The sequence below is a fragment of the Acomys russatus genome, chromosome 13 (assembly GCF_903995435.1).
Source record: "Acomys russatus chromosome 13, mAcoRus1.1, whole genome shotgun sequence".
Taxonomy (NCBI): Eukaryota; Metazoa; Chordata; class Mammalia; order Rodentia; family Muridae; genus Acomys; species Acomys russatus.
Window position 1 is genome coordinate 70,438,280 of NC_067149.1, and position 144,179 is coordinate 70,582,458.

At 48.5% G+C, this 144,179-nt stretch overlaps 2 protein-coding genes and 1 pseudogene across 5 annotated transcripts; 2 read left to right on the forward strand and 1 right to left on the reverse strand.

Annotated features, from left to right (window-relative positions):
• Positions 1–7,676: 7,676 nt before the first annotated feature.
• On the reverse strand, positions 7,677–100,773 carry Tmtc1 (transmembrane O-mannosyltransferase targeting cadherins 1). 4 transcript variants are annotated; one of them, XM_051155617.1, is made up of 14 exons: positions 100,612–100,773; positions 89,688–89,877; positions 75,482–75,600; positions 66,229–66,396; positions 58,767–58,880; positions 49,703–49,846; positions 34,553–34,661; positions 19,444–19,546; positions 17,126–17,261; positions 16,477–16,621; positions 15,403–15,540; positions 14,241–14,363; positions 12,747–12,824; positions 7,677–8,053 (listed from the first exon to the last, which is right to left on the reverse strand). In XM_051155617.1, exons 1-14 carry the CDS (start codon positions 100,680–100,682, stop codon positions 7,913–7,915), a joined length of 1,779 nt encoding a protein of 592 aa, XP_051011574.1. In that variant the 5' UTR covers positions 100,683–100,773; the 3' UTR covers positions 7,677–7,912. The 4 variants fall into 4 exon arrangements, with proteins under 4 accessions (XP_051011574.1, XP_051011573.1, XP_051011576.1 ...); XM_051155616.1 differs by having other exon boundaries at positions 75,482–75,603; XM_051155619.1 differs by lacking the exon at positions 66,229–66,396 and having other exon boundaries at positions 75,482–75,603.
• Positions 100,774–114,905: 14,132 nt separating this feature from the next.
• On the forward strand, positions 114,906–115,862 carry LOC127197636 (40S ribosomal protein S4, X isoform-like). Its single transcript, XM_051155620.1, has one exon. The coding sequence runs from the start codon at positions 114,921–114,923 to the stop codon at positions 115,806–115,808; it is 888 nt and encodes a 295-aa protein (XP_051011577.1). The 5' UTR covers positions 114,906–114,920; the 3' UTR covers positions 115,809–115,862.
• A 15,118-nt stretch (positions 115,863–130,980) lies between these two features.
• Positions 130,981–131,275, forward strand: LOC127197637 (60S ribosomal protein L37-like; annotated as a pseudogene).
• Positions 131,276–144,179: the final 12,904 nt, after the last annotated feature.

Below are 144,179 nucleotides of genomic sequence, written 5' to 3' on the forward strand. Positions count from 1 at the left end.
GCCTCCATCACCTAAGTTCTGGGGGCTAAGGGTCTTCGTCATCGTCAACAGCAGCAGCAGCCTATCCTCCGTGCCCACAGACTGCTGACACGGTGTGAGGAAGGCCACCTGGAGCTGCTGTTTGATTCCACTCAGGGTGCTACGGGGCTGCACCTGTGACACCTGGGTTCAGGGGTCCCTTGTGGTCATTCTGGTTCACTGTCATCTTTGTCTTTTGGGTTTCCTAGTCCCTCCTGTCCCAACTTGACCCTTGGAGAGGTGTCCCCATGGCAGGAGGTCCCCTCATGTGTGCCAAGGGTTCTGCAACAGTTTTGAGGAACTAGGCAGTCATTGGCTTGGGAAGCTCAGACCCGTGAAATATGCAGACCAGGGCAGGATGGGAAGATGGTGGCACCAAACCCAGGAATCCAAGAGAGATGCAAGCAAGTACTTCTCAAAACAGGAGATTCAATCAACACTTAACTACTTGTCCAAGCTCTTGACCCCCAAGAATGTTACTTTCCTGGGTTGCAGTGTTTGTCATCAGCTTCAACGGTCAGAACCAATGCTGTGTGGTCTACTGTTCGGGGTAATTACAATTAATTCATTACTGAGATATCACGTCGATATTTTCTCCATGAATATTGTGTGGCAATTTAGTTATCCTGAGGATGGGAAAGGAATAAAAGCCAGACTCTTACTAGATTTCCATTTGATCAGAATCTTAGGGCAAGCCTAAGAGGACATTCTACACATATCAACTACCCTGGGTCCCTGTGCCCAGGGCTCCACTGTCTCCTGGAGATGGGAGGGCAGAAAAGTGGAAGCAGACATGTACTGGGGAGAAGACAGCCAAAGTGATGAGTGCAGGTGCAGGCACCCAAAGGGTTGACTTTTATGATCCAAGCACACAGAACTGAGGCAGAGGTCTGGGGCACAGGCGGTAACATAATCCACTTCCAGGCTTGAGTTCTCTCTGGGAAGCGCCCCAGTCCAGGCTGGCTGGCTAATGGCCCCAGACTCTGCCCTCCCAGACTTGTGCTTTCTTCCCCACTGCCATCGGGACTGCCAGCTGAGCCCTCATGCTCACCCCGGGTACACATCATTTCCCAGTGACTTTCGAAGCCCCGCACAGCCTCTGTTCCTTTTCAGTAAGAGGTGAGATAAAACCCAGCCACAAGCCCTTAGAGCAGGGCAGGCGGTAGCTGGGCACTGGAGCTGTGTAGTAACTGCTGGGGCATGGTGGCCCAGTTGTGGCCACGCATGTAGTCAATCTCCCCAAGTGGTTCCCACACCTTAGCCCCTGCTCCCCTGCATGTGGTCCACACAGCTTTGCACAACTAGGCACAGTCTCATTCCTTGTCACTGCACAACCCCCTTTGTTACCAGAGTTCAAGGCTCTCGGTCTTAGGGGAGACCCCATAATAATATTGAGAATCATCCCATGCAGGCTCCATGCAGGCTCCCCAAAACAAGGCCTTTCCATTTATGGGGAAAGAGCCTCTCCATATGAATCATATGTGCAGGACAGCGGGCACCGAGGCAACTTCACATCTGCTAATAAGATAATGGAAGTAGAAATTCTGGTGGTGGAGAAACTAAACAGTCCAATTATATTTAAAGTAACGTCACAACGTACAGATAAATAAAAGAACATTAGTTCCAGGGAGGGGCTGGCCTGCCCCGGAGTGAGCCTGTGGCACATGCGGTATCTGCCTTTGGTTTGGATACATCTTCGCTAGAGTATAGGTCGGTAGCAAGTTGCTGTTCAAAGAGCATGGCTGTACTCTCAGCCTATCAGCACAAGACCAGGCACAGTCAGGCCTGCCACACCCATCGTAGAGCAGAAGAGGAGCATGATGCCCCCCCCCCCCACTTGCTGGTTTGGGTCTCAGAGTCTGTGCTAGGATGTTTATCAGTTGGCAAAGACCACGCCCCCACAAGAGGAGGTTCCTCTTCTAGTGGACAAACATCACCTGTTCTCTCACAAGTCTGTTTCCAGCAGACAAACACTGCACACCCTCACACAAGTCTGTTTCACATCCCACACTTGGGAGCAAAACAAAAACATGTTTACATCTACTACATATCACCCTTTCTATTAAAAAAAAGCTATATTTAATAAGAATAATTATGAGAATATCAGGTAAAAGTCACATTTACAAGGTCCAGCCCATCTGTATTTGAGAATCTTGGAGAAAGTATTACATTATCTATCCTATCCTAGTGTTGGAAGTTTCCCTAAATCACTTTCTTATCATAACTTACATTTATCAACCTGAAAACATGTTTACACCCACTACACTCCCTGAGGATACGAGGCAGTTAATAGTTGCTAGGGGACAGGAGAGACTCCTGTGGTGAGGCTATCGCTAAGGTTCCCTGCTCCTGTAAACATGGCAGGCCACCAAAGAAAGTGTGATTATATGGTGAAAAAACATGCAGCAGCTGTTGACAAAACAGAGGGACTACAGGGAGGACTTGTCCTGGGTTTTGATGGAGACTGTGGTGTTCTCTGCCCTTGTGTGACATGCTGGGATGCTTGTGTCCCCACTCACTAGTGAGCATAAGATGGAACCAGCAAAAGCCAGCAAGCAGAGCAAGATGAAGGGTCATACACACGTTAATGGAGAGGACAAAGCTGCCTGTGAGGTAAAGTCCTGAGCCCAGAGAGACAGAGTCGGGTCCGGGACAGCTGTGGCTGGGGTTCAGGGTGCTGAGGGAGCTGTGGCTGGGGTTCAGGGTGCTGAGGGAGCCCTTGCTCTCTAACTTCCATTTGTACCAGGGAGACCTGGAGACACCTACCAAGCCAGGGGAGGGCAGAGCCTAGCGTGCACGACAAGTGGATAGTCCCTGCGTGGAGCAGATGCCGGACAATAAAGGGCAGGCCATCCTCACTTCCGAAGCCCAGAACTAAAATGCAAAATGGCCACTGCTGGGCTCTAGTCAGAGAACTTGAGAGACTGAGGACACGCAGAATTCTTGTTTTACCATGTTTTATATAAAATAGACATTTACATAAATGTTATTTCTGAACGACTTAGGCAAAGTATGCAGTCAGACTTAAATGGAGAAATATTTTAAGCAGCACAGTAAAAAATAATGCAGGTGTGCATTTATATACAATCAACCAAAACAGAAATGTCGGGCAGTCGGGACAAAGAACAAGATCCTGACATCAAATAAAGCAACATCCATGGGGTCAAACAAGCCCTGGCTCCTACGGACACCTCGGTTCCCCAGGAGAAAGACGTTATCCTTCCCCGCAGGGAAGCACACGGACTGTAAAGTAAGAGTTACTCTTTTTGTTTTGTGACACACTTGGGCAACCCAAGCATGTCAGGGCTGTTTGTCTGTGTTTGTTGTGGCTGAGGTGCTCACTAAGGCTAGTCAGGGCCATGGTCATTCTCTCCACAGATGCACAGAGCTCTTCACTGCATCACAGAGGCTCGTGGCATTCCGGAGCCATTGGACAGGACGATGCTGCATGGTTGATTAACTCCACTGAGTCACAGACTGGCCTGTACCAGTGAGGCGACTCCTTAGAGGGACGCTTGGATTAGAGCTGGCGTGCCCCATGATAGGCCAACAGCCAAGTAACCCCCACAGGCTATGCACACAGGAACTTCCAGGCTCACTGTGCGTGTACACGTGTTCTCGGACAATGAGGGGACATCCCAGGCCTCGGCATGCAGACAGTTCCAGCTAGGAACGGCTGATGACCTGTATATCCAATCACAAGACTCCTGCTGGCGGAATGGAATGATTTGTCCATTCTGTGGTTCCACTTTAGTATGAAGCCATGGCTTGTACATCACTTTATTGGCTCTCTCAGAACAAAGAGTTCACAGAAACAAAAATATTGGAGGTGCTTTCAGAACTATACAACATGCTTTGCATTGAAAACTCAGAATAATGACAAGAATTATTATATTTCTGACAGTGCTTTTGGTACTCTAAAGCCTTAGCTTACACAGCTGCGGTCTGGAAGTCAGGACTGACCGGCATCTGCACTCTTTAAGTGTAAAAGGACGTCATTCAGACACTTGGGTTTTTTTGTATCTGGGCACTGCCAACTACAATCAAGAGTGTGATTTGAAGACAAGAGAACAAAGCAACCCACCCCTCACCACAGCTGCATGCCTCCAGTGCCACTGCTAATCTCATTATTCTCCTGAGGAGACCCATCACAGAAAGGCATTTTTGCTTGTGAATCTTTTTCTTAAGAAGAGTTTTGTTTGTTTGGTTGGCTGGTTGGTTGTTTGGTTGGTTAGTTTAGCTTGTCGAGACAGCTCTGTTTAGCCCTGGCTATCTAGGAACTCACTTTGTAGACCAGACTGGCCTCGAACTTACAGAGATCCACCTGCCTCTGCCTCTGAGATTAAAGGTGCGCGCCACCAATCCCAGCTCATCAAAAACAGGTTTTAATAAGTGCAATCAAGAGCGAAATGACAAGAGCCAGTGTCTGCGTACCCAGCAGAAAGAGATGGCTCTGTGCCACGGGCACTACGAGTCAACAGAAAGCAGATTGTTGTGACTTGTGCGTGGCCCTCGGCACCTGGCCTGGTGCATGCACGTGGCGGGGCAGCACCTATCTGACACCCACATGTTTTCTAAGTAGGACAAATTATAGTCCAGTTGCACCAGCAGCGTAAAGCCACCCCACCCACCCACCTGCTGGTCACTCCAGGGATAATGGCCTTGGCCAACCCACCAGGCAATAACTCATTCTTTAGAACTCTGGCTCATTTTAGGTCAGTAGCGAGAAATAGAACTTTTGTGATATCACCCACATCTCCTTGGTAAAAGTCATAAACTGCGTTGAGTCATCAGCCCTGCGGGATGTGGAGGGAGTGGGTCTGAGGCAGTCAGGAGGAGTCCTAGCCGGTCCCTAGGGCAGCCGCGCTGGAGGCCCTGAGCGGGAGGCCAGGCCTCCCTCCCAGAGCATGGCGCTCTCTCTCAGGTAGAAATTGCCCGCTAACAACCACGAGAAAAGGGACGTTGCTTTCTTTTCTCCTTCAGTTCAGTCACCTCAGCTTGGCTTCCATAGGTGTGGTTTGGAATTTTTTAATTTAGCCTTGGCTGAAAGCTGCAAAAAAGGCCTGTGACGTTCTGCGGTAGGCTTCAGAAGACAACTGCACACTGGTGTAGACCAGGAACCTCTTTGCTTTGTGACAGTTTTCAAAAGAAATGAATCCATGGCTGACATGTCCCTGTGGGCAGTGTTAGAGGGCTCCCCCGGCCGGCGTGAAGTTCCAACTCCAGAACCACACAAACAAGGCCCCAGGCCCCAAAGAGCACCCGCTCCCCACGGTCTCTGCGGCCCATTCTCAGGTGTCCCACCACCAGACCAGGTTTCAATGACATTAACCACCTGAAGCCTCTGAATCGCTTCAAAAGATCCTGACTAAACAATCCCCAAACAAGCTATTCCTACAACTTCTATGCCCGAGGGCACATGGATGGTGTGCCACCTGGGTGGACGTCGCGATGATGACAGGGACTGGGCCTGAGTAAGATGAAGGGCAGGCCTGACAGAGATGGTGCAGGGAAGGGCTCTGTGCACCACAGAGGAAAGAACATCAGGAACATGGGGCTGGGGGCTTGGCTGGGGCTGCCCGTGTTCTTTGACTCCTCCTTTCCACCCAGGGCATGGCTCAGAGTTCTGAGACACAGGGCTGGATCCCGGTTAAAATAACCTTAAGAATAATTTTAGCTGAGGATAGAGCTCAGTGGGAGAGTGGTTCCTGGTGTGCACAAGGCCCTGGGACCAGTTCTCGGCACCAGGGATGACGATGAGGAGGAGGCCAAGGCTTCAGACGCGGCTCTCCATTCACCCATGGAGCACACGCCTGTGAAAAGCACATCAGATGCATATTCATGAGCAGCCAGGCTCTCTGCTTCGACTGTGGTAAGAATGACTCCCACTTATTATTCCACAAAGACAAATACCATGCTACAAGAAACACTCAGCATCTTTGGAAATAGTTTGCAATTGGTTTTCTCATAGGCAACGTATAAGCATGGAAACTGTCTCCCTGGCTCATTTTGATAAAGGATTTGAGACATCTAAGCCAACAAAGCTGACTTTGCCTTTCTTTTTAGATAGTGTTCTGGGAGATGCCAAAGTGGGCAGACAAGTGAGAACAAGACAGGCCCGGATGCAGCAGTTTCCTAGACGCCGTTTGGCCTTTTCTCTTCCGAAGTGTTCACGTGGAAACTGCCTTTCTAGCTATTCCCACAGCCGTGCACTGAGCCGTCCTGCAGCACTGTCAGTGAGGCAAAGGCATGTCAAACGCTGCAGTTCAATCTGTCCCACTACTGTTTAATGTGCCCATTTTGGTAAATACCATTTTAACAAGTGGTACTAAGATGTTACCAAGGATCCCTGCTTTCCAATGGAGAGACCAGGAATTATTTTTACAATAACCACTATTTACCTTAGGACTAAAGACTTACGTCTTAGGTGGAAAAAATAAGATCCAGGACCAATTTATGATGTGTAATGCTGACAGATAAATACAGCCTCCAAGGGAGCTATTGTGCTGGACCAAATTCCCTCACCATCCCTCAGGTAAGTTTTGGCCATTTATTTCAATTTGCCTGCTACAAAGATACTACACATAGGCATTGCATCCGATGCACAGGTGAGAAGTTTTTGCTTTCCAGCTGTCACGTCTGGTTCAGCATCAGGACCTGCCTGGCCTGAGGTGTGTTTGCTTTCAGTGACGAACCCTTCCAACCCTTCCAACTCCTATTTCTCCCTAGTTCCACTCGTTTTAGTGGCAAATGACCAATACGATTTGGGCGCCTGTTAAAGCTTTTCCTATTTTGCAGTTTTCATATTCTTGGTTTTCAGAGCTGCTATCAAAATGACTACGTACAAAGGAAAAAACCCCAAGAAATATACATATATATTAAATACTTTATAAGTTATATAATAAATAACACTAAAAATAATGTCTAATTGTGATTTCAACTTTGCCTTCCTTATTTTTAAATATAAATATATTTTTAAAAAATTATGAATTTAGCCTTTACCTTATAGATTTTTAGAGTATTCTCTATGAAGTCTCCACACTTAATAGGCAGAAAGTCACTTGTGTTTTAAATTCCAAGTTCTCACTAACCCTCAGAAGCCTGTAAACGGAGCTCTCTTCCCTCCGCTCAGTCTGTGAGGAACTCTGTAACACAAGGGGAAGAGTCCTCCATGCTCAGACATATCCTGCAGAAATAACAAATCTCACAAGCCTTGACCTCAAAAGAAAAAGCCGACCCCTTCTCTGGATGGACACTTTAACATGTCCATGCAGAGGGCACCCTGCTGCCCCACACCTCATCAGCGCCCTCCGGGGTCCCGGCCTCCTGGTTAAACACGATAGTTTCAGAGTGGAAACGTGACTCCAGTGAGGCTTGGATACAATTCTGAATGTTAAACACACCTGCACAAAGAATCAAGGATGCTGAGCTTTGCTTTTCCTGAAGAGATACAGACAGCCACACACAGTGGAGAAGACCCTCTGTGTTTTAGGCACTGGAATGGAATGCACTTCTCTTGGGGGATGTGAGACCAAGCCAGCCATCAAGTGCTCTGCGACCATGCATTCCACAGGACTCTACCTGCCCAGCAACTCTGGACTCTTGGGAATTAACTGAACTTCTTTCCCCAAGGACTGACCTCAGAGGACACAGGACTGGCGGCTTCTGCATCTGTGGGCTGCAGTCCTGGGGACTGGCAGTCGCAGAGGAGCCTGTAAAGTAAGCACTTGCTACTTCCCTTCCCTGCAGACAGGCTGCTCGCCTTTGCTGTGTCCCACTGTGTCACCAGGAGGGGACTGCCTGGCTGGCAGAGCCTGGTGTGTGTAAGCAAGGCCTCCCCCACTCTGTCCTCTTCCAGCCTGCTGAGCGCCATGTGACTGTGTCCTTCTCTGCTCTAGGTCTGATCCCGCTCTCGGACTTCCTGCAGCCTTCGCTCCAGCCGGTCCAGCTTGGCCACATTCTCCTTCAGCAGCTTGCTGTCAGGAACCAGCCCCAGGGCCCTCTCATAATAGGCCCGCGCAGACACGTAGCTTCCCTGCAGGGGGACAAAGATACAAGTGCTGCTCAGCACAACCTCTGCCTGCCAGGACCCAGGCTCCTCCAGGAGGCCTTCTTATCTCTCGGGGCTTTGGGGGAATGCAGCTGGGGAGTGTGGAGGCTGATGGCTATAGCGGAAGTTACATGGCAGACACAGGGTTCAGCTTCCCCAGTGCTGTTCCTTGTAAGCAGACAGGCTTGGTGCAGGGGTGGGGTGGGGGAGCAATAACTGAACAGACATCCACTTTTACCTTCTTAGGTTGTGTGATTGTCACCGCGAAACACAAGAGCCGCCTTTGTCTAGTGCGAGCTTTACACAGTGAGGAGACTTGCCTAGAAGACGGGCTTAGGGCTGGGCAGACGGCTCAGTGCTTCCAAGCACATGTCCTTGTAGAGGGCTGTTCACAGCATCCGCACGATGGCTCACAACCACTGTGGCTGCAGCCCAAGGCATCCAACACTCTCTCTAACCTCTGTGTCACTGCATGCACGTGGTGCACACACATACATGCAGGCAAAACACTCGTACACACAAAATAAATAAATCCTAAAAAGATAAAGATGGACTTAGGTTCTTCTCCTAGCCAGGGTATGTGGTAAGTACTGGCTAGACACTGCAGAAGGGACGAAGGAATGTGACCTCTGACCTATGAGCATACCTGCTCCCACTTCTGTCAACACTCATCTGTTTAATACCATGTGTGCCCGGGCCCAGATGGCCAGTGATAATTGCTTACAGCTAGTAGCTTTCCCTGTTCCCCTCAGGAAGCTCCTGTGGCCTGTCTCCTCTGCTCACAAAGCCTAGGACTGAGCTCCTGGGCGCCTCCCTGGGGCTGCGTAAGCATGAGGAATCGATTCCTCAAGTTGAGCAGGCAGCTCCACACACAGTCGAGGTGGAGCCCCACTAAAATCATCAGAGCCCTTTCTTTGGTCTGCTCTATGTGGGGTGCAGATATTTACACCTTCTCAGGGAAGCTGCCCAACTTCTTCCTGTTCCAAAACTACAAATTGATTCTATATTATCCTCAGCTGCAGCTCCCATGTGGATGGACACCAGAGACGTTTTAAATTTCCATCCCAATTTAAAACAACACCTCTCCAAACTAGCAGCTAATGTTTACCAATATATAAGTATTTGGTTTGTGGTTTGTGTAGCTTGCCTGACAACACAGTGAGAGCCCACAGGTTGCTATGGTGACCTCTATCATCAGTTTCTAGCTGCCTGACAACACAGTGAGAGCCCACAGGTTGCTATGGTGACCTCTATCATCAGTTTCTAGCTGCCTGACAACACAGTGAGAGCCCACAGGTTGCTATGGTGACCTCTATCATCAGTTTCTAGCTGCCTGACAACACAGTGAGAGCCCACAGGTTGCTATGGTGACCTCTATCATCAGTTTCTAGCTGCCTGACAACACAGTGAGAGCCCACAGGTTGCTATGGTGACCTCTATCATCAGTTTCTAGCTGCCTGACAACACAGTGAGAGCCCACAGGTTGCTATGGTGACCTCTATCATCAGTTTCTAGCTGCCTGACAACACAGTGAGAGCCCACAGGTTGCTATGGTGACCTCTATCATCAGTTTCTAGCTGCCTGACAACACAGTGAGAGCCCACAGGTTGCTATGGTGACCTCTATCATCAGTTTCTAGCTGCCTGACAACACAGTGAGAGCCCACAGGTTGCTATGGTGACCTCTATCATCAGTTTCTAGCTGCCTGACAACACAGTGAGAGCCCATAGGTTGCTATGGTGACCTCCATCATTGAGTAGACTGTTCGATCTCCGTGACTCACCTTCGGGTTCTCACAGTGTTTATGTATGCAGTTGGTGAAGGACAAAGTGGAACTGAAAAGGGGAAAAGGAATTGTACACTGAGAACCCAGCGGCGTCTTCTGTAGCAGGTAGACATATCTGACAACTAATGCTGAAAGTTGCCAAACAGACTTGGAACAAGGGGGCCGGCTCCGCTGCGCTGTTGGTTTGCTAACTCCAGCATGCCCCTGCGAGCCCGTGGTTTCTGTTAAGCCTAGTGCACACGCAGGCACCTGCACGCGGTGTATGCCTAGCTTCCTGAGTTCCTGGAGGCCACCTTGGATTTGGGTCTCACCCTTGACCCTGGTGCTGCCTCAGATCACCTGGCTTCTCTCCCTGCTTACACAGCGTCTAGTCTGCCTTTTCTCTCTCGAATTGCTCTTTTTTGATTAAACTGTGTTTATTTTTAAGTCATATCCTTTAAGTCAATGGCTCCAATTCTGTGATGTAGGAATTGAAATGATCTGACGTCTAGAACTGAATTCTACTTAAAACTGTCACACCTATCAGTCATGCCGGACACATTTCCTGTGCCCAGCTGCTGTGGCCAGTCGCTGCACCCTGGACAGTGAAGATACAGAACACGCTCATCGTCACAGAGAGCTCTCCAGGTGACAACACCCATAGGCACAGGCGGCCGTCATGAAGCGGTGCTGAAACAATGCTGTGAAATGCGGCTTGGACGGTGGATCCTACCAGACCCTGAGCTTCCAACCCATCTGCTGCATTTTACATACAAGGCCACGGAACGTCCCTAACCCCAACAGTACAAACTGTCCCAAGTCTGGCACTTTCTGAGCAGACAAGATGCCATAAATAGAAGATTCTGTAACCGACCTCATGGAGTGGCCTATCTGCCGAGTTACATGCAGACACTGAAAACACCCTATGCAAGGACCAGCCACGTCGCTGAAAGGTGGAGTAGATTTTGAATTGGCTTTGGCTCTCCACACCTGAGGTACTTCAGGTCACAAGCACTGACCTTGGACACAGTGAGTTATGTGTGTCCTTCCTCCCTAGGGCAGTCAGAAGTCTCAGCCTTCACCACCTCCTGACTCTTCACCTCCATAAGCCTCGGAGGCTCACAAGCTCTAGGATGAGTAACAATGTGACAAACACTCCTTACAGAAGACACAGGGCGCTCAGGTTGTTCCTGCACGCCTACAGCCATAACCCTGCATGATTATGGTGGCCTCAGAATGACGCGCTGTGCCCACCAGGCACATTTACATCAGATTGCATCACTCAGATTTACCACAGAACTGTCATGAACGTGGGGTTTCTATTGCACAGGTTAATCCATGGTCTGTGCAGTGACAAGAGGGTGACTGTTTTAAATGAATGCCAGTTACATTTGAAAATAACACACTCAATAGACATCTCTTCACTCTCCAGAGCTCAGTCCTGTGGACTTACGTAGTAATTACACTATCTCCTCTTTTGGACGTTCTTGGGTACGTCCTTTCTAATTCCTCAAGTTAACAGCCAAACTCTAACTTCTGGCTTATTCCATTTGAGAAAGTTGTACCTCATTTTAAAAAACAACTTCTAAATATGTCACTTAAAATTTTAAAACACTGCACTATTCTAAAGCAAGTCCACTTGCTTCACAGTGAGGTGCTGCTGAACATCCCACTGCACCGCGCAGACCAGGGCGTGGGTCTGTGACCCCACAATCAGGTAGGCTGTCCTGTTATCCACGCAGCCACATGTCCCTTTCACTTTGCTGTCTAAGAATGCTCAGGTACCTGTGGAAGGAAAGCAGTGGCAGGACTCTTGGAATTTGCATCACTACACTGTCCTTCATCCCCGAAGAGTCTGAGAGAAGCCCAAGGGTAAGTCACCTCAGCAAGTCTGTGAAAAGTCCCTCAAGGACCCAGCTCACTTGGCACAAAAGCCCAAGGCCCTGGGGATCTGTTCAGGCCTCAACTCCCACCTTCTCATCTCCTCTGAGCAGCCATGTTGTCTGCTCATCATTTTCCAGACACACTGAGCACCTTCCACCTGAGGCCTCTACATGTGGTCCTTCCTTGCCCACCCAGCTTCATCCCCTCAGGCCTCTGCACTCTTCAGGAGCCTCTTCTAAGTGCCCTGCCAACACTCTCTCTCCTTTCCTTATTTTTCTTCATACACTTACCATCTGACATGCTCTAGGCATGTACATATGCATGTGTGTCCAGCCATCTGACATGCTCTAGGCATGTACATATGCATGTGTGTCCAGCCATCTGACATGCTCTAGGCATGTACATATGCATGTGTGTCCATGTGTATTCACTGCCTATCCCTCCAGCAGGCCAGGCGTTTCTGTCCTGTCTGATCACTGTTACATGCCCAGGGTGTCATGTGCACCTGGCAGGCAGGATGGACGCCCAGTCGAGATGTTGGCAGGATGAATGAGGATGTGCAGAATGAATCACGGCACATCTCTGACTTCACCGGCTACTAACAACACCTCCCACCCACGGTCACTTTCAATCATGCTTAGCAGAAAGACTCACCCAAAGTTAACTTTAGGGAGTGGAGACTAAAGCAGGCAAATGTGTTTTCCACTAAAAGGTTATGGAATAAAAAAATGTTTTCAACATGGAAAATAAAGGGGCAGGAGAGATGGCTTGGCAGTGAAGGGTGCACACTGCTCTTACAGAAGGCCCTCCTTCAGCTCACAGTGCCCAGGCTGGGCGTCTCATGAAGGCCTGTAGCCCCAGCTTGAGGGGACCCGCCAATGCCCTTTCTGGCCTCTGAGCCCCGTGACACTTACTATCAAGAAAACACAGCTCGTGTGCATGTTTCTTATAAATGCCTCTGTCTTAAATATCCAGATGAACAGTGCTCCTGACCAGGTAGGGCGAGAGTGCAATGAGTGCCATTCCTACCTGCATGTGCCTGATGCCGCCCATGTTCATCCACGCCTGCGCCTGGCCAGGGTCGAGGGTCACAGCAGCTTCATAGCTCTGAGCAGACAAGGAAGGAGTCACGTCACGGCATGGGGAGCATCCAAAGTGCCACAGAGCTGTGCAAACCCGCCCAAACGGAGACCCTGAGAGTTGACAGCCACATGGCAAGTGGCGAATCTACTGTTACTCTTTTCAGAGTTGATGGTTTTGAAGTGGGGGGGGGGGGCGGTCTGCGTGAGGGGACCCAGGCGATTCTGTGACAGCACATGTCTGGCCTGCCTGTGGAGACCCAGGGATTTCTGAAAGGGCTTACTTCTCCGATTCTGCAGGGAAACTGTGTGTGTGGCTTTCTTTACCATAGATGAGCTGGTGAGGAACACTTGTGTTGAGATTACAGAATCCAATGAGTGTAGTTCAGTACAGAGCATACGCCCAGCCAGTATGAGGCCCTGGGCTGGATCCCCAGCACTCAAAAATATAGGGGAGGGGGATAAAAATCATGGAACCTGAGGTGTTCTCCAGAGCAGCCTAACCATGGCCCAATGTCCCTTCACCCCCAACTAGTTGCTAAGCTCCTAAAGCAGCATGCTAACATCTTTATGTCATTTTATCTTTATATCATTTTATGGGGATCAGAATACCTGTCTTTTTCTTTTGCCCTTTGGAAGTTCCTCAAAGATGGAACGTGGTGGCGCACTTCTATAATTCTAGCTGCTCTGGGGCAAATGACTGGTACCTTAATGCTGAAGGTGTTAAATTTGTTTTGTTTTGAGACAGAGTCTCTTATTATAGCCTTGTTGCCCTAGAGCTCACTGGCTTGAACCTGCGATCCTATTGCCTCTGCCTCCAGATACGTTCCTACATCCTGCTGACGTGGTAATGTTCTTAAACACTGAGTGTGGGGGTGGGGGTGGGGGGGAGTGCATGCACACCACTGTGAACATGCGGACGTAGAGACCAATTTGCAGGAGTCAGGACTCTCCTTCCACCACGGGGTCCCAGGTGGTCAGGCTGGGAGACAAGTGCCCTTACACACTGAACATCTTGCCATCCATGATCTGGTACTTATTAAACTTCAGAAGAAAAGTCACATGAGAATGCATGATCTGGAGGGAGGGGCTTCCGGAGGGAAAGGGGAAATCTAGAGGTGGTGGCAGGTGTCACAGACATGGAAATGCCCAAAGTTCCAGGCCAGCTGTGGTGGAGGTTCTTGCAGACAAAACAGACAGGGTAGGCGGGCTCCTTAGAATTACAGAATATAAAACACTTAGAATGCTTTCTATCATGGTAACTCAAAAGAGAATGCATAGGTTTCTGTGAGTCCATGAACCTGGGGGCCTAAATGCAATGAGTCTGTAACACAGCCAATCACTGAGAAGATTCGCTCTGCGAACCATCAGTGACTGAGATTCCCTTATCACCTGCAGTCGGTATTTAACCCTGCAACTGTAATGACAGTTTGCTTGTTTTTACCTCAAAAGCTTTGTCCAGAATGTTCTGCTCTCTTAGCTGGTTTCCTTTTGTGAAGAGAAGTTCCGATGTGACCTTTGGGTCCTTGGGCTTCAGCTGAAGAGCCTTGTCTATGGCCTCGAGCGCCTGCAGCAGTGGGAGAGGATCAGGAGGGGCCGAGGGAGGTGGCCTGGCTTAGAGAGCAGCAGTCACACCTCGGTTCATACCTGACACACAGAGAGCACTTTCTACACTCCCATTTTCTCATTGGGAATTAACAGCTCCAGAAAAATCATTTCCATAACCCTCGGGTTCCCCATTCACAGAGGGACAAGGATCAAACATCTTGATCACTTTCCAAGGAGGCTGCACGGCTGCAGAGGGCTTGCCCCGATCACATGGCCTCTTGGACCCCTTGGCCCCTGGAGCCTGGCCTGCCTTTCCACACAGACATTGCTTAGATGCACAATTCTGCCTTTCTGTTAAAACTCCAAAGTTTATCCTAAGATCATGGCCTTTCCCTGGGTGTGAATGCTGGGGTGGGCAGGTGGGGTCCAGTCATGTTTGCATCTTGAGCTGTGTGCTCTGTCCCTGGCCTCCCGATCCACCATGCCATGTAGAAGCCTGGCCTCACCTCCCCAGGTGCTCTGGGTCTCCATGGGATGCTTGGTGCCCCTCCTTCTGATCTCACCAATCACATTTGTCTTTGATTTCTTGACCAGTCTTTGCTTCTCTCTCTAAATAAGTTCCCTTATGACCAGGACTGCATTTCCCCCATCCTACCTACCTTACACCTGGAGTCTACCACACCTTGCAGGCATTTAAAAAAAGATTAAGAGTCCCAGGACTGACATGAGGGCTGCATCAAGCATTAGGAATTGGAGAGCATGCAGGGGCTAGGCATGTGGAAACAAACTAGATAAAGTGTCTGCAGACCAAAGAAGAGCCAAGCATGTGCTGTCTCAAGATGTGTCAGGAGCTGAGAGGTATCTGAGGAAAGCTCCCAGTGGGTAGGATGTGCACAGCGATGCTCTCAAGGCTTCATGGCCTTGTGAACATAGTGCTGGAGGGTCATTTGGTGTATGCGTTTTTCTATGCCCACATAGCTCTGAGAGCCCCTTTCTACCTGGTCCCGGCACTCCTGCTTGCTTTGGAGGCTGAGAGCATGGAAGAGGGTGTTCCTCACCTTCTCATGGTGCTCCTGCTTGCTGTAGATTGCTGACAGCAGGCGGTAGCATTCCAGGCATCTGGGCTCCTCAGACACTATGTGGAGGGTTATCTCTTCAGCTTTTGCAGTCTGACCCATCACTGCTAAAACCTGTGCCTGCAAAACCACAGGGCATTGAGCTTAGAAGACACTGAGTCACTCCTTGGCAGATGGAACAGCCTCTGCAGAGAGGTGTATGCAAAGCATCCCAACACAAAGCTGAGGTGCTGAATGAGTGCAGCAGGGGGCTCAGCATTAGGCTGCAGATGCACGCATGCCTTTGGGTGCCAATGACGGAAGAGCCACAGATCCTCAGTAAATAGCGTGAGTCTTTAAAAACGTGGAAACATGCCAGGAGGTAGTTCCCTATCATCCGGGTGGAACGTGTTTGTAAGAGTCTGATTTAGGAAGAAGGAAGCATGGAATTCAAGGGCTGGTGGCATTAAGTGCCTGAGTTCGGTCACCACGCTGCAGTTAATGAGGGAATACCCTTACTCACAGGAAAACCATAGGAAGTAAGTTGGAGATAAAGGGGCCCCCATCTACAACAAACCATCATGCCAGCAAAGACACACTAGGAACAGAAGCATGCAGATACCTCTAAGCATTTCCATGCACACACCTGTCTATTCACATTCACATACAAACAAGCGGGAGAGACAAACAGATACATCGAAGGGTCCAAAACTAGTGGATCTGGGTGGAGTGTTCCAGAGGACTTCCTTTTTGTTTGGTTTGGTCTAGTTTGGTGCTGGTGACTAGAACCCAGGCCCTGTGCACACCAGGCAAGCACTCTGCCACTGCCCAGTGCTCCCTTGCAACTCCTCCTCCGGGAAGTCTGGGGTTACTTGGAAACGGGGGGGGGGGGGGGCGGCTCGAATTGTGTGCTAGGCTGCACTGGGCCACCTGCACATCACACAGCCCTGGGCCAGGGTTCTCAGCTCTGGTCTTGTGTGCTAGGCTGCACTGGGCCACCAGCACATCACACAGCCCTGGGCCAGGGTTCTCAGCTCTCCATTTGCAGGTGCACCTTGTATCACTTTCTCTCCTCACCAGTGCCAGGCGCAGATCCCTCTGGGAAGGCTGGAGTGAGACAGCTTCCCGGTAGACCTCCAGAGCCTCCTTGTGTCGGCCAGTGTTGTAATAGAGTGCTCCCAAAGGTGACAGGACCTCAGCTGTGCGGGCCACCTGCAGGGCGCTACAGGAAGAAAGGCAGACGGATGTTTCCTTCTGGTGGCCATGTTCCCAAAGGCCTGTGCCTAGGCGGAAGGAGCACTGTTCATCAGACACTTGCTGGAGCACGGTCTGTTTATGGATCAAGGTCACACCATATCCTGGGTGAGCACCTCCAGTGACCTACTAACACGGCGACTGGGTTTCAAGAGTTTGTATCAGCAATGGCGACTGGCGTGTTCAGGGTCTGACACAGTGGCAGCCTTATTATACCTGTTTCTAGCATTGACATGGCTGCTTCAGTTTGTGCTGTCACCCACAGCTCCAGAAAACTGGGCAAATTGAGTCGAAAATGCCACCCCAACCTCAAAGAGCACTGCAGCCTCGGCAGTGGAGGACACTGCCATGAGCACGGGACTACACCGTCTCCTGCTGGCAATTACGCCTGTCCTGACAACCTGTCTGTCCCCGTGACTAAGGACCTGTGAGAAACCCCAGGAGGCTGAGCAAGTGGAGGGGAGGACTGTACCGTCTGTACCACTCTTCAGCCATGCTGTTCTCTCCCAGGGACCTGTAGAGTCGGCCCAGATTCACCACAGCCACGTGATGGCTTGGGCTGAGCTGGATGGCCTGCTGGTAGTGAGCCACGGCCTTCTCTGGGAAGCCTGCAGTATGGTGGGGGGAGGGCGGGGGGTGGGAGAGAACAGACCACAGGGATGAGCGGCATGGCTGCCAGTCTCTCTTCTGAGCTATGCCCTTCTTTCTCAGCATGGCAGTGTCATACCATTACATATGCTGTTTGTGATCAGCTTGAATTTTGGCCTCTTATGCTTGCCACTGCCTAACTTTGACCCATTTCATTCTTCACCAAGATTCCAAAGAAATTAATAACAAGTAAGCAATGTTTGTTTGTTTGTTGAGACACAGTCTTACCCTTTAGCTCAGGCTGGCCTAGAAACCATTACGTAGCCTAGGCTGGCCTTGAACCCATGGAAATTCCACAGCTTCAATCTAAGTGCTATGATGACAGGCATCGGCCCCCACACCTGACCATGGCTATTTATCTAGAACATTGTTGCTCCCATTTACACAAAATAGAGCAGGCCACCGAGCGAGAGCACAGGCCTCGGGAGAGTCTAAATGTCTGTCTACATTCACAGGACCAAAGGGTACACTGCTTTAAGCAACATGTGACATGCTCCCTTGAAAACCTTTTGTAAACCACACATTAGTCAATGCTACACACACACACACACACACACACACACACACACACACACACACACCTGCTGCAGGTACACAAGGACGTCAAAGTGAGATCCAGTGGAAATTGATTATCTCCTTCTGCCATGTGGGCCCCAGGAATCAACTCAGGTCGCCAGGCTTAGGGACGAGCACCTTACCCACTGAGCCATCATGCAGGCGTCAATGGTATACATTTACTGTGACTTTAAACACAGTAGAATGTTACCTTGCATCTGCCCAGTGTGTATAGTAAAACCTTGCTGTTCATGTGGCCTCCTCAGATTTTAGGACCCTATTTAGCTGCCTCTTGGGATTCAAGAAGTATTTTTATTTAAATCACCAAAACAAAATGATCTCTTTGCAGGTACAGACACTAAAGCCTAAAGACCTTAAGAGACATGAAGACAATTCCAGGACAAGTGAGGACAAACCCAGAGTGAGAATCAACTCTCCCTGGTCCAAGAAGGGTCCAGAGATGCTTCCAAGGAACCAGCTAAGTGACAGTTTCAGGATAGCCAAGCGTGACACACTGGATCCCAGGTCTACACAGCATCTTCCCAGTTCAGCCAACTGTGACACACTGGATCCCCAGGTCTACACAGCATCTTCCCAGCTCAGCCATTTGTGACACACTGGATCCCCAGGTCTACACAGCATCTTCCCAGCTCAGCCAACTGTGACACACTGGATCCTCAGGTCTACACAGCATCTTCCCAGCTCAGCCATCTGTGACACACTGGATCCCAGGTCTACACAGCATCTTCCAGATACACTCTGTTTAAATATGGTCTTATGTAGGATCATGTCATAGGGTCATCAGTGTTGTCAGGATTCTCTTCAGAGGATCTCGTGAACCTGATGTTGAACTGAAGGCACAAGCTATAGTGCAGGCAGGTGTCTTCCTACTTTAATGATGTGTTATGTGACTGATGCCCCAGCAGGGGGCACCACACAACAATTTTATATGCAAAATGAAGCTTGATTTCCCTAGATGATCCAAATGTAAGTTTACATTCTATTAAACAGAAAAGCTTCACGCATCCTCAAAAATGAAAATCCTTTCAAGAACTCAATATGAAAAATAATGATCAGAATTGAATTCTCCTGTAGGGCAGACAGTCTCTGAACCAACAGGACAGAATGGCACTTTTGTGTTAAAGCCGGGTGTCATCACATTACTTCTGCGGATTCAATTATACACCAACAGTGTGTGGCTCTACAAATCACAAAGCACACAGAATCTGTGCCCAGTTCTGCCCATCACAGGGCACCACTGTGTCAATTGCTAGAACATATTCTGGAATGTACATCCAGGAAAAGTTCCAGAGGCTTAACAGAGTCAGTTGCAGAGACCAGCCACATCTGCGGGAAGCTGGGTCTGGAGGCGGGTTCTGCACTGAGTACAGCGCTGATGCTCAGCCCTGTGGGTGTGGTGGTAAGAAAAACAGGACTCCTAGGCTTATGGCAAAGCCACTTCCTGCTCTGGGGAGACAGGATTTAGAGAAATGACAGCCTAGCAGCGCAGGGTGGTCCGGAGGATAAGCCACCTGTGCAGCTGGTGACTGCCACTGGCACGTGAGAGAGAAAAGGCATCTCACTCACCAGAGTCAACCAAGAAAACTGCATAGTTGTTGTGTAAGTCTGAGCTGTCTGGACAGTTCTTTATTCCAGCCTGGTAGACGTCCTCGGCTTCTTTAAATCTTTCCTTTAGGAAAACAAACAAAAAAAAAAAAGTTTTGTAAAATTAACAATACAGTGAAGACTCAAAGTGAGCAAGGAAAAGAGAAACTTATTACTGAGTCTTGCTTATATACCAGGCACTAAGAAAAATACCTTGATCTTTGCCTGAATCCAAATCTGCACTACCCATGCACTGGTGTGGGTGCGCTTAGTCCCTCCTGCGCAAACGCGCTGACGCTGACCAAGACGCAGCATCTGTGGACTCAGACCTGCAGACCCAGACAAGGTCTGAGAATTTTTTTTAATAATTAAAAAAAAAAGGCTTTTAATTACTTATATAGCATCCAGTTCACATTACAGATGGCTGTGAGCCACCATGTTGATGCTGGGAATCGAACTCAGGACCTTTGGAAGAGCAGGCGGTGTTCTTAACCTCTGAGCCATCTCTCCAGCCCTGAGGTTCCTCCTTCTTCACCCTGGTGACTCTAGTGGAAATGCTGGTTATCAGTGCAGGGGTTGAGGCATGGAGAGGCGGCTGCTGGCATGGAGGCAGAGCACTAGGGGGTTGACAACTGCAGAAGCTTGGAGGACTGTCCACAGCAAGGTGTAGTTAATGTACAGGAGCTGTGTGGTGGGGTCTCCCCACAATACAAAACAGTGCCTGACACAGCGACAGGTCTGGACTAGCCGTGTGCTCTTTCTAACCCATGAAGCAAGGCAGTCACACAGTGGAGCACTGGGAAGCTCCAGAGGCGTGTCTGTGGCAGCCCTGGGAAGCTGGGGATGCCCCACGCCTGTGGCTTCATAACGTCCTGCTGACTTTGCTAAGAAACCACTCAGGACACAGCAGCCCCAAGATGAAGGTGCCCAAGGGGCCTGCCTCCCGCCTCATCACTCTGACCCCGTTACCTTCAAGTGATCACAGGGCTTTTCTGAGAAATACTCTACCAATATTTGATGTCTCATTTTCTCTCACATGCGACTGAAATGAATCAACTGACTTGGCATGCTTCCCCCCTGAGGAAGTGTTTGGCACTTTCTAGTCCTGCGTGTGTGTGTGTCCCAGCAGACGGTGAGCAATGTGTGTGTGAGAGCAGAGTGAAAGAGCGGACAACAACCAAGAGGGCACAGCACTGGGAGGGACAGCAGCATATGTGCCATACAGAAGAGGGCACAGCACTGGGAGGGACAGCAGCACACACACCATACAGAAGAGGGCACAGCACTGGGAGGGACAGCAGCACATGTGCCATACAGAAGAGGGGGAGAGGACAGGGGTTAAATTGCTAACTGGCATGGAAGCAGGGGTGGGGGTGGGGGAGCACAGGGAGGAGGGGGAGGGGAATAAGGGAAAGGGAAGGGGTAGGAATAGGTTAAGCAAAGTGAGGATTGTGAGAAAGCCTTATGGAAACCCACTACAGACAGAAAAAAAAAAAGTCAAAATACAATGTTTAAAAAGGAGTTCAAAGAGAGGTGCGTGCATGAGTGCACAAAGCAGCTCCCAGAAAGCCGAGGTGGAAACCATAAGGTACCAGTGGGCAGCTGATCGCTCCTGCAGGAGGGAGACCATTGTTTTAGGGAGGTTGCCCATGCTCTGGTGGGTGGTCCCACAGCAGACGCAGGACAGAGCTAACTGAACTCGGTGGGCTATGTAAGGGAAAAGAAGGCGGCATGAGATGGGAAAGGGGTGTTAGGGAAACGGTGGGGGGGCAGCGAGGAGACAGTGAGGGCTGAATACGACCACGTTACACTGTACACGTGTATGAACTGCACAAAGAACACATTAGAAAGAGCATAAGAGTCTCTACAGAAGGCACGCGGGGACCAGGAAGAGGACATGTACACGTGTAAACAACGGAAGTGTCACTGCCCCATCCTCTACTCTCACAGGCGTGAGATCCACATGGCTGGAAAGGCGTTCCCCCTCAGGCTTCATGCATTGGTTTACAGTGCCCACCCCTAGCCACACCGGCTCCAGTCACCAGACATTGTCCTTGCTGCGGTGCCCTTCCTGCCTGCTGCAGGGCACTCCCCTCGCCTGCTCCAGCATCCCCACTCCATGACAGGACTTGCTACTTGAGGAATCTGTGGTTCTTAATGGGATTTGTGCACTCAGTCACCAAGAGCTAAATAATTAAACCAATAATTCTTACATTAGGGTTCATTCCAAGTTGACTTAGCTGTTGAGTGTGCCTGACGCGGGTCACGGTGCACTGCAGAAGGCGAGAAACCGGCTCCATCCCTCCCTCTGACTCACATGTTAGATCTCAATAGTCTTTCACTCTGGTGTTAAATAAATCACATCGCCAAATACATGAAAGGAAAATATTTTATAACTGTTTTCATATTAATTGAGAGTTTCAATAGGCTTTAAACCTGACGTTAGTGATAATTTACAGTGATCGTGTTAATCCCACAGATAGGAGGAGAAAAACACTGACCTAAATCATTATAGCAAAATTAATTAAGGCAAGCAATTAATTAAAGTAAGCTTTTAAACTTGTGTACATGAGCTGTCTCCCTGTAAGGCAGGGTTTGAGGAAGCCAGGCTTTTATAGTTCGGGGGTAGGGGGCTCCTAAATAGGGAATCTGGTGTGTGCAATAGGCGGGGCTAGGCTACAGGAGCAGAGCATAAGAATACGCATTAGTCTCAATAACCTCCTGGACATGGCTGCAAGCTGGGCATAACAACATGTATAGTCATAGGTGGTCATATAACCTTTTGAAACAAAGGTAGGGTGGCAATATGGTTATAAACTCCCCTTTGAAATAAGGACATGACGTCATTCCTGGAACATGGAGTTCAGAGCCATTTGCAGTTAAGGTCAGTTATAGGTGGGCAGAGCCCAATCCTTGAGGAACAGAGCTTTAATGGTAAACAGGGATGAACCTAGTTTCTCTTTGCTATGAGATGGGTTTTAAGCCTAAAATGGAGGCAGGCAAGTTCTTCAACCAGAATCATAAACAGTGTTGATTTCATTTTCTTTACTGCTAATGTAATGCAGAGTTATGTGGTATGAGCTGGATGGTTATATGTCCCTCTGGGCTCAGGATTGTTTACAGCCCTGTCTGTGAAGCTCGGCACCTTCCTCTGATGCTGATGGCGATGAGGGGGGAGCACGGCAGAAGACAGGAGCACTCACCTTCTCCAGTGCAGCTAACACCTCAGGAGTAGAATCCCAGGGTTTCCCCGCAGGTTCTGACCACCTTGTGTAGTCTGGACCCTGCCGGTCACAGATCTAGGCTGGCTGGCCAGTGAGCCTCAGGGGTGGTCCTGCCTCCACCTCCCCAGGGCTGAGGTTACAAACACAGCTCATCACACTCTGCTTTGTCCATGGCCTCTGGAGATCACACTCTGGTCCTAAGCAGGCACTGGAGTCACTGAGACAGCATCCTAGCCTCATGACCCCACCCCCAATACTGTTCTTTACTTCCCACTATGACAAATTACCTGCTCCTAACATGGTCTCTGCTGTTTGAAATCCAAAGTCCCTTTCCTATCCTGGGTGTCCACCCACCTACCCTGCCCATGTGGACGTCATTTACACGCTCCATGGCACTCAAGATCACGCACCTCTGGTGAGGAGTGCGCTGGCCCTGCTCTGTGAGGAGCGCACACAGGGGCCTGGCACGAGAGGTATGTGCTAGTGTTTTACCTCTCAGACTGTATCGTCATGAAGTAATTCAGACACTACTTCTGTTTCTTCTGACACAGTGTCTCAATCTGCAGCTTAGGATGGTTCTGACGGCAGCAGTTCTCCAAGTGCTGTGATTACAGGTATGAGCTACCACACCAAACTCAAAATATTGTTTTGAAAAGCTACCAGGGAAAAAAGTTTAGCTACAGAGTGGGGGGTGCCGGGAGGAAACAGCCACCACCAGATAACTAACAGCTGACCCTGTAGTGTATACACTGTAACACATCTCTAACCAGTGAGAAGGCTTAGATAACTAACCTCTGGCGCTGCAGTGTATACACTGTAACACACCTCTAACCAGTGAGTAGGCTTAGATAACTAACATCTGGCGCTGCAGTGTATACACTGTAACACACCTCTAACCAGTGAGTAGGCTTAGATAACTAACCTCTGGCGCTGCAGTGTATACACTGTAACACACCTCTAACCAGTGAGTAGGCTTAGATAACTAACCTCTGGCGCTGCAGTGTATACACTGTAACACACCTCTAACCAGTGAGTAGGCTTAGATAACTAACATCTGGCGCTGCAGTGTATACACTGTAACACACCTCTAACCAGTGAGTAGGCTTAGATAACTAACCTCTGGCGCTGCAGTGCATACACTGTAACACACCTCTAACCAGTGAGTAGGCTTAGATAACTAACCTCTGGCGCTGCAGTGTATACACTGTAACACACCTCTAACCAGTGAGTAGGCTTAGATAACTAACCTCTGGCGCTGCAGTGTATACACTGTAACACACCTCTAACCAGTGAGTAGGCTTAGATAACTAACATCTGGCGCTGCAGTGTATACACTGTAACACACCTCTAACCAGTGAGTAGGCTTAGATAACTAACATCTGGCGCTGCAGTGTATACACTGTAACACACCTCTAACCAGTGAGTAGGCTTAGATAACTAACATCTGGCGCTGCAGTGTATACACTGTAACACACCTCTAACCAGTGAGTAGGCTTAGATAACTAACCTCTGGCGCTGTAGTCTGTACATTATAACACATCTCTACCTAGCAAGTAGGCATTAGACGACACTTGCAGGACAGTGTGAGGTCAGCTCAGTGGGCAAAGGAGCCTGTGGCCTGATGACTGACTTCAATCCTCAGACCCCATGAGCTAGAAAGAGAGAACAGACTCCCCAGGGCTATCATCTGACCTCTACAAACATGCCATGACACATGTGCCATAACACATGTGCATCCATATAAATACACAAAATATTGTACATTGCTACTCAGAAGCTAGCAACAAGGGAAAGAGCATGCCCAGACTACATGTAAACCTACGTGTTAACACCAATGTATATAACAGCCCTAAACGCAGCAGATGGCTACACTGAGTACAGGATACATGCCACCTCTCTGACTTTAACACATAGCACACATTCCTTGTGTTAATGAGAGACAGAGCTGATCTCACTTTCTGCCTGAGTTTGCTTTTCTTTGGCTTCTCCAGGCCTGAAATGGCTGTGTCTCTGTCCAGGAGGACCCCGGCTGGGGCTGTGTCTCTGTCCAGGAGGACCCCGGCTGGGGCTGCGTCTCTGTCCAGGAGACCCCGGCTGGGGCTGCGTCTCTGTCCAGGAGACCCCGGCTGGGGCTGCGTCTATGTCCAGGAGGACCCCGGCTGGGGCTGCGTCTCTGTCCAGGAGACCCCGGCTGGGGCTGCGTCTCTGTCCAGGAGACCCCGGCTGGGGCTGCGTCTCTGTCCAGGAGACCCCGGCTGGGGTTGTGTCTCTGTCCAGGAGAACCCTGGCTAGGGCTGTGTCTCTGTCTCAGGAGGCCTCGGCTGGGGCTGCGCCTCTGTCTAGGAGACCCTGGCTGGGGCTGCGTCTCTGTCCAGGAGACCCCGGCTGGGGCTGTGCCTCTGTCTAGGAGGACCCCGGCTGGGGCTGTGCCTTTGTCCAGGAGGACCCAGCTGGGGCTGTGCCTCTGTCCAGGAGACCCCGGCTGGGGCTGCGTCTCTGTCCAGGAAACCCTGGCTGGGGCTGCGTCTCTGTCCAGGATACCCTGGCTGGGGCTGTGTCTCTGTCCAGGATACCCTGGCTGGGGCTGTGTCTCTGTCCAGGAGACCCCGGCTGGGGCTGTTTCTTTGTGAGTCTCAGGCTTCTGATCTCAAAACTGGGATTACAGGCCTGAGCCACTATCTCCATCACCATAAAGTTGTTTGGTTTTGTTTTTAAAAGACATAAACAAACAATTGAAAGCTTTTGTTCCCAAATAGCTAGCTGGAAAGAGTAATCAATACTTTGAATGGCAGAAAAATACAGGACTAAAAAGTTCTCGAAACACAAATTTCAGGCAGAGGCAAAGAACTTAGGTAGAAACACACCATCCTGGGTAAAAGGCCAATTCATGGGACCTGAAATAATATGCCTGAGATTTCCACCAGGCAGCTCTGTAAAGAGCCAGGCAGGGGCAGCTCAGAGAGAAGCTTAGCCCAGGTGGGTGTGTCTTGACATGCTAATGAAGTGACGAGCCCTAAGCTGTGAGCCCTGAGAGCCACAGCCACTGCCCAGTGAAATTACACACACACACACACACACACACACACGCACACACACACGCACACAACGGCAAAGTTAGGAGTGGCTGGTCTCTAGGACGGTAGTGTCTTGCTCTGGAGATGACTTCTCTAAGTGTCTGTGTGGATACCCATCAACAAGAGCCTTCAGACTGTGCATGGTGAGCCGGGCACGGTGGCGCACGCCTTTAGTCCCAGCACTCGGGAGGCAGAGGCAGGCAGATCACTGTGAGTTCGAGGCCAGCCTGGTCTACAAAGCGAGTCCAGGACAGCCAAGGCTACACAGAGAAACCCTGTCTCGAAAAACAAAACAAACAAACAAACAAACAAACAAAAAAGACTGTGCATGGTACCTTGAGCTTGAGGCCAGCCTGGTGGTCTACAGAGTGAGTTCCAGGACAGCCAGGGCTACACAGAGACACCCTGTCTTGAAAAGCAAAATAACGAAACAACAACAACAGGCTCTGCATGGCCTTGGCTGTGGTGACCTGTGGAGTTCCAGCCTGCTGCTGTGCTCACACAGACCCAGCTGCCAGTCCAGCAGACAGTGTATGCTCATGGACTTCCTGGACCCAGCTGTGCCATCCTCCCCGGCTGCTGCAGCCGAAGGACTTCACTGCAGAGGTGGGTACAGCCTGCAAGCTTCTGAAGTGTCCTCACCAGAGAAGATTCCCAGTGGAAACCTGCAGCAGCATTTTCTGTCTGGTCAACTGTTCCTGGCTTGGTGAGATGTCTGTTTAATTTTCATGTTAGCACAACAGAATCAGAAATGTTTATGTGAATGAACCAAGCATATCTGAAAGGCTTATCTTGTGTGGACATTCTAACTGCCAAGTGTCTCACAGCCCATAAGCAATGCTCTCTGCAAAGTTAAAATGAGATACAGATAAAGATGCATCTGTTCACACAATTTCTGGAAAGTTGCCTGCATGTGCAAGATTTTATTTAGTCATTACTTCTTCTAGCATGACACTGGTCCACACCCACAGTGACCATGGCCATGGGCTGTGTGTGTGGCAGATGGTAGCTCTGCTGAGGGAGAGGGGAAGGGGTCGCATGTGTGTGGAGGCTGGCCAAGGGTTAAGAATATTGCTTCCATATTTTCTGGTGTTTGAAAGGCTGGGGTGCTGTTAAGAGCGCTGCCACCGGGAAGGGTCGCTTCAGAGAATGTCAGGTCGTGAATTTTCCTCACCTCCTGTTTGACACATTGTGTATCAGGACCCTTGTTCCCTCCCAAAAGAATTCTAGACCTTAAGGTAAGATGTGCAGACTCAGAGAAGGGAGGGGACTTGAGTCCTCGCTAATAGCTGTTCTGTCTCTTCCTGTGGAAAACAGTTGCCCTAAGGGTAGAAAAACTCCAGATTTTTTTCAGTGAGATTCTAGGCTCTCAATATTTTACATTCCAGAGTAAGAAAATGGCCAAAGGATGCGCCTCTTGTCTGTCAGAAAAGATGGAGGTCTTCTGCACAATTTGTTTCCAACTGTAAGAAATCCAATAGCTTGCCATATTTCCACAGAAAATAATCAGGAGATTATTTTAAGCATCCCAGCAGACACTTTTGAAGTTCAGGAAAAAGTATATATGTTATTCTTTTAAAGTTTTCCCTGAAAGGTGACTTTATTTCGCTAACCAAACAACACACTGCCACTTGCTATAGGGTTTGCCTATTGTGTTAGTGATCTGCGTGCTGGGTCCTGATACGAAAGCCAAGGTCACTGAATTTCTGGGTGACTTTAAAGCAGTCTCTTTAGGTTCATCAACTTAGAAAAGGAATACAGATGAAACTTTGGGATATCTAGTAAGGCCCAGAAGTCTAACACTAGTTAATGCCTTATTTGCATATAAACAAGAGCACTAATTAGAGTGGAGGCCAGAGAGCAGCGGGGGATATAGTGAAGACCATGCTTTTCTAAAGAAGCCTGTGGTCAGAGGAAGATAAGCCTGAAACACCGAAAATCAATACTTAAAATAAAAATGTGATGCTCTGTGTGTGTGTGTGTGTGCGTGTGTGTGTGTGCACATCTGTGTGAATGCATGCATGTGGAGGCCTGAAGCTGACAACATTGTGTGTCTCCCTCGATAGTGGAAGCAATCCACTCTATATACTGAAGCAGGTTTTCTCACCCAGCCTGAGGAGCCGCCTCTGCTGCCCCCCCAGCCCAAGGAGCCGCCTCTGCTCCCCCACCAGCCCTAGGAGCCACCTCTGCTCCCCCACCAGCCCTAGGAGCCACCTCTGCTCCCCCACCAGCCCGAGGAGCCACCTCTGCTCCCCCACCAGCCCGAGGAGCCACCTCTGCTTCCCCACCAGCCAGAGGAGCCGCCTCTGCTCCCCCACCAGCCAGAGGAGCCACCTCTGCTCCCCCACCAGCCAGAGGAGCCGCCTCTGCTCCCCTACCAGCCTGAGGAGCCACCTCTGCTCCCCCACCAGCCCGAGGAGCCGCCTCTGCTCCCCCACCAGCCAGAGGAGCCACCTCTGCTGCCCCAGGTGCTGGGATACAGACAGCAATCATGGCCCACTTCCCTTTGTATGTGGGATCTGAGGATCTGAAATCCAAGTGTTCAAGCTTTCACCACAGTGCTTTCACCACTCAGCCATCTTCCTGCCACACGTGGTTTAAATTTTAATCTCAGGATACTAACCCCAGAAATGAAAATACATGATCCATGCAAACATGATCCATGCAAACATGATCAATAGCATTTTATGCTGATGTCATGGCTAGAGGGCCGTGCGGGCCATTTTGGTTGCAGCTGTGCTGCTGGATTGAAAGCAGAATCTCTGAGAGGTGGGCTGTGGGGGAGGAGGTGGGGCACCGAAGGCAAGTCTTGAGGCCAACAGCTGCGCCCACAGCAGCCAGGCATCCCCCCGCCCCCCACAGAGCCACTTCTCCACCGCAGACTGTACCTACAAGCTGTGTGCTGTGTTTCTGGGGTATCTGTTCACAGCAATGGGAAAAGCCGAACACAGAGATCTCAGGAGACATAACACACCACAAAATGGAAAGTGGAGAAAGTTTGGGTAGGAAGTGGAAACCGAATTGTTCTGGAAGCAAGAGGATTTAGAAAGAAAGAAAAGATGACCCTGAGAAAGGTGGACTGTGTAAAGAGTTGTCAGTCCATAGAGAGCTCCCATGACAACAGACTTGGTTATCACATGGAGGTGTAAGTGCGACTTTGCTTATTGAATGTCCACTGCCTGCCGGGGAGCTGGAGGAAAAGACCTGAGCTGGACACTATTAGCATGAGCTTCACTCGCAGCTCATTGCTGCATAATGAAATGAATATGAATTAAGAAAAATGACAAATGTAAAAGCAAGGACAGCACAGGAGACAAGCAGCAAATGAAGGCCACATGGCCATCAGCAGAGGTGAACTGACCATCCCAGAAGATACGGGATCTTCATGCCCGAGATTGGAAAGAAATTTAGAGCTAAATTTAATATGGGGGAAACGGTCAGTGTTTCCAACACAGAAGCATGGATCGCTCACCCTCAGGACTTCATGGAGACTCAGTGAATGGCGGCCACACTAGTCTTCAGGGCAGGGCGGATCATCACACAGAGGCAGGAGTCGATGAGCGCAGTGTGGCCCCAGTCCTGCCCTCTGCAATGCAGGAGTACAATCCAACAGGCTTTGGAGTGGGGACTGCACATTCTCCACGTTTATTTGTTTACTCACGAATCTAGAATCTACTGACTGCATGCAGCCTGATAGGCGTGACAATATTGCAATAGATACAACAACTACCCTGACAGAGTCAAACATTCTGGACGCGGGTATGTCAGGAGCTGTCAGGAGCCACTGACGTGGGGAAGTTCAGTAGGCATGTGGGCTTTCTGGAAGGTGGCTTTAGTGATTGAGAAATAAGATGGCAGGCAACAGACACTATATGGAGAAGCCTGTTATATGAGCATTGGGGAGAGAAGGAAATGAGGGGCAGGGAGAGACAGACAGAGAGAGGAAGAGAGTGCAAGAGGGAGAGAGAGACAGGAAAGCGAGGTAAGAGAGAGGAAGAGGGAGAGGTGGGAGGAGAGAGGTAAGAGGGAGGGGCGAGGTAGGTCTGTCCTTCTATATACTGAGCAGGGCCATGCCCAGCAGCAGGTAGGTAATGACATCACAGGTAGGCAATGACGTCATAGGTAGGCAGAATAGGGCAGAATCCTAACAGGTAGTTGAGTACTTTGCAAGGTATTTACTGGGGTTCACCCCAGAACTGCTTCCAGCCTCTGACACCCCTTCTTCTCTATGCTCTGGCATAGTGTGAGCCCTCACTCTCTGGGTATTTACCCACTCTGATTGAACCATCCTCCTGTGGGATCTCTGTGAAGACTCCCTGCTGTTCAGATGAGCTAATTCCTGATAATAGAATTCCTGATGTGATTCAAACAATTTTAGAAGAAGTTAAGTAGTCGACAGAAAGTTTACAGATGCAGTAAATACTTTTGTGGCTCTCAAGGAGCCTCACTAGGAGTCAGGCCTGAGGCAGACTGTGCTTCCATGATCCCAGGAAATGACGGGACTACCAAGACATGTCTAATTACGTACAGATCTCAATGTCAAAAAACACAAACTGTTTGGCTGTAGCTCCTTATGCTTTGTCAGCTTAAGGCATAAAACACTGTCCTTCCTAATCTACTTTGTGTCTTGGAATGTGAGACTAGATAAAGACATGTTTAGCTTAGCACAGTAACATGTAATCACCGAAAGCTCTCCACGGTAATGGTTTGTCTGTCTCTGCGGTAAATCCTGCTGACTATGAATGAGGTGATGATTTCTCTGACAGAGAGAGCTTCCGCTCAGGGTGTAAGACATGTAACCAGGGCAGTAAAGCATGTTGAGGCCATTCTCCTCATCCATTGTCTCTCTCGAGTGTTTCTATGTGTGAGTGGTCTTGTCTCTGTCTGTATGTCTGTCTGTCTCTGTGTCTCTCTGTCTGTCTGTCTGTCTCTGTCTCTGTGTGTGTGTGTGTGTGTGTCTGTCTGTCTGTCTGTCTCTGTCTCTGTCTCTCTGTGTCTGTGTGTGTGTGTGTGTGTGTCTGTCTGTCTGTCTCTGTCTCTCTGTGTCTGTGTGTGTCTGTGTCTGTCTGTCTGTCTGTCTGTCTGTCTGTCTGTCTGTTTGTCTTTCTCTCTCTCATCCCCCGTGGATTCACAAATAAGTGAACAGGCTCAGGGCTCCACCATCAGCCCCTCAGATACTTTAGCCCATTGTTCACCTCAGGAAGCTATTCTTGACTGAACTACCCCCTACATTAAAGGGCCTCAAAGGGCGGGTAGAAGCTGCTGCTCAGAGCCCTGACAGAAGAAAAAAGGTGGTCAGTTTAAGTTTTCCTCAGTAGCACAGCCAGCCCCGAGTCACTAGAGAAGGAACGCTTGCCTCCCTCCACGCTTCCTTGTTCATTTAATCCTCTGTCATGATCAGCTGCCTGAGCCATCAGCTCAGTAACTTAAGAGATGAAGTGAATGATGAATTCTGCATCCCATCCCAGGCTCCCCCTGGACCGGTCAGAGCTGGACTTTGGGTGAAAGACATTAGCACACAAAGCTACCTTAGATAGTATAAAGCTGCAGGAGAAGGTGATGGAAGATGGAATGAGCACTTTGTAATCTTGGTTTATTAAACACACACACACACACACACACACACACACAGAGAGAGAGAGAGAGAGAGAGAGAGAGAGAGAGAGAGAGAGAGAGAGAGAGAGAGAAATAGTATGAGAATATGTTTTCATTTTAATCCCAGGTGTAGGGACATGGGGCTGCTTCACAGCAGCTGACTATGATTTTCCTCATGCTCTAGAAGGGACATGATTTTGCCATCAGCAATAATTTGTGTGATTGTGTGATGCTTGGAATTCTGGGAACTTTTCAGAGGGTTTATTAATGCTAAAGCCCCAAGAGGCAGGTGGATTGTCGGTTGGTTGTGGTTTGTTAAGTAGTCATGCACAAGAAAGAAATGATGAGGAGGAGGGGGAAAAGGAGGAGGAGGAGGACGGGGAGGAGGAGGAGGCGGAGAAGGAGGAGGAAAAGAAGAAGAAATTAGATTTCCTGATGGGGTCAAACTTGCACCAAGGAGCTCGACAGCAGGAATGACCTAACACCCACGCGGCCCTTTCCTCTCCGTCCTTCTTCTCTCATGTCTAGTGTTAGAAGTTGAAGGGAAGAGGAAAAATGGAGAAGGCAGAGGAAAAGGACCCACAAAGCAGCAAACACCAGCTGCAGGAAGACATGGCAGAGAGGGGGAAAGGGTCATCACAGACCTCACGACATCATGTGGTAGAGACTGTCATGGCAGGAAGAAAGACATAGATCTGTGTAGGAGAAGTGTGGTGGCTGAGGAAAATGCCTGAGCAGGGAAGGTGCTTAACATGCCTGCGTCATGGGCAGAGGCAGGGTGTGTCTCTCAGAAAGATGAGGGAGCCAGGGTGAGGCGAGAAAACGTGATACTGAGGGATGCAGGCAGGTTTTTTTCTCTAGAAAATCCTCATTAACGTACACCAAGGCAGTCAAGGAGCAAAACTTACACCATGAGGGTCACTTTACTTTAAAGCACTGTATGTCAACAGGCAAGAAAACCACCCACTCCAGATAGGCCTTCTGCCTACAGCCTGTCTGCACCGTTCTGGGAACACATTGCCCCTCTATCTGCAGGTTCAACAAACCTCGGATCAAAACCCTGAAGAAAGGGGTTGAGGAGAGGCTCGGGGGTAAGTCTTCTGTCTCAGCCTTGGGTAAGCCTTGGGACCTGACTCTAACCCTATTTCACATGACCATGTGTGTTTATAACCCTGCGACTTGGGTAAGGACAGCTAGATGCCAGGGCTCACTGACCAACCAGTGTAGCCAAAACAGTGAACTTTGGCTCAGTGACAGGCAGAGGGTAACAGAGGAAGGCACTGGACTTTCTCTTCTGGCACACATACATGCACAATCACACACACTCACACACATAGACACACTCACACGTAGACACACAGTTACATACATTCTCACTCTCACTCACTCATAACACCCACATATTCACACACATTCATAACACACTCACACACATATATACACACTCACACACACTCTCACACATACAACACACACTCATAAGACACTCACACACATACTCATAACATACACATTCATAGCACACACATACTCAGCACACACTCACAAATGTAGCTGCACACAATCTCTCTCATACATAGAACACACACCCAGAACACACACACTCACTCACAACACACTCACACACAGACTCACAATATATACACACAGAGACTCACACTCACTCACATGTACATGCACGTGTGCACACACACACACACACACAAATAAATAACACTCAGAAAATACTGTGTCTGTACTAATGTTTCTTTAATCCCTAATCACTGTACTGTAGCATGTATTTGCATAGCTACTGTACACTGCACTAAGTTTAAGTAATTTAAAAATGTGCACAGAAGTTGTTTATTTATGACGCCATTTTATATCTCGGACCCAGAAATCCACAGATTTTTGTGTCTGAGAAAGATTCTAGGAATGGCTGTATTAGAACATTAAAAACTAAGCTTATAATTTATCACTTCAATATTTATAGGCTATCCTAATTTTGCTACTTGTTGGAACTTTTGAAATGTTTTTGTGTAAACTGTACCCTCGGTAACTGATGTGTGGGATCGAATCATTGCTGCTGTTTCAGCCGAGTGACTGCTGCAGGGCGTCTCGGCTTGGATTTTAAGGGAGGGCTGGCAATTGACTGGCAGCAGCACCTACCACTGTCAGGGTCACCTGTGTGTGTGTTAGCGACACCATCGCTCAGCTTATAGGAGATAACGCATGTGTGCGCTCCCCAGGGCCAGCGAGGCAAACACCACAGATCCTGAAAATTGACTTCAAGTAACTAAGACAAGCGAAAGGGAGGTCGCGATTCAGAGCGGTTGCTTGTGCCCACGGGTCTCCCGGGAGCCCAGCTTGCCATCTGTTCTTCCTAGTAGGTCTTAAGATAGAGAATAGTCACGTCACAAGTAAATAGCAACAGAAACAGGTCTGTGGGACCAAAGGGAAGGAACGCCCAAGCTCTGGCTAGGAAACCCTGAATGGAAGAGGAGCCCAGAAACCCCTTAGCGGAAGAGGAGCCCGGAAACCCCTGAACAGAAGAGGAGCCCAGAAACCCGAGCGGAAGAGGAGCCCGGAGACCCCTGAACGGAAGAGGAGCCCAGAAACCCCTGAATGGAAGAGGAGCCCAGAAACCCCTGAATGGAAGAGGAGCCCGGAGACCCCTGAACGGAAGAGGAGCCCGGAGACCCCTGAACAGAAGAGGAGCCCGGAGACCTCTGAACAGAAGAGGAGCCCAGAAACCCCTGAGCGGAAGAGGAGCCCAGAAACCCCTGAGCGGAAGAGGAGCCCAGAAACCCCTGAGCGGAAGAGGAGCCCAGAAACCCCTGAACGGAAGAGGAGCTCTCCAGTGCAACCCGGGCACAGGCAACCGCAGGAGAATAGGGCAAAATGCTGAGCATTAGTGTATTTTTGTAATTTTAGAAACACTAGGAAATGTCATGTATTATTCTCGACATTCACTGACCCCAAGTGAGAGCAAACACATCATGGCCAAGAGCACCCTTCTCGCTCTGGTGTCCACATCCTGTACAGTGAGAAGACCAGGACTTGAGTGCCGATCAAGAGCAAAGCCGAGGTGAGACCCAGGGTTGGACAGGAGCTGCCAATTATTGGTTATGTCGTCTCCACAAACGCCTGTGATGATGCTGGCGGGCGCACTGGACAGAGCATTTAAAGACACACTGTGAGGGTAAGTGGGACAGTTACCTGCTCAGCCAGGAGGGAAGCCAGGCTTGAGTAGGCGTCGGCGAAGTCCGGGCCGTACTTGATGGAGTCCTTCAGCAGCAGGATGGCTTCCTCCGCTTTCCCCTGGGACCTGGACGGCAGGAGGGGAGGAGGACACGGCTCGTTAGCTCCTGCCTTGACCTCCGCTTAAACTTCAAACTTCCTTTCCTTTTAGCCCTAGCAGTCTCTTCTCGTGTCTGGATTCTCACGGGAAGGCAGTGAGGACACGAGTCACCACCCTCCTGCCCCCTGCTCCCGTGGCTGGCTTGAATGTGCTGAGCCCCACAGGCTCGTGGGCCTGAACAACATTTGTTCCCCTGCTGGTGGCTGGTGCAGATGCTGTTATGGGCGTTGTGGACAGCCACCCGCCATGGTGCTCTCTTCAGCGCAGGTCCTCTGGAAGAGCAACTAGTATTCTTAGGTCTTGGGGCCTAACTGGAGGGTGGGGGCAGGGGCGTAGTTACTGGGGACAGGCCCTGAGGTTTTATAGACCAGATCTGTCCACTTTCTGCTTCTTGACTGTGGAGCCAATGCCATTTCAGACCCCTAAGGCCAGGCTTCCCCACCAAGATGGGCTGTACACCTTTTATAACTGGGAACCCAGAGAAGCCCTTCCTCTCTTAAATTTCTTGTCAACTATTTGGTCTTAGTGGCAAGAAAAGTAGCCGACACACCTGCTATGCACTGAAGGGTCTGCAAGCCTAACAACAAGAAGCACTCACCCCAAGGCTGCCCTCTGGGGACATCACCTGGGGACATTGAACTGGGTACAGTGATGTGAAGATGGCTTGTGCCCATTTCTTCTTCTTTTTCCTACCCCCCCCCCCTGGTTTTTCAAGACAGGGTTTCTCTGTGTAGCCTTGGCTGTCCTGGCTTCATTTTTAGACCTTGAACTCACAGAAATCCACCTGCTTCTGCTTCCCAGAGTGCTGGGACTGTAGGCATGTGCCACCATACCCTACTTTGTGCCCATTTCTAATAGCACCACAGGCCAAAAATCCTTTTTTAAAGATTATTTTTATGTTTATAAATGTGTATCTCGGGAGCTGGAGAAATGGCTCTCCCAGAGGTCCTGAGTTCAATGTCCAGCAACCACATAGTGACTCATAACCATTTATAATGAGGTCTGGTGCCCTCTTCTGGTGTGCAGGCATACACGCAGGCAGAACACTGTATATGTAACAAGTAAATAAATCTTTTTTTTAAAAGTGTATAGCCCATGCGCAGGTACACAGAGTTCAGAAGAGGGTGCTGGATGCCCTGGAGCTCGAGTTACAGGCGCTATGAGCCATCCAACATAGATGATCTTATCAAGTCAGGTCCTCTGCAAGAGCAACTAGCATTTTTAAACACTGAGCTTCACAATCTGACTTCTTAACGGTGCTGCTGGCTCAGGACAAGCCTGCCCAAAATGTCCACTGATGGTTTATATCCAAAGAAGAAAGTGTCACATACAATTTATGAAGTTAGAAAGCACTGCGACCACTGGCTGGGAAGGGGAAGTCAATGTGCTGCTGTGTTCTCACTGCACACTGGCTTGACTTGAAGCCTGGCAGTCAAGTCCTGTCCTTGGGTGAAAGACCCTTCTGCTGTTGGGGCCACAGGGGGATGCTGGTTTGTTCCCTGGTGTATGCCTGCACACCAGAAGAGGGCACCAGACCTCACTGTCTTTGAAGCCGAAAACTTCACTCTCAGGCAGAAATAACTGCTGCTGAAACAACGTCCACAAATACTGATGTTAAATGCCAGGTATTGTAAATGTGAAATATAAAATGCAGCTTGGAGACCAGACAGCCCATGGCCTCGAGGGTCGAGGCACAGGCCTTACGGGGGCCGTCTCCTGTCAGCCTCGCTTGGTCATGACTGTTCTCATAAACCTTCACAGCCGTATAGACTCAGTTCTGAGTGTGGCCCCGCGTGACAGTGTGCTTGTTTTTCTAAGGTAAAAATCCACACGCAGGAGAGTCAAAGGGCTCTGGTTACACGTCACCCTCTTCCTCGTGCTTCTCCAGGGCTGCCCAGCTGCCTCACTCTCCTTGGGATGGGCACACACTCACCTGTGTGCCAGGCCAGCCCTGAAAGCCCTTGAGGGAACACTCTCCCACGACAACAGTTTATGACTCCAGCATCCTAGCACTCGGGTGTGTGCTCTCTGTGGGCTTTATGTTGGAGCTGGTTCATCTTTTGTTTTGTTTTGTTTTGATCCCAGAGACCAGTCCAATAGAGTGAGCATAGTAAAAATCCAGGGAAGGCTAAAGTTTTTTGAAAGCATGCTTTTGCTATTTTATTTCTGGGTCACTGTGTACCCACTTAAGCTTCCCACTTCAGGCTGCTGAGCACTGGGATTTAGTCATAGCTGCATATTTGAACTGCTCAGAAGTCTACCCCACTTGCATGGGCCTGCAGCTCAGAGTGTGACTTATGTGGGACAGAATGTCCCCTGGCAGCCTGCTGCCACACAGAGCCTTGGGCCCCATCCGCACTTCCCAGGTGATCTGTAAGGGAGCTGAGATCTCGGCTATGTGTGCCATGTATTCTCAAGGGCAGGGGAGGTCAGGTCACTCCTTCCTAATACCACTGTGTCCCAGCTCACTGCAGAAGCAGCTTGTTACCTCATAGTTTCACCCAGAAGGCAAACTCCTACCGCAGACATGGGAGTGAAAAGCTGTAATTTCAAAAGTCCTAGAGTTAGGGATTCAATTTGGCAGATGTGGTGGTTTGAATGAAAATGGCCCTCGTAGGCTCCCTAACCTTATGAGTGCCATCATCTGATGTGTGGCCTTGCTGTGGGAAGTGTGCTACTGAGGGATAGGCTGTGAGGCTTCAGATGCTCAAGCCAGGCCCAGAGTCTCTCTGTTCCTGCTGGTCCCGATGCAGAACCCTTGGCTCCTTCTGCAATACCATGTCTGCCTGTGCACTGCCACGCCTCCTGCCATGATGACAGCAGGCCAAATCTCTGAGCTGTAAGGCAGCCCCAGTGAGTCCTGGTGTCTCCTCACAGCTAAGACAATGTCACTGTGTGTTGTAGGTGGTGTTTGGCTATCCCCAGCGGAGGTGCCCTAGTTTGCTTTCTATTGCTACAGTACGCACCAGAGCCCAAAAGCAAGCTGGGAGGGAAGGGTTTATTCCGCTTACCTCCCCATCACAGCGGATCGTCGAGGGATGCCGCATGAGGAACTCCAGCAACAGCAGAAGCAGAAGCCATGGGAGAAAGCTACAGACTCAGCTGCCATCCTCACACCTCCCAGGACCACTTGCCTGCTCATGGGTGCTGCCCATGGAGGGCGAGGCCCTTCCACACCAGTCAACTCTCAAGGAAATGCCCTACAAACATGGCCACAGCCCAATCTGATGATGGCATTTCCTAAACCGAAGCTCCCTCCCTCCAGGTGACTCTGATTTTTTATTCTTTTTTTAAATATATTTTATTAATTTATTCATATTACATCTCAATAGTTATCCCATCCCTTGTATCCTCCCATTCCTCCCTCCCTCCCATTTTCCCCTTACTCCCCTCTCCTATAATGTGACTGAGGGGGACCTCCTCCCCCTGTATATGCTTATAGGGTATCAAGTCTCTTCTTGGTAGCCTGTTATCCTTCCTCTGAGTGCCACCAGGCCTCCACATCCAGGGGACGTGGTCAAATATGGGGCACCAGAGTTCGTATGAAAGTCAGACCCCACTCTCCACTCAACTGTGAAGAATGTCCTGCCCATTGGCTAGATCTGGGTAGGGGTTTGAAGTTTACTGCACGTATTGTCCTTGGCTGGTGCCATAGTTTGAGCAGGACCCCTGGGCCCAGATCCGCCCATCATAATGTTCTTCTTATAAGTTTCTAGGCCCCTCTGGATCCTTCTATTTCCCCATTCTCCCATGCTTCTCTCACCTAGAGTCCCAATAGGATGTCCTCCCCTCTGTCCCACTTTCCTGGTAAGTAAAGACTTTCATGGGACATGCCCCTGGGGCTAGTGTCCAGATATAAGTGAGTATATACCATTTGAGTCTTTCTGCTTCTGGGTAAACTCACTCATTATAATCATTTCTAGCTCAATCCATTTGTCCACAAATTTTGGGAATTCCTTGTTTTTAATAGCTGAGTAGTATTTCATAGTGTAAATGTACCCCAGTTTCTTTATCCATTCTTCTACTGAGGGACACTTAGGCTGTTTCCATGTTCTGGCTATTCTGAATAAGGCTGCTATGAACATGGTTGAGCATATTTTCTTGTTGTGTGCTGGAGCATCTTCTGGGTATATTCCAAGGGGTGGAATAGCTGAGTCTTGAGGAAACCTTTTTCCCAGTTTTCTGAGATAGTGCCAGACAGCTTTCCAAAGTGGTTGTACTAGTTTGCATTTCCACCAGCAATGAAGGAGTGTTCCTCTTTCTCCACATCCTCGCCAGCATGTGGTGTCATGTGAATTTTTGATCTTAGCCATTCTGATGGGTGTAAGATGGAATCTCAGAGTTGTTTTGATTTGCATTTCCCTGATGACTAAGGAGGTTGAGCATTTCTTTAAGTATTTCTCCACCATTTGATATAAAACCAGAGACATTAAATCAGTTTAGAAGAAAAAGTGGAGAAGAGCCTGGAACACATTGGCACAGGAGACAACTTCCTGAACAGAACTCTAACAGCCCAGGCCTTAAGGTCAACAATTAATAAATGAGACCTCAAGAGGCTGAGAAGCTTCTGTAAAGTAGGAGACACTGTCAATAGAACAAAGCAACAGCCTACAGACTGGGAAAAGATCTTTACCAACCCTACATCTGACAAAGGTTTAATATCCAAAATATATAAAGAACTCAAGAAATTAAACACCACCACACCAAATAACCCAATTGAGAAATGGGGCTCAGAACTGAACAGAGAAGACTCTAATTTTTTTTATCCAGTCAATTAAACTAACCAGCAAAGGCAGCGTCTGTCTGCCTCCTCACCTCGCTGGGATCCAGTTAGCTCCTGACTGGCTCCTCTGCACACACATCCTCCTCCTTGCACTGTGGCCTGACAGCTGCTGGCTATAATACTCACACCACAGCTCTCAGCACTTTATTGTTGGTTCATTTGGTCAACTGGAGTTCTACAGAGCCTGTGAGGTTTCATACACTTACATTTTCTCACAAACATACTGCAAGTCGCTCTTCCATTTGTACATTTTTTAAAAGCAAAACAAACAAACAAACAAACAAAAACTCAATTTTTAACCCTAATACTTGACCACTGATTTTATGGTTAGAACGTCAAAGCGTCTCTACTAAGTTTAATTTAGAAAAGCTACTTGAATACAAGGGAGGATATAGACTGACAAAATTAAGGCAGAAAATCAGTCCTACAGGACATCATTTGGATGAAAATTCTTCAAAATCAGCAGAGAAGGGGAAAAAAACACAATAATTTTATAATAATGGGCTAGTGGCTTTCCCTTATAATAACTCATGTCACCTAGAATGGAAATGTAGACCTTTCATAAGATTAACTACCACTTAACACAGCCTGTGAGTGCGAGTCTTTGAGGACCCATTAATGTCCATCTGAGTGACACAGTGGAAATAGAGACACCAGAGCTTCTTCCAGGGAATTCTGGGAGAGAGGACTCTGTTGAGTGTTCTTCCTCAGGAGATTTAGTGATACACTAAGTTCTAGGATCCTAACACCCAGAGAGTGCTCTGTGACCTTTACTAAATTTTAAGCTCCATTGTGAGTAGACGCTCCACCTCTGTGGCGGTTTGAGTGAGTGGCCCCCACAGGCTTATAGATTTGAGTGCTTGGTCATCAGGGAGTGGCACTATTGGAAGGTGGCCTTGTTGGAGGAAGTGTGTACATGGGGGTGGGCTTTGAGGTTTCAAATGCTTAAGCCAGACCCAGTGTCTCTCCTCTTCTGCTGCCTGCTGATCCAGATGTAGGATTTTTACCTACCTCTCCAGCACCACATGTGTCTGTGTGCCACTATGTTTCCCGCCATGATGATAATGGGCTAAATGCCTGAAACTGTAAGCCAGTCCCAACTAAATGCTTTCCTTTATAAGAGCTGCTTGAGGAGCTGGGTGGTAGTGGCAGATGCACGCCTTTAATCCCAGCACTTGGGAGGCAGAGACAGGTGGATCTCTGTGAGTTTTAGGCCAGCCTGGTCTATAGAGGGAGTTCCAGGACAGGCAGCAATATACAGAAAACTTTGTCTCAAAACAAAACCAACAAGCAAAGTGTTACCTTGGTCATAGTGTCTCTTCACAGCAATAGAACACTGTCTAAGACAATCTTACTAATCTTTTTTAATTGTTTTTAATTCCAGTCCAATCACCTGCCCATACTAAAGGTCTTCAAAGCCACCTCCAGTGATGGCCGGAGTAGAAGGAATGACAGTAAGAGCATGCCCCTGTAGAGGCAGCTTTCTCTACAGGAGCGCCACTAGCGTGCCTCAACTATGAGCCACATGCACCTTGCTTGGCACCATGTTATCCATAGAAGCAAGCGTTAAACATAAATACAATCTGGGCTCAGGGAGGCAGAGGCAAGTGGACCTCTGTGAGTTCTAGGCCAGCCTGGTCTACAGAGTGAACTCCAGGACAGCCAAAGCAGCACAGAGAAACGCTGTCTCGAAAAACCATAACCAAACCAACAAACCAAAACAGAAAAACTTAAATACACACCTTTTAGAATTTTTGCATCAGGATTCAACTCCCTTAAAACTACCCTGGGCCCCGGAACCTCCAAAGGTTCCGGTTCCTTGGAACAGGTTCCCAAGGCCAGAAATACTCTCAGGATGGGTTTCATAAGAAAAATATCAAGTAGGAATTAGATGTTGCTCAGACTGTGAAGATCGTGCCGCTCAGCCATTTCTGGTTTCACAGGGAACTCTGCACTGCCTGTGCTTCCCTCTGCGCCAACTTAAAACAGTCACTTTCCTGGCTCCGTCTCAATGATAGGTATTAGAGACGTGCTAAGTTTGTTCACTTACAAATGGTTCTGGATTCCTGTCTGTAGTTCCACACCCATCTCAACAGAAGCAGCTGCTTGCTTCAAGGAAGAGTTGACCAAGAGACTGCACTGGGTAAGTGTGAGTAGCAGATAAAGAGTCGCTGACTTGTCAGCTCCTCAGAGCAGAGGGTCATTAACACAGAGACCCACCAGTGGTCCCTGTGTAGTGGGTCAGAGACGTCAGAGTGCTCAGCCGTGAGTGGATTCAGTGTCACACTCCTGCCTCACTGCTCAGGGCTCTGTGCTGAGGAAGGGTAAAAGGGTCTGGGAGCCAGAGGTGGTGGGTGACGTCAAGGAAAGAGCACTTTCCAAACACAGTGAGATAGACGCAGGTGTGAACTCAACAAGGATGGTGTCAGCAGGCACAAGACCTGGGCACGCTCAAGCCAGACAAGGCCCAGCACAGAGGTGGGGAAGCAGGCAGAGGCTCACCCTTAGGGGAGGAACAAGCAACACAGGCATGATGCCGGGAGAGAGAAAGACGGTTTTCTTCAGCTGGCACTGGCTGAAGGACCACACTCCAGGGCAGCCTCTCCCAGAGTTGGCTAACACATGCTGACTGGATGGGTCTGGGAGGGAGGCAGAGAAAGAATGAGAAAAAAACAAGTACCTTGATCAGGAAAAATGAACAGGAACCCCCACCTGACCATGAAGTGAGGTGGGGAGAGGCCTCAGCATCACTGAGTCCCTCACTGCACTGCTGTGCTTTATCATGGAGTGAGGTGGGGAGGGGCCTCTGCATCACTGAGTCCCTCAGTGCACTGCTGTGCTTTATCATGGAGTGAGGTGGGGAGGGGCCTCTGCATCACTGAGTCCCTCAGTGCACTGCTGTGTTTTATCATGGAGTGGGGTGGGCAGGGGCCTCTGCATCACTGAGTCCTTCATTGCACTGCTGTGCTGTGCTGCTACTGGGCCGTAACAATGCTTCCACAGTGCAGACTTTGACTTTTGACAGGAGACACTAGCAGCTCCTCTGAAGCCCAGGTCCCATAGGAGACGGCCTTGGTGAGCATGGCTGTCTGAGATCTGCTTCACCACACAGGGTGGGAAGGCCTCCTGGTCGCTCTGTGCAGCTTCGACACAGGACTCCTGAGGGCACCATGGTCAATGCACTGGACAAAAGCATCTGGCTGGCTGCAGTTGACACATACTTTTCTGCTTGAATTTTATAAAACTTATACACAACAGGGCTGTTGAGATGGCTCAGTGGTTAAAAGAGCCACCTGTTCTTACAAAGGTCCTAAGTTCAGATCCCAGCAACCACATGGTGGCCCACAACCATCTGTAATGTGATCTGATGTCCTCTTCTGGCCTGCAGGTGTACATGCAGGTAGAACACTGTATACATAATAAGAAATCAATAAATTAAAAAAAAAAACTTATACACAACAGCCAGAAGACATATTCCTGCTACACAACAGTGCAGTCTGGAAAGCTCTGATCACTTCCCATCGCTAGGAGAGGACTCCGTTGGTACAGACCCTCCTATACAAACACAAGGGCCTGGCTCTGACCTCTACAGGCAAGTGTGGTATCAAGCTTGTATCGCAGCACTTAGGAGTTGGAGCCAGGTGGACCTTTGGGGCTCACTGCCCAGCTAGCCTAGTCTACTTGGCAAGTATCAGGGCGGTCAGTGCCCTGCACCTGGGAGGTCACTGCCCTGCACCTGGGAGGGCACTGCCTTGCACCTGGGCAGGCACTGCCCTGCACCTGGGTAAAGAATGCCTGTCTCCCGTGGCCCCGCTGAGTACATACAGTCAGTCTGGGCTACAGGTGAGGCTCCAACACCAAACTAGTTATCACATCACGGTCAGAACCAGTCCCACGTAACCTGACATCAAGCACATCACATCTTAAAGCCTCTAGGAACTTCTAGAGGGCACCAACAGTTCTACCTCTGGGATAGGAGTTGTTACCCACAGCTGGAGGCGGAGGAGGTGGACCCTTGTGCTGGGATTCTGTTAGTCACTGGGTTGAGTGCTGTCTCTGTCAGGTGTGATGTCCAGCTCCTGACTGGGCAGGGTCTCAGCAAAGGTAGAATGCTGCAGCAGCTGGCTCTCTGGCTGAAGAGAAAGGGGCTGTCAAGCTCTCTATCTACACTTGAACTAGGAGACTAGTTGCCCCGTTGTAGGTAAGCGCAGACTCTGGTTGAGCTCTCTGGGAGCAGCTGGCCTATCTTCTGTGTGAGTGAAGAGATCGGAGTCTCGTAGCAGCGGACTCTCATCTTAAGCTGTTTAACTGATGCACAGGTAGGGTACGGCTGCCGACCACTCGTGCCTTGTACGAGCTGAGCTTCAGATTGGACATGAGGTGCTGTTTCTAGGTGACACAGTAACAGCTAATACTACTTCATTGTTTCGGATGCTGGCTCCTTATACACAGTGTTCATATGCTTTACATTTAGTATGAGAAAAAAGAAGTTTCTAGAATTGTTTCTACTTTATACATGAGCAGTCAGAGCCACTGTAAGCTAACCATGATAACCAGAGATCAGTGCATGTTCCAGGCGAGGACATAGTCTGCTGTCACAGGAAGCACTGGATGCCAAGGCCCTCTTTGAAGCTTCTTGTCATGTGATCTCGCTCTGGTCATTCTGTCTGGACAAGAGAGTCATGGGGGTGGGACCCTACTGCTCCTGGAGGACAGAGTCATAAGGAAGGGTGACCTTTCCTGTCACTTGGAGGAAGGTAAAAGGAAGGGTGATGGCAGAAAGTCCATGTGCTGCCCAGCGGACAGGCTGGGGACACCGGACTCTGTGGGAGGCAGACGGGGAGGGAAGCTAGCAGAACGGACAGTGCGTCCCTTAGGAAAGGAGTCGTCCTTAAGCCAAGCCTTACCTCCCCAAGTGCTGCCGGAATGCAGCCTGCAGGCACGCACGCACACACACACACACACACACACACACACACACACACACACACCCCTCTTTCTGCTCTTCTTGCTTCTCTTAGTGGTGTACAAAGAGCATTTTTAAACTTGAAAGCTTTTGACCACCCACCCCCACCTCCAACAACCAGAATACCAAATTGAGCTTTTGTACCAAAGCCAAAGCCTGCTGGGTTGACTCACGATAAAGGCTGAAGTGTTGGTGTCCTAAAACATGACTGTGTCTACAAAAGAAGTTCCCAGTGGCCGCCACGCTCCACTAGACTTTTACTGGACTCTTCTTTCCTTGAGCCCCTCACTCTGGGGCTGCCCTACAGGGCTAACAGCAGCTCAACTGCAAAGGCAAAGAGAAGAGTGAGGGCTGGAGACTCAAGGCAGCCTAGGTGGCTGCTTGCTTCTGCTAGAAATATCTGTGCAGGGAGAGTGGACTGCAATCCTTGCAGAGAATGTAAACAAATCCCAGCTCTTTAAGAGTTGCTTCCTGTGGACTCTGCTCTGGCCTGGGCTCTGTTTATCACTGCCAGAGCCTCAGGAATTCATGACATGAACATAGCTGTGGGGGCAGTGCTCACAGAAGTGCTGTAACAGTCTGCTGTGCTCTTAGTCCTGAGGTCACAGCATACTTTCTCATTTCCCAGATAAATCTGTTACACAGCCACTGACTGGGAGAAGAAGCCAGTGGAAATGGGGAATTTTCAATGAAGTAGAATTGTTTCAACGTTAAGCCTTGCTAAGGACCTCAGTCAATGCAGTCTGGCAGGATCTGGCAGGTGTCTTTCACACACTGACAAGTGGTCAGTACTGGCTGGGTTTGGGTTTACAGAGGACAGAAGAGTGGTAATGAGTGGTGAGGAGCAAAAAAAAAAAATCCTGAATACTGAGACATTTGGATTCTGTGACAATGCAATGACCACAAGTGCTCCTGAGTACACAGAGAGGATGAAGAAGAGTGGGTGTTAGATAAAGGAGCAAAGCAATGTCACGTGATGTACTGAACAGAGGGAGTCTAACGAGGCCGTGAGCAGGCCCTGAGGAGGCCATGAGCAGGCCGTGAGGTGGTGTGGGGAGATCTGTGCTCACTTCATCACAGGAGATCTGATGGCAGAAAGAAAACCACAGAGAGGAGACACCTAGGGCTACAAAGTGACAATTAACAATCACAAGCCCTTCAAAGGTCAGTAGGAGTGAAGAGAAGGGAAGAAAGGAAAGGTGAGCAGGGGTAAGAGACCAAAGGTCAAAGGTCAGAATACAGGTACTAACCCTAACCCTGCAGAAGAAAAAGTCTTCACACTTAGAAACTTAGTGTCACAGCCATGTTGGAAAACACCCAAGTGCAATGGAGCTGAGCAGCCTTGGAGGGAAGGGTGAACAGACACGGGGGCTGACATCAATACTGGTCACTTCTGATGACAGCGGAGGTTGTGGAGCAGTGAAAGTTCTGCTTGGAGTCGTTGGTGACGCTGGAAGAGCGCAGAGAACACTATGAGATGCAGAGATGGAGATCCAGATGGCACATGAGATGCCGAGCTGGCTTTGGAAGCTGGAGACACCTACAGAAAGGTAGCAAGAGTCAGGCTGAGATGAAGTAGGAGAAACAGACTGGACTAGGGCTGGAGACAGGAAAGGCAGTTGTCACTCCGGAGGCCACTGTAAGGGGGAGTGGGAGACGTGAGGCCGAGGACATGTCTACTCGCAGCTGATGAGCTCACACGGTGGCAAGGTCGCGGGAAACGCACCGGGAGCCACTGAACTGGCCCTTCTGTGCTTACGTCAAGTCTGTGACTGTCACCCCAGCACTCAGGAGGCTGGGGAAGGAGACTTCTGTGAGTTTCTGGCCAGCCCAAGCTACAGAGTGAAAGTCTGTCTCAGAAGAAAATAAAGCTGAGAGGTAGAGATCTACCATCTTGTCCGTATATAGACATCTCTCATAAAGTTAAACACGCGTGGGCTAATGGAGGTGCTGTGAGGAAGTCTGGCCAAAACATTTAAGTTTATTATGAAAGAATGGTTATGTCTGTATGCCCTCTTTAGTCTTCTTCCTGAAGGGACTGACTAAAGAAGAGAACACACACCACACACTGTACTTCAGCTGAACACACAGCTCCACAGCTGGGCATTCCTGGACATCCTGTCACTGTTCCCACCGTCAGACTCACGGACACACTCTGGACACCCTCATCCTCTAATGTGGGTGGCAGGGGCTGTGGCAGTGGTAGGACACGAATCCTCACATTATTCATTTTTCACTTCAGTCACAAACGGCAGCATCTACTTTAATTATGCTTTCGTATGAACGTCCCCATACCCTGACCTTAAACACTGTTGTATCCTCTTGACACACTGAGGATTCCTGCAATCTTTGCCCATAAAAATCACAAGCTATTCTTGTTTCTTCTTTCTTTTCTTTTCTTTTTTTTTTTTTTGTTTTCTTCTTCCATGTTTTAAGTCTCAAGAAAAATCATTATTAATCAATGTGAATTGAGGGCTGCTTCTTCCTGGTCTTCCACCATGATGTGCTGTACAGGCTTGAACAGAGAAGTGCCAATGTCTCAAGAAACAGCTTGAATGAGACCACATACAGGCAGGTAACTCCTGTGCACTGAGGAAGCAGGGAGTGTGTGTGTGTGGGGGGGGGGTCTGTCATATAATTCCAGTGACTTGCTGTGAACTGACTGGCATTCTCTGATAGAGAAACTTAGGCCTGGACAAAGACCCATGTTTCCTTCAAAGTCAAGTCAAGAGAGAAGCCATTCCCACATGTGGTTATTGTACACTTTAAATATAGCTAATCTGAAATGGGCTGTGAATATCAAATATGTATTAGATTTCACAGATTTAGTGTTAGAACGCATGCTATCTAATTCATATTTTCAATGTCTTACGCTAAAAATTTAAATCATTGTAAAATATTAATCACACACTAAAATAATAATTTAGATATATAAGGGTTTAATTAAAGATATGATTAAAGTTCATTTTTATATACCGTAAAATATGACTTCCTGGCATTGCATACAGAGTTCTCACGCTGTTTCTAGCAGGCAGCTGGTGACCACGTCACAGCTGGCTGGCACTTTCCACGTGGGCCACTAGGAGGCAGTGGTTAGTCTGCTGAGTTAACAGGCCAGGGGTTGCTTTAACCTGAACTTTGGCGTCCTTTCTAAACAGGACTGGTCAGATCTGTGCTGGTCACATGCGGAGTGAGCACTAAAGTCTACACCACAGGAAGAGGCCCAGCCTCATAAAGCAAATGGCAACAACTCAAACGCTGCCTCAAGAGACCCTCCAGCATAAGGATGCTGAAGAAACAGCAGACCCTCACTTCGCCCCTTTGCAACATTCTTACCCTTTTCCTGGTTTCCACTTATTGTTACTAGCTCACAGGCCCTTTAGGGGAGGCAAAGGCAAGCTCAGAGCCATCTAAATGCAGATTAGCCGTGCAGCCTTCTGCCTCAACTTCCCCAGTCACTTAGCAATGCAACCTCTGGGTAATGAAAACAAACTCAACTGTTTCCTATGGGCAGACTATCAGGAAGTCTATACATGGCCAAGGCAGGCTCCTGCACAGCTTGATACTGTGTAATCTGGGATCTGGGATCTACTTAGGAAACACAGGAATGTGAAGAAAAAAGACAAAGAGCCAAAGGGCAGAGTTCAATCCGGGGTCAATTACAAGCCTAGGGTCCACAGAGCTCTCTAGAGGAGCCGGTGAGGAAATTATGTAGTGCGGCCAGGCACGCACGCGCACATATATATCACAGTTGTACCCACATATAACTTACTTGTCAGGACGCACCACACAAATGTCAGCTGTTAACCTGGTTTCATCCACTGCACTCTGAGACATGGCTGCTCCCCTCTTCCTAGGAGCCCCATTCCCTCCCCTGTTGGCAATGAAGGCCCCCGGCGCCACCCCAGACTTGTATGGATGTAAAGTTGTACTGTTGACTTGGGGAGTAAGAGATTTTACCGAGAGAGGGAAAGCCTTCTGCTGGGGAGTCAGTAGCTTCTCTCACTGCCAAGTAGCTAGCCATCACCAAGTTCTAAAGCATCCTTTCCTACAGTGCAAGCCAGACGTAGCCAGAGGGAGAGGTCAGGACCCCTGCCACAGAGCCATGCTGCACAGAGTGAGCAAGGAACTCTGGACAACACTCATGACAAGGACTCTCGCTCACTCTGCAGCCAGCTATTCAGCTTAGCTGAGAAAAAAATGCTCATTGCGAAGGTCTCTGAAAGCAGTGCTGTAGAAGCCAGCTACCTGAGGAGACAGCTGCGGGGTTTTCTACCCACTCAGTGATTTGAGCCATAAATGAAGCACACATAGACACCGCAGTGTCATTCAAACCTGCATCCTTACAACTTCACAAGGAACTCCCAGGGCTCGAACGTGAAGTAAAGGTGCTGCCTGCAGCTAGCTGTCTTGGTAGAACTCACCCTGCTCAGGCTTTCTGGTCTGTCATTATTCTATGCTTTAAGATTATTTTCATCTACGTGTGTATGTGTCTGTATAGCTGTGTGCACATGTAAGCCAGTGTCTATGGAATCCAGGAAAGGGCATTAGATGCTCTGAGCTGGAGTTACAGGCAGCTAAGAGCTGCCCAGAGTGGGTGCTGGGACTGAACTCTGGTCCTCTGCAGGAGCAGTACTTGCTCTCAACTATTGAACCACTTTGCAACCCTGCTTGAGAGTCAGTCTAACTCCAAACGAGCCTGACTCTGTTTTTGTTTGTTTGTTTGTTTGTTTTTACCTTAACCCAAGCTGAGCATGAATCCCATCCCGGTCAGGCCCTTCATTTCCCTCAGAGAGCACTGCTCTCTTTGAAGTCTATAACGGAAAGCCAGTTCTGGACGGGGTGCGCCAAAGAGCCCTTCGTAAGGGTCCACAGGGACTGGAAGCCCAGGAGGCTCTCTGCGTAACACAGGACATACTAACTTTTCTTGGCAGGCCATCTACAACTGATCCCAGAAGTCACCCTGACAAATACAGCTTTTAGCTAACAAGAAATAGAATTAGGAGCCAGGCGTGGCGGAGCACGCCTTTAATCCCAGAACTTGGGGAGGCAGAGGCAGGAGGATCTCTGTGAGTTCGAGGACAGCCTGGTCTACAAAGTGAGTCCAGGACAGCCAGGGCCACACAGGGAGACCCTGTCTCCTGTCTCGAGTGTGAAAACTCCTCATCGCCGGGACAAAGCAGCAGCAGCAGCAGCGCAGTCGACCAAGATGTCTGAACTCCCTAGGTCACCCTGCAGCAAGGAAACCATGTGACTTACTTGAGGAGATTGCCCAGGTTGAAGAGTGCGCGGTTGTGCTGCGGGTGGAGCTGCAGCGCCCTCTGGTAGTATGTCTTCGCTTCTGCAGTGTCCTTTGTCAGGGTCCCAAGGTTGTTCAGCGCACTTGCATGGCGCGGGTACAGCCTGGAAAATCGAAGTGTTAAACTTGGACTTCTAAACTGGCACTCCAAGCCTGCTGCAGCCTCAATGAACCTCAACTCTTCCATGTAATGGAGCGCCTGCATCATACATTAAGGGCCAAGGTATGCCTTTTGCAGCTGAGGCATCTAAATAAATACAGCAGAGGGTGAAACCTTTAAACTTAGAGGTATAAGGAAATAAGCCCAACACTGCACGAGTAAATAGTATGAAAACCTACAAGAGTAAACACATTTTAGTCCCTCAGATCTTCCTCGCCCTGGATGGGAACTTTTTTTGAGGTGGCACAGCCCACCAGGTCCCCTGAGGGAAGGATCTTTTCAAGTATCTGTGGATCTGAAGCTAAGAAAGACTTGGTCAGCTGAGAAAGGATGGAACCCATGAAAATCCAGGCACTGTAGCTCATGTTTGTAATCCCAGCACTTGCGGTACTGAGGCAGGTCAATTCCAGGTACGTGGCCGGCCATCCCAGCTGTCATGTGAGGAAAAAGAACTTGATCTTGACCTTTTCCCTTATCCTTCCTCACTTTCTTTCCACTTAGCCTGACAGGGTTCTCAGAGTCTTGAGAACAGTTCAGACACAAAAGTAGCATGCAGTGAAGTAAAGGCAGCCTCCCTAACATTCCACAGAAATTAAAATCAGGGTGGAGTACGTATCATCCCGAGAGATCACCGGTTAAGGGAAGGAGGGATCGGGCCACGCAGTCAACCCTTGCTGACCTGCGTGGAGTGGACACACAACCGGACAGGCTAGAAGGCCTGCCATACCCACAGAGCCGCCCTTTAATGCAAAAATCCAAGACGGTGCCCCAGCATGTGCTGATGCAAACGGCATTCTGCATTTTGAAGCATGTTTTCATCACCTCATTTAAAATTCCTTATGTAGTATTTTACCACTGAGGAAAGAGAGGCAGGGAAAAAACGAACTAAAGCAGCAGGTCCCTCTCTCCCCTCTCTCCCCACCTCTCTCTCCCCCTCTCTCCCCAATCTCTCTCTCCCCCTCTCTCCCCCATCTCTCTCTCCCCCTCTCTCCCTCACCTCTCTCTCCCCCTCTCTCCTCCATCTCTCTCTCCCCCATCTCTCTCTTCCCCATCTCTCTCTCCCCCTCTCTCCCCAGCTCTCTCTCCCCCTCTCTCCCCCATCTCTCTCTCCCCCTCTCTCCCTCATCTCTCTCCCCCTCTCTCCCCCATCTCTCTCTCCCCCTCTCTTCCCCACCTCTCTCTCCCCCTCTCTCCCCAATCTCTCTCTCTGCCTCTCTCCCCCATCTCTCTCTCCCCCTCTCTCCCTCATCTCTCTCTCCCCCTCTCTCCTCCATCTCTCTCCCCCATCTCTCTCTCCCCCTCTCTCCCCAGCTCTCTCTCCCCCTCTCTCCCCCATCTCTCTCTCCCCCTCTTTTCCTCATCTCTCTCCCCTCTCTCCTCCATCTCTCTCTCCCCCATCTCTCTCCCCCTCTCTCCCCATCTCTCTCTCCCCCTCTTTCTTCCATCTCTCTCTTCCCCTCTCTCCCCCTCTCTCTCTCCCTCTCTCCCCCCTCTCTCCCCCATCTCTCTCCCCCTCTCTCTCCTCTCCTCTCTTCCATCTCTTTCTCTCCCCCATCTCTCTCTCCCCCATCTCTCTCTCCCTCTCTCCCCCATCTTTCTCTCCCCCTCTCTTCTCCATCTCTCTCTCCCCCGTCTCCCCCATCTCTCTCTCCCCTCTCTCCCCCATCTCTCTCCCCCTCTCTCTCCTCTCCTCTCTTCCATCTCTTTCTCTCTCTCCCCTCTCTCCCCCACCTGTCTCTCTCCCTGTCTCTCCTCAGCCACTCTCTCTCTCTCTCACACACCCCAGAAACACTTGTCCTCGTAGGTGTTAAAAAGGTAATTCCTGTTGATCCATTTGTTCCCCAAATATATGAGTCATTCAACCCTCAGCAAATAAATGAATTGCTATGAGTTGGAGCTTCTATTTAGAATATTTTAATATTTCCTCTAAGCATTCACTTAGTTTATGATCTAATATGAGCCAGTTCTCAGAGGGAAAAATTAAATCAATGCAACATGTAAAAATGTTGGCTACAGAGATAACCTATTCACTCCAAAAACATTGCCTACCATCTTAAAACCATCATTACTGTCAGGTCCAGAAGAAACTCCATACAAATGGGGAGCTGTGGTGCTGTTAGCCACAGGCCCTGTCAGTACCCGAGCCCGTGCTGGCATCCTGGCTCCTCTGCTCCTCACCCCATCCCTACCCTGAACTTCTCTAACCCATGGGCTTCCCTCCCCAAGCCTCTCATTCCCTCATAGCCTGCTCTCTCAGCTACCTGCTGTCTTGGCTCCTCTTCCTTGGTCTTCTCTGCCCTCAGTCTCTCTGCCTTCCTCTCCCTCCCGTCATGCCCAAGCCCCTTCCATGGCCACCTTCTGTCTACTACTTTCTCTCCCTCACATCTACAATGAGAGCCTTTCCCTCAGCTACACCGTGGCAGCCATGTCCTCAGCTAGGGTTAGAGGCACACACTGTATGGGAACTAGCTGGAGTCAGCAACACTCAGCCTGTAAGAGGTGAACTGCTGCCTTAAGGGCTACTATTAGTGTGGGAGCACATGTACACACATGTGTGAGTGTGTCTCTGTGTGTGTGTGTGCGCGCGCACATATGTCTGCAGGGAGGACACTGAGTGTCCTGCTTCATCACTCTCAGCCCTGTTTCTTTGAGACAGGGCCTCTCACACAACCAGGAGCGAGGCTGGCAGATGGCAAACCCCACTGTGCAGCCCCCCTGCATGGTGTGTGTGTGTATGTTGGGTGGCTACAGGCATAAGCAGCCACGCCTGCATCTGTACATGGGTGGGCCTGAACTTGGGACTTCACGCTTGCTCATTAAGAGCTCTTACCCACGGTGCCATCCCTCCAGCCCCATCTGTAAAGGCTCATATGGGATTAAAGTTTGAGCTTGTATTTTGTTTCACTAATGTATTTTAAAACTTAAAAGTTGGGGCTGGAGAGATGGCTCAGTGATTAAGAGCACTGTCTCCTCTTCCAGAGGACCTGGGTTCAATTCCCAGCACCCACATGGCAGCTCACAACTGCCTGTAACTCCAAGATCTGACGGGCTCGCATTGACATTCACGCAGGCAAAATATCAATGGACAGAAAATAAAAATAAATAAATTATAAAACTTAAAAGCTAAGGATGCTGTGAGTTTTTACCTTTTCAGTTATGAGCAATTTTACTGTTCACGTAACATCAATTCATGTGCTGTAGTTTGCAACTCCCTTCCAGAGCATACACACCTGACCGCGTGTCTGGTTTTCATGCCACAAATTTATTTATTTGAAGTTAAAAACCCTAAGGTAGGATGTTTATTTTCTATTTCCTGTTGAGAAAAAAGAACTGGCTAGGAAAAAATGTCCCTTTACAACTGAAGTTCAGTTTCATTCACTGGACTAAAGTACACACAAAAGAAGCTTCTCTGCAGACAGCGGAGACTTCATTCTGCATATTTAAAGAGCTTGGTTCCTTTGTGCACAATTATCCTGTCACTAGCCCCGGGGGAGATCCATGGGCTTCTGGGTTTGCAGCTTTGACTGTCCCAGGCCAAAGGCACTTAGCAACCTGCCCTGCTGCGTCCTTTTTGGCCCTGGGTTCCTGGTCCCTAGGAGACAGCCTTAGGGGCGACTTATGACCTTTCTCTCAGTGACCTCGGTGCTGCTGTGCAGGAACTGCTCCCAGGGGATTGGCTGAGGCTCTGCAGAGTGAAAACATTTTCTCCAGGCCCTCAGGAAGTGAGTCACTTGTAAATGGCAGCACTGGCCTGACTGCAGAGAACTCTCTGGTGGGAGCTGGGAAATGTAAGTAAACACCTCTGCTCAGCTCACTGGGAATGGCTACCCCGACCCGACCCGCGGTGCTGGATGCCAGGATCAGAGTGATGGACTCTAGAACAAGCGGCAGAGTGCATGGAAGCGGATCCACGGGGAGAGCACTGCACTAGGGGACAGACGCCAGCTGCATGTGCCGGGTATGTGTGTGAGTTAGCTGCCTCCTGTACAGGCCCCACACGCCAGGCTGGCTCTCCATCCCTCAAGTCACGCGCGGACTGGAGAGCTAGTTGGTAAACTCTCTGTCAAGCAAGGACGGCAGTCTGTGTTGGGTGTCCCAGTGCTCCCGTGAAGGCTGGGCATGCTGTGCGTGTCTGTACACCAGGTGTTCGGGAGCAGACACAGGTGGGCTCCTAAGGCTTCCTGCCGCTTGTTGACACAGTCAGTGAGCTCTAGGCTCAGTAAGACGTCCCAGAAAACAAGGTGAAGGGCAACGGAGAAAGACTAACCTCTGTCCTCCACACTTACCTGTAAAAGCGAATGCACACAGGCACACACCACACACACCACACCACATACCCACACACCACCCCCTACACCACACACTCGTACACCACACCCCCACACCACACCACATAGCCACACCCACACACCACCCCCACACCACACCCCCACACCACACCACACCATACCACACACCCACACCACATACCCACACCCCCACACCCCCACACCATACCACACACCCACACACACTCACATACATACACCACACCCCCAAGACCACACTACACATACCCACACACCACCCCCTACACCACACTACACACACCACACACACCCTTCCACACACATACCACACACACAACCCACACCACACCACACACACACACACCTCACCCTACATCCCACACCATAATACACTACAACACACACACACACACCCATATAACACACACATACTCACACCCTCTTCACTGTCTCCAGGCGTCATGAGAAGCTCTGGTTTCTTTAAAGCACAGGAGTGCTCTGCCCTGTGCCTCCTGCAGGCGGAGGTGTCATCTCATCTCCATCGTTGCCAGCTGCCAGGGATGTGGACACCAGCAGGACTCTTGTCTCCACCGGGACCTGGGGTAGTGCCTGGCTGACAAGGGCTGTTTAGACTGGTGTCTGCCCTTGACAGCTCCGAGGGGTCAGGTCACTGTGTGCCACGCCCTTGCCATCCTTCCTGTGTCTGTGAGAGTGCTCTGGACAGATGGCCCATGTGCAAACCTCTGCCCCCAAGTCTAGGTCCTGGGAAGCCTCGTCTAAGCTGGTTAAGTGAAAGGGAGACGTGGGAGGAAAAGCCAGCAGCGCAGAGCTCTCCTGAGGATGAATAATGGCTCTTTCATTTTGAAACTCAGCTGATAAATGGGCCACAATCTCACTAAAATTCAGTATTTTTCTAAATAATGTTAATTCCTTAAATTTTATGAATACAAGACCTAATAAACAATACATAAATATATGTATCTATATGTTTGTGTATACACATGTGTGTATGTGATATTTATGTGTATGTAGCATGTATTGTGTCATTTAAGAATGTAATTTCTTCTTGGTTCATCAAAAGAAGAAACAAAAATAATTACAAATACCTCCTTGTGATATTGGAAAGCTCTTTTGTCCTTCACAGATAAAAATGTCCACCTGAGAGGCTTTAGAGTGGACAGCATATCACCCGAATGCATTATTGGGATGGTGGTGGCTAAATTTTAACTGTGAGTTTAAGACAAAGCCATTTTTGTAAAAAGAGTTCCCTGAGTAAGGAAGGTCACAGTCCCTCTATCAGGACAGAATCCTTCACAGAGAATGTCTCAGGGGCTACAAGTCTACATGAATGAGAGTTCCACAGAATCTCCCTTGATAGGAGAGATGTATATCTGTCTGTCTATCTATCTGTCTGTCTCCCTCCCTCCCTTCCTCCAGCCCTCTATCTCTGTCTCTCTCTCCTGCCCTCACACCATTCTCTTTCTTTCTTTGGGGAAGGAAGTGAGAGTTAAAGCATCTTCACCACTCAGCCCCAGCAGACCTACAGTTCACCGTATAGGCCCCTTCAAACTTCAGCTCTCCCATTCTGGGATTTCAAGTGTGCATCGTTTTCTTGCTCAGCAGGAAGTCTCTCTGATCCACCTGGACAAAGGCAAACCTTAGAGTCTGTCCCAGGTGCTGGTGACTGACGTGATTAACAGCCTGACTCTAACCATGCAGGAGATTTCAGCAGTTAGTGAGAAGACAGCAAAGCTGTAACCTGTAGTGAGGCTGGAAGTCAAAAAGCCTGTAATCCTGCCGCCAGATCTCCAGGCAGCCGCAGCGCAAGTAAATGTACGGACGCTTACAATTCAGAGACTCAAACTAAATGATTGCTAAGACCCAGATGTGTCTAATAAGGCCTTTTTTCACTGTATTCACTGCCTTGAAATATTTTACAGACAGGTAAGATATAAGTGTGGGTAGAAAGTGTTGTATTTCTAAGGAAAGCCAGTAAAAATTAGAAACACTAAAAAAATGCATGGTTTGTTAAAACTTTTGCCAATGATTTGTGAAGAAACTGTAAAAGACCGGAGGAAAAGAAGAAAACATCTTAGCTAATCTGCTCAAACGACTGCATTTATTTTATCTGCCTCTAAAATAACTGTAACGTCTCAATATGCCACTGCCATTGCCAACTCTAATCAGCAAGCTCTTAAGGACTTTGTTTGTTACTAGAAACCTGGTGAATGGATGCACATCTGAGATTTCAAGGCAAATAAAACACTGAGCAGTGTTCGTGAGGCTGGGCCTGTGCTGCGGGGCCTATAATCACAGCGACTCAGGAAGCTGAGGTAGAAGGATTGCAAGTTCAAGACCAACCTAGGCCATTGAGACACTGTTAGAAAACAGACTGTAAAGGGGTCTGGGAAGAGGGATGAGGAAGAAAAAAGAAGATGAGGAGGGAGCGGCAAGGAAGAGGAGGACTGGTTTACATTGTCTGCTTTTCACTGACTTTCACAACTAGTTAACAATCAATGAACAGCCAAGAGTGCACTCAGCGTCCCCTACGCTGATCAGGCAGGGCTGGCCCCTCCTCTGGACTTACTGGGTAAGGGAACTGCTGGATTGCTTGGAGATCTCTGAACTTTCTCCTCCTATCACCATGAAATGGGGGGACCTGTTCCTACACAGTTCAAAGTTAGGAAGCTCTGGAGGTAGACAGTGGATAAACCCATGTTTTCTGATTCTCTCACATGGGAGTCCTGGGCTTTAGTGTCAAAATTAAGTGTGAAGTAGAGAGCTGATCCTCACAGCAACACAAAGCTAACACTTGCATGCTTAGCGTTTGTAGGAGACATCAGGGAAGGTGCGTATGGCAGGCTCCACAGACCCTTGGTCCTCAGCAGGAGGTGCTGCCTGAGAAAGCCACAGAGCCTTTAGGAGGTGGGGCCTCAGTGAAGGAGGAGGCTCACTGCTGCACGCCCTCTGTTCTCTGCTCCCTGACAACACAACAAAGAGACTTCATGGCCTGTGGGGTCTACATGGTCACTTCAGTAGTTAGGGGCACTGCTAAGCTGATTCCAGACCCCACTGCCTTCAGTTTGCTGCTTCCCAGTCACTTTCTTCCTTGCTGTGGTAAACAAGCAAGCACGAGAGAAACTAGTGTTGAAAGAGAAGAGGGGCCTTCGGATAGGAGGTACGTCCCTCTCCGCAATTCCCACCAAGAAACAGCACTACTGAAATATGGCCGCTCTTCCAATTACCAAGGATAAGCAAGCGTCACAATGATGAATGGATGTGGTTTCCTTTTTTGTCTAACACAAAAAGTGACAACTTATTTTAAAATAGAAAGTAAAGCATTCATATCTGCTCGAGGCCCATGGTTTTAAATGATTTTAAATCAGAACCATTTGGGATGCAGGCTGAGAACATGAGGTAATTCACTAATGTCAGCACTGGGTTACAGCTCTGACTGTCTTCCCCCACTCTTCGGGGTACATATTTCTCCTGGAAACAAACATTCATTTTTATTGTTTCACAGGAAAGGAGCAGAAATACCAAACCAGCTACTATAATTTTGCAGTACCAAGTGCCAGAAAATCCCACTTACTATATGCGTTTGGCCCAGCTGTGGATTAGGGTCACGTTTACTTCTCTATTTGAAGCTGGCAGAGTTTGCAAACATGTTGGTAAGCCTTCCCCACCAACACTGTTGGACAGGCTGACTGCCCGTTTCCTTCCTTCAAGAACAGACAAGGAGCTGGGCTTGGTGGCGCACGCCTTTAATCCCAGCACCTGGGAGACAGAGGCAGGCAGGTCTTTCCTTATGAGTTTGAGGCCAGCCTGGTCTATGTGGCAGTTCAGGACAGCCAGGGCTACATAGATAACCCTGTCTCGGGAGAGAGAGAGAGAGAGAGAGAGAGAGAGAGAGAGAGAGAGAGAGAGAGAGAGAGAGAGAGAAACCATGAAGCATTCACAACTAAGGTCAGAGATTACTTTCCATGCACCTGAGGTGGAATATGTCTTCCTTTTGTTCTGTTTTGGCTTTTGAGAGACCTGATCTCCATGGCTGCCCGTCTTGTCTAACTGATCTCAGTGGTTAGCCAGTCTTGTCTAATTGGCATTTCCTAGGCCACTGAGACCGTTTCAAAGCAAAGTGAATGGTGCCTAAGAAATGACACGTGAGGTGGAGCTCAGGCCTCCATAAACGTGCACATATGTACAACCACCAACATACACACACAGAAAAGATATGATAGGCTTGGAGCTTTCTATATGCATACTGTTAAAAGTTATTGAAACACATATCCACCCTCTAATTTACCAGTGTGTTTTTAACAGGAAATTCCTGCTTTATACATGTGCATCCAGCCGAGCTCCATCCCACTGTGGCATGTGTAGCAGTGGCAATTATTTTTTATAGTATGTTAAACATGGAAGACAGGGAAATTGAGTGCTCCTGCGGCAGACACGAATGCTGCGGCCAAAGACTCAGAATTCAAGAGCCCGCCCAGCTCCAGGGTGAGTTCCCTATCAGGAGAATGGCCTCGGGGGAGTGGGGGACAGGAGTGGCCTGGCCACAGCAGAGCTTACCTGAGGGCGGTTCTGTAGTGGTAGATAGCCTCCCTGTTCCGACCTTGGTCTTTGAGGAAATTTGCGTAGTTGTAATGAACCTTGGCGTTGAGGGGCAGAGTCTGAACTCCCGACCTGAAAATGAAGAAAACAAGTGGGGCTACTGTCAGACTCTTGCTTCACTCCGACTGCACGAGGCCGCCGCCTTTGCACCTCCACTGTTTCATCGCACGAGGCTGCCTTTGCACCTCCACTGTTTCATCGCACGAGGCTGCCTTTGCACCTCCACTGTTTCATCGCACGAGGCTGCCTTTGAACCTCCACTGTTTCATCGCACGAGGCTGCCTTTGCACCTCCACTGTTTCATCGCACGAGGCTGCCTGCCTTTGAACCTCCACTGTTTCATCGCACGAGGCCGCCTGCCTTTGAACCTCCACTGTTTCATCGCACGAGGCTGCCTTTGAACCTCCACTGTTTCATCGCACGAGGCTGCCGCCTTTGCACCTCCACTGTTTCATCGCACGAGGCTGCCTTTGAACCTCCACTGTTTCATCGCACGAGGCTGCCGCCTTTGCACCTCCACTGTTTCATCGCAGAAGGCTGCCTTTGAACCTCCACTGTTTCATCGCACGAGGCTGCCTTTGAACCTCCACTGTTTCATCGCACGAGGCTGCCTGCCTTTGAACCTCCACTATTTCATCGCACGAGGCTGCCTGCCTTTGAACCTCCACTGTTTCATCCCAGGCATCTGACCTCCGGCAGTTATACGCGTGACTGCACAGGGAAGGGTGAAGGCCACGGCCGGTGTGCACAACTAAGAACTGACACCTGACCGAGGGTGAACAAATGTTCTCTGCAGGCAAGCACAGGACCCTTCCCTCTGCTGGAGATACCCCTGCAGCTTGGTAAGGGGTGGCCATCTTTACTAAGGCTTTCGGTGGTGGGGGGGGGGGTGGGTCATGGGAGGAGGGAGGAAGGGAGGCACAGCAGAGCCCAGCTGCAGACATGAGGGAGCAGAACGCAAGCAGGATGCAAAGGCTCCAACTGTCTAGGCCAGTCTGTCCTTCCGACTTAGGGTGCGGAGGATCTGATGTAAGAGACAGTGCAGTAAAGTCAGGCCCCAAAGAAGATGATAAAGATCCTGTCCCGTGTTGGGGGATGCAGCCTCGGGCAGGCCCTTTCCTCTCGCAGGCCTACTTCTAGTGAAGGCCTTTTATCTATGCATAGAAGTGAACGAGCCTGAGTGAGTCTGTGTGTGCAACACAAAGGCACGAGAAGGCAAGATTCTCGTAAAGTGAGAGTGTGCAGCCCATTGCCGAAACTGCTCCTTTAAGGCACGATGAGATCTGACGTGTGGTGTCCTTGCTCCGAGCCTTCTTTCCACATCTGCCTTCCTCCAGCACTGTGAGTGGGGACACCAAAGTTGGGCCTCAAGAATATGACCACACCCCAGGTCTAGAATGTACGGTCTGCAGTACATGCAGCATCCCAGGAAGCCTAGTGGCTTAGTAAGACCAGTTTACAAAAGTAAATGTTACAGTCATGCAGGTCTGTGTAGAGCTCCCTCAGCACCAATGGCCAGGGAGCCTGTTGGTAGGACCTTAAGGGTGAGGGCCTGTGGCCAGTTATGAAACAGCCATTCATAAGTGAGCAGTGTATCGACAGGTCACAGTGAACTCAGCCCAGAACAGAAAGAGCGAACTTCCTGAAAGCAAACAGCAAAGCTGAGCCTCTGAGGGCATGGAGAAGTGCTGGGCCAGCAGCTGGAGGGAGAGGCAGCACAATGTGGAGCAGGCGTGGCCTCAACGTGCCACGCCCCTCATAGCACTTAGTGGGGCTGTTTTGGACAGCTGCAGAGTCTTCGGGAGGTAGAAACTATCTAGAGGAAGTGGGTTGAGAGCAGAGGTGGCACCCCTGAGGTTTGGGGGACTCAGTGCAGGGGGTAGGTCACACAGCCATTGCTCTCAACTATAAGTACACAGTGGTTATCAATCAGCAGTGAGTGGTGTGTCCAAGTCCCACACGGTGGACCCCCAAATCCCGTGTTTCCCATCAGATGCTTGTCTACAGCTGAGATCGTAGGCCCAGGGGGTCCCTACAGGGTCACCCCAAACTCTGAAGATGTTGCGAGAAGGGTGAGAGCAGGAGAGAGTCAGCTCTGTCTGTATCTGCTGCATCAACTTGGCCTGAAGGTCAGACAGCAGGTGCGTGGCAGGGCAGACAGCAGGTGCGTGGCAGGGCAGACAGCAGGTGCGTGGCAGGGCAGACAGCAGGTGCGTGGCAGGGCAGACAGCAGGTGCGTGGTAGGGCAGACAGCAGGTGCGTGGCAGGGTAGACAGCAGGTGCGTGGCAGGGAGAGGGTTCAGGCACAAGAGGTCTGGGCCTGGAGCCTGCTCAGTTGCCTAAAGGGCAGGACGCTCTTGAAAACAAGTGGACAGGGCAGAGGACTATTTGGAAAGACAGCTCCTGGTACTTATTCTGACTAAAGGAGAAAGGGGACAGCTAACAAGGTAAGACCCTGCTTTGTAGGCAACTGAACTGTACCACACCTCCAACACTCTTAGATGAAATTTTCATATAATTTTAAAATAGGAAGATAACATTGGTAGGGACGTTCCATGCATAGTCTAAGGCCCACTGGGGACATACATTAAAACACATTTTGTTAAATAACGTGTCTTTCCATTTAGCCTCACTTACAGCCCTCTGTCTGGGGCTCACGGAGCTGCAGAGAGGGCTGACAGGCCCTGAGAAGCTGGACACAAGCCCATGGGGACAGGTCAGCTGGACACAGTTGAAGCCACATTTATTTACACCTGCTGAAGGAGCATAGCCTCTGAGTGCCAGCCTCACTTCCTGTGAATGCCTACCCAGGGACACATTGCTGACCACATGGTGACTCTGCTTTCAACCCTTAGCAAAATCTCTATACTGTTTCCAACAATGGCTTGACTCACTCGTTTCCACTGCCACTAGAGTCTGCGGGAGTCTAGGTAAGTAAGCCATAGCTGCACGGACTCCTGGCTTGCTGGGAGCAACCACTGCATGGAGCCTAGGCTGGTCTCCAGTCACAGCTCTGCTTTGTAATCCCAAGAGCACTGCACCCACATATAGAAGCCTTGCAGCTTGATGCAGCCCCACCTCTTCATTTCTGCTTTTGTTGGCCTGTGTTCACCCTTCATTTGGCACTTGAGAAATCACTGCCAGGGTCCGCATCAAATAGATTTCCCCCTTATTCACCATAATCAAGGTATGGTAATGCAAGGCCCATGAATAGATGAACAATAAAGAAATTTTGGCTTTTATGTACAATAGAATATTATTCAGTTTTACAAGAGATCGTGCCATGTGTGACACCTGAGTGGGCCTGGAAAACATTATAAAAATCACATACAGGAAAAATGCTGTGTGCACAGGAGTTTAAACCACAGAAGCAGAGAGCAGGGTGTTAGTAACAGAAAGTAGAGAGGGGGAAAGACACAGGAACAGTGTTTAATGAAAAGATGCAAACCTAGTTAGGTGGAGTGACCCTAGTGTTTACTGTGGGCACCCTTCATGAAAATACTATAATCTTGTTTATTTTTATCATGTCAAATAAGAGACTTGAGAGATCATAAAGTTCATCACAAATAAAGCAGTGTGAGTGTGCACACTTCCCAAGTGCCTAAGTGCTTAGGTCACAGGGGTGTGCCCACACTCAGCATTCTGTTTATGTGTATGTGTCTTGTGTGTTGCCTGCATGTGTGTCTGTGCAGTGCCCACAGAGGCCAGAAGAGAGTACCTCATCCCTGGAACTGGAGCTACAGGTGATTGTGAGCTGCTATGTGGGTGCTGGGAACCCAACCCAAGTCCTCTGGAAGAGCAGCCAGTGCTCTCAGTGTCTGAGCCATCTCTCCAGCCCTCACTGCTCAGCATTTTAACACATGCATTTCACATGTCTCCCCCATACCTCTTATTTGTAGATGACTTGAGAAATAGAAGAAATGGGGGGTGACCCCAGCCACCTTCTTCAGGTGTCTCTCCGGGATTTAGAAAATGGACTCACTTTGTTCACATTACTGAGTAACAGGTTGGTAGAACCACCTCAAGTTCCTAGGTAGAGACTAAACATTCAAACATTGCTAATGGTAGCCAGAAAGTCAGAGCAAAGGAAAGAAGAGCTATGTTTCTCCTCAGTTTTAAATCAGCTTTGGCCCAAGGTTTCATACTGCCACAGATAGATGGTGGCACTGGGCACCTTGGGCCATCTTTTCATCTCATTCCAGGGAAGATGCTAATTATTCTATGCTGTAACCTTGGTGAAGAGGCTAGAGTCTTCCCGGTCAACCATGGCCAAGGCCAGACGCTGTTTGGTGTCTGATGCTGAGTCGCAGGACTCCAGTGGCATCTGCACTACGCTGGCTTCCAGGCCCCTGGTGAGTCAGCCCTCCTCTCCTCCCTGTTCTCCTCTTATTCAGAACACAGAGCACAGTTATAGCCTGAGAACTTTACACAGTATTTACGTCACGGCAGACATTGTTGGAGGCATTTCTCACACACTGTTTTATTCTTACACTACACCTTGGATAATAAACACTGTTGCTTTCCGTGATTTTCCCAAAAGCAAGCAGTTAAACAGGTGGACTCAGCATGCGGGCAGAAAGTCTAACTCCAGCTGTTACCGTCTGTCACTCACCCAGCGCTACCTCAGAAGCCAGCAGTGAAGTGTCCAAGTGTGATCAACACTAGTTCCCACAGATGAAGCCACATACACAGCTGGCCTTAAAGAAAAAAAGATCCCACAGGCCTCAGCTTTTCCCAGGACTTAGAGCCAAAGTCTTATTTAAAGTATCAGTTACTCTAACTGCACATGACACGAAAATTCACCTGATCTTCCAAGGCCTCCCAGCACAACTGCGGAATGGTTGCTTTTATGGTCAACCACTCCCCACATACTTCCACCTAAAGGGACGGGAGGGTCCTGGTGAGAAGCCAGTGTGCTGCCTGGCTTTGTTGTTGCTGTTGTTAATTTTTTAACTGCTATCATCAGTTGCAGATGGTTTGAGCTCTAGCTTATTATCCTTGGAGCAAACGCTGCCTCCCACCCCAACCACCCATGTTGTTTTGATTATGCAGTAACCATCATTAGCAGGTGCCATCCCCACTGTGCGGCTTTACCCAGGGAACATGTTCAACCACCACAGCAGAATGGCTGGAGAGTGTTTCATAAAAACGTCACCTATTAAAAGTGAGAGAAAGAAGATTAAACCAAGAAACCAAGAGGAATTTCTGTGTCTGAGCTTCAATGCTCAGTGTTTCTAAAATGACTCTAGACAAGGGAAGAATGCTTCAAAACAAACCAGGTGAGGAGGTAGGAAGAGACTCTCTTTGTGGTGTAGCCATGGGTAAAGTGTTTATGATCCTATAAACAAACCCTCACCTGCCATCAGCCCTAATGAACCGCACTGGCTTACCACAAAGGGAAGGGGGCTGGAGAGATGGCTCAGCGGTCAGAGCACCTGTGCTGGACTCCCAGCATCCACATAATGGCTCAAAGCCATTTGTGACCCCAGTTCCTGGGATCAGATACCTTCCTCTGGCCTCTGTAGGCACCAGGCATGTAAAAGGTATGCAGACAAAATACTCATGCACATAAAATAAAATAAAATAAACTTGTTTTTAAAAAAAAAATGAGGGGGCTAAAGAGATGGCTCAGTGGTTAAGAGCACGGACTGCTTTTTTGGAGGATCCGGATTCAATTTCCAGCACCCACATGGCAGCTTGCAACTGTCTGTAGCTCCAGTTCCAGAGGATCTGACGCTCTCCCACAGACACTTCACACAGTCATACATGTGGGCAGGAAGAGACAGAAGACATAAGACAGAAGGGGAGGGAATGAATGTGACCACAATGCCGTATAGTCACACCAAGAGCATCCACATGAAGCCGTTATTGTGCATGATTAAAAAAATAAGCCTTAACCCCTACCCAGATCTAGCCAAGGGACAGAACATTCTCCACAGTTAAGTGGAGACTAGGGAGTGACTTTCACATGAACTCTGGTGCCCCATATTTGGCCATGTCCCCTTGATGGGGAGGCCCAATGGCACTCAGAGGAAGGATAGCAGACTACCAAGAAGAGACTTGATACCCTATGAGCATATACAGGGGGAGGAGGTCCCCCTCAGTCACAGTCATAGGGGAGGGGAATGGGGTGAAAGCAGGAGGGAGGGAGGAATGGGAGGATGCATGGGATGGGATACCAATTGAGATGTAATATGAATTATTTTATTTTTCAATAAAAAATGTGTAAAAAAAAGTAAGCTTTACCCTACAGCAGGAACCAGGTGGCAGCACCACCATGTTGGTAAGTGACGCCCAGATAGGCACTCTAAGTTAAAAAATGCCTATGTTTTGGGGTAGGAAGATCAGACATATTCTCCACCCACCTACCTCAGTTCTCACTATGTAGCCTTGGCTGTCCTGAAACTCTATGTAGACCAGGATGGCCCCAAACTCGCAGAGATCTGCCTGCCTCTGCCTTCCAAGTCCTGGGATTAAAGGCGTGCTTCCCCCAAGCCTGGCCTAGACATTACTTTCAGCAGGTAGCAAAGCCCAGTGAACATCCACTCATCCATTTGTTCATGCATTCATTCACTCTTTCACAACTAATATTAATATTAATATTTTGGGATCGGCTGAAAGCTATAGGTTAACATATATACACATGTATATGTATACACATAAATGTATATGCATGTACATATACAAACACACATTTATGTGTTTATGTATGTATAAAATGTGTTTACATACTTATAAATATGCACACACTCATATGTGTATATGTGCACATACCATATATACACAGGCACACTAATGCACACACTCACATAAGAATGATGCTGGAGACCCAACCCAGTGTACTTGGCAAGTGCTCTCTACTCCTGAGCAGCCAATATTAACCCAGCAACACATGCTTGCATTCAGGAAAAAATTTCATCACAGAGGAAAAAAAAAAAAAAAACAGAAAAAGAAAGTCTTATTTCCTCACCTAAATTTATGTTTAAAATAAACAATGAGATCAGAGATCATAATTTAATGCTCTGGAATACTCCGGAGAGAGGCACTGCCTATCTTACACTCCTGCTGTGCGCTCACCTTCCCCTTGAACCGGGCTGAGTGACGAGATGAGGTGTGTAGATTTCATTTCAGTGACTGACTTCACAGCCCAGCTCTTCAATAGGTGTTTCCACCCAACTTCCCAGACCTGGAATCTTCTTGCTCTCATAAATCCACTCAGAATGAGTTCATGTTAAATTTTATTATCAACTTAGAAAAATCTAAAATTAAGCCCCCAAATAAAATTCTATCTTCGTTTCAAGTGTATTAAAAGCGGCTTTCTAGATGAGCGCGCACCACACACCCATGTTACTTCGCCTGGAAGCCAGGCTGCTACCAGGGAAGGGGCGGGGCCACACGGACGTCCCCTGTGCAGTTGTACCTGAATAAGGACTCTCTGGACAGCCAGATCTCGTTCTGCTTCACGGTTTTCCAGGAAAAGAGCAGCAGCAGCAACACAGTGGCCGTCACCAGGGAGGTGGCCCCGCAGCGGCTCAGCCCAGCGCAGAGCTTGCTCAGTCCGTGCACGAGGAGAATGCAGTAGCCCATGCTGGAACACAGCAGAGGAGCAGGTCAGTGTGGGTGAGAGGTCACCGTGGGTGGGGGTCACTGTGTGTGGGGCTGCTGTAGGCCATAGGGTCAGTGTGGGTGAAAGGTCACCGTGGGTAGGGGTCAATGTGGGGGGGCTGCTGTAGACCATAGGGTCAGTGTGGGTGAAAGGTCACCATGGGTAGGGGTCAATGTGGGGGGCTGCTGTAGGTCAGAGGGTCACCGTGGGTGGGAGTCACCGTGGTGGTTTAAACTGAGTGGCCCCCATAGGCTCATATATTTACATACTGTCACCAGGGTGTGGCACTATTGGAAGTGTTAGAAGGTCTGACTTTGTCACTTGGATGTTGTGGCTCTCTGCTGCTGCTCCAGCGCCTGCTTGTACGCCACCACGCTCCCCACCGTGAGGAGTGAGCCTCTGACACTGTAAGCAAGCCCCCAACCAAATGTTTTCTTTTATACACCTTGCCTGGGTCATGGTATCTCTTCACAGCAACGGAACAGTGACTAAGACAGTCGCCGTGGGTTGGGGCTCATTATGGGCAGATAGTTCCCAAACACGCTATTAGGACAATCAGGCCTGCCCTTGCTAGGGGAACACATATGAAGTCCCCGTCACAAACATGTGTGGGTTCTCTAAGGCACCAACTCACAGGGCGGCTCACTAGCTTTCCAGACCTGGTGTGCAGTCACCCCCTCAGAGCCTGGAGTGGACGCCCTGCCTGGGCCCTGCGGGGACTCCCTGGCACAGCCTCCTCATGCTTCCCTCACACGGTGACGAGCTGTGTCTGAGTCCAGAGCCTGAGCCACCGCAGGCCCTACCCCAGCAGCCCAGTGACATCTGGGAGGGACAGCAGTCCCTGAGGACCAGCAATGTGCTCCCTAATGGCAACTGAGCAAAGCTGCCTCCTGAGCGAGGCTGCTGGCTTTCCCACCGGCTCGGTGCGAGCTTGCTCAGGGTCTGGCGTAGCAGCACACTTCTGAAAACACGTGTCTCCTCCTGCACTCATGCCCCCACAGGGGTGCTTCTTGTTGGCAGAGTAGACTCTGAAGAACATAAGACAAAGGGAGTCCCCTATCCTAGCTACACCCAATGGCACCAACTTTCACTTTAGCTCAGTGTTCATGAGCGCTCACTAGTTGCGGGGGCCAGATCGCCCTGTGACAGAACAGCAGGAGGAAGAGCTGGAATCCGAGAGCTGCACAGCAATGTGCTGAAGTGTGGGCGGACAAGGGCCACAGGGCCGTGACTGGCACCATCACATCGGTATGTCTGGGTGCTCACGGGACTTCCTCTGTGCCAGGCTCTCCACAGCACTTCAGGGCAAGGACAGTACTTTTCACATGTTACCTAATGTGAGCTTCAAAGCCTTGGCGGCATCGTGTCCTAAGTTAAATGACTCACCTACAGCCCCAAAGCTAGCACTCAACAAGCCAGATACGCAGACTTTGACAGAGTGCAGAAACTGAGAGGCCTGGAAACTCCTTCTCTACCAGGGTGGGCAGGAAGTAGTGCAGATGTTTACAGATGGGGGCTCAGAGCGCCCAAGCACCCTGGATTTACCTGCTGGACTGAGGCAGCATACTCCCGTCTCCATGACCTCCCCATCCCAGCCTCCCTTCCTCCCGTCTCTCAGGCCTGTTTTCTCAGAAACACAGGAAAGAGCTTCCCCTCAAGCTCCGCCATCTACCTAAAGTTCGGATCCACCAAAGAAAATGCAATCGTCCGAGAGCTCCTTAGGGAAATGGCATTACCTGAGGAAAGATTAAGCTATCATAGAAGAGACTGAAACCAATCACCACAACTGTCTGTTCTCTGGCAGTCATCTCCTTCTAGAACCACCCATGCACCCCCACTGGCCTCTTCCCTAAGAAGAGAGGGCAGGTTCAGACTCACTGTGCTGTCTGTGCACAGTGATACATCTGTTTGCCTTTTCTCCTCTCCATCTATTTATTGTCAACTCCTTTTATAGGACACAAGTATGTGACCTTTGGAGAGCAGAGGGTTAAGTTCCCTCCATCTCTGTCATCTCTCCTTCATGTTGTCTGTGTGAGAGCAAGCACACACCACGTAAAGGCATGGGGATGTCTGTGCTCCAGCAAATTTTATTTGTAAAAACAGCAGAGGGCCAGGGCTGACTCATGGGCCACACAGTTTTCTGGCCCCTGCTCTGTGAGAGTGAAGAGCTCCTCCTTACCATTTGGCATAGAGTTTAATATCAAGTAACATGATCATTTTTTCCCAGAGCCCCTGAGTCAACACATGGCTTCTGAAATGTTAAGACATAAAAAACAATCTCTGCTAGGTTTGCAATTTCTCGAGACCGGTTACATTCTTTCAGATACAAACACCAGTGACTGACAGGCTCCATCTTTCAACATCCGCTTTAGTGCAGTTCCCAGCAGCAGGTAAAGCAGCGTGCTCTTTCCACCACCAGGGGCAGGATGAGGCCTCACAGAGAAAGAGGAAAATGAAGCCTATGACAAACCACATGCTTCTGTCTCCAGGGAGACTGTACCTGAGGCTGCCTTGGTCTGGTTACTCTGACTGAGGAAGTGCTGGGATGCTGACTGGAGACTGCACAAAGCACACAAGCCCCGCACCAACCCAGCACTGCACAAAGTCGGAACCTGCAGAGCCAGAAGCATTAGCTCAAAATTGGAAGAGTGTCGCAAACCTACAAAGCCATAAGCAAATGGCTCTGCTCCTTACTAGGATTCTCTCTCCTGGAGCTCAGAGAACGACTTGTGGGGTATATTCTCTCCTTCTATCATGTGATTTCCAGGAGCCAAAATATCAGGTCATCAGGCTTGGGTGTCATGGAACCTGGGTCACAGGCAGGTTTGGCCACCCATCTTCAGTAAGCCAATTAAAAGATCTGCATTATTGGTAAGATCAGAAGAAAGAGATTTAATCAATGTGGTCACACTGGGAAGGACTTGGGAGGTATCCAGGATCACAGGCCTGTACCACCAAGCACAGCTGAAAGCCTACCTTTTAACTTGTGAACAAGATCAAACAATCCACTGACATATTCTACAGATAAAACTAACATCGCAGGATGGACATAACCCTCTGTTTTACTTTAAACACGTTCTAAAGGGTCTAAGCCTCGCGCCCTTTGACTTGACCCTGCCTTGTTGATGGCTCTTCTCACAGGAAGTTTTAATTACTGTCTCATGAGTGTTATTCCCACATGGGTCAGACATTAAGCCCAGGACCGCTGAGAGCTGGAGATACCTGTGCCCAAGCCAATGGTGGCTGTTCAGAGGCGGCAGGCTGCTGTTAGCCAAGAGCACCCCACTCCTTACTTTTCCTCCACTTCGAATATTTCATGGAAAATTCTCCAGAGGAGTAACTGTATTTGGAGGTGAGCAGTCCCTCAGGCTAGGCCTAGCGTCCCAGTGGCATTCCTGAGCAGCTCCCTGGCCTGCATGAGGTGCTGTGCTCCTGAGTCGGGAGGGAAGACTTCTTCATGTACGAGTCTCAAGGAAAGATTGCTGTGTCGTTTCCAGTGTGTCTTCGGGACAACCAGGGCAACCGCCATGGGTTCCCATCTGATAACCGGCACAATTCTTCTCTGGGTCGTTTGAAAATACAATGCTTCACTTCCCCTCACAGTTAACCCAGCAGCACTAAGATGTAGGAGGCCTTTCCTGGTGAATACGGCAAGCCTCTGACGTGGGACAAACTCCTTGGTCTACAACTCAACCCTGATGTTTGTTGATCTTGGGGAAATTACTTAAATTTACTGGCTCTTAATTTCCTTCCCTTGTAAAAGAGCATGATTTGATGCTGTACTATGCCCACTGTACATTAAATAATAAATGATAACATTAAGATTCTTGTGCTGTAGTTACATTAGGAGGAGGTAGCTAGTTTCTGCTAAATAAAACAGGAGGCAGGAAATCTATAAGAAGACAGTTGTCTCTGCACCAGCCTCTCTCCTGTAAATAGTCGGCGCTAAGCACTCAGGCAATTTGTGTGTAGAGGGAGCACAGGCTCCTGAGTTGTATGTAGAGGGAGCCCAGGCTCCTGAGTTGTAAGTAGAGGGAGCACAGGCCCCTGGGTTGTATGTAGAGGGAACACAGGCCCCTGGGTTGTATGTAGAGGAAGCACAGGCCCCTGGGTTGTATGTAGAGGGAGCACAGGCCCCTGGGTTGTATGTAGAGGGAGCACAGGCCCCTGGGTTGTATGTAGAGGGAGCACAGGCCCCTGGGTTGTAAGTAGAGCGAGCACAGGCCCCTGGGTTGTAAGTAGAGGGAGCACAGGCCCCTGGGTTGTATGTAGAGGGAGCACAGGCCCCTGGGTTGTAAGTAGAGGGAGCACAGGCCCCTGGGTTGTATGTAGAGGGAGCACAGGCCCCTGGGTTGTATGTAGAGGGAGCACAGGCCCCTGGGTTGTATGTAGAGGGAGCACAGGCCCCTGGGTTGTAAGTAGAGGGAGCACAGGCCCCTGGGTTGTATGTAGAGGGAGCACAGACTCCTGGGTTGTAAGTAGAGGGAGCACAGGCTCCTGGGTTGTATGTAGAGCGAGCACAGGCCCCTGGGTTGTATGTAGAGGGAGCACAGGCCCCTGGGTACACACTGTCTGAAGCTTCAGATGAAGGGACCTCCTGAGAGATCAAAGAGTCAGAAACACAGGCGAGAGATGAGTCACTTCACCTCCTGAGGCTTAACTGTGTGTAACACAGGATTAACCCTGCCTGCGCACCTCTTCAAAGGGTTGCATGGACTAATCCATGTTCCATGAACTGGGTAAACAGAGAAGCCGCGCCCCGCGCAGACTGTTCTCATGCTCCTGAGTGTTCTTGCTGTATCACTTTCCGCACATGGATATAGCATGTGGTAAGAGCTATAAATACACTTAATTTATCAAAGTCCTGCTTAAACAAAGCATCTGATTTACAGGACAATTCCAAGCTTTTTAAGTATCTTGAAAAATATCCTTGAAATTACACACTCACTTGTGCAGAAGTATTTGCCTAAAGTATTGGATTGATCTGCTCTGTTTAATGGTATAAATCTCATACGATGTAAGACAGGCGGGCAATATGGAAAGAACACGGGATCATGAACTTAGACTGCCATTGTGATCATGGACTTACACGGCCACTGTGATCATGGACTTACACGGCCACTGTGATCATGGACTTACACTGCCACTGTGATCATGGACTTACCCGACCACTGTGATCATGGACTTACACTGCCACTGTGATCATGGACTTACACGGCCACTGTGATCATGGACTTACACGGCCACTGTGATCATGGACTTGCACGGCCACTGTGATCATGGACTTACACGGCCACTGTGATCATGGACTTACACTGCCACTGTGATCATGGACTTACCCGACCACTGTGATCATGGACTTACACGGCCACTGTGATCATGGACTTACACGGCCACTGTGATCATGGACTTACACTGCCACTGTGATCATGGACTTGCACGGCCACTGTGATCATGGACTTACACGGCCACTGTGATCATGGACTTACACTGCCACTGTGATCATGGACTTACCCGACCACTGTGATCATGGACTTACACGGCCACTGTGATCATGGATTTACACGGCCACTGTGATCATGGACTTACACGGCCACTGTGATCATGGACTTACACTGCCATCGTGATCGTGGACACTGACACTGTGATCATGGACCTACACTGACATCCACACACCTCAGCACAGCTTCCCTTCCACCCACAAACTTCCATCAGAATACTTTCTAAGAGTGCGGGTGGCTTTTCTTACCAGCCTCACACTGCTGAGCTTCTGCCTTCCCCCACTCCTTCACAGGCTGGCTGTCCCAGTCCCTGCTCACCCAGCCCTGCGGTGTCTCTGTGCTCCCGGAGTGGAAGGACCTCAAGCTGCCATGAGGGCGAATACTCAACTGTTTCGACAAACTGCCTGAGAGAGTTCACAGCTATGTCTGCTTCATCAATTCTATGGAATTTTAGGATTTCTTTTCCCTCCCCTTCCTTTCACTCTCCCCACATCTCCCCCTGCCTTCAAGTGTGTCTTTTTTATATAAAATACAGAAAGATAGCCATAAAATTATATGCTTCTCTTGGAGTCAGAATAAAAGAGCAAAATTTCTGAGAAAGGATTATTTTGGCCCTAGACTCCCCAGGTTGCTCAAATATGATATGCACAAAAGTGGCATTTATCAGAGCAAGAAAATGTTATTTCAGTGTATTTGATGACAAAACGCTGACCCCAGAAGCCAAGCAAATAGCCAAGTTCTCTGTCTCTTTTATCCAGAGACTCCTGGCAGCCAATAAGAAAAGAGCCTTTTCTAGGTTAGGCTGGAAGGAGAACAGAAGCTGGAGAGTCTGAGCAGCCTAGGAACTGCGAGTCACAAAGCAGGAAGATAACAGGGTGCTGCGAGGCAGGCTCCACCTGGCCTTTTCTAGTAGCATAGCCAGATGAGCCCCTGCAGGCTGTGGACCCAGTGTCTAGGAGGCTGAGCTGGGCTCCTCTGTGGTCCAGTAGGAGCACCCAAGGCCAGCAGGTGTATGACTCCAAGGGTAGAAGCTCACTGTTCCTCCAGGGACACCCAGCTCAGTGTCCCTTCCTCCCATCCCCTTCCCCTTCTTTTTTCTCCCCTCTCTCCTTCCCTCCCTTCTTTAAATTATCAGTGGATCAGGGTTTCTTTTTGTGGGTCCCTAGTCCCTAGGACTTGGAAGGACGCTTGAGAACAATTGTATTGGAGTTTAGAGAAAAACAATAGGTAGACAAGCTTCAGTCTCAGCAGTGGCCAGAAGAAAGGAGGTGGGAGAGAGAGAGAGAGAGACAGAGAGACAGAGAGACAGAGATAGAGATAGAGAGACAGAGAGAGACAGAGACAGAGAGAGAGAGACACAGAGAGAGACATACACAGAAAGAGAGACAGAGACAGACAGAGAGACAGAGAGACAAGAGACAGAGAGAGACAGAGAGCGAGACAGAGAGAGATAGAGAGAGACAGAGAGACAAGAGACAGACAGAGAGAGAGAGAGAGAGAGAGAGAGAGAGAGAGAGAGAGAGAGAGATTGAAAGCAGTTATGAGGTACAGGGTGGGGGTGGGGTGCTTCAGATAAAGAGTGAGAAGCCCCAAAGTATCAAGGAAAGTGAAGTTATACTTCTCTGAGTGACTGAGAAGACCAGGCAAACTTAGCAGAGCTACACAGCAGACGCTCTGGGTGAGCACAGGACTAGTGTTTTGGGGGTAGGATAAATGTATTGTCTCATTGAAGTTAAGTACCCCTTCTGTTTCCTTAGCACGGCTTTAGCCTTCACAGCCTTCCTGAGGGTGAGCTCTTGGTGAGGCCCTGGCACAGTAACTTTCCCCTTTGTCGTTTATAAAGCTGCATGAGCTCCAAGGGAGGAAGGAGATGGTAATGTATGGGACAATCTTTGGAGCTGACGAGAACGTCATATCCCCTCAAGGGCACCAGGAGCCAGGAGCTTTCCCTTCCTGGGCCTCAATAACCGCGGGGAGAGGGAGCAGGCTGAGACCCCAAGGTCATTCAGGAGATGGGTTGGAACTGTGAAATATGTACAACCCAGTTCCGCCATGGCAATCCCACACTGCTCTCCAGAAGACACTCAGGTGTCTGTCACCTCGTGTCTCCTGTGCTCATTTAGTGAAGAACACGGGGGAGAAGCCAAAGCTCACTTCTGGCATCCCTTGCCTCTGTCAAGGGACATGAAAGGGACTGCTGCTCCGGGGCCTGCAGTGAACTGCCCGGCTCTACCTCCAGTGAGTCCCGAGCTTCTATCAGGCCTTGACCATGGCTCAAGGGTAGAACTCACCCAACCTCTGATCAAAAGGCTTTGGTCTCTGCTGAGACAATCCCTCTGCAGGGGCAGCAGCCATGCTGGGCACAGCAGGGACATGGACAGGGGTCCAACAGTCACCAGCAGGAAGGAACACCCCTTGGCAATGCAGCTGCCAGGTACCAAGGCAGGGCCTCCGAGAAGAAAAGGACAGGCAGCTTTTGGATGAAAGCTAGTTTCCTGAAACGTTTTAGACTCTCCACTGAGTTTGACATGAGTAAATCCAGCCAGGTTCTCAGAGGCAGGCATTTACTCTGGGAAATATTGACAGTTTCTTTAAAATGCAGCTTTATGTTCACCTCAGTCCCATGACACCTCAGGCAGAGGGGGTATTCAGAAGCTCTGCTTAGGCCACAGCAGCCATGGGCAGAGCCCAGCTGCCCAGGGAAGGACCAGTCAGGGATGGCCTTGAACCTCTGACTCTCCTGCCCCACTTCCCAAGGGCTGGGAACTGTAGTGTGTACCACAGATTCCTCCCTTTTAATAATGAGAAAATGTGATATAAAAGAGCTCCACACCTTGCCCAAAGTCACGTAGCTAGCAAAGGTCAGATGGAGCCTGTCTCCCCACTCAGCAACACTGCAGGCACATGGAGCATGTCCTGGGACAGTGACACCGAGTGTGATGAAACACAAGCTAAAGCAAACGGTAGGTGTGCACAGCTATGCAGCGTGTACGCCACAGCTGAGCATCCTTGGGTATTTCCAAATAATTTCCCCAAACATGCTTTTAAAGATTAATTCTTACTTTGTAAATTAAAAAAGGAGAATAAAGAAGGTACGGAACATAGTAATTTTGGGCAATTCAACAAGTATTTAAAAATATCCCAATTATAGTTATAAACACATTTGGACCATGACAGTACGGTAAGCAACTGCTGCTTATATCCTGAATATAGAAAGTTGCAGTTCCTGTTCCATTGTGAAGCTTGCACCTCTTAGCCTGTGAGCTGGAATACATGAGCAGACCTACTCCCGCCTGCCCTTCCCCACGGGTGAGCCTCTCAGAGCCACAGTGCGTGGCTGACCTGCTCCCCCTGCCCTTCCCCACGGGTGAGCCTCTCAGAGCCACAGCGTGTGGCTGACCTGCTCCCCCCTGCCCTTCCCCATGGGTGAGCCTCTCAGAGCCACAGTGCATGGCTGACCTGCTCCCGCCTGCCCTTCTCCTGCTGAGGAAATGAAGGCCCCCACTGCTTACACAGGAGTCTCTCTGGAGACCTTGGGAGCTTGTTCCATGAGTCAGGGTGATTACCTCGGCATGTACAGGACTCTCTCGGCCACCACAAAGCCCACCCTGAAGAAGAGGTTGCTGGCTGGAATGAACGGGAACACGAGGAACAGCAAGCCGGCCAACACTTCCTTGTGCTCCAGCTTCTGAAACACACGGCAGGGAAAGGACACATAGGTCTCTGCTCACCTGTCTCAAGCAGCATGTCACCTCTGACCCTCAAGTTTCATCACTGAGTGAGTGGACGCATCAGAGAACTGAACCGACGACAGGAAGACCTGGCTAGAGGCCACTCGCCCACCTGTGCCCAACACACGCCTGTTGGCAGAGACACTGGAATGGGCACGGTTGGTAGTGATCACTGCCCACAGCTCTGAACTTCACTGCTCAGCCTGTCCCCACCCGTCTCCCACAGCCTCAAGACTGTACAGAGGGCAAAGTAGCTGGGCAGAGCCGGGCACTGAGATTCACTGGTCCCTCTCTTAAAGAAGAGGCCCAAAGGGTCACTAGCAGGAGCCAAGCCTTGCACACAGGAAATGCTGTCTGATGGTTATACTGACGGTTGCTAGGGAGGCAGAGGCAGCAAATTTTTTAAAAATAAAAAAAATTATGAACACTCACTAAATTGGTAAAGGACCTTTTCATAATATTTCTAAAGATGTTTCTTAATCTTCGTGTAATTTAAATTTGTAAGTTAACTTTTAATGGTTCTATTAACTTAAAAAAAAAAAAATCAAACAAACAAAACCAACCCTCCCCTCAGAGCTCAGGGATCCCCCATAGAAGGGGAGGCAGAAACAATGTAAGAGCCAGGGGGCATGAGGGACACCAGGAAGACAAGGCCTTCTAAGTCAGCATAAGCAAAGCTCATATGAATTCAGAGACGCAGGCAGCACACACAGGTCCTGCAGGTGTCTGCACCAGGTCCGCTGTGTCTTTATGTGTGTGGACACATGGGTCTCTGACTCTGTGCCTTCTCTTAGGCTCTTTTCCTGTTGTTGGTCTGTCTTGTCTGACTTTAATATGACTATATTTTGTTGTATTTTTAGAAATGAGCGTGTGTAAGCCTAGCTACTAGGGTAAATGGTTAACAACGGAGCTGTACCTGCTGAGAGGGGGATCATCAATTTTCTGCAGTGGAATGACAGAGTACATCAACTGCTCGAGGGCAGAGCTCAAGCTCAGGAGAATTATCTAGCAAATATCAGACAGCCTGATTTTTTTGTGTGTGCTCTTGTTTGGTTACAGTTCGGTGGTTTGGTTTGGTTTCTTTTTGGATGATGTTGTATTTTGTTTTCTAGGTCTTGGAAGTTTTGTTGCTGTATTATGTTTTTGGAGAGGGGGAGAGTATGTTCAAAATATAGACTTAAATTTAAAAATTAAATAAAAATAATTTTAAAAAATAAGAAAAAAGGGTTGCAGATGGAACTTTATTTCCATGTGTTACATTCAACAGATGTGCCTGAAGGATTTCAGTTAAAATATAGCTGAGGATATTGGACGTTACTGCACTTAGTGGTATACCTGTAATCCCAGCCCTCAGAAGGCACAGGTAGGAGGAGGCTGCCAGCCCTGGGCTAGCCTGGGCCACAGAGTGAGACTCCGGTTCAAAAACAAACAAAAAGCTTCTGGTCATGGTGGCCCACGCCTTTAATCCCAGCACTCAGGAGGCAGAGGCAGGCAGATCACTGTGAGTTCGAGGCCAGCCTGGTCTATAAAGGGAAGAGTCCAGGACAGTTGAGGCTACACAGAGAAACCCTGTCTCAAAAATCCAAGAACAACAAAAAACAACAAAACCCCCAAAAGAAAATCAAAGAAATGGCTTAAAGGAAACTAAGTCTACCAGCCCGAGCTCCTGTGAGCAGCCCTCACCCAGAGACCTGTAAGAAACCTTAAGGAAATAATTTTTTTAAATGCATGAAAAAAGAAGAGTGCAAGGTAGGAAGAGGAGCAGAGACAGAGGGGAGTGGGAAAGGGTAGTGGGGGAGGGGAGGAATGGTTAAAAATACAGAATAATGTATGAGCTGCTGTAATGAAACCCATTGTTAGGTATAATTAACACATGCTAAGAAAAACAAGGGAAACCACGCAGAACTTTCTGTTTAGTGTGCTGCACCTTTAATGATTCCCATAAACATTTAAAGTAGTATATTGCTTTTAATAACTAGAAAAGAGCAAGACAATATCACAAGCATAAATAACATTCCCTACCAGAAACCACACATGCTAAGGATGTAAAGTAAGAGAGTTGTCATCAGGACTTTATAAGAAAAATCTTTCTCTTATTCACTGCTACACACAGAGCAACGAAACCTCCTGGAGAGAGACTAAATAATTTGAGTAGTTTCCCTCAAATATTCCTTACCGTTAGTAACCCTGAGTAATGACCTAAAGGAATCAAACTCTGTAGAAGAAATGGGATAAAGGTCATTTTTGTAGCTTTCAAATCAGGTGGATGCACAGGAGTGTATGCGTGTATATATTATATACACAACCATACGTATGTATATATTTCTAGGCTCTCAAAAACTGACAAATAAAAATGAAAAAGAGAAGAAAAAAATGAGAAGCCAGCCAACTGCGCTGTGAGCACAAGCTGTCTGTCCCAGGCTCCTTTCTGCTGCTGTGATAAAGCACTGTCCAAAGCAACTTAAGAGGAAGAAAGGGTTTGCTGTGTTTACACTTGCAAGTCACAGTCCATCCTGCAGGAAGTCAATAGGAATTTGAGGGCAGGCCCACCTGCTGCCCTACACACTGCTTCTAACCAAGGAACTCAGGTCACAGGCAAAGAAGTGAGACTGGAGCCCTGGGGTGGCTTCTGGTGGGAAGACAGGATTAAGCTCTGTTAGCTTTCTCATGCAGTGTAGGAGCGCCTGCCTAGGGAATGGGGCCACCTGCAGTGAGCTTGGTCTCCCTATCAACTAATAATCAATACAACCCCCCACAGATGTGCCCACAGGCCAATCTGACCTACAACATCCCTTAATTGGGCTTCTCTTCCAAGACAATTGTGTGGAGCTGACAGTTGAGCAGGATGCTGTCCTGACAGCTCAGACCTCAGTCTGAGGTCACTCAGGGCATTGCAGTTCAAGACCCTGCAGTACATAACAAACGACAAACACCTTCCCAGAATCCTGTGCTGCAGGTCGGGGGGGGGGGGGGGGGTCTCGCACTAGCAAACACTGAGAGAAACCCCAAAGTGAGTGTCTTCTCTCATTAGCCCTGAATCTATACTGAGTATCTTGAAATAATCTTTTTGTTCACTTTCGGATTGTAGAGATGATTTTCACCACACAGCCTGCTAGGAGACGCACACACTCCAGGCTGCAGCTTGGACCACTGTCTCTTCTCCCAGCCTGATGTTGGTGCGGCTGCCCTGCAGTGTGCCTGGCAGGCTGGGGATGTACTTTCCCGACCTTTCCTGAGTGTTGATGTTTCTTTGCAAATGCTCACAGAGTAAGAATTTAAAGGGGGAAATGAGTGGAGAGACTAGACCCCCTCCGAGACAGAAGGAGAGTGCACAACTCCATGCCCTCTCTCAGCCAATTTAAACACAGCTTTCCCAGCCCAGACTCTTGGCCAAAAGGCACCGCCAGACTCTCTAATGAATAGAGCTGGAGGCAGGTTGAATCACAGCATTCAAAACCCACATTTTGGATTTCTGGTCTTTGATTTTGAACCTTGGTTGTTTTTTTTCCCCCCTAACAAAGCTTTGTGTTTAATTTTTATTTAATTAACAGTCTGAACTTTCTTGCCAACACTGGTTCCCAAGATTTCTATTTCTTATCTCATTCAAGTGTACAATTATACAATTACACTGCAGGGTTAAATGAGGTAGAATGCCAAAGTGCTCACACTATCTTACTGTGAACATAGTCTAATTTATAACTTGACTAGGAAATGTAAAGTCAGGCTTTTGCTTAAATGCTTTGTTACATATATTTTTAAAATTAAGACAGATATCTTCAAAGGTGAGTTACAGGATAATAAGTACAAAAACATACATTTACTTTAAGCTAAGTAAACACTCAGGAGGAGTTAAGAGAAGTCACCAAAGCAGAAAACACTGCTAAATAAACCTTCATCTAATTAGAATGAAAATATTTCAGTAATTTAGGGAGATGTAGGGGAAGTCTGAGATGACTTGTCTCCATTGCCAGCTTTGGTTTCGAATAAACATGAAAACAAGCTATAGAAAGCTATATATTTTTGTTTTTAAAAAGGGTAGACTAGAGACAGAAGGAAGTGGCAAGATGAGCTATCTTCTGCGGCTACTCAGATTACAAGTCACTCTGTGAGGTGCAGACCAAATCATGCGATCAGCAGCCACCTGCTAGGCTGCAGTAGCAGAGGACAGAGGGTAGCAAAATGCGTGCTAGGCAAAGGTTGTCATTTAATTTCAGGCTGTGGCTTTTGGCCCTTACCTGTCAATTCAGTCAGTAGGAAATGAAGGTTTCAAATTAGGGGCTAAAAGCCAGACATGGTGGTGCACACTTGGCCTCACAGGACTTGGGAAGTTTCAACAGTAGAGTTGAGAACTCAAGCCCAACCTGGGCTACACAGTAAAATCCACCTGTAGCCTCTCTGCCTCCTTCTCCCTGTGGCATGTGCTGACCACTGAGGGCCCATGCAGAGGGCAGAGGTCCACACTGGCTGTCTTTCTCTACAGTTCACCTTATTTTTGAACTTGTCTTTCAGGAAACTCAAAGTTGAATGTGTGGGTTACCCTCGCTGGCCAGTGAGCCCACAGGCTCCACCTGGCTCTGCCCCCCGCACTGGGGCTACCAGCACAGGCCAGCATGCGAGCCTTTTACGTGGATTCTGGGACTAGTCAGAATCTTCTATGAAGTAAGTGCTTTTACCCATCCAGCCCCAACACAGAACAAAACAGCTGAGGTCTGACTAACTATAAAGCCTGTCCTCCTGCTACAGCCAATATCAAGCGTGGAAAGAGGTGTCAGGGCAGGGACACCATCAGCAGGCTAGAGGTCTGTGTGGAGGAAGCCAGGTGAGGTGCTGCATGGTCTAGAAAAATCTCACCCTTTAGAGCATCGCACAGATAAACACAACTCTACAATCTACAGAGCATGTGTTCCCTGTCACAGGATCTGCTGGTTTGAGGTGGACCATCCCTCCCTGAAGCCCAGCCACTGAGAAGGAACACAAGTCACACAAGCAGCTGCTAAGACAAACATGCCGGGGCCAGTGAGGTGGCCGAGCCCTACCACCTGAGTTTGAGAGCTGGGATCCACACGGTAGAGAGAGAGAAACACTCTCTCTCTCTCTCTCTCTCTCTCTCTCTCTCTCTCTCTCTCTCTCTCTCTCTCTCAACTTATCTCTTCAATATTCAACAAATGACAAAGTGCTACGCATGGCCACTGTGGTTCATTCTTAGGGTTGACTCAGGCAGAAGGGAGTGAGGAGGAGCTGGGGCGGGGCAGCAGGACCTCATCAGACACCCTCACAGGTGCCTGTAAGAACCTAGAGAGCAAGTGTGCATAGATCAACCTTGTCTTTTCTGTGACAGGGACAGAAAGAGAGAGGCTGTGGCTCAGAAGCCATCAGACTAGTTATAGCCATGACACAGGAATGCTACTGTGTTAGTCAGACAGCTGCTGCTGTAACAAAATGCTTGAGAAAATTCACTGAGAAGATAAAAGGTTTGTTACCCGCAGTCCACTGGGTTACTGTTTGATTCTAGGGAAGGCAGCCATGACGGAAAGGCCTAAGCCCAAGTCCAGCAGGAACACCCCAGCGACCTATATTACCCAGGCGCACTTCAGGCTGGGACCACGCCTTTAACACATTCCATATGCAAACTCCAATGACCACAGAATCCAAGGCCAACACACTTACCTGCGCAAGAGCACCTCAGGAAGGGAGGGAAGGGGCACAGTTAATCCATCTTTCCTCTCAGTGAGGATCAAGAGTAGATTAAAACTCAGCAGAGTGGTGACTGCTCTGCTCTGCGGGGCCTGAGGAAGCAGGCAGAGCATGACGTGCTTTTCTCAGTCCCTTGTCCTATAGACGTGGGAGGCTGGCACGATGTTTCCCTGCTGACCAAGCATGTGCAGGAACCAGGCCCCGCCTCGCCCTCGCCCTCCAATGTAGGAAAACGACAAGAAGCTCCCTTGTCCCACATGGAGGTGTCTCAGAAGATGGTCACTGTTCTGTACACTGGGGTTAATAAGAAGAGACCTGAGGAGCACTGGGCTCTGCTCTAGTGAAGACCTAACTAGCTGATAGGAGCATCTCTTAGCAATAGCTCACCTGCTTTAGCAAAGAAACTGTGGAGATGGGTCTGGCTTACCTCAGGCCCCTCTGTGCATGAGTGACAAGACGGGGAATCCTCTTTCCTGAGCACTAGAGAAAAGGACACTGCGATTCAGGCATTGAGCTCTAGTTCTAGAGGGTTCTTTTAAGGTAGATTTGGTTTCTGTTCCTAGGCAGTATCTTCACACAGAATCAAAATGTCTTCTCTACAAAAATGTGTTGCACCCAGGTGTGGTGGTGCATGCCTGAAACCCCAGCACTCAGGGAAGCAGTCAGGAGGATCTCTGTGAGTTCAAGGCCAGCCTGGTCTACAAGGCTCGCTTCATCCAGGCCAGCCAGGGCTACACATAGAAATCTCGTCTCAAAAAATAACGAAGCAAACAAAATGTGTTCCAATTCAGGGGAACACATCCTATTTTCCTGCTTCCGAGGTGTGTGATGGTAAAAGCCTGGCGGATAATTTTGTGTTCACAGTGGCAGTTAATGGGCTCTTTTCACAATTACTGGCCTGGCATTCTTCCCTCACCTTTCACTGTGGGTTCAGACACCTTACCTACCACAGCTCAAATTTGCTGGACTAATAACATGGGTAAGGGATGGAAAACAAGGCTTTATGATTTCAAATATAATTTAAAACCTGTGATTTTCCAAGTTCAGACACGCACATACCAACTTTCTTGTCTGAAAGCAAGGAAGAAGCAGCCATCAAAGGGCCCGTTTCTGCCAAACAAAACAGTCTGAATCTCTAATGCAGACATTTAGTGAGAGGCAGCATGAGAGGCAGGGTCTGACGTCAGAGAACAAAATTGTCACAATGGTCCCGACGTGGGAGTTCTGTTTTCTTGGGTAATGCGTATAAAGTACTAACAGAAACATTCTAGATAGAAAAATAAAGGGTAACGTGTTTCCTTAGCAAGTGGTGTTCAAGTATTCTCAAGTGAAGACGCTGGTATGACGAGAATCCAAATCTATGAAAACTCAAGCTCACTCTCCAGTCACTCAAACCCAAATAAGCTGTGATGCCTGAAGCACTTTTCAGGGCAGTCTCAAGGAAGGCAACATGTGCTCGTCCCAATTAATTAATTTCAGTACCAAATGCCAGTCAAGGTTACAAGCCCGTAGCCAGTTTGTCCATTTGAATTTGCTGGGTACTCTTGTAAACACTAGTGGCCTCTGGCCCTCAGAGCCACATGGGATGCAGACATAAAAGCACCCTTGCCAAGATTCTGCACAGGTGCCATGCTGGCCGCACGAAGCCCCAGGGACTCTGTCCTCTGCCCTCCAGCTCTCCTACAAGAATCTTCCATGGTCAAGGCCTGGTGAGTCCCGTGCAATCCTAGAGTGTGTGGGGCAAAAATCAGAACGACCCTAGCTCTAGCATAGCTTGGCTACATGAAACCATGTCTCTAAAATAAGAAAAGAACGCTCCAGGAAAGGTGCCCTCTGTCATGAGCAAAGAGCAGGGCACTGAGACCCTGTCAGACCTCTGCTCCTAGAGCAGCAGTGAAGCAGGGTAAAGTTTTACTTGCTCTGGGTGTGGTGTCACTTTGGAAGCAGCCGTTCATAAAGGGTGGAGCTAATACTACAGGTGACACTGCCTCCTGGGGCTGATAGTTAACAGATGGTTTTGTAGCAGCCTGGGCACATCCTGACTCCACAATTACAGGTCCACTGTGACCAACACACACACACACACACACACACACACACACACACACACACACACACACACACACGGGGCGGGGCATGACAGTCTCTAGGAAATGAAAAACCAAACTCTGAATTGGGAACAAGCTGGAACGTAAGGCAGAAATGAGGCCAAGACAATCACCTGGTGACAAAGGGCCATGCTTTGGAGCAGGTAATGACACAGAGGACGGGAAACATGCTCATGAGTTAAGTAAATTTGCTGCAGTTGGGGGAAGATGAGGTAGAGAAGAGACACAGAGAGGAAAAGTCAAGAATCTTGGCTTAGGCTATAGTGGGATGTTATGGCAAGGCTGTTGAGCCAGTCTGTTGTGCCGTTAATCAGGGACAGGGGCTTGGCACAGTCAGCACTTTCTCCCACTAGCTTCTGTTGGAGAGACCCTGGAACCTGATTTCATTTATCCTTAGCACACTGAAGTGAGAGGAAAGTTCTACGAAGCTTACCCTGTATAAGAACAGAGAGAGCAACACTGAGGTTCCTATTACAAACGGGCTTTGCCATGCCCTCTGCCCTTTAGCCAATGCACACAAAGATCCGCATAGTCTCTGTTTAACTAGGGGAGCTGTCTCAGTGAGCCACATTCTAGGAGCCTCCCATTTCCCAACTCGATAAGCGGCATTTTGTCCTCAGCGCCTTGTTTCTGCTACATTCATCTCTGAAATGCACAATTACGTATTTCATGGCTGAGAACAAGATGAAAAATGTGCTCTGCTAAATAAAATGTCATGTCCTGATAGAAGCAGAAAGGACTGAATGGCTTGAGGAGGTATAAAAATATCTATGAGCTTTTGGGCTGTTGAGATGGCTCAGTGGTTAAGAGCACCACCTGCTCTTCCAAAGGTCCTGAGTTCAGATCCCAGCAACCACATGGCGGCTCACAACCATCTGTAATGTCATCTGATGCCCTCTTCTGGCCTATAGTTGTACATGCAGGTAGAATACTATATACATAATAAATCAATAAATCTTTTTTTTTTTTTTTTTAAAGATCTATCTTTGGCCTTTTAAGTTTAAAATTATCAGAAGTATCATCCAGCTAACAGGTTAACGCCACAGAATGGTGAATGATTAAATAAGAGAAATAACAATGTGGAAAAGATGATGGAGCTAGGGAGGCTGTGTAGTCCAGAGTGCTTTCTGCGTATGCACGAGGGCCTGAGTGTGATCTCCAGCTCCAACACCTAAAGCTGGCACAGCACCGACTGCTTGTAACCCAAGGCTGGGAGGGTAGCGACAGAAGAGGCTTGGGCTTGCAGGCTAGTCAGGCAACCTAACCTGTGAGTTTCCGGCTCAGTGACAGATCTACCTCAGAGATATGACGATGATGATGATGACGACGACGATGATGATGATGATGATGATGACGATGATGATGATGATGACGATGATGATGATGACGATGATGTAAGGAGACTGAGGACGATATTCAGCATCAACCTGTCTTCTGTGTGTGCACATATGTACATACATGCACACACACAAGTGGAGAGTGTCTTTCAAAACTAAATCAAAGCATCCACTATGGACACTAAAGTCACTGACAATCACACAGCATGTCAATCAAGAAAAAGAAATAAAGCTGTTAGTGACGCATGAAAACTGCTGTTAGTAACACACACTCCAATTCTTCTATTAAGACACTCAGTGAGTCTTCCAACCGAGGCATAAACATCAGAGTGGTAGGTAGGTTGTTTGCTTACTAAATAGTGTGAGCTGTGCCAATGTGAATGCTCTGTGAGGGCAAAGACTGAAGAAAAGTATTTAATGATGTGGAAAAGCTCCCATGGGCCCAGATCAGAAGCAGAGCAGAGAGCTCCAGAACAAGCAGAGCACATCACACAGGACACCTGGACACATGATGTGTGGGTTCCGACTGAAAGGAAGGAGAGAGAGGCACAGTCATCACACACAAACAGGAGAGCCATGGGAAGGCTTGGCTACTGCTGTCTGGTTTTCAGATAGCCACTGGGAAAAAGGTGCCTGTTTAATGTTTTCTGCTCCACTGCTCACCACAGAGGAAGAGAAGCAACTCGGTAGCAACAAAGGAAAATGAAGACCAGGGATGAAGAGTTGTGCACAGGAGGCCCCTCCCACAGACCACTGCCCTTCCATGGCATCTGAGCGCACAGATTCTGCACAGCTCTGTGGTGTGTTTGTTACCTGATTTTAATGGGGAGTGTCACAAGCATGTTCAAGTGTTTGTACCCAGGAGGCGGCATTATTCTGGGAGGCTGAGGCTGTTAGGAGGCAGAGACCCAGGGAAGGAAGTGGTTTGCTGAGTGGAGGCCTTGGCTAATGTTCCTGCCCCATTTCTGCTTCCTGACCTGTCCAGATACGAGCAGGTAGCCTTACCCTCTTGCCACCACAGCTGGGCCAGAACGGACTGTATATCCAGACTACGGATCCAAAGAAACTCTTCCTCAAAACCAGAAAGCAGCTGCAAACACTGGATCCTTCAGGAATTCAAAGCTGTTTCCTGTCACTGGGGATGAAGGCAGCTGGGAGTGAGAGGGAGAGGGTTGATGTTCATAGGGAACACACACAGGTGACTCGCAGCAGAGCTCATCACCAGCCCCAGCCCCCCTCCTCCCAGGACGTGGGGAGCCCTCTTCTGACACTCCAGCACAGAGGAGCCAGGCTTCCACTTCAGGTGTGTGCCCATGAGCTTAAAGTGAGATTATCTTATAAAATTAGAGTCACAGACAGGCACAGTGGTGCCCACCTATAATGCCAGCACTCCAGGAGGCAGAGGCAGACTGATCTCTGTGAGTTCAAGGCCACCCTGATCTACAAAGTGAGTCCAGGACAGCCAAGGCTACACAGAGAAACCCTGTCATGAATAAAACCAAATAAGACTAGAACCACCGAAGAGAAGCCACATCTTTCTCACATATAACAGCACAGCGACATGAAACACAGGAAGGAGAGCAGCAGAGGGCTTGTGAGTAAGCTGCACTGCACCAGGGCAAAGGGGAAGTTTGTTTTCAAACTCACCTCAGAATAAAGTTAGAAATGAAAGCCTGGCTCTGCAGTGCTGGTCAAGGGCAAGCACGGAAGATAGGTGGGAGCTGGCAGAGACAGGAGTCTGGAAAGCTGCCCTGGCTGAGCCCACTGTGGAGCTGACCTCATACATGGGACCGTGGCAGCACCGTCTGGAGCCTTGACTCCTGAGGGGCCCAAAACCCACCACCCAGAAGGGTGGTCACAGGCTAGAAAGGTTGGGTCCCTGTTGTCCCACGAGGAGAGTCCGCATGAATTGAGGAGATACGAACAGGAAGGTTCTGTGTGCAAAGTCTGGGAACTGAAAGGAGAAAAGTCAGAGAGGGGGAAGGACAAGGACCACCCCCTATTAGATGCCATCTGCAGCCTCCACGCTCCTTTCTATTTTCCTATTCGCCATATTAAAACATGATGCTTCTTCCCCCAGGTTTCGTAAGGGACTTTCTGGAATCCAGTGGTCCATGTGCCACAAGAATGAGAGCCTATTATTTGAGTGAGGGAAATGCAAAATAATTTCTAGCAATCTGAAATGGAGTCTAGTTCAACTGCACGGGCCTCTAGTAGAGCAATTGCGTACCACAGGGTTGGCTGATTTATGTCTCAAAGATAAAGCTGTGACAGATCGCAGAGGCAGCAAAACTCCAAATACCTTGTTCCTTGAAACAGGAAAAAGCAATAGCAAGGTGTTCCTTCTTTGGTCTGCCTGTCTGTGGGGTGGGTCTTACTCAGAGGTGCTTTGTGGGAAGCTCTGCATGCCAGGTGTCTCTCTGGGGAGCAGAGAGATGAGGACTGTGATGTGGGCAGGAAGCAAAGCAAGGTTAGGAACCAACACGAAAGGAAGCCCAGGAAATACTGAAGCCACCTCTTCAGGTGAGGAGGTCAGTGGCTTCCTTCCCATGGTAGGCCTCCAGCAAACCCACACTGTAGTCACCCCACTGCTGCAGTGCTGCAGGTCACAGTGTCACCTCCCTATGGACCTGGGGACTAGGTTTGTTTCCCAGATCTCAGAACTTCAGCCCCTGATTTGTTCTGATCTAGAGGAAACCATCAGGAGACTGAGATAGACACTTAGAAGAGACCATCAGGAGACTGAGATAGACACATAGAGGAGACCATCAGGAGACTGAGATAGACACATAGAGGAGACCATCAGGAGACTGAGATAGACACATAGAGGAGACCATCAGGAGACTGAGATAGACACATAGAGGAGACCATCAGGAGACTGAGATAGACACTTAGAGGAGACCATCAGGAGACTGAGATAGACACTTAGAGGAGACCATCAGGAGACTGAGATAGACACTTAGAGGAGACCATCAGGAGACTGAGATAGACACATAGAGGAGACCATCAGGAGACTGAGATAGACACTTAGAGGAGACCATCAGGAGACTGAGATAGACACATAGAGGAGACCATCAGGAGACTGAGATAGACACATAGAGGAGACCATCAGGAGACTGAGATAGACACATAGACAGGCACAAACCTATGGCCTCTGCCCAAACAAGAAAACTTAAAAACCCTCAGTGGCCCATGCTCAGAGCAGGGCCCCAAAAGTAGGACTTCTACTCCATGACAGATCTTTGTCACTGTGAGGCCATCAGCAAAGCCAGGTGCCACTGTTCTCCCTCTTTCTCTTCTTCTTCCTCCATTTCCTCTTTTTCCCAGTTTTTCCTTCATAGGAATGCTATTTTCAAGGCCTGTGAGAATGCCATAAGGACCCAATATCAAGCGAGTTACCCCTGAAAACCATCGGGCAGCATTTCCCATCACACAGTGAGGCCATATTAGGGAGCAGGTCACAGAAAGACAAGCTATTATGAGTAAAGATAATGTACAGCAAGCCAGGAGCCACCATCAAATTAAATGATAAGAAAGTTAAAGTAATTCCACTAAAGTCAGGAGCAAGACAAGGCTGCCCACTCTCTCATAACTATTCAACATGGTGCTTGAAGCTCTAGCCAGAGCAACAGGACAACTGAAGGACCAAGGGGTACAAGTTGGAAAGGGAATAATAAAGTATCACTATTTGCAAATGATATGACAGTGTACATGAGTGACCCCAAAAATTCTACCAGAGACTCTACAGCTGATAAACACCTTCAGCAAAGTAACTGGATGTAAAATTAACTAAAAAATATCAGTAGCTCTCCTTTATACAAGTGATAAGTCACTGAGAAAAAAATTAGGGACTCTACACTCTTCACAATAGCCACAAATAATATAAAATGTCTTGATGTAACTCTAACCAAGCACGTTAAAGACCTGTATGACAAGAACTTCAAGTCTCTGAAGAAAGAAACTGAAGAAGATATCAGAGGGTGGAAAGATCTCCCAAGTTCATGGATCAGTAGGATTAACATAGTAAAAATGGCCATCTTACCAAAAGCAATCTAATCTACAGATTCAGTGCAATTCCCATCAAAATACCTACACAATTCTTTAAAGACCTTGAAAGAACAATTATCAACTTCATTTGGAAAAAAAACCCAGGATAACGAAAATGGTCCTGTAAATAAAATAACTTCTGGAGGTATCTCCATCGCTGACCTCAAGTTCTATTACAAAACAACAGTAATAAAGACCACATGACATTGGCATAGAAACAGCAGGGCCGGGATCCACACTCCATCTTCACACTTTCGTGGAAGGTATTGTCACAGCTGAGGGATCGCCGGCCCTGTATTTTTGGACAGTACTGAGATATTTGTCAGAATTTCTAAATTGTTAACTGTTTCTTTGTTTTGGTTTTGATTTCTGTGTGGAACTCTAGGTATCTCAGCTGTGCCTGGCTGGTTTTGTGGCAGCCAACAATTTGAACAAAATTTATATTGATAACTGACACTAGTGATACCTTCCCTCCACTGTTGATCCTGTGTGCGTGGGAAGAAGCTATTCAGACTTGCCCCAGACAAGTCTCACATCCACAGGGTTTGCAGCACATCTAATGGCCTAACAGTTGCTATGGAGCATGGAGAGGCTTTGGGGCAGCCAAACGCCTCATAAAATTAAGGTGGGCATGGTCAATTATCCCTGCTAAACATACACACACACACACACACACACACACACACACACACACACACACACACACACACACCACCTATTAGGAAAACTTAATTTGCAAAGCTTTGTCAGTAAGTAACATGTGGTTTTGACCTAGACTCCCCACTAAGGAAAGCAGCAGTAATGATAGACAGCCTTGTCTTCAGTTCTGAGAATCCATTTGCTCTTAGAGGTTACCTTGAAGGCTGCCATGCAGTGCAGGCTCAGCAGGGCCATCACCACTGCCAGAAGGATGGTAGCAAGGTTCCTCACATCCCATATGCTCTCCACCAAAGGGATGCTGCCCACTTGCCAGTCGTAGCACAGGGTGATGGGTGCCAGCAGGAGCCATACATTGAAGGCCAGGAGGTAGGAGTAAGTGAGGAACCTACGAAGAGAACAGTTGTGAAATACGACTTCCCACATCATTTACAAACACCGGCTTACCACAGCTGTAGGAATGGCATGTCTGGGTCGTTGGTGTTTCTGGTAGAGGACAAGTGGGACAGATGTCAAACAGTACATTAGACTGAGGACTGGGAACCTATCTCACAGCTTCTGGCTGCCGTGGTGGGTGCTGACTTCAAGAGAAAGCAAACAAAACATAGTTCCTATGGCACATATCTAAATGTATCAACAAGTAAATGTGAGGAAGGCAGTGGTGGGGAAGGCAGTGGTGAGGAAGGCAGTGGTGGGGAAGGCAGTGGTGAGGAAGGCAGTGGTGGGGAAGGCAGTGGTAAGGAAGGCAGTGGTGAGGAAGGCAGTGGTGACCACGCTCTTGCTTTGTAGTAGACTCTGCTTTTAGGCTATCTCATCTTGCTATTATATAGAGTCTTGTAATACATTTGAAAACAGATTAATCCAGACTGAACTATTTCAGAAAGTAAAATATTTGTGGTAGAGAGACCAACCCTCTCATCCACAGTTGGTAGTGTAGGGGACACAGGAGGAGGAAGACTTCCTGCTCAGGCAGGCTCTGAGGTGAAATAGATGGCATTCTACCAGGACGTCTCCCTGGGGTTAGAAGATATTGAGTTTGCCTACACTCACTTAGCCTGCACAGTCATTAGCCAGAGTTCGAGGTCCTTGAGGACTTGAGGCTCTCAGTGCAGAACAGATCCATCCAAACCTCTGCACTAGGAGGTGAGCAATGGCCACAAGGCTTCCAGTATCCCAAAGCTACAGGCCAAGATGATCTGCCCACCCAACCACTACTAACTGCATAGCTAAAGAGAGAATCTGTCCTTGTCTCTGGTCAACACCTGAGAGGCCTCTCGAGGTAGCCCTCCAAGATGGTTAGGACTGTAACTGTCACACCTTAAAGCAGAACCAGAGCAGGGGAGAGGGCTTAGCAGGCGGAGCCTTTGATGCAGAAGCGTGAAGCCAGGCTCGCAGACAGGCTCCTGTGATGTCAGCTAAGGAGGAGGAAACAGGGCCATCCCTAGAACTCCACGGCAGCCAGCAAAACAGACTTAGCTAGTTCTAGGCCAAGGAGAGACTCCATCTTCATGGAGATGGACACTGACCTCTGGCCTTCAAACACAAACACACACACACACACATGCACACACACACATGCACACACTCACATACCTGTGTTAAACAAATAAACCCAGAATTATCATTCTCCAGGACCTAAGAGCCGTGCTTTCAACTATAACCAAAGAGAAAGGCTAAGGCACCTGTCTCCAGCCCCCTAACTTAGGAACTGCCAGCAGCAGATAAGGCGACACCTCCACACAAATCAAACAGACTCAGGGCCTCCCCTCTTGTCCACAGTTACTGAGTACAACTTGCTTTATCACTGTGGAGGATGGGTAGCTATAGGGCAGCCATCGGCGAGCGCTAACACATTAGGTAGGTAGCTATAGGGCAGCCATGGGCGAGCGCTAACACATTAGGTAGGTAGCTATAGGGCAGCCATGGGCGAGCGCTAACACATTAGGTAGGTAGCTGTAGGGCAGCCATGGGTGAGCGCTGACACATTAGGTAGGTAGCTATAGGGCAGCCATGGGCGAGCGCTGACACATTAGGTAGGTAGCTATAGGGCAGCCATGGGCGAGCGCTAACACATTAGGTAGGTAGCTGTAGGGCAGCCATGGGCGAGCGCTGACACATTAGGTAGGTAGCTATAGGGCAGCCATGGGTGAGCGCTAACACATTAGGTAGGTAGCTGTAGGGCAGCCATGGGTGAGCGCTGACACATTAGGTAGGTAGCTATAGTGCAGCCATGGGTGAGCGCTAACACATTAGGTAGGTAGCTGTAGGGCAGCCATGGGCGAGCACTAACACATTAGGTAGGTAGCTATAGGGCAGCCATGGGCGAGCGCTAACACATTAGGTAGGTAGCTGTAGGGCAGCCATGGGCGAGCACTAACACATTAGGTAGGTAGCTATAGGGCAGCCATGAGCGAGCGCTAACACATTAGGTAGGTAGCTGTAGGGCAGCCATGGGCGAGCGCTGACACATTAGGTAGGTAGCTATAGGGCAGCCATGGGCGAGCGCTGACACATTAGGTAGGTAGCTATAGGGCAGCCATGGGCGAGCGCTGACACATTAGGTAGGTAGCTGTAGGGCAGCCATGGGCGAGCGCTGACACATTAGGTAGGTAGCTATAGGGCAGCTATGGGCGAGCGCTGACACATTAGGTAGGTAGCTGTAGGGCAGCCATGGGCGAGCGCTGACACATTAGGTAGGTAGCTATAGGGCAGCCATGGGCGAGCGCTGACACATTAGGTAGGTAGCTGTAGGGCAGCCATGGGCGAGCGCTGACACATTAGGTAGGTAGCTATAGTGCAGCCATGGGCGAGCGCTAACACATTAGGTAGGTAGCTGTAGGGCAGCCATGGGCGAGCGCTGACACATTAGGTAGGTAGCTATAGGGCAGCCATGAGCGAGCGCTAACACATTAGGTAGGTAGCTATAGGGCAGCCATGGGCGAGCGCTAACACATTAGGTAGGTAGCTGTAGGGCAGCCATGGGCGAGCGCTGACACATTAGGTAGGTAGCTATAGGGCAGCCATGGGCGAGCGCTAACACATTAGGTAGGTAGCTGTAGGGCAGCCATGGGCGAGCGCTAACACATTAGGTAGGTAGCTGTAGGGCAGCCATGGGCGAGCGCTGACACACTGGTTGGAGGCAGGCAATGCACCTCACTATATGATGGACAGATTGACTAGGTGGCTACAAGCCCAGTACTCAAGAGGCTGCGGCAGGGGGACAGCCAAGAGTCAGAGGCCAGCCCAGGGCACCTGCTGAGTGAGACCTGTCTCAAACAACAAACAAATTCATTTTAATGTCACAAAGCAAGACAGAAAGCATAATATGCCCCTGATAGAAACACACACCCATGGTGAAATAATCTTGTCAAAAACTACAACAAAGGCAAGACCTTGAATATGACCCAGTTCTAAGAACAACTGTGACTACAGAATTACATACAAGAGCCAACAGAACATGACACATAGGGACACAATGTCCAGGGTGTGGGAGAAATCACTGCACCAGTGTTTCTTGAGGAAGCACACGTAGGCTGGGAATGGCCCAAGAGACACAGTGCAGGGCGCACGCTCTACATAGGCGACACTGTGGTGGTTCGAGCTCACTGCCCACCTGACAGGTGTGCCTTACAGATTACCTAACCCTAACCCTGAGCCCATTGCCCATCTGACAGGTGTGCCTTACAGGTTACCTAACCCTAACCCTGAGCTCACTGCCCATCTGACAGGTGTGCCTTACAGGTTACCTAACCCTACCCTCGAGCTCATTGCCCATCTGACAGGTGTGCCTTACAGGTTACCTAACCCTGACCCTGAGCTCACTGCCCTTCTGACAGGTGTGCCTTACAGATTACCTAACCCTAACCCTGAGCCCATTGCCCATCGGACAGGTGTGCCTTACAGATTACCTAACCCTAACCCTGAGCCCATTGCCCATCTGACAGGTGTGCCTTACAGATTACCTAACCCTAACCCTGAGCCCATTGCCCATCTGACAGGTGTGCCTTACAGATTACCTAACCCTAACCCCGAGCTCATTGCCCATCTGACAGGTGTGCCTTACAGATTACCTAACCCTGACCCTGAGCTTATTGCCCATCTGACAGGTGTGCCTTACAGATTACCTAACCCTAACCCTGAGCTTAACTGCAACGGAAAGACCCAGCCCAATAATGGGTACCAGATTCTCTGAGCCTCAGCCTTGGAAGCAGCTCCGCCCTTGGCTTCCGGGTCCCACTGTGAGCAGCTGCCCCAGGCTCCTGCCTCCACCCCCTCCTCACCACAGTGGAAGCGTCTGCGTCTCTGAGCTAAAGGAAACTCTCCCATAAGTTGCCTTTGTTGGGGAATTTTATCACAGTACTAGAAGAGGTAACTAAGAGGCTGATTCAAGAAAACTACTATTACACTAAACAAACATTACACAACTGGGAAAACAGTGATATTAATGGATAACAAAGCTGGATACAGAGACCCATCAAGTTTTAAAGATAGGACGTAAAAGTACCATGTGAAATGAACTTACTGAGTTTGTCAAAATCGTGACTTAGGATTTGCTTCAAAATGACTGCCCAGGCAGAGGGGCGGGAGGAGGGATGTGGGTGACCGATGGCTGAGGATGGTGAGTGCCGAAACTGAACGACTGAGTGGGTGCTCACATGCCACTTCTCTACTTCTGTGTGTATCTGATATCTTTCATGATAAACCTTAAGTAAAAGGGAGGTGGCTGCTTTAATATCTTATTCCTAGCTACCTCTGGCCCCTAGGATATCTGCTGACTGCACGTACGGTCTCTGATGTCCACTTTGCCCTGCAGCTTTCCTTCCCCTGCTTGTTTTCTAGAACTGCTGTGTTGTACCTACAACTAAAAGGCAATTAAGATTCATTTTTAAAGTTATAATCTTATTGAGAACAGAATAGATCACAGACAGAAGTAGTCACTGCTTTCTAGTCTGTATGGATGGATTCTGATTGTGTAGCTGACAACACTCCTTTCTCAGTCCTTTCTAAGATACAGACAGCAGTGGGGGAAATGCTCTGCAAATGTAAGCAACAAAGAAGCCATTTGGAATCACTCCAGAAGCTAATTATCTTTTAGGGAGGGCTACTTCAGTCAACTATGATCAACAACTACAGGGTTTCTTCTTAACTCCTTCTCTATGAACTGCACTCAAACTGCTAAGAATTCAGAAATGAAATACCCTGTGCAATATTTCTGCCCTTCTGGGCACGCTCTCTGTCTCTCTCTCTCTCTGTCTCTCTCTCTCTCTGTCTCTGTCTCTCTCTGTCTCTCTCTGTTTCTCTCTCTCTCTCTCTCTCTCTCTCTCTCTCTCTCTCTCTCTCCTCTGTCTGTATAAAGCAAGAGCAAAACCAAAATAAATTATTTACCAACTTTCTGCTATAAATCCCATTAACAGGAAAGAAAGCACTGAAATGTCTTGCTAACAAAACAGAGAGAATTGGAAATTCAATGTAAACAATGTAGTGATTCATTTTTATTGAGAAACCAGGAATGACCAAAGGAGACTTTCATAGCCAGAAGTGGCAGCTCTGGGAGGCTGAGGAGGAGGCTCACTGCCCGGGCTACTGTCTGGTGAGGCAGGCAGGAGGCTCACTGCCTGGGCTACTGTCTGGTGAGGCAGGCAGGAGGCTCACTGCCTGGGCTACTGTTGTGGTGAGGCAGGCAGGAGGCTCACTGCCCGGGCTACTGTTGTGGTGAGGCAGGCAGGAGGCTCACTGCCCGGGCTACTGTCTGGTGAGGCAGGCAGGAGGCTCACTGCCCGGGCTACTGTCATGGTTAGCCTAATTGCTAAGTTGATAGTCTTGAGTCATCTGAAAAGGAGGAGCCTCCACTGAGGAGCTGCCTGCATCAGGTTGGTCTGAGTGTGAGATGAGGGACTGTCTTGACACTGATTGACACAAGAGGACTCAGCCCGCCAGGGCCAGAGTGTGAGGTCCTGTCTCAAAGCCACAGAATGACAGAAAGGTACCGTGACAGAAGCATACACAAAGGATGGCTTCTTGGAGAAGAGCACCTCCAAACAGCCCCTCCTGGAACTGTGTGCTTGGTTTAAAGGCAGACACACATTGGTTGTGTCTTTGCCTTTGAGTGTCCTTTCTGCTAAGAAAGGATGAATCCACTGTACTTCTTGGTCTAGACGGATGCCTGAGTCAGGACATAGGAACAAAACCATGCCACATGCAGCAGCTCTTGCTTGTTTTACATAAAAAAAAGCTGCTGCTAGAAACAGCCTTCTGATCACCTATGGAACTTTATCCATTCTCCCTACCAAACACCATCCCTCCAACTGATGGATTCAATTTCCAGCTAGTGGACATCTGCACTGTCTTTGTCTTGATTGTCAAGGACACTACTGCTGTGACCTCTGTGGAAAGTGGATGTTGTGTTACCTAACTATTAGGTATTGGGCCACATGGACGCTGCTTGGACCCACCAGGTGTGGGCATTAGGGCTGTGGGCTTTGGTGATCTTTTCTGCCCCTCTGTAGCAGCTGTTTGCTATGGATCTTGCAGCTCAGGAGCCTTCCCCAGGCTCCTGTGCCCCAGGAACAACGAGGCTCTGCAGACACAATCCACTCAGTGTCATCTCCAGGACCTTTTCCAGGACCAGCCTAAGGACACCACTTTCTAACTGCCTTTCCAAATCGACAGGAAGCCTTTGCTTGAATTCAGTACATATTAACTCATTCTTTGTGCATGCCTTAGGTGCTGAAGGTGACCAGCTCTGGCCTGGCTGTCCACAAGGGTGTTCACACTGCACTGGTGGTAAGAAGACAGGAATGGATTATGTGATTGAATGACAGTATTTCAATACCAAATGTAAATTGGAGCAGGCATATGTCTGAGGCAGGGCGCAGCTGAGACCTAGACTCAATAGCTGGTCTATGGGTCAACAGAATGGGTGAGGGGCTATGAGGATCCAGGCAGGGTGAAGGGTTCTACTCTCTGTGGTTCACGCAACTGAGAATATTTACTAACAGCTGTTTCTAAAATAGACCCTGAACTGAATAAACAATCCATTTAACGGTGTTATCAATCTCATATCTGACAGGCATTTCTCCAAGGCACACTGGAAACAGCACACTTCCAGCCCTCTGGCAGTTGGGTGGGGCAAATAACAGCTTCTGGTGTGGGCAGAGGTGACTGTCTGTGAAAGCTGCAACAGAAGCTGATGGAAGACTCAACACTGGACGCTGTTACAGCATCAACAACTATCGGGGTAGCAGGTATCATGAACACGTTGTAGGGATTCCTTCTTTTAAGATAGAAATAATGATGACTGCACTGATATTCTATCCACAACAGATTTCAAAACAATGCAGCATTAGATCAGGGACAAGGAGAGACTGGATGTGGGTGAGTACCAATAACACAAGACTGAACCCCCTTGGCGAATGCTGAGACAGCTTAACATTTTAGGGAGAGGTGTGAGCCACACCACCTGCCCTCCCTCTGCCACACTGACTTAGCTGTTCCAGTTGACACAACTATAAAGTGCAAGACACTCACTGCCCAGAGCTACGAAGGCAGCAGGGACCACAGCACCTCGCTGTGGCGAACAAACTCACACCACTCTTGGGATTTCAGGTCTGCTCTCGCCTCAGCACAGCCTAGTCTCACCTTGGTGAAATGCAGAAGGAACCAGAGGCGATTAGATTGTTTGTACATCTTGGGACTGTATAAGAATTATCAGGGATGTGTTAGGAAGGGGAGGAGAAGTGGGGGAAAGTCCGAGTTTCTAGCTCCAGGACAAACATCTGCAAATTTCACCTAAGTCTCGAAGAGGAAAACATCAGATGGTACTGCAGTTCCTGAGGGACTTTCTTTACGTTCTCATTTGACTCATTCCAAGGACTTAAAGACAGAGGCTCAGCCCTTAAGAACTGACATGATGGTCCAAAGTCTTCAGTCACAGTACTTGAAGGTAGAAGTAGAGGCAGATGGATCCCTATGGGTCCAAGGCCAGACTGGTCTATAGGGCAACTACCAGGCCAGCCAGGGCTACATAGTGAAACCCTGTCTACAGAAACAACAAAATAAACAAAAACAAACAAACAAAAATTCCTGTCTGTAGAGTAAAAGGAAAGCAGAAGTCTACAATAAAATGTATCTGAAAGCATACACTTTAATCCTTCAGGATTAAGAAGCTTCAAGCAAGGTCTTACAGAAGAAGCAGAGGTCAAAACATAGAGGAGAGGGCACTGCAGACTAGAGACACGGAGGAGAGGGCACTGCAGACTAGAGACAGGGAGGAGAGGGCACTGCAGACTAGAGACACGGAGGAGAGGGCACTGCAGACTAGAGACACGGAGGAGAGGGCACTGCAGACTAGAGACACGGAGGAGAGGGACTGCAGGATGAGAAAATATGCTTCTGTCATGTTCTTAAACCTTAGAGCATTTTCTTATAGTTTTCTCATGATCATACCATGGAAGCTTTTTGTCTTAGTTCAGCTAATCAGGAAACAGACGGAAACATGGAAAACATCGTCTGTAGAGCAAGGACTTCAAAGTCAACATGCAATAACTACAGCCTCCTAAGTGGAGAGAGACTGAGAGTCTCATCTGACAAGGAAGTAACCTCTGTATGCTTTAGGAGAGAAAACCGCACCCCTTGAATGGAAGAACAGATAATTGTGAAAGTCCTGCAAAGTTTACTAATCTAGTACAGGAAGTGGCTTCGGATGGAATCAAAGCAGGAGGACCGTATCTAGGAAGGCCTGCTTTCCAGTGCAACTCCGGGAGGTGAGCTACTGGGAGGATGAGGTCAAAGGGTTGTGCTGTGGTTTGAATGTGTGGGTTTCCAGCCACTAGTGTTGTTCCAGGAAGTTGCAGAGCCAATAGGAGGTGGGTTACTAGAAGTGAGCCTTTTCAACTCACGGCTTTGCCTGGTTCTGGCCTTTTCCTCTGTTCCGTATAGCAGCCTGAGACATGGATTAAGTTACCACGACAAGCTTTCCTCAGAAAGCAGGAGCCAAAATAAGCCTTTCCTCCCATAAACTGTTTCTGTTAGGTGTTTGGGTCACAATATCAAGAGAAATAACTAATACAGGAGAGACTCCAACACATCAGGACTGGTTCCTTAAAAAGACATCAGGGCTGGGGAGAGAGTGAGCCAGCAAAGAGCCGGCCACGCCAACAGGAGGACCTGTGTCAGACACCAGAACCCAGCTGAGCAGGCAGGGTGTGGTGGCACTCTACACTCTGGAATCCCAGTGCTGGAGAGGCAGACTGGCAGTCCCTGGGGCTGCTCGCCAGTCAGCTTAGAGCACCCTACTTGTCGACTTCAAGTCTGAGAAGGCCTGCCTCAAGAAAACAAGGTAAATAGCACCTGAAGAAAGGCACCTGAAGAAAGACACCTTCTGGCACCCTCAGGCATCCACATGCGAGCGCGTGCTAGAGATGCGTCAGCGTGCCCGGGCGGAGAGTGTGCTCCCAGGCGGTGTGCAGGAGGCACAGGCAGGGTCTTCTAATGGAGCCACCTTAGAGAAGGTCGGACTCTGCTCTCTCCTGTCCCTGAACCTTCCTCCTTTCAGCTGCTCCTCTCAGGCTCTTGGTCTCAGTATCAAGAAAGGTAACATATATGGGAAACCTTGTCATTTGGAACTCAAGGACATAAAAGAAGAAGAGCATGGCGAGGCATGGTGGACACGCTTCTAATCCCAGTAAAGGGAAACCAAGACAGGAGGAATGCTACAGGTTTGAGTCTAGCCTGGGCTACTGAGGGAGACACTATTTTAAAACTCTAAAAGAGGGAAGAAGAGGTAAAGGTAAGTTGTTGAGATACTCCGTCCTAACACTCTGTCACACACTGAGTAGCCTGAGTTAGAAAAAGCTGCTGGGGGCATACATCAGACCTCACTGAAAGCTACTTGTACCTCAGGAGTAACCGACAAGACCTGGAAATATTTGGCTGAAGTCCTGATTTTGCCAGGAATTCCACCATGGATTGTTGCTGTTAGGCCACCAACTAGAAGAAAAATGCAACCTCACCCTTTTGGTGACTCGGATGGTACAGCTAAGGTAGCCATGATCGGAGACTGAGTACCACATCCAGACATATTTGACCACTTCCTCTTGGTGGGGAGGCCGGATGGCACTCAGAGAAAGGGGAAGCAGGCTACCTGGATGAGACCTGATACGCTGTGGTCATATGGTTGGGGAGGAGGTCCCCTTCTGTCACAGGTCTAGGGGAGGGGAATGGGATGAAAGAGGGAAGTAGTGGGGAACAGGAAGATACAAGTGAGCGGATAACAATTGAGATGTAATCTGAATAAATTATTTAAAGTAAAAAAAAGTTGCAGTGGATCTTGGTGTCTCTTCACAGATAAAGTGACCCTGACTAAGGCACAGGGCACACCCAGACAGCAATAGTGACCCTGACTAAGGCACAGGGCACACCCAGACAGCAATAGTGACCCTGACTAAGGCACAGGGCACACCCAGACAGCAATAGTGACCCTGACTAAGACACAGGGCCCACCAAGACAGCAATAGTGACCCCGACTAAGGCGCAGGGCCCACCCAGACAGCAATAGTGACCCTGACTAAGGCACAGGGCCCACCAAGACAGCAATAGTGACCCTGACTAAGGCACAGGGCCCACCAAGACAGCAATAGTGACCCTGACTAAGGCACAGGGCACACCCAGACAGCAATAGGGACCCTGACTAAGGCACAGGGCCCACCACACAGGACTTTCGGCTTTTTCCTTCTGGTACATGAGCTGGGTAGGAAGGTCAGCTGGGAGCTTTCTCTCTGCCTCTGAGCTAGCAGGTTTTCAACGCAGCATCTGGCTCCTGAGTCTTCATTGGTAAAATCAAATGATTGAGATTTTCATTCATTAAAAAAACAATGTAGGTTGAAAAGAATTCCAAATACACGAACAGCATGTCCCTTTCTCTCCTCATCCTGGCCAGTTTATGGTCATTATTTCCTCCAGATGCAAAGCTGGCCTGTGGTTTAACGTTACCAAGCAGGGTTCAGTGCGTATGAACTCATTCACAATAAGATCTGTTATTTTGTACAAATGACTTATGGCAATAAAAATGCTCAACAAAACCCACTAAGAAACAAGTAACATTCAGGGAATGTGAGTCACTGACCTGGTAAGGACATAAGGTGAGAACGAAGCTGGGTTGTCTTGCTCTGAGAAGAGGGGCATGGTTCCTCCCATTATCCACAGACGGAAGTACAAAATGACTGTCACCTTGGAGGAATGAGGAGATCAGATGAAATGTCCACCCACTGCTCTCCCATTCTGATCCTCTATCAGGAAGTGGAGTGAACTGTGCCCTCCCTCGCAGCTGAGGGACAAGCTGCCTCTACAGCTCTGAGAATCACAATCTGGGAAAACATCCTGCTGAGCTTCCAAGCTCAGACTGCTGGACAAGCAGCAGCTACCGCAGTTCTGCCTCCAGATACCAGACTGGACACTGTGTGCAGCAGCAGGTACTGGCACAACCAGGTCACTTGGAAACTCTCTGAAAGGGACTTTAAGGCTCTGTGTTGTCCCCACCATGCCACCAGGTTCCCATGCATGCTTTCACATACACCTCTGCTCAAGAGCAACATCTACCTCCTGCAGACCTTATTAGCAGTAAATGTGTTAAATAACCTGGAGCGTGCCCAGGTTGTCCCCGTACCAGCTATACGTCAACTATATACTATATACTTACATAACTGATGACCAAAATGGCCCGCTTTAAGAACGGTCTCAGGGTCAGCAGGACATTCCTGTTGCTGTTTCCTGTCAGACACCTGAAACAGGAAAGAAAGGAAAGATGAGCACCATCAGAGCAGCCGCCCGCAGCCGTGCTCCTCTCCGCCTGGAGGAACCAAGAGCCACTTGCAACTTGGGAAGCAGGAACCGGTTTCTTCATTTCTCTGTACATCTGTTTTGCTCATATCTATTCTGTGGACACATAGTAAGGAATAAATGAGATAATAGCATTGTTAGCTATAATAAATATTACTATCCCACCTGTCCCTGATTAGCCTACAGACTCTGATAACATCAGTTTACATTTACCTCTTTATAGAATTTGAGCGGTACATCTTCAGCCCACAACATATCTCACAATTGTCCCTGAAGAACAAGTATGCCAAGGCTACGTAAGGTGAAACCCACTATCCTTCTGGGTGGATCAGAGACCTCTCACACACGCTGAAGAGAGCTCTCACTTGCTCACCGTCCTCTTTGCTAGGAAACAGATTAGACTGCCAGGATGGCGGCTTCAGGAAGGGCAGGGTTAGTGGGGACAGTGCTTCTGCCATAGTTGCCACTGGCTCAAAGGAGCTGTCATTTTGTGAATGGGACCCAGAGGCAAACTGAGGTGAACAAGCCGCCCCCTGTGAGAACATAAAGGGTGCACACTCTAGTCAGAGCAGAGAAAGGAAGTTGAACCAAATCAGCCAACCTCACTGGCGCTCCCCTCCTCCTCACTCCCCACCCTTTTCATCCAGCTCTTCCACCCCTAATCTGTCTCCCCCCTCAAGGATCTCTCTGTGAGGACCTGCATTTGAATAAGGGCTCTTCACCAGGAAGTGGCTTTGTGCAGACTCTGCCTTTCAGTAAAACCTGAGTGGGTTAACATTGTGAGGAGACAGATCCACCTGAGACAGCTTAAGGAAGATGTGTGGCCTGGGCTGTGCAGCAAATGTCTTGTAACTACAGGGATGTGACATCTTTCCTCAAAGGCAGGCCTCTTCCTACATGCTCCCTTTGTCCTCTGTCTGCTTCATGAAAGTCTCTGGAAGTGATGCAGGCACCGACCTGGCTATGCAGGTGCTTGCTGACTGGAAAAGATGAGAAGGGTGGAGCCACCAAACCGTTTGCTGTAACAGGTTCAGGACGTCTTCTGGAGCTGCTTCTGAGTCCTTTCTCCCCTTCAGAGACCGCAGCAGAGTCTGCATGAGGCCAGGAACACCGTGGCTGCAGTGGCAGGAAGGGTACAGGTGTCTGTGCGTGCGTGTGTGCACATGTCTGTGCTTGCACTGAGTGTGTGTGTGTGTGTGTGTGTGCATGTGTGTGTTGCACTGGGTGTCTGTCTCTGTGTCTGTGTGTGTGTGTTGCACTGGTGTCTGTGCCTCTGTGTGTGTGTGTGTGTGTGTGTGTGTGTGTGTGTGTGCGCGCGCGCGCGCCCGTGCACACGTGTCTTTGGGGCAGCCCATGGCTTCTGCATCTCAGCAGCTGGGCCACAGCAGTAGCACAAAGCTACACATCTCCTTTGGGCTCTTCCTCCTTGTGACTGCCATTTCCAGGTAAACTAAGCCAAGATTCGTCCTTGGCACTTCTGTTTCTTCAAGGACGCAGGGTAACTCTCTGGGCGCTCGGAAAGGAAGCAGACAGGATCCAGGACAAGCCGCCGAGGAGGGCAGGAGTGGGAATGTGGCTGAGCTTTCCAGGTCATTGCTCTTGGAGGCTTCATTTCTCAAGGCCCCTGCAATGTGTTTAGCACTGGAAAAATTAGAAGTGTCTTTCCCTTCTATAGAGCAAGCCACAGTTTAGGGTTTTCTTGAGGTTAAACTTAGATGGTGCTGTCACGTGTCATTTCTGATGGTCTGTTATGATGGCTATTTTAGTAACATATTTAAATATGTCCTCTGGTTCGGACATTCTTGGTGGAATTCTATTTCCATGCTAAGGGTACCAGATAATTTGCTCTCAAAATATAACATCCCAAAGTCACAGACTCCTGAAATGGTACAGAGATTCTTGGTGGAAAGACAAGATGTCAAGATTTCTATTTTAAGCTGTAGACCCACAGTAAATGACAAAATGAGACACATGACACGGTGCCACTTCTGGAGAAGCACTAGATAGGCGAAGAGTGTGCCACAGCTCTGCTCTCTGCATTTCTCCCTCCACCCCACCCCAGGGCTAGACAGTGGGATTTCCCCACTGGTGCACTTCTTATGGCCTCTGGAAGAGATCTCAACAATGACCAGCGATAGCGGTAGCAGTAGTAACAGCGACTAGGAGCACATGCCAGACACGCATTCTGATTTAGATGTGTCAGCTTGTTTACCATTTAGAATAATTCCATGAGACCAGAAAATTAGAATAATTTTTACACCTGATTTCTCAGCGATTCATTTCAGTCATAAGAAAGACACACCACTGCCAGCATTGAATTTACTTATTTGTGTGTTTACTTATTTTAAAGGCAGGGTGTCACTAAGTTGTCTGTTTCGCTGGTCTGGTACTCAGGATGGTCTCATGGCAATCCTCCTGCCCCAGCCTCCATGATACTAGGATTACAGGTATGTGCCACCAAACCCGGTTACTGACACTTTCATCTTAGCCAAATTCTGCATGGAATTTTCACATTCCTTACAAAGCTACAGAAAGTACCAACAATAGATTCCAGGCCTCCAAGAAAGCAGTAGACTAGTAACTGTGGGCTGAAGCTTCTGTCCTTCTGTGCTCATGGCTGCCTGCTTTCCTCTTTTATCAAAGAAGTAGCTAAGTAGTCTCAGGGCCTAAAAGATTGCAATGTGTGGATGGTTTTTTGCTTTTTAATCAATGATGACATCATAAATAATGGAAAAAAACACAGAGAAACCAAGTTTTAAGAAAAAAGGACATCCTGGCATCCATGAAGAATGCCCCAGTGGACAGTCTACCTGAAGAGATAACTGGAAATTCCACTGCACACAGTAATTTAGCACCAGCATGGGAGACTGTTACTGTCAAATGAAGCATTTTAACCACCTTTGATTTCACACACACACACACACACACACACACACACACACACACACACACACCATACAAAATCAAGATCATCCAAAGTGATTAACTTATGCTCCCCCACATGCAAGTCTTCCATTATGTGAAGCAGTCACCTTTGAAGCCAGAACAGAGAAATTCAGGGAGAAACTGAGAGAGCACAATTGCATGAGTCAGCTGGGAGAGGAGCTTGAGCCAGAACAGCTGAGGGGAACCAACCAGCCAGAGCTCAGAAAGAACAAGTAAGGGTGAGCTTAGTAAACAGTAAGTCTCAGAGGCTGAAACATTCTAGGTATAGGTTAGATTGTACAGAGGCTTGAAGCTTCCAGGACTAGGGCTAGGTTAGCGGAAAGAAGCAGTAATCCTCTGAGAAGTCAATTAAAACAAGCGAATAAAAGTTCCTTTTATGCCCAGCGTAGTGGTACATGCCTTTAATCCCAGCACTCTAATCTCAGCACTTGGGAGGCAGAGGCAGGCAGCTGTGAGTTCGAGGCCAGCCTGGTCTACAAAGCAAGTCTAGGACAGCCAAGCCTACACAGAGAAACCCTGTCTCAGAAAAACAAAAAATCAAAAAAACAAACAAAAGAGTTTCTTTTACAAAAGGTAGCCATGAAAGCCATGAAGAAGCAGCCAGCAAATGGCATTTCTCCATGGTCTCTGCTCCAGTTCCTGCCTCCAGGGTTTGCCCCGGTTTTCCTAATGATGGACTCTAAGCTATAAGCCAAATAAGCCCTTTCTTCCCCAAGTAGGTTTGGCCTGTGTTTCTACCACAGCAACAGAAAACTGAACGAGAGCACCTGAGGCTATTCACTCACCCTTGTAACATGCTGGAGGTTCCTCAGTCTCCACAGGTGACACCTGACCAGCCTCGCCAGTGTTTAGCCACAATCCCGTATTTTCTTTAGACAGAATTCTTTATGCACAGTGTTTTCTTACAGGGGTTTTCTAATCCCTACCCCGATGGCCAGCCCTACTCTTGGTTATAAATTTCCTCTCACAGCTATAGTAGGGTTAAACCCAAACTCTCTTTGCTACTACAAAACGCCTTTGCAGAGTTCCTGAGCAATCTCCAGTCTTCCCTTCCCTCATGAGTCTTAGCTAAGCAGATTTTCTTTCACACACATCAAAACCAAAAAAGCCTAGTGACCTAAGTAGAATTCTGAAAGTCCTTCCTTTTCCACCTCGTAACCTCCTCTCTTGTGTTTATCTTACTCTGCAGCACTAGACTGGAGTGTGAGATGCTTTGACTTGGGATGTGGACAGAGGCTGGAGGATGACAGCCTCCTGAACACACTGCTTCCCTTTCCAAAGACCCTGACAGCTGGACGGACATAGTACTAGATTCTCCAACTCTTCTCAGAATCTGTACACAATATAATTTTTGCCTATTGATGATGAAGCCAGCTATGTGGTGGTTTAAAAATGGCCCTCATAGGTCCATAGGAAGTGGCACTATTAGGAAGTGTGGCCTTGTTGGAGTAGGTGTGGCTTTGTTAGAGCAAGTGTGTCACTAAGCGGAAGGCTTTGAGGTCTAAGATGCTCAAGCCAGGTGAAGTGTGACATTTACTTCTTTCTTCCTGCTGATCCAGATGTAGAGCTCTGAGCTCCCTCTCCAGCAGCATGGCTGTCTGCAGGCCGCCGTGCTTCCTGACTTGCCAATAACGGACTAAACCTCGGAACTGTAAGCCAGCGCCAATCAAATGTTTTCCTGTATAACAACAGTCGCCGTGGTCTTGTCTCAGCAACAGGAACCCTAAGACAAGCTGTGAATTGTCACTGCTCCACACACACCAATCACTTATACACACTACCAGACTTCCTCCAGAATACCAACCCGCTAGCTTAATTTGCCTTTGCATTCAAAATAATACAGGATATTGGTAAAGAATTACATACTCTGAGGGGAGAAAGAAGTTAAATTCAGATATTTTGGAATGACAATCCCAAAATATTTTTCTTTGAAAGACAAGAAAAATTTCTCACTTTGCTAAAATATAGTAAAGACAAGGCTTACATTTGAAAATATTGTCAGCTAACCACAAACCAAAGAAGTTAGAGTCTTCTTTGCTGCAGGGCTGCTGGCATAACGTTCCTGTGGACTGTGCACAGGTTACCCTGCTCATCAAATGCTGGCTTCTCTACCCCACTATCTGGTTTCAAACCTGGACACTGCATTGTGATGTTTACTCTAAGTATCTCCTGTCTCAAGTTTGTGCAAACATGCCACCATTTGTTCTCTGTATTGCCAATAAAAGCCAACTAGCCAATGCTGAACAATACAGAGAATAGGATGGAACATCCTGGTCCAGTGAGGAGAAAGAGCAGGAAGGACAGGGGGGAGGCACATGGAGAGAGGACCAGGAAACACCAGGAGGAATGAGCCCGACCTAGGATGTGGGTAAAAAGCAAGTACAATGTGGGGAATCTGAATGGGAGGACGCTGTATCAGCTGGGAGGGTTAGGGTGGAGTAACTATTGCTCAGCACTGTGCTCTAGGCTAGTTAAATAGTTCCTGGTCTCTCCGTGTGGTTATTTTGGGTATAAAGATGGTTAAGGAATAGTCATATTTATAAAAATAATAAATCAATACTAAATATTAACAATGGCTCAATACACTGCCTTGAACCCCAGAAGTCCCCCTCTACACTCTGCCAGCAGCAAGGGCTCTCCACTGAGGGTCGGGTTTGGATGCTGCCTTTGCCAGTCCCATGATTCCAATGGGAAGTGGGGGCTCTTCTGAGAACCCAGTGATACATTTCTCAATTCTGCTCCTTTAGATACCCAAATCCACCTTACACACCCAACTCTAGAGCTCCAGTGAATGTTTCTTCCAAAAACTTCAGACTCGTTATGCTTTCCTCTTATTTACAAAGAAATATTGACTTAGATTCTCACACAGAACAGCGGAAGTAAGACTAGGAAACCATGGGGGAATGTGATTTCCTGTTCTCTTCACCATTCTGAGACCAGAAGCTGGGACTGGAAGGGGACAAAACAGCCAGGCAGTTTACAGGGTTCAGGCCGTACAAGTCTGAAGATCTGAGTTCAGTTTCTGACACACATAGAAAAGATGCAGGTTTGTTACACAGAGCGCTTGTGTGTAATCTCAGCACTGGAGCATCAGGGACAGAGACTCTGGGGCTAACTGGCAGACAAGCTGCAGGTTCTGTGAGAAACCCTGACTCAGAGGGTAGAGGGAAAGTGAAGAAGACACCTGATACCTACCACCAGTGTCCACACACATGTGCACGATGCCCATGCACAGATGAACACAGACACACACCAAGAATTGTAAACTGACTGAAATCATACTTTTAATCTCAGTCTGTATGCGTAAAAACCCACAGACTGGATAGTTTTTGAAGAACAAGATCTATTTTTCACAGTTATGGAGCTGCAGACACCAAGATCAGCCCAGCACGGGTGTGCGGCGGTGTCCTCTGTGCTCTGTCCACACATAACAGAAGGGGAAGAGCAGTGAGCTCTTTTACAAAGGCATCAACAACTGGGTGGAGTGTCTCACACCTTTAATCCCGGCACTCAGGAAACCGAGGCAGGAGGATTGCTGTGAGTCTGACAGCCTGAACTATGTTAGGAAACCTGTCTAAAGGGCTTCAAAAACCCTTGAGACTCTACCTCAGGAGTCAGCCTTCCTCTTTTGATGCTCCCACAGTATCAGGCTCACCTGAATCAGGGGTTGGCACTCAAGCACTATTTAATTAACACAGTCTCTCAGTTTACAGAGTCTACTAATATTCTCATACACGGGTCCACGGTCTGAAGGAACTTTTGTTCTGTTTTTCGAGACAAGGTTTCTCTGTGTAGCCTTGGCTCTCCTGGACTTACTTTATAGACCAGGCTGGCCTTCAACTCACAGCGATCTGCCTGCCTCTGCCTCCTGAGTGCTGGGATTAAAGGCGTGAGCCACCACGCCCAGCTGAAGGAACTTTTAATGAGCATCCTCACAGGTCAGCGCATGACGGGTGCTGCAGCTGAAGCTTATGCTTGCCCTGTGTAAGGGGTGACTCAGAACATCCAAGTCGGGAGCGGAGGCTGGGCTGACAATGTCTCTCAGCCACGAGATGTGCAACCAGCCAGCCTCACAGAGGTGAACAGCCGACAACCATGGAAAATATAGCTGATACCTCGGAGGAGAGAAGATGAAGAGAGTGGAAGTAAACCATAGCTAAGAGGTTAGCACAGGGAGAGTGCTGCAAAGATAGGCTGAGGCAGCCACGGTGGAGTCTGGGGCCGTTGTTGTTGTTAAGGGTTTTGAGTTGGAGGAGTGGGGGTTGGGGAAAATGAGACAAGGTCTCAAGTAGTCTAGGTTAGCCTCAAGCTCATGATGTAGCCAAGGCTGGCCTTGAACTCCTGATTTCCCTTGCCTGTGGCTCCTGAGTGTTAATATTACAGGTGAGCACCACCATGTAAGGCCTATGTTCATTTTTTATAACAGAAAACAGTTATGAAGGGTCTTTGGCCGAGAGACAACCTCTGGCATCCCACCCTCAGCACTCTGGACATTGCTGCAGGCCCATGCTGAGGATGAAAGCAGAGTGGGGTCAGTTCAGAAACTGTGCAACACGTGACTGAGAAACAGATAATTTGTGTGTGTCCATTATTCTAAGAACCAGTGAGACAAAGGAGAGATAAGACTTGGGTGTTAAATGTCTTAATGAGTTTCAATCTCTTATGAATTGAATATTAGTTTGAAAATTGTAATAGCTATTTACTGATGAGAATACTAACATTTCCAAAAAATGGCTTTGGAGAGTGGAGAGATGGTTCAGTAATTAAGAGCATGCTTTGCTCTTGAAGAGGACCCATAGTTACAACCACTTCTAATTTCAGCTCCTGGGAACTCAAAGCCCTTTTCTGGCCTCTGTAGCCACCTTTACACAAATGCACATACCCCACACAGACAGACAGACAGACAGACAGACAGACAGACAGAAAGACAGACAGACACACACACACCTTAAAAATTAGGAGTCTTACCGGGCAGTGGTGGCGCACGCCTTTAAATCCAGCACTTGGGAGGCAGGAACAGGTGGATCGCTGTGAGTTCGCGGTCAGCCTGGTCTACAAAGTGAGTCCAGGATAGTCAAGGCTACACAGAGAAACCTTGCCTTTAAAAAAAAAACAAAAAATAAAAAACAAAAAAACTAAGAGTCTTTTGAGAAAGGCTCTATACATGTATTGTAGTATAGAACTTATGTGTCAAGGAGCTTGCTGCTGTCCATTCTAGCCTTTGGTCCCTGAGGTCCTTGAGGTTGCCAGAACAGGGGCCACCATTCCAGATGACAGACCCAAACCACATGAACAGCCTCAGACAAGAATGGAGTTGTGTGATACAGCACAGTGCCTTCCTGACACCATGCATCCTCTGCTCTGACCATGCACTCTCCTGTCACCACGGACTCTGTTTCCCCTCGTTTCCATCCACCGTCACTGGTACTACACCAGCTATATTAAGGGATCCACGCAATGAGACCACAGTAACTTGCAAACATACAACACTTTTGCAGATAAGCCGTAGCAACCAGAGCCAACCACACTGTAACACTCTCTTCTCCTTACTAGGAAAGTTAGGAGTTTGTGACATTCGCACTGTCTGGGCACCTAAGCTAATATACATGACCCAAGCATGTTCCCATGAGGCGAACACTACTATTTTCCTTTTACAAGAGGAGAAACTGTGGCATTAATGGCCCAGTACTTTGTCCTAAGGTCTGGCAGGAAGTAAGAGACGGGAGGCAGAACACAAATCCCACTCGTGCCTTAGCTACACACATTCTGCTGCTCCAATCATTGTCAGCAACACTATCTCCCTCTTCCTAAACCACCTGAAGCCGGGGCACATCCCTCTGGAATACAATCGTAACAGGTCCACATGCTGGGATGGATTCGCGCTCAGAGTACCAAGACACACCTGAGCAACTCGGGAGATGAAGAGACACCTGCGACAGCTTCATGACTATGAGAACTCACAAGTTACTCACCTAATACTATTCCAGTGGCAGGAAAAGTGTCAGAACAGGGCCAGGCCTCAGGAGCATTACGTGGAAAGAATGGATGCATGACCTGACATGTAAACAGCAGCTAATGTTTGCAGAGCGCACAGCAGGCCAGAAGCTGCTCCGAGCACATCGACGACATTTTATCTACATTCATACAATTAGGAAGCAAGTGGCCCTAGGGAAACTGAGGCATCAAAAAGGGATCCAATCGCCAGCAGAATCAGGAAGTGGATCTGTGTACTGGTATAGAGGAATTTTAATCCAGAACCACGGCTGGTGTGGCAAGGGATTACATCTAAAGACCATGTGATGCAGCTGGGGTGTAGACATGCCACACACCTTTGACCCCTCTGGCTGGAATTCAGGCAAGTCCTTAGCACACACCTTTAATCCCAGTGAAGGTAAAGTTAGTTGGTAGAAGTAAGCAGCCATGCTTGAAAGTGATGTCTAATTGAGGGGCAACTAGAAAGGGAGCGGTGTGGAGAGAGGGAGAGAAGGAGGGAGGGAGGGAGAGAGGGAGAGGGAGAGGAGTGCAGCTTTACTGGGACAGTTGTAGAGACAGGTTGTAAAAAACAAAACAAAACAAAACAAAACAAAACAAAACAAAACAAACAAACAAAAAAAAAAAAAAACCAAGCTAGACACAGGTGAACACAGACGAGCCAGAGAATGAGAAAGAGCCAGAAGATTAAACCATATTCCCACAGCTAGTGTAACGCCAAAGAGAGAAATTCAGTGAGAAGCAGAGAAAAACCAGTTTGAATAAGTCAGCTTAGGGAGGAGCTGAAGCCAGAACAGCTAAGTTGAACCAGGCAGCCAGAGCTCAGAAAGAACTAGAAAGGGTGAGTTCATTCAGCAGTGAGGCTCCTAAACTGAAAGCATTCTACGCTTTGATTGGATGGTACCCAGGCTAGACGCTTTCAGGACTAGGCCTAGATTAGCAGATGGAAGCAATAAGCCTACAAGATGACAATTACATCTGGTGAATAAAGGTTACTGTTATGTACTGGCCCCTCACCACCTCTAGCTTACTTTCCTGATGGGACACTGTGTGCTCTCCACCCTGCCCCAGGAAGGCAGCACAAGATAAGGGCTACAGGTCAGAAAAAAGTCAATATGAGCTGGGAAGGAAAAGAACTGCAAAACAGAGGCATGCTTGGCCTGAAGCCACAGAGATACTGAAGACATGAGGATGGGTGGTGAGAGGGGCCAAGAAGAAATGTCTCTTAGGCCTGTCTGGTCCCTGACTGCTGTCACTGGAACACTGTGTCCATCAAGAACCTGTACAGGTGAGAGAATACACTCAATCTCTGCTTCCCTATGCACCCAGTCCTGATGGCTCCATAGGAATTTCAACATGGTCGGCACCCCGGGCACTGCCTGGCCGCCATGCTGGCTTCCAAGAGTGCCTGTGACTTCTCATCCATTTGTCATGTCTTTTTGTTTTGTTTTTAGACACGATCTCTCTATTAGGCTGTCTTGGAACCAACTCACTATGTAGACCAGATTAACCTTGAACTGATAGATATCCACCTGCCTCTGCCTCTTAGGTACTGAAATTAACGGCATATGCCACCATACGCAAGCAGCCCAGTGCTTTGTATGGTGGCATTTACTGCATCATACTGACGTTTGCTTTTTTGTTTGTTTGTTTTTGGTTTCTCAAGCCAGGGTTTCTCTGTGTAACAGCCCTGCCTATCCTGGACTCTATTTGTAGACCAGGATGGCCTTGAACTCACTGAGTCCACCAGCCTCTGTTGCGATTAAAGGCATGGAGCCCCATGCCTAGCCACACCGAATTTTTAAATCCCTAAGCATTTAAGTTGTTACACTACCTTTCTGAATTTCAGTGATTGCGAGGTCAGATTTTAACAAGATGTATTCTCCATATCCTACATTTAATACGGCTAAGCCGCCTCTGGACTTTATCCAGTGTAATGTTTCCATGCACAAGAGAGTTTCATACGTGAGGCCGCACTGTCCTCAAGGAAGCAACCAGTCCCAGCTGCCTAGCACTGGGGAGCGCTGGAGGGAAGGCCACCCCTAATAACACGATACCCAGCTGGCACAGGGAAGTAAAATAAATTAATTTCCACCACATTTAAAGACGAAATTAGTTTGATTTTGCCATGAACTCTGATAATCATCTAAGTTGTTCCTCTTTCTCTTCTTTTTCCTCCTCTTCCTGTTCGCTGTAGGAGATGATGATGATGATGATGATGATGTTGTCACTGTGTCCCCGCTGTCTGGCACTCTCTGCGCCCCGCCCGGGAGCCTAGACTAGGCATTCCTTATCAGCACCATTCGCTTGAGTAACAAAAAGGAACAAGCATTTAACAGACACTGGGGTGGCACAGACTGGCTGGTACTTCCAAACCCACGTTTGGATCAAGCCTACGTCCTTAATTACAAGGACTCTGGTGTGCCCAGAGTTTAAGCCACGCCACACGTATAAATAAGCCTAAGGTACCTAAATAATCAATCTTAGCTACAGACAGCCCAGACCAAACACTACACAACATTAAAGTTCCCAAACCTGACCTCTGACCCAGTCACCTGTGTTCATCTGTGACCACAAGGGTGAGATGCTCCTTTGCATTTTGAAATACTGGAAATACTGAAAGTTCATGGAAGTGTCCCCCATAAGCGACTGTTGGGAATACAGGGCCATACAGACCAGTTTGTATTTAGACAACATGGTGCTATTATGGATATATAGCATAAGTCAGCTGACTATGGGTGACACCGGATGTTCTGGGAATCCCCAAGTAAACAGTAGTGTGAACTGCTATATATTTTTGGCAGAGAGCCACTTTCTGGTGGTTCTAATGTAGCCTTCAGGTCAGAGCCCCAAGCCTTAGCCTTTCACAGCCAGTCTCTGCTATGTCTGTCTGCCTTGGGCCCAACTGTGTGTGCCTGTGCCTTCCTGTATGCATGTGGTGTGTGCCAGCACCTGCGTGTGCCTGTGCCTTCCTGTATGCACGTGGTGTGTGCCAGCACCTGCGTGTGCCTGTGCCTTCCTGTATGCACGTGGTGTGTGCCAGCACCTGCGTGCGCCTGTGCCTTCCTGTATGCACGTGGTGTGTGCCAGCTGGCAGCTGTCTGAGTGCTTGCCAGTGCATGCCCAGTAGACTGCATGCTGTAAAATAAACTAAGCTTTAGCTGCCTGAGGCCTTGAAACGTCTTTAACCGCCTAGCCTCCTGTGACCTCCCTCTTCCTTCCTGGCTTGGGGAACGGACATCACTGGCACTCTCTCTTCTGTCATGTTTCCCATGTATCTGAAATTTTAATTACTTCACAGCTATCTAATTATTCTCACACATGAACCATCTCTCACACAGAAGCCACACTGACAGGATAGAGAATACTGCAGATATAAGAGATGCCCCTCACAAGAAAAAACATGAGTTTGAAGCCAGCCTGGGCTGTATGAGGAGGGCCCTGTCGTAAATGAAAAATAACACAAAATTAAGAGACAGAGACAGAGAAGGGAGGAGTCGGAGGGAAGGAGAGACTGAACCCATGTCATAGTTTGGAGTGACTGCAGTCTAGAGGTTTGGGATAGGCTGGGGTCTCCCCCCCCCCCCCCAGGGCTGGGCTGCCTCCAGGCAGGAAGTAGAGGGCCAACAGCAGCTTCTGGGTAGGAATACAGAGCATCCAGATCTTTGCTGGACAACCTGACGCTCTCTTTTGCTTCCTCTTCTCTGCTATCCTGTGACACGCGTCACGGCCATCACACAGGAAGCGATGGATGCAAAGACCTCATCACCTCTGCCATCACCATAGCTCATGCCCGCCCCCCCCCCCCCCCACTGTCTGCACAGAAGACCAGAAAACGATGTGTTGAACCTCAGTAAGGGGCTGGCTAACAGGCTACGGGCGGTGGTTCTCAACCCGTGGGCCACGGCCCTTCAGATCGCATATCAGATATCCTGACTGTCAGGTGTTTACACTAAGATTCCTAACAGTAGAAAACTAAGCTATGAAGTAACAATGAAAATAATTTTACAGCTGCAGTTACCACAACGTAAAGAACTGTGTGCAGGGTTGCAGCATCCGGGGGGCTTGAGAAGCACTGCGCTAGAGGGTGTCTTGAAAGGCGACACAAACAAAACACCTTTAAGAAACAATATTAAGTCGAGCGCAGTGGCGCACACCTGTAATCCCAGCACTCGGGAGGCAGAGGCAGGTGGATCTCTGTGAGTTCGAGGCCAGCCTGGTCTACAAAGCGAGTCCAGGACAGCCAGGGCTACACAGAGAAACCGCCCCCGCCCCCCAAAAGAGAAAGAAACAGTATTAAGGGGCTTAGGATGGGGACCTGAGTTCAATTCCCAGCCCCAGGAGTTCTGACTTCGCGCACGCGCACATCCACCAGCACGTCAGGTGCACGCACGCGCACACACACACGCACCGGAGTAAAGTGACAAAAAGAGTAAGTATAAACTGTGCGTCCAAGTGAGTTTTCTTGACCTTACAGACTGCACTCTCCCTGCAGGTAGGCAGCTTATCGTGCTCGCCTTACTTCCGGCCAAGCACACAGAGGGCGCCGCCCAGCTCAGCACTTCCGGCAGAAAGGCGGCCCCGTAGAGGCCTCCCTCATCTCCGCTCTTCCGCCATCGGGTGGCCCCCAGGAAGTCCCGCCCACCGGGGAGGACCCGGATGGGCGCGGTTTCTCCGGCTGCGCGCGCAGCGGCCCTCACTCCGCCGGCGCTCTGGGAAGGAGAAGGGCCTGCTCTCGCCCGCCGCTCCTGCTCCGCCATGGCTCGCGGCCCCAAGAAGCACCTGAAGCGCGTGGCTGCCCCGCGCCACTGGATGCTGGACAAGCTGACCGGCGTGTTCGCGCCCCGTCCGTCCGCCGGCCCGCACCGCCTGCGGGAGTGCCTGCCGCTCGGCATCTTCCTCCGGAACAGGCTCAAGTACGCCCTGACGGGCGACGAGGTGAAGAAGATCTGCATGCAGCGCCTCATTAAGGTCGACGGCAAGGTCCGAACCGACGTGGCCTACCCGGCGGGCTTCATGGACGTCGTCAGCATCGACAAGAGCGGCGAGAACTTCCGCCTGGTCTACGACACCAAGGGCCGCTTCGCGGTGCACCGCATCACGCCCGAGGAGGCCAAGTACAAGCTGTGCAAGGTGAGGAAGGTCTTCGTGGGCACCAAGGGCATCCCGCACCTCGTGACGCACGACGCGCGCACCATCCGCTACCCCGACCCGCTCATCAAGGTCAACGACACGGTGCAGATCTCGCTGGACACCGGCAAGATCACCGACGCCATCAAGTTCGACACCGGCAACCTGTGCATGGTGACCGGAGGCGCCAACCTGGGGCGCATCGGCGTCATCACCAACCGCGAGCGTCACCCCGGCTCCTTCGACGTGGTGCACGTGAAAGACGCCAACGGCAATGGCTTTGCCACCCGCCTCTCCAACATCTTCGTGATCGGCAAGGGCAACAAGCCGTGGATTTCCCTCCCGCGAGGAAAAGGGATCCGCCTCACCATCGCCGAAGAGAGAGACAAGAGGCTGGCGGCCAAGCAGAGCGGGTGAAGTGGACTCTGGGGACACTGGAGGGCGGGGCGGGGTCGTTTACATTTGTTTATACTTCAAGTTAAGCACCGTGTTCAATTAAAAGGAAGCAAACTTATTTTGCGTTGCCTACGTCTCGTTTTCCTTTTTTTTTTTTTTTTTGGTCTTTCGAGACAGGGTCTCTCTGTGTAGCCTTGGCTGTCCTAGACTCGCTTTGTAGACCAGGCTGGCCTCGAACTCCCAGCCATCCGCCCGCCTCTGCCTCCCGAGTGAGTGCTGGATCACAGGAGGCGTGCACCACCACGCCTGGCAGACACTGCCTCATCGTGGGGGAACCACGTTGGTTATATGCAGGGCCTGGTTACCCGTGGGGCTTCATTATTCCTTTCATATGCCGGGGTTAGGATTCATGCCTAGGGACCAGTGGAATCAGGAGAAACTTAAGACTTTATAACAGCAATCATCTCCCCGCAGAGCATCCAGAAACTTACTAGAGAACCCCCAAAGTTACTAAGTGTAAAAATGGGATTGTTATTCTAACTCCCAGGGAAGTAATTTAGAGAAAATGCTGAAATGTCGCCCCTTTCTCAGGAACCTGCAGTCCACAGGCCAGGGTATGCCTTTAAAACAAGGTGTAACTGTAGGTTTATCTTTTACAAAACCCCAAGTTTACAGAAGCGACAAATCCTGACACGAAAAAAATAACACTAAATCAAGGCTTGGAAAGAAACTAGAGTTCCGTTGTCTTCATAACAGCAACAAAATGAAGAAAATTTTTTTCTGGTATTTTAATGTCAGACATCAAAGTTAAATAACAGCTTTCCAATTTTGCCCTTTTTTTGCTAAGATTTCCAGGTCTGGTTTCAGGGCTGTGGGTGCAGCTTGGTGGTAGCTTCCCTAGCACACAGAATGAATGTTGTGCTTTTAATCGTGTGCGAGTGTTTGCCTGTGTGTGTGCCTGGAGCACTTCAAGACCGGAAGAGCATCCCTTGGGACTGGAGCTACCGATGGTTGCTAGGAAGTGAACGGGGGTCAAGGCTCACAAGTGGAGAACCGAGGATGAACTGGGAGTCCTTTCTCCGTGTCCACAATGTGTGTCCTGGGAATCAAAGTCAAGGCATCGGTCTTAGCAGCTGTTACCTTCGCAGAGCCATCTTGCCAGCCCCAGCCTAGATTATTTCAATTGCTAGCACCATGAAGACAGTCTGTAGAGACAGACAGACCTGGGTTTAAGTTACCGGCTGCTTCCCCCTAGGTAAGGCTGCAGGTTGTAGCAAGAACAGGAACATAATCCGAACATGAGAGGCGCACATGTGTGCACACACAGTTGGTCAGCGCTGTGTTCTAACAATCACTACAAATGATTGTCGTGAATACATGGATATTTCAATTCAACAGCAACAGAAAAGCCTACTTCAGACATGTTATTTATTTACTTTTGAGACAAGGTCCCCTATACCTGGAGGGTCTTAAATTTCCTGTGCAGCCAAGAACTTCTTTCTCTTATGCCTGCTAGAAGTAGGGGCTTATGTCTGCCAGGCCAGGCTGATCTAGTCCTCGTCCTCGGAGGATCAGGTCCCAGCCTCCCAGGGCTGGAATTCCAGGTTTGTGTTGGTGCCCAGGATCGAACCCAGGACTCCCTGAATACTAGTCAAGCACTTCACAAACAGAGCCACATCACGACTTTTTAAACTGACTTCTAAAAATTAACAATTAGCGGCTGGAGATAGAAGGCTCAATTTCCTAGAGTTCGTTCCTGCCATGTGCAAGACCCAGCCCTGAGAAAAATGACGTGTAGAATGGTTAGAGTCTTAAAATGTGCCTACAGGCCGAGTGGAGAAAGTGCTTACTTAGCTCAACGGTAAGGAAGATTATCTTCATGGAATACCGGCAATGGTCAGCAGCCTCAAACTGGATTGGCAGGACTGGGAGGTAGACAGCCATGGAGCTGTCTTGTCAGTCCGCCCTGGAACTTGGACCTTCAGGCAGCACTTAAACTAGAGAAAAATACCCTTTAATCCCAGCACTCGGGAGGCAGAGGCAGGTGGATCTCTGTGGGTTCAAGGCCAGCCTGGTCTACTAAGCGAGTCCAGGACAGCCAGGACTATAAGAGAACCCCTGTCTAGAAAAACGGAAGAAGGAAACAAAAACAAAAACCGCCAAAATCTTTGTCTAACACAGCACCCAAACCTAGGCCCCGAGGGGATTTTTTACTCAATTAACTCGCACACTGTGCAGCTCTGGGCTCTGAATGAGACGGTGTCCTGCCGTGTGGACCTGCTGGCCTCTAACTCAAGAGATCCACCTGCCTCTGCCTCTGCCTCTGCCCCCCAGGCCCTGTGTTTTCTAAGTTTGAAGATTTTATAAAGTACGCGGACCAGCATACCGAGAGTCAGACATCATTTTTTCCCTTCTGTGTATGATACGTGCGCGCTAGCGCAAGCAATTTTATTATTGTCTGTTTTGTTTTTTGTTGTTGTTGGTTTTGTTTGTGGGGAGAGGTTATTGTTTCGTCTTCTGTTCGAGCAGGGGCGGGCGTGAGCATCCATGTGCGCATGCGTGTGAAGGCCTGGCGGGGGTTGGGGTCTGGAAGTATCCACTCTTCACTGAGGCAGGGCCATTCAATCAAATCCAGAGCTCGCTGATTCGGCCAGTCTTTCCAGTCCTCTTGCTCGGAGGATCAGGTCTCAGCCTCCCAGGGCTGGAATTACAGGCAACCGCCGCGCACACCCAGCATTCCATGGGGCCCTGGGATCTGAACTAGGGTCTAACGCTTTCCCAGGAAGAAGGCCATTCAGGACGTTTGCAGAGTGACTGCTCTGTGGGACCCCACGCTCTTGAACTTGTTCTCATCCATTGCGGGATCAAGCGGCGTGGACGCTCAGGGCTGAGCTGTGTCCTTGAGCACAGTTAACCGAGCCCTTCGTTTGAGCACCAGACCCACACTTCTGTCCCTGCTGACTCTGGTATTCCGGTTCGTGACACGTATGAAACCCTAAGTGGCGCTGAAGCCACGCCCTTTCTGCATAAGTATCATTCTAAAAAGCAAATAAAATAAAAAACCCCTATTCACTCTTAGAGCATTTTTTGTACTATCTAGTGAAAGGGCGGGGGCGGGGGGTTGCTAGTAAATTCGGGGTCTGGGGAGGGGGGCGGAATTAATGGATTCTGAAGGCCAAGCGCTGCAGGCCCAGCATTCTGTGCTTTAAACATATGGCTTTTCTTATGGGATGAGATAGGAGAGAAACATGTAATTCGAATCTCAAAATAGCCTAAACCAAACACCAGGCAGACGTATGAGATAGGAATCTCCACTTATTTATGAGCCCAATTACCACGCCATATTGCTTGCGCATCTTATATATGAAGTGTGACAATAAAGAAATGAGATCAGGCTTTTTTGCTGTTTGGTTCATAAACTGGCACTGATGGAATTTTCAAAATGAGAATTTCTAAACAATATTAAAGGGATTCGGAATGCACGGAGCAAGCTTACAGCTAAGACCATGGGCAATGAGAACCCGTGCCCGGACTCCGGAACCAGTCATAGCTCGCATACAGTGTTAATCTGATACTAAACTCAAATGGTGAAGAGTTTTGTGCGTCCGGCCGTGGGGCACTTGCTTGGCATACTCAATCTCTGGTATTACGGTAAGAACGTCCTTCAGATGCAAGTGTGCTATCTGCCCTGGGGTGAGGGACAAGAAGTAAACGACTGTGGCTGAAGAGTGGGCCCAGTGGTGAGTTACAGTCTTCCACTGAGACCTGTCATAACTGCCTCTGACAGTTGCCTAAGGGTTGCGCGTGTGTGCGTGTGTGTTGGTGCTTTCCTCTCGTGGGAGGGAGTGTTAATGAGACTCCTGTGAGTGAGGAGGGGTCTGCAGCACAACTAGTTAGCCTCAGTCCAAGAACTCTCCAGGCTCTCCCCCACCTCCCCACCCCCTCCTCCCTTGCACCTCCCCTCCAGGGCATGTACACCTGCAGGCCAGAAGAGGGCATCAGATCACACTATAGATGGTTGTGAGCCACCATGTGGTTGTGGGAATTGAACTCAGGACCTCTGGAGGAGCAGTCAGTGCCCTTAACCTCTCAGCCATCTCTCCAGCCCTCATTTCTTTCTCTCAGTATCTTCATTATTTCACTTTTCTCCTCAGTTTTGTGTAGAGGATTTTGTTTTTTGTTTTTGTTTTTGTTTTTTTTTGGAGACAGGGTTTCTCCGTGAAACAGCCCTGGCTGTCCTGGACTCACTTTGTAGACAGGCTGGCTTTGAACTCACAGCGATTCTCCTGCCTCTGCTTCCACAGTGCTGGAATTAAAGGTGTGCACCACCACACCTGGCTCCTGTGTAGAGGGGTTTTAATCCAATAACAAGGCTACTCTGGCTGGAATACAGGCATTGTCCCGAGTAGGAGGAAGCACCCATGTTTGAGAGGAATATCTAAATGAGAGCAGACGGCGATGAATGAGGGAAAGATTGGCAGAATAGGATATGCACAGACTCTCGGCGGAAGAGACGGGGAAAAAGAGGACTGAGGAGCAGTGGGGGGGGGGGGGAAGGGAGTCAATTTTACTAGGAGGTTTTTACCGAGACAGGCTGCAGAGAGGCAACAAGGTAGACACAGGTGAAGACAGAAGGAGCCAGAGAATGAGAAGGAGCCAGAAGGTTAGAACAGATTGCTAGAGCTAGTTTGAGGCCAGGCAGAGCAAAAGGTCAGAAGCTGAGAGAAGCCAGTTGGAATTAGTCAGCTAAGAGAGGAGTTTGAGCCAGAACAGCTAAATTGAACCAGCCAGTCAGAGCTCAGAAGTAGAAAGGCTGAGCTAATTCAGTCCTAAGTCTCAGAGGCTGAAAACATTCTGGGCCTAGATAGAGTGTATGGAGGCTGTAGGCTTGCAGGACTAGCCCTGCGTTAGCAGATGGAGGCTTCCAGGACTAGCCCTGCGTTAGCAGATGGAGGCTTCCAGGACTAGCCCTGCATTAACAGATGGAGGCACTGAGCCTCCAAGACGACAATTATAAACCAGGCCGGTGAAAGTACTATCCTCCCTACTACCTTTTCCATTCTTGGCTAGGGGAAAAAAAACTTTGTAAAAGATTTATGTATTTATTATGTATACAGTTTTCTGCCTGCATATACATCTGCACACCAGAAGAGGGCACCAGATATCATCAGAGATGGTTATGAGCTACCATGTGGTTGCTGGGAATTGAACTCATGACCTCTGGAAGAGCAACCAGTGCTCTTAACCTCTGAGCCATCTCTTCAGCCCTAAGGGTAATCTTTTTAATTAAACATATATATATACGCGCACACACATATACTTGAGTCAAGGTATGATAAAACAAGCTTAACAATGTCAGTCCACCTGGACTGCTTAAAAGGACCCAGTCAGCATCATCAGTCACTTTCAAAGTGAGACACCATTTGGTACCCACTAGGATGACTGGACCAAGGAGTTCTGGTGCAGCTGGAGCGAATGAGGTATGTACATTGGGATATGCTAACTGGTACAGCCCGCTTGGAAGAATGTGGGGGTGGGAAGACCTCAGCTCTGCATTCCTAGGTACTTGGGCATCCTTATTAAAAAAAAAAAAAAAAAGAAAGAAAAAGAAAAAGAAAGAAAAGGACTATTCTGGGATGGATAGAACAGTGTTTTCTGAACACAGGTAAGTACTATCAGCTGTGAAAAATGCGAGCTCGATAGTGCTTTGTACAAACCTCAAATAGCAAAGTGTGTTTAAGAAACCCGATGTGTAGATAAGTCCTTATTCAATTTATGTGACGCTTCTAGAAAAAGCAAACTCACAAAGACAAGCAGATGCTGCTGCCGTGGGCTGGGGTCGGGAGTAAGAGGTGAATGCTCACATTGAGGCCTATTTCTTTGGGGTGGTGGTGTATTCTGGGACTGGATAGCAGAAAGGCAAGGTTTCTCAGCTCTGTGGAATCATTAACAACATATAGTATCTATTTTAAATGAATGGATTTTACAAAATAAGGTATATTCATCAAACCTTAAAAAAAAAACTTAAAAATCCATCGGTCTCGCTTTATGTGAGAGTGATGCACAGCAGGATCTGTTCAGCAGCTTCCATTGTAAAATTAGAGAAATACTCTCATGCAAAAACTCCGCCACCCTGGGACAACACCAGGTTATTAAAATGCCCAGGCTGACTCAGCATTTTGGATATTCTAGTTTTGTTCTCTTGGCGTTTGTAGAAAAGACTGAGATATACATCTTTCATGCAGTATACTTCAGCTTAAAACCCACCAAATTCAAGTCTTTGGGTTATTTATGGCATGCCTGCTTACATATTAATAGGCATGTCAAGAGTAGTTTGTTTTACGTGTTTTCCTTCTAAAGCAACACTGCTTGTAACTCATGTAACTGGCATTGTTATTACAAACATTGGCCTAACAGCTTTTCTTGACAGAAGATCATGCTGGACGACAGCGGTCCACCTCATGTCTACAGACCACCTCTGTGTGAACGTACGGCTTAAGCTATGCTCTCAGTAACCTGCTTGCAGCTAACACACAGTTGTTCCTCCGAGGACCATTGCTGGGCCCTGCTTGCATTATGTTCCGTGGCTACTACAACAAGTTACAACAAACATCATGGCTTAAAGCCACTCCAGTTTGTTTTCTCTCATTTCTTTTTTAAAATATTTTTTATTTTATTACATATACATTTATATTACTACACATATATAAAATAAACTACATAGAGCAAGAAGAACCACGAAACAATCAGGAATTATATAAATGTTACATTCATAGTGTTTTGGCTATTTGTATTTGGCAGCCTTGAAGAAAACATATTTCCTGTCTTGGTGAGCCTAAATTCCTGAATGAAAATCAATATCTATCATATCTCATCTCTTAAAACATCTATCTATACCTAAAAACATCTTAACCCCTAAACAACTAAACATAACTGTAAGACTAAACCATCTGGTCTTCAACTCCATCAGAGACTTGAGAAGGGATAAAACTTAATTACCTGAGTGAACCGGAAGTGCAGGTTAGCAGCTTCCAAAGTAAGAAAATGACAGAGACAGTTTGCTGCCTGAGCAGTCACCCAAAACTCTCTATAATGTTCGAGCATCATCTTCAGCCTTCTGGCCCAGTGTATCTGACAGACAGATTTGCCATTTAGAAACTGGACCACAAATGCTATTCCTAGCTTGTCTAACCATTTCCCTCAATTTTATTTGGGCCCCTACAAAGGTATTATTGTCCCAGAAACTTTAAGAGGACGACACCCCACTTCCCTTAAGGGGAGTTGGGTAGGTTTTGGTTGCTTTCTTGGGCTATAGATGTTTATTTTCCTTGGGAGTTGGTTAAAAGCTACTACTGGTCCTATTCAGAGAGACTCGCCTCTAGAGGTTAGCTGTTAGTAGGGTCATCTCCCTCTGGAGGTCTAGGCGGAAGCCCCTCCTGCTGCTTCTAGCTCCCCGCAATGCCAGCACACCCCTTCTCTTCCTCTGCCTCCACCTGTGCACCTGTCTTCTGGGGTCATAGGACAATCCTGAGGAGCAGCAGGAGTTCCTCGAGGAATCCAGAACAGTATCCCCTCATGGCCCACAGGCTTAGTTTTACCTACAAGATCCTTTTTCCAATAAAGTCACACTCATGGGTCCTTAGATTTGCATGTGGATGATATTCAGAGACCTGTCACTTAATCCATGACATGATATAAATAAAATCTATTTTGAAGCATTTCAAAAGGGTTGACAAGACCCATATCAAAAGCAAATAATTGACCTAGAAGTGTGGCTCAGTGGTACAGTTTCCACTCAGCCTTTGTGGGTTTGATCCCCAAGCACCAGAATAAAAACAAGTAAGTTATAAAGACAGATCTGTGTTTCTGCCTTGCTGATTTATCTCTGACTGGGAAATAGCTTTCTTCTAAGTCTTCAACCTGAATTATGGACAAAGGTTTTGTGATGGATTTTAGTTTTGGCCCACTGAGAAAACAGGAAGCAACCTTTTCCATGACTGAAATAAACAACTCGCTGAGGTGTAAGCTGGCTGCACTTTCTCCAGTGTCATCCGCCTCTCCCCATCTCTCTCCATGACTGATGCGGTTATTTTCTGCCTCCGATGTCTCTGCAGTGGTGTTTTTGCAAAGGAGGTATGTCTGCAGACACATCAGGCTGGAGTACACACTGTAATGGACTGCGACAGTGTGATAAGTCAGCCTTTCTTTATCACAGCCTCAGTACTGAAGCCCTGTCATCATCTCTGGGCATGGCGCAGTGCGTCTGGGGAAAGGATGGAAGAGGCCACACAGAGTGGGCTTGCGAGGAAATAGAGTTCTGCTGCTTTGATGCCTTAGAATAAATGACAAAATAATGCATTAGTAAATGTTTAAAAAATGAGAACAAATGGGAAAGATTGGTAGCTTTTGAAACCTCAGAACTCAAAACGGTCAGGACTGCGTATCCAGGAAGCGACAGCTCCCCCAGTCCTGGGACAAACCTGCTGCCCCCTTTCTTATCAGTGTTTAGTGACACTCCAAGACATCTGAAGACATTAAGAAGAATGTTTTGATTTGCCAAGGCCTGAGGTCATCTCGTTTATGCCAGCCAGTGTAGCCCTTTCCCCACACTGTCAGTGCTCGGCACAGAGGGGGACCTTGAAATACACAATGTCCAAGCAAACTCCAGGACTGAGTCAGTGAATTTTTCAGACTTCTCAGTCATCTGCTCTCAAAGACCAGCACAGTTACGTATCCTCAACTTAAAACTGACAGTTGTTGATGGGTTTGTTTTCTTACCAAATAAATAAATAAATAAATAAATAATAAAACTAAGGCTTATTGGTGCTTTACCAAGCTATGATTTTATTTTTTTTAATTTTATGGGATGCATAGCCAGTGTGAAGCTAAGCTTCAATCTCAGCACTTGGGGGAAAAAGTACAAAACATATGTCAGTGTTTTCATGGGACTATTAGCTTGTTACAGTAGGCTGCTAGCAAATATCAGGGTAGAATATGACAAAAAGGAGGTATTAAGATAAGAAAATACTAAGAAAAACTCTGATATGCAAGAGGTATTCCATATGAATTAGTACTATTCTTGAAAGTAGAATTTTTATTTTTATTTATAATTCACACTCAAAATATGAAGAACTTAGTTCATCATTAACAAATGACCCAGAAGAAATTCCAACTGCGTCTTTGTTTCCTATTATTGTCATGTAAAAATGCCACCCCCACAAGCCCCGACTGTAGACTCTCTGGTTTGCTGTGCTTTCCCATGATGGACTGTGATCCCCTGAAACTATGAGCCAAGATAAACCCTTTCCTCTCTCATGCTGTTTCAGTTAAGGATTCTGTCACAGGAATAACTGGTGCGACTGGTGCACAGCAGATTCTCAGGATGCCTGTCGGATGGATGGATGTAGATCCGAGTGAAGGAAAGGATGGCGCCACAGACCTCACTTTGAATACGGTCCCTCTGCTTGACTTCCGCTACTTCCCCTCCAGCCTCTGACACGCAGCAGAGCATCTACCTGAAAACTTAATCCCCTACCCAGGAACCTGCCCCTTTGGGGGTTCTCAGTGACCATGACCAAGGCCTCTCAGGACTGACAAATACTCCAGAATTGCTACAGTGACTGGCAGTGTGAAGGAGAGAAACCTGTTCTTTAGGATCCCAAGTGTGGGATCGAATGGTCTAGTAAGAGAACAGGAGATGTTAATTCACTAGAAGAGCAACCACCTCGTGCAGGAGCTTAATTGCTACCAGATGAAAAAGAGCCTGTGAACAGACTCTGGGAGGAGATATATAAATGAGCCCAGAACTGGCGGTGGCGCGGATTGGAGACTTGGGATAGATCTGGCTGTTCATCGCTGCCCTTCAAGACACTCTTAGAGAAAACCACTTGAGGGAAGGCTTCAGAGCTCCGGCTCCTGCTGAGACTCTGGGGTCTGGTTACCCCTGGTTCCAGTGGAAGAAATCCTGCGGCTCCTGACCAGAGAATTGTTCCTTGGGACTGATATCCTTAAGGTTTTGTTGTTGTGTCAATTAATCCTCTTTTCCTACTGTTTTGGTTAATCGGGTTATAATTGAGTAGGCTCGGTCAATAAGTTGTTAATAAAGTATTTTGGTTAAGAAAATTGAGTCTACAGCATTGGAAGGTTATTTTCTAATAAAGTATCCAGTATGTAAAGTAACAACCTTGAGAAGTGGCCAACGCATTGGTCCGAGTCCTCCAGACAAGCGAACCCATACGGCACCCATATGCACAGAAGCGCTGTATCGGGATGATTTCAGTCATGTGACTGAGGAGACTGAGCTGTTTCTCTGGCAGGGCAGAGTAGCAGGCTCAAGACTCAGGACTGTCAGTGTTCCTGCTTGCCTTTGCGGGGAGGAGAGTGGATAAATTCAACAGCTGCTGGCTGGAGAATCCCTTCCCGCCCAGGGGGCTGATCTTTTGTTCTGTTCAGACTTTGATCTGCCTGGTGAGGGCCGCCCATGCTCCCATGAACAGTCCGCTTTACCAAGAATGCACGATGGAAACATTCGTCCTGTAACCATACACCCTGGGCATTTAGAACATTGGGTTTCCAGTACCATCAGGGCGACGCCCAAAATAGATGCCACCCTTTCATCTGGACATCATGTGCCTCCAAAAGGCTCCTGTCAAAGGTTTGGTCCCCAGAAAGCAACACTCCTGAAAGGCGACTAGACAATGAGGAATGTGTGGCCATGGAGAACATGCCTCCTCCTCTGATCTCTGACCTCTCCCTCTCTCTCTGCTTCCTAGATGCCATGAGGTGAGCATCTGTGCTCTGCAAGGCTTGCACCACTGTTTTCTAAGTCAGTATGGGCGCAGAACCAATGACGTCAAGGAAGCCTGGGCTCAAATCTCTGGCCCTGTGGCCTCAAGTTAATCTGTCCTCCTTTTTAGTTGCTTCCCACAGGCCGATGAGAGGGCTCATAGAGTCAAGGCCCTCAGGGCCAAACCTGAGCTCTGTCCCTGGGGCCCACATGGTGGAAGGGAAGAACCTAGAATTGCCGAGTTCCACACGCACACTGTGGCACATGTGAGTGCAGTGGGCATGCATGTGTGCACATATGTACAAATATGTAAATAAATGAAAATACATAGGAAGATCTTAACATTGCTTTCCTCAGCATTTGTCATGACTTCAGATGCTACTTAACATACCTAGTGCCGGGCCTTACCACAGCTGTTCTGGAAATGTCTGAGAGTGAGTGTAACTCTCCTGCTTCTAAGTCACAGCTAGACTTTCTAGACCGAGGGGAGGGGAGGGGAGTGTCATTATCCTGTCATTCCAGGTGACGCCTGCCCGCCGCCCCTCCCCCCCCCAGAGGCACATCTCAGCGCTGCATTCTCTGTTCTGTTCCACACTACACTTTATTCTGACGCTGAGCCCGTGTCACAGCACAAGGCTGCAGGGGCTGGAGGGATGGGGAGGTGGGGAGGGGGCGTAGCTTAGTTGGTAGAGGGCTTACTCCCCAGCAGAGCATAAACCTGACATGGTGTGTCTGTAATCCCACCCCTCATGAGCTAGAAGAAGTAGGAGAATCAGAAATTCAAGGCCACCCTTGGCTACACAGTGAATGAGGCCCGCCTGGGCTACCTGAGAAAAACAGCAACAACAACAACAAAAACCCCACCATAAATCTCTGGTGTTATTCATTATTACGTCATCAAATCTAGGCCAGTCCTCCCTAGTCCTGCATGAGCATGAACGTGTGAGTGTTCAGGTGCTAAGATGGAAACCTGAGTATCTCTGACAGATCTGTGGGATCCAAGTCAGGGCCATGGGAAAGAGAGAGTTAACTTCCCTAGTGAAGGCAGCCCTCTGCTGCCCAGCTGGGAACAATCAGCCTTGTCAGATCCTGTCAGGAAACTCCTGCCCCTGTACTGGAATGAATGGGAAACAGGATTTTTGACTTTTGGATAGGTGAGCTATAAATCCACCATCAAGGCTGCAGAAGGCCAGCTGGGCTGTGTACACACGCTGCGTCTTTAACTACCAGACCCCACAAGATGCAGAGCTCAGGAATGCCCCATCGTGTTCCAAACAAAGTGGAGAGAGCCGGCCCATGGGAGAATGGCCAAGGATTCCATCCTTTAAAGGAGCACAGAGAAGGACCAAGCGGAGCGAGGCCCTGGGTACCCTGCTGTGTCAATCCAGAAGTAATACTGCTTAGGCACAGTTCTTTCTCCTGGTGAGTCACAATTTTGTGACTTTCTCTGAATGCTTTTTTAAATGTAATTTTAAATTTATCTTTGGCATAAAGATGAATACCGCAGCCAGGCATGGTGGTGAGCACTTTCAATCCCAGCTCTTGGGAGGCAGGGGCAAGCAGGTCTCTGAGTTTGAGGCCAGCCTGGTTGTTTAAGAAAAGACCCCCGACAACTGGAGAGATAGCCTAATGAGCCGAGAGGTGCTTGCAATGCAAGCTCGAGGGCCCGAGTTCAATCCCCAGGCACAGTGGCATGCGCTTGTAATCCCAGTGCCCTGTCGCAAAAATTAGAATGGACGGCTATTCTGAATAACAACACTCAAAGTTGTCTTCTGGCCTCCACACACAAGTACACATGTGTGCACATGTGATTACATAACACACACACATACACACACACACTAAAAAAAAAAAAAAAAAAAACAAGAGAAAATGTTGGAATAACTATTATATACTCACGTCCACTCTGACAGCATATTATACTATGAAATACACATTACATATCACCCCTGAGGCAGATACACCAGAAACTCACTTTTAGCTATGTGCTGATTAATAATCTTTTAAAATTCCTGCCTCCTCGAGATACCTGTTGGATTTTTTGTTTGTTTTAGGGTGTTTGCTTGCTTGCTTTGAGATAGGGTCTCACTATGTAGCTCTGGCTGGCCTGGCGCTCACTGTGTAGCCCAGGCGGCCTCAATCCTATACCATCTTTCTGCCCAAGTGTCCCACGGTGACAGCATGCACGCACGACCTATCCAATCAGTCCTCTTCTTTTCCCCAGTGTGAATGTTGCTTATGTACTTTTTCCATAGATGAACCACCTAAGACTTCCCTTTAATTCTCTGTGTGGATGAACACCGAATGAGAGCGCTATCCAGCAAACAGGAATATGCCTGCTGACTGAATGGTTTGTGCTAGCCATCTACTTGTACATAACGGATTACCGTAAAGCCTATCTGCTCAGACAAACAAGGACGGGTCTCTGCCCATTCGTGGTGCACGGGCCAAGGTCAGCCCTCTCGTGCTGTTGGCCTGGGGCGTCAGCTCTGTGCTGGCTGATCATTCTCCATCACACAGGTCTCTGGCATCTCGCAGGACAAGCAGGAGAGTAAGTAGTTGCAACTCTTACGGCCTAGTCTCAGAAATAACATACCATCATGTCTTTTACACAAACACCCAGTCCACAGTCCAGTGAGTGATTACACAGGAATGCCAAAGCCAGGAAGCTGTAGTCCTGGGACTTAACTACCCACCCCCACCTCTGTGGACCCTGGCTTGGGATGTTCTAAAGACTGGTTCATTAAAATAAGAAAAGAAAGCTCATGCCTTTAATCCCAGCACTAGAGAGGCAAAGGCAGGCAGATCACTGTGAGTTCGAGGCCATCCTGATCTACAAAGCAAGTCCAGGACAGTTAAGGCTACACAGAGAAACTCTGTCAAGAAAAACCAAAAAAAAAAAAGGAAAAGAAAAGAAAATTATAGCAACAGGTAAGGACTGCCCCCCGCCCACCGTCCCATTTTATTACTTTTAAATTTGAAAAATAATAAAACTGATCAAATGGCCACTCTGGAAATATACAGAAAAAAGAAAAACGAATCTGTCTTCTCAAAGCACAGGGCATGTGAAGTATACAGAAAAATAGGGCTTTGTTCATAGTATCGACCCAGAAAATCCTCCTTCAAAAAGAAAGATTTTTCTTTTAATTGATAAAGCTCTGAAAAAACTTGAGGTTGTCACTATCAAGACAAGAGTTAAAAACAACAACAACAACAACGAATTCCACCAGTGGTTTCCACGATTGATTTAAAGATTCTTAAAGCAATTTGCTGTTGGTGGAATCTAATTCAGTCAGCGAAATGCTGCAGGCTTGACTGCTTATTGATTTAGAATAATCTCGTGAAATAACTCTATGGTTTTCAAACACAGCACTAGTTTGAATAAGCATGAGCATTGCCCAGTATCAAATTGCATCGTGGACCAATGACAGTGACAGCACGTGTGACAGTTAAGATAATAGACACATGTGTGCTGAGAACCTGGGAATTATCTGGTTGGAGCCCTTACCGCTTAACTCTCCTAGCAGTGCCCCTAATGGTTGTCACAGTTCAATTTCTCTTCAGACTTTCAGGCTCAGTAATTGACAAAATCTGTATTAAACAGTCCTCAGCTTATTAAAAACATATCATGTCAAGCCCAGAATTTTAGCATCAGAAATAAAAAAGGCTCAATTTTAAACAATGCATTTGGAAGGAGAAATAAAATAATGACAGGTCTGCGTGGAAAAGACTGAGTGCCAGGGTTGAGATCAGATGAAGTTGCTGCACAAGGGAATGGTCCAGAACATTCCTTCAGCATCCACAGTTCACGGGAAGGGTACGATGAGGTGGAGGAGAAGAGGCAGTAGGTACGGAACAGAGGATGCGACCAACCCCCAGGAGATTTCATATAAGAACAAGAGCTCAAATCTAAAACACTGGGAGTTAACTTAACAGTTTTTTGCATTAAAATTTAAGAATGTCCAACTTCACAGAGTGTGGTGGCGCACGCCTTTAATCCCAGCTCTCAGGAAGCAGAGGCAGGCAGATGGATGTGAGTTCGAGGCCAGCCTGGTCTACAAAGTGAATCCAAGACAGCCAAGGCTACACAGAGAAACCTTGTCTCGAAACAAATACAATAATGTTGATGATGATGATGATGATGATGTCGTCCAACTTCACAGCAGAAAGGCAAAGGTGAAAGAAAGTAAAACTAAATTGACTGGAACTAAGGACCAGGCTACATGCTGCTCAAGGGTTAGAAAGCAGTAGGGGATGTAGCAAGGAGGGAGCAGGTTTATTAAAAGCCCAGCTTTCAAGGAAGATGGAGAGCTATCAAGAGCAAGATGTGAGAGTTTATGGGGCAGAAGTTTATCCATAGGAAATAGCTGAAGTGCTTCCTCTTCCGGTCTCTTGGGCAGAAGCAAGATGGTTAACGGGACACCATCCTTCGGAAAGCGGCTCACTAATACACACATGCTGTGCTGCCTCTGTGGCTGTGAGGCCTGCCACCTCCAGAAATCGACCTGTGGCAAATGTGGCTGCCCTGCCAAGCGCAAGAGAAAGTATAACTGGAGTGCCAAGGCTAAGAGGCGGAACACAACCGGGGCTGGGCGGATGAGACACCTAAAAAAATGTCTACCGAAGATTCAGTCATGGGTTCTGTGAAGGAACAGCACCTAAACCCAAGAGAACAGCTGCTGCAGCATCCAGTTCATCTTGAGGATTTCAATCAGTCAAAAAATAAATGCTCTGATTTAAACAACAACAACAAAAAGCAGGATGTGAAAGGGCTCAGCCGGCCTCACCACGTCAGCGAAGTCTCTCCAGCTGGCACACCACAGCAGACCCAACCCTTCACTCCAGGTCCTACATATAAAACAGACTGAAGACAGAGAAGTGGCAAGGCAGAAGTGGTCAGGCCTTCTAGGCTCTGTCCCGGCCCTATGGCAGACTTTGAGGAAGCTTCTTAACAACACAGTCTCTGCTGTTCAAGGGTAGGTCCTTAGCTATGACCTGAGCACATGAGCAGAGCCCCCCCACACACAAGGTAAGAGACACGGGTTTGTCCACTCCTAGAGCCACCAAAACAAGGAGACCAATAGCTGTTCCGTGCAAAGAAAAGTTTGCCAATCTGAAAGTACTTATCTGGAAAAAGAAATTTTCTGGTCAAATGCAGCCTGCTACAAGAAGAAAAGTCAGACAAGTGTTCCCCACCACGAGCTCAGGAGCCAGTCAGCACTGAAGAGGAGACACAGGGGCAGTGGACGGATGGGCTGCTGTGGGAAAGGTGAGCCTCCTCAAGCCCCAAGGGTCCAGGGCTTGTCCTCTGGGCAAACTCAGAGGATTTTTGTTTTTCCTAGTCATCTATTGCTAGTGTTCTTAGACTAGCGTATGTTAACCCAAAATATGCCTCCTAGGATAAGGCTTATTTTGAGTTAGCTATTCTGAGAAACTGCAGGCACAGGAAAAGCTTTTAAAATTGAAGAAAAAGAACCCTTCTGAAAGGGAAAGCAGGCTTGCACCTAGAAATCTCCATTTATAAATGTGTTTCCCTCTCAGTAACAGGAAAAGAAGGACAATTAAACTTCAGAGACAGCAATCAATTCAGAGCATCACTCCTCCTTGGTCTGCTGCACCCTGCCTTCCCACTGCAGCCTTCCCCACACCCGTCTTCTTCCCTTCCTTCCTTTTCTCTCTCTATTTTTTTCAATTAAAAATTTTTACAATATATTTTGATCACACTTTTCCTTCTCCCAACTCCTCCTTGATCCTTCTCACTCAACCAGCCACCTCTCTCTCTCTCAGGTAAACAAACAAACAAACAGCTAAACAAACAAACAAACAAACAAACCAGAAGTAGGGAAAACCCCACAAGAAACATCCACACTCACACCCCCTGCCATATAAACACAAGACCAGAGACGATAATATACAACAAACAAAAGACTACAAAGACAAAAAAAAAAAAAAAAAAAAAAAGTACACACAAATGCCTGTCTACTCCTGGGCATGGGGTCCACCCCTTAAGTGTAGTTAACATACTCAGTGAGACTTGACTGGAGAATGCTAGGTTTTCCTTTGCATGTAAATGTGAAATACAAATAGCATCTTGGTTAGTGGATTCCTATGGATACCAGCCCTGTTATGTTTCCAAGACACACTTTCCTTGATGTTATCCATTCCCTCTGGTTCTTAAAAATCATTCTGTCTCCTCTTCTGCATAGCTCCTTGAGCCCTGAGGGGAGGGGATTGGTGAAGATAATCTACTTATAACTGAATTTTCAAAAGTAATCTATCAGTCTCTGCACACTGTCAAAGTGTGAGTCTCTCTGATGATGGCTGAACAAGTCTCTTATCTATGGGTATAGCAAACTGTCACTAGGAATCATTTTATTGTCATGTTCCTTTAGCAGAACAATAGCATTTTGTTTTTCCCTAGGCCCATTGTCTATACAGTTTGGGTTCTTGGCCACTAGAGCAGTGTGAGGTGTGGGTTCTCTCACAGAATGAACCTTAAATCAAATCAGAGAGTGGTTGGTTCCTATCACAATATTTGTGCCCCTATTCTACTAGCAGGCCATCTAGGCAGGCCACCACTATAGATGGCAGGGGTTGTGTTTACCTTATTCCTGTGGTGGCATGAAGTACGCCTTCCAATGCCATGAACACCAGTCAACAGGAGTGAAGGAGCTAGTTAGGCACCAGCTCAGCTTTTCCACGTTCAGTGAGACATGATAAGTGCTTCCTTCAGCAACAGGACCTCACCATCAGTTCGCAGAGAGTGACCGAAAGCCTTGGCAATAGCCTGAAATATTTGGAGGTGTTCCAAGGGGTCGCTGTGGCCAATGGTTCAATGATGTAAACCGACTCCTGGCAGCAGAGATTTCACTCGGTGGTGGACAGTGGCTAGCTGTCTCCCCCGTTATTTGGTGACTCCATTTCATATATAAATATACTTTAAGAAGCTTTCGTGGCCGTAGGTTTCCATCTGACCCCTCAAGTGCCCCTCATCTCATACTTTTTTTTTTTCTTGATTGAAGATACTGTGAAGCTTAAAGCACAAACCAAGGTCTGGGTCCAGAGAGTCACTCACTATTTTTCCTGGTTATTTCCATTTGGTGCTTGCTACTCAACTTCTGCTTGTATTGTTTTTTTTAATTATTTCATTATTACATTTATATACTTATTTACTTATTTGTGTGTGTGCATATTTATGTGTGTGCGAGCATGCAGAAGGGAAAACAGAAGCCAAAAGAGCTCTGCAGAGACCTGTGTTTTGAACTTTGTATATATGAGATGTGGGTCAAGGATATGCGAGGACTGCCTTAGATTTCCAGCTGTGTTATAAGACTCTGTGCCTGCCTCCCATCTGAACCTGTAGGTTTGTGATGCGTCCTCCTAGGGCTAGGTTCTGCCCCAGGCATCTGCACTGTGGTCTTTATGAGCCCCTCCAACCATGGATATAGGATGGCCAAAAAGCATTACATATATATATATATATTTTACAAGTGAATATGCTTGGCTATGCTCAATTTATTTCTGATTATTGCCTTGTGTGACCTTCACATCAGCTTTCTGCATGCACCCCGCCTTTCCCTGCTCTCCAGCACTGTCATCTGCACATGCGGCCAGCATACCTTACTTCCTGACCCCACTCTCCAGCGGATCCAAATGTCCTCTCCTCTCATCTCCCTCCTTTCTGGGGCTCTCCCTCGTCTCATTCCCATGAACCCTTCCTTGTGGCTGCCCCCTCTCCTGCCACCATGTGTGTGCTCTCCTCCTCCAACACAGACAAGCCCATGAGGCTGAGTACTGGAATGTCTCATGGTTGCTTCCTCACTAGGGGCATGGAGGGCACCAGGTTGCAACACTTTGAAGCAGCACAAGATGTCTTTGCTCAGCAAACATTACCCAAGATCCATTCCCATGTCAGGCTGTCGCCTGGCACTGTGGGACACGTTAGAGGGTGAAGAGACACAGGTCCTGGCCTTCCCTCGAGGGGCACAGCACACAAATGGGTAATTACCAAATGTGACAACAACCGGAATGGAGCAGTGAGGTCAGCATAACGAGTACTTAACGAGCTGACCTGACTTCCTGTGGGACAGTGCTGCCTTGCTACCGAGCTGCACTATAAGGACTTCAGAAGTAAAGGAGTGCGCAGAGCTGGTGAGAAACACACTGGATTAAAGCACTCCCACCCGACTGCCTGTTACTGAGGAAATGCACATAAAAGGCACGGAGGAAACGGAAGATATAAACAGACTGAAACTGCAGGGATGATTTGGATGAAAGTCACTTCAGTGGTCACCAGAACAAGTTCCTCACCAGCAAGCACCCTCTGAAAACACAATGCCAACATGGCCAACACCGTTAACTACCAACACCATCAACAATGCCAGCAACAACACCGTCATCAGCAACGCAAGTAGGAACACCACCAGCAGCAGCACCACCTCCAACAATGCCAGCACCAACACCACCATCAACAATGCCAGCACCAACATCACCATCAACAATGCCAGCACCAACATCACCATCAACAATGCCAGCACCAACATCACCATCAACAATGCCAGCACCAACATCACCATCAACAATGCCAGCAGCAACATCACCATCAACAATGCCAGCACCAACATCACCATCAACAATGCCAGCACCAACATCACCATCAACAATGCCAGCACCAACATCACCATCAACAATGCCAGCACCAACATCACCATCAACAATGCCAGCACCAACATCACCATCAACAATGCCAGCAGCAACACCACCATCAACAATGCCAGCAGCAACATCACCATCAACAATGCCAGCACCAACACCACCATCAACAATGCCAGCACCAACATCACCATCAACAATGCCAGCAGCAACATCACCAGCAGCAACACCACCAGCAAGAACACCAGTAACAATGCCAGCAGCAACACCACCAGCAACGCAAGAAGCAACACCAGCAACACCACCTCCAACAATGCCAGCACCAATACCACCATCAACAATGCCAGTACTAACACCACCATCAACAATGCCAGCAACAACACCACCATCAGCAACACCACCATCAACAATACCAGCAACAACACCTCCACCAACAATGCCAGCACCAATACCACCATCAACAATGCCAGCAGCAACACCACCATCAACAGCAATGACAACAGTACTACCACCAACAGTAACAATGCCAATACCACTACCACTACTACTGCCACTACCAGCAACAGTGGAACACCAACAGTGGAACAGCAGCAGCAACCACTGCCTACCTGTTCCCACAGGTGTTATCTGGGACTCCTTAAAATCTCCTGGACTTTGAGTAAGGGCTTTCAGTTTGAGAGCATTTCTATCCATAATGCCCACTCCTAGGTAAGGCACAGTGCGCTTTACCAAACACAGCACTATTACACAAGCTGTAGGTGCTATGGAGAACTTGGATTTGTTCAAAACTTTCTAACAAGAGTTTCCATATGAGAAGCAAACACAGACAGAAGCATGCATGGTTCTCTTCAGAGCTCTCAGTAACCCCTTGGGAGGCACAAGGTGCCTCTGCAGCAACTATCAGGCCAGACTTTGTGGCTTAAATCAGCATCCTAAACAAATGGTCACGCCCAGGCGTTCACCTCAGCTACCTTTCTCCTGAGACAGAAGGTGACTGTGTTTGCTCACACTCATGGTAAGTAGGAAAGTGCCGCTTCTGCCCAGAGTATGCCTTTCACACAAGACCTGCTAGAGAAAAGGAGTTCACTGGGAAAGAATCAAGGGGTCAAAAGTCGAACTGAGGAAAAGGACTTAGTTAGTTCCTTTTTATCTTATCTGAATGAGGGCTTTGCCTGCGTGCCTGTATGTGCGGCACACGGGTTCTGGGGTTCAAATCAGGGTCCTCTGCAAGAATGGCAACATTTTAACTGCTGAGACATCTCTCCAGCCCCAGGGGACCGATGCTGCTTTTGTTTCTTTGTCATTGTATATCATAAAGTAAAAGTTCTGCTCTAACTATGACACACACAGCACAAACATGAAGAAAGCAGCAGTTCAGTACGGTAGAGATGTTTAAACACTGGGAAACAAGGGGGCTAAGTGGTCATAAGGAGCCTGGTGCTGCAGTTACACTGCTGGAACTCACAGACCAAGACCACCAACTTGGAATCGCTGGACGTTCATCCGCTCAGTGTCAATTTTTGTTCTGTAATATGCGAACACGGAAAACATTCCCAGAAATATTTCAAGGTTGTATATATTTTAATAAAATAACACGAGTTTTATTTTTATTATTTTGGGAGTTGGGAAAAGTTGAGAACACGTCTCACTTTGCATGCCAGATGAGCCGCAAACCCATAGTGATCCTCTTGCTTCAGCTTCCCAGGTTATTGCAGGAGTTGAACCCGCCACACCCAGATCAAATAAACCCGTGTAAAACGTCCTGCAACATCTGGAACCTCAGAAGTGGAGAAAACAATGTAGGCAGGCAGTGGTGGTGGGGGACTTGGAAAGAAAAAAATATTAAGAAAGAGAAGATTCTCTCACACCAGACACAAATAAGAACGAGTATAAGGCGCGTTTCTGTTAAGTAAATAAACTGAGAATGTGAAACGGGGCACATTCAGGACCTCATTAGCAGGGAATGTGAAACGGGGGCACATTCAGGACCTCATTAGCAGGGCGTCTGCCCGCTGAGAAGCTTCAAGGACTTGGATTCAAGTCTCTGTACCAAAAATAACAACCACAGTAATTTCAAAATACAAGTGCATTCAGGCTTATTTTTTTTTCTCCCCAGTCTTGAGGACTGAGCGTGCAGCCCCACAGATGCTTTGCAAGTGCTCTGCCACTGAGCAACACTTGAGGCTCTCCTCTTCTATTACTTTATCTTGGGACAAGGGCTCCCTAGGCTGCCCAGGCTGTCCTGGGACTTACGCTTTTCCTCACTCACCCTCCCCTCCCAGAAGCTTAGGATGCCAGGTACATGCAACACATGCCCAGATGAAAGATTCTGAACAAGAAAAAATTTCAAACAGGTTTTCAAAAGAAAAGGGAACAGACACTAGACAGGAAATCAGGGTAAATCCCCACTTCCCAGGGCTTTTCTGTGTCCACACATCTTTTCCATGGTGGAATCAGGTGCGCACAGTGCTGAGCTGGAAGACGCTTTGCTCCAGGTGTAACTGCCGTCCAGCCTGTGCCCAGAACTCCCTGCACCACGCCTGGTACTTACACAAGTTGTACTAAAGGCTTTTCAGTAGCTGAAGCCTGACTTGTTCTGCTAACCTGTAAGACAGGTTCATCATCTTCACTTTCAGCTGGATTTACAGTCACCTAGGAGACGCAGCTCTGGGCGTGTCTATGAGGGTGTTTCCAGAGAGACTTAACTGAGGTGTGCACATCACCCCTGGATGTGGCTGGCACGACACCATCTATAGGCTGGGTTTCCTGACAACATAATGGAGAAAGCAGGCTTTTATCACTACCATTTATCGCGCTCTGTTTTCTAACTGGCCACTTCTACAAGTGACCGGTCACCTCATGCTCTGGCCACAGTGACTTCCTGTCATGCTGGACTGTGCCCTCAAACTGTAAACCAATGCTTCCCTTCCTGACCTGTGAACAGGGCGCTAGTCTCCTTACTATGGAGAAGAAAATCCTCGAGAAGGGCTGCCCACAGCATGAGGGTTAAATGTCGAAGAGGGAAGATGGCCTACAGAGGTTGCTCTCAGCTGGCCACATTACTAACCTTGAGGTGGACAGGTCTCTCTCCACCTCCAATCCGTGGAATTCCACGTCTGTCCTGCTCCCTTGTGTGTTTTCCCTATTCTGCCCCATTTCCACCGTGTGAACCCAGGGCCTACACGAAGCCAGCTGGCTTCTGACTGAACCCCTTTACATGCAGCCTACACCATATTGCTGAGGTCTACAGGAAACCTCCAGGCCTGCGAGGACACAGCAGTCCCTTCTAAGTGCCTGGCTCCTGAAACTCCCACTGCCTGCCAATCGGCCTGCGTCAATCGGTCTGTGGCTGCTGGTTCTCCACGGCCATCAAACGACGTTTCTATTCAGAGATCCCTCAGGAGCCATGAGACATCAGCCAGAACGTGCAGAGACCTGTGTACCACCAACTACCATGACCTCAGACATCTTTGGTTTAACTTACCCAAGCCCTATGAAGGTTATGTTTAAGGTAGAAAGGTCACTATTTTCTCAAAGGTTGGGGGCAGGGAGGGAGGATATTAAGAAGGAGCAGTAGGTGACAACTCTGAAAGGGATTAAAGGCTATTAAAGCAAACGCATCTCTATTAGGTTCCAACTGGGCATCACGCTCTTAACAGCATCACCTTCTGTGTTCCAACGCCAAAACCAAGGACTTTCAACCTCTGACTAGGAGACTAGGACCACTGGCGAATGCTGGGCCTTCTCCAGTCCCGAGGCCTTATGAGGAAGTGCAGGTCCTCAGAAGGGAATCGCGCCTCTACAGAAGAAATCCTGCCTCACTGCCCAGTCCTCAGAGCAGGACCACTCCAAACTTTCCAGCCCCCCAAATTATGAGCAGGTTCCCCTTTCCCCACCCCTCTTGCCTTCTCTCTTCTCATTTACCCACTTTCCTACTTTTCGTTGCCAGTATATACAATTGGCCAGTTTCCAAAAGTCCATCTTTCTTGCTGGAAAACCTAAGTCTCAACACTATACAAAGCACTGTGAGCTGTTTTTCTGCGACTGCCAGCTTCATTGCTCATTTAGAGGAAATGGAGACTGTGAGTTTCCACATCTGAGAAGCCACACTTGGTACAACTTGAGTTGCACCCCCCAAAAGTCGCATGCCTCAGATTTAGTCACTTGTGCTGGTGTGTTGAGATGTGTGGGTGAGTGGGAGGCGTCTGAAGCATGGAATGGCCCCTTTGTGACAGACCGATGCCACCATGAGCCGTCCCTCTGTGCTGTTCTCCGATTATACAAGGATGTACCACCATCACTCCTCTCCGGAGGGCCATGCTAAGGTACCAAGGGAAAGCACAGAAACAGGGACCTCACCTGCTGATGCTTCCATTTTGGATTCCCTCCGCCAGATCTCTAAGAGAATACACTGATGTGCTTTATACATTTCCTAGTCTGTGGTATCCTGTCATAGCCACTCAAAATGAAGACAGTCTTCTGACAGTAAGATGTGCTAACAAAGCGATGTGCCATCCAATGGTGTGACAGCTCAGCTTGTAGCTACAGCAGATACCTGGGTACTGACTTAGTTTCTTCCCCTGTCGCTGTGGTAAAATACTGTGACAACAGCAACCTCAATAGGGAGGTTTTCATCTTGGTTTAGCTCAAAGCTCCAAGTTACAGTGAATCATGGTGAGGAAGGCACAGTTAGAAAAAGGCAGATGCCTCCCAATGCTCAGTTCTCTTTCTCCATCCTATAAAAGCCAGGATGCCCTGCCCAGGGAATGGGGCCACCTAGAGTGGCCAGATCTTCCTGCCTCAATAGCCTGACAGAAATTATCTCCAACAGTCATGCCCACAGATCCATTGCCTGGGTGAGTCTAACTTCTGCTAAATTGACAATTTATAATAACCACCACAAGACACAATGATTCTGTTTTCATCGCCTCACTAAGGATATTCTTTAAGAGGAAAGGGAGTTTCATCCTCAGGGCCAACGAGGTAGAGAAGGAAAAGTGCTCTCAAAACATGTCCACAGGTGTACTATGGTGTGCATGCATGTGCGCATGTATATGAGTGTGTGTGCATGCATGTACACATGTGTGTATGTATGTGTATGTGTATGCATGTATACGTGTGTGCATGCTTGTGCATGTATGGGTATAGGCATGTGTGCACATGTGCATGTAAACATGTATGTGCACATGTGTGTGAATACACACACACACACCAAATAAGAGAGAAACAGAGACAAAAAGACAAAACAAAGAGAGGAAGCATTTCTCAAGTGCAGTCGTTTCCAATTAAATTTCTTGCATAAAACCAAAGTGAGAATAAATGGCACTGAGCAGTGACAGATCATTAACGTGATCTCAGCGAAGAGCAGGAAGTGAGTTCTTGGCAGGTGTGTGTGTGTGTGTGTGTGTGTGTGTGTGTGTGTGTGTGTGTGTGTGTGTTTGCGTGCTAACCTGCAGCACTGCTAGGAAAGGAAATTTCCTGACTTTTCTGGCCTTCAACTGCAGGAAGTGGAGAAGCTGAGGCTCCACCTTTTTTGAATTACAGCTGAGTAATATTGCAGGGTCTCTCTGTGTAGCCTTGGCTGTCCTGGACTCATTTTGTAGATCAGGCTGGCCTCAGACTCACAAGGATCCGCCTGCCTCTGCTGGGATTAAAGGCGTGCCACCACGCCCAGCCAATATGCACCTTTTATGGTGAAGCATATAAAAGTGAAACTAGGATCATGAGCCAAAGTGCCACATCTCTGAGGTCACTTTATTAAAAATCATCTAAAATTCATCATAAAGTTCTCCGCCAAGCCCCTAATGCTGTGCTTCTCCCTCTGAATTGTGAGATCCTCGTGCAGTAAAGGCAGAACTGAGAAGCACCAGTGAACACCGTGTTTATAAAACGCCGTACCAAATAAATGTGCCACAAGCTACATAACTCATTTCTTGTTCATAATCAATTATACATCCCACACTGTAGCAACACAGCCTCTATCCCTGCAGGAAAGATATTCCCTGCACTGGCTTCTCCACAGTCATCCGCCACAGAACGCAGGTTTCCAAAAATAGATCTGAAGTCATTACTGGGCCAACTTCCGGTGAGAAAACAATGGCATTTAAAACATAGGATATTGAGTCTATAATTCAAGTTCAAAACTTTGGCCTCGCCTCTGGGGCTTGCTTCAGAAAAGTGCCTCTGACCGCAGGCAGACTAACCCGCTGGAAGGGAAGTTCCGTCCTGGTGTTTTAAAGACCTAAACCTTTCCAGAGAGACCCACCTAAGCCCAGGATCCCACAGTTCAACTGAGTGTGCTGCCAAGTTCTTGGCCTGAGCAGAATCTAAAAAAAAAACACACAGGGTGTTCTAGAACATCCACCTCTCCTCTGGAAACAACCCTGCCCCCTCACCCCTGGGGACTGCCCTTGGGAGGCCTCTGAGCCAGACATGAAGAGAACAAGGCTGGGAGGGAAGAAAGAGGTCCCTGGAGAGCACCCCAGGTCTCCTCTCAATAGCTGATATTTTAAAGACAAAAACAATTTTAAAACCAGCTTTAGGGATATGCGGGACATTTACCCATGGCATCCATTTACTTTTAGTAATGGTTCACTCTATCTCAGTCTTACAAGGGCCAACCTCTCCTTAGACTTTTTTTTCTTCCTTCCTTCCTTTCTTTCTTTCTTTCTTTCGTTTGCCGAGACAGGGTTTCTCTGTGTAGCCTTGACTGGCTTTGTAGACCAGGCTGGCCTCGAACTCACAACAATCCTCCTGTCTCTGCCTTCCAAATGCGGGGATTAAAGGTGTGTGCCACCAACCCCTGCCCCTTAGACTTTTAATAAGTCCCCTTCATTCCACAAGAACTAGGGAAGGCACAAAGCCAAGACAAGCCCACCAGCAGAGGCACCTTGCTCCTCCAGGGGGCAACAGAGAGCCCAGACTCCATCCTGCTGTTTCTGGAACTCATCCCGTCTTCTCTCACAAGCATCGCCAGCCTTATAACCGCATGTGACAGCACCACTCACCTATCCTGCAACCACCTCCGGATCCCTGGCCCAAGGTTAAATCTTGGGCGTGCCAGCATGGCGCTGTGAACCTCAGGAAGAATATTCCCTGGGTCGGAAAACACTCCTAAAATCCGCGCAGAGGAAACAGAAAGAGAACATCCTCAACGCAGTCGTCCTGCCTTGTCTAGGTGCAGACACTAACTACGCTGAGAGGGTAAGGGCTTGCGGTACAAGCATGGAGACGTGAGTTCAATTCCAGTGCTCACGTAAGAAGCCGGGCATGTGCCGGTACCTCCAGAGCTGGAAGGTGGAGACAGGAGGGTGTCGTCGGTTAAGCAAGAGGCTCCAGTGAGAGATTGGCTGCCTCAAACAGTAAGATGGAAGGCGCTTGGCTTCAACCTCTGGCCGCCACATACATGTACACGCACATGGGCATGAGGTGCACATGCTCATAAAGTAAATGTACTGGAAAGATCATCCCTTCCAAATACTTAGTCCTGCGTGACTTCTGTGCAGCAGTTAGAAGATAGTTCCGCAAAGGGAGTAACAAGTCAGCCAGCAACCTTCTCCCGAGCCTTGCAGGAGGGCCTGCTGGGCACAGCATGGGTAGAGCCCCCTGCTCTGTTCTGATTAGACAGGGAGCAGTTTCGGTGCAATTAACCCCCCACCTGACTGTCAAAGCATAGCAAAGAAAGCATCGCTTGCAAGTGATGCTTAAAGGCACAGGAGCCCTGCACAAGGGAGATTCCACCTGTGGAAGAACAGTAGGGAAAGAGAAGTCGGCGCTGCCCTGGGCTGGTTCTCTGAAGCTTGCTGAAGTCTTGCATGTGGCTAAGGAACAGCAGATCCGCAGGCAGGGTGCTTAGGAGCGGGGTGGAGGGGTGGGGTGGGGGTGGGGGGACCAGAAGCCCATCCATGTCTGTTTCAAATAGTAAATAATCAGATTTTGGTTTTGTTGTTTGGTTTTGTTTTCCACTGTCTGTGTCAACCTCCCGCTACTGACAAAAGCGAGAGAAGAGGCTGAAGACTGATTAAAGACCACCCCCCCCACCCCCAACCTCCAGCAGAACACTGACTGGCCGCATGGCGTGGCTTAGGGGTTGCAGGGGCCCTTTAAGAGAGGAGGGACTTTGTTAAAATGTTAGAGGCAGTCTTCCTAACAGTACTACAGGTTGGGGTTGAAATCCCAAAGCATAAAGTGTCACCATGAGCATCAGGCTCTGCTTCTGGGCCCAGTGACCTCATCAGCTACCACAGGGTGCAAGAACTAAGGGACAAGAGAAACAGTGCTGGATGCTGGAAATCCCTGGTGCCTGGAAAGACACAACTGGCAGCAAAGCCACACGTAAGGTTGGCGCCCAAGCCCAGAACACAGGGAGGACAGGGCCAGACAGGGCCAGGCTTGTTTCTGTGGAGTCTGTGGGGCAGTGTTGAATAGGAAAATTTCAGTGGACAGTCCAGGAGTAAACAGTTAGGGGTCCAGTGTCTGCAGCCCGGGAAGGGCCTTAAGTGCCAGCCACCCCTCAAGAGCCACACCAGGGGAGCAGCTCCTGGACCATCTCAGGACACTTGAAGTGGATCCCATCCGCAAGTGCAGCCTCTAGAACAAGCCACAAAGGTGAAGGTCTGCAAAGCTCCGTTTCGCACAGTTCTAGCTCTACCAACCCAGTTACGCACTTTTGATTCAAATCTCTGCCCTCGGCTTGCCGGTGGACTGGGCCTAAGTATGGTCCAGAGCCCTCTCTCTGCCTCTTTTTTTCCATCAGCAAAGTTATCTATCTCATCAGCTCTTTGATGGTTCCCACCTTTGCTGTTGCTTCTTGAGTGTTGGAGAGGCGTGATCTCCTGATGAAACCCAGATGGCTTGAGAAGCCACACCCTCCTGCCTGTGCCTCAGGATGGCTTCCTGCAGGACTTTTCCCTCTCCGTGGTGGGTAATGGTGGCTCTGCCATTGTCACTGGCCT

What these genes read in the sequence shown, in the direction of transcription:
- Tmtc1 (XM_051155616.1), bottom strand. Translation starts at nt 100,682, where the DNA reads ATGGGAGGAACCATGCCCCTCTTCTCAGAGCAAGACAACCCAGCTTCG. An exon ending in GGGATCTGCGCCTGGCACTG is followed by an intron (nt 15,541 to 16,476) that starts GTGAGGAGAGAA and finishes GTGGTTTTGCAG; the next exon opens with GCACAGGTTTTAGCAGTGAT. An exon ending in TTCTGGACAAAGCTTTTGAG is followed by an intron (nt 12,825 to 14,240) that starts GTAAAAACAAGC and finishes TTGTCTGCTCAG; the next exon opens with AGCTATGAAGCTGCTGTGAC.
- LOC127197636 (XM_051155620.1), top strand. Translation starts at nt 114,921, where the DNA reads ATGGGCGCGGTTTCTCCGGCTGCGCGCGCAGCGGCCCTCACTCCGCCG.